Source organism: Protomyctophum parallelum (assembly GCF_964188405.1).
Source record: "Protomyctophum parallelum genome assembly, chromosome: 18".
NCBI classification, from domain to species: Eukaryota; Metazoa; Chordata; class Actinopteri; order Myctophiformes; family Myctophidae; genus Protomyctophum; species Protomyctophum parallelum.
The window spans coordinates 25,465,404-25,609,582 of NC_139716.1; the positions used below are offsets into that span (position 1 = coordinate 25,465,404).

The window sequence follows — 144,179 nt, forward strand, 5'->3', positions numbered from 1 at the left end:
GTCACGTGGGAATATAAACGGCAGCGCTCGCCTCTCAATTAAATTAAATTCAAATTCAAATGTGCTTTATTGGCATGAGAAAACGTACGTTTACATTGCCAAAGCAGAAGTGGAACAAGACGATCCAAAATAAAACAATGTATTTACAAATAAATATTGGATATAAATAGCAAAATAGGTGTAAACCTAGCCTCTACCACTCTACCACTGCGCCATCTAGTGGTGATGTCAAAGAATGGACGCTCGGTCATACCACACAATGTACTGAATTAAATAAATAGGCTACAACAACAACAACAACAACAGATCAACTGTAGGAATGTAACCATTTATTTGAGTGAAATAATGGTCAAGTTAATATATAGGCCTACAGATGCCACTTTAAAAAATAGTTGAACAAAAAATATATATAGCCTACAACGCTTCTTCAATACTAGAAGAAACGGGGTGAGTTGTCTAGTTGTTACCGAAGATATGACCTGCGAGATGACCTGTTACCCTCTCGGATATGTGAGGAATGAGTTAATTAGGACCACACAGAGCAGGAGATATCATAATGCTACTAAAATAATGAACACACAGAGGTGGAGATAGATTAGAATCGGATGCTTCTAAAACATGACATCTCCCAAGCCGTGGACACTGTGACCTCTAACAGGTCTTAATGAGGAGTCGGACATTGATATCACTGAGACCATTCTGGTGAATCTGTGTTCATGTTTCTAATCAGTGGACCATGTCACAGCTTAAACACAACTCTTCTTTACTTTCAAAACACAGAGTCATAATAACAACGGCAAATTAAGGCTCGCCCCTTGCCTTCACTTTTCGCGGGGGCGAGTTGGCAAAGGGGCGATATGACCTGTTACCTACGGGAATACGACACGTTGTGAGCTTGTAGATCTGATCTTTTCAAATTGGTTTTAAAAGGGTCGCTTCTTTTTTTTTTTAGACCTTGTTGTTGCGTGTTTCTCTCACACAATCTGGCAACACTGAACCCTGCACAGTGCACAGAGGCGCATGCGCAGAGAGGGCTTGCTCCATGTTGTGTTTTGGTTTTGGAGGAGAGATAGATAGACATCCCATTGATAGAAGATAGGATGTATATAATAATTAATAACATTTAAAACATCTGAATGAGGCTTAATTAATGTACTCGTTTCTTTATGATCGGCAGACGACGGACGGCTCGTGACAGCAGCGTTTCCGTAACAAAAAAACAAGTTATGGGGTCACTAGTCAATGTAGTCATCATGTGTCGAATCCCCAGCGTTACAGCTGTTGTCCTACAGTAAACGGTCACCCCCGGGACCCCCCGTGGCTTCACTGGCTCACTGGATCTTTCTTTCTGGAGGAAACAAGGAATGCATCTCTCTAAGAAATGCTCTGTCTTCAAAGTGGTGCTGAGCGCTCTGCTCATAGTGGCGCTCTTACAGCTCATCTACCTGTCCTTCTTGTCCAAGTTTCACGGCAAACAGCAGCGGTATGTGTTTTTTTTTTAATGTTATTATTGTCTGTCTTTACATTTTAATTTAAAGAGGTTCCATTGAGGTCCTGTGACTTCTGTTGTGTATTCAATAAAGGACATTATTATATACCAATATTTTAGACTCTCGTAGATGTATTTATCGATCAATACATCTACATTTTGAGCTAGAATTGAATAGTACACAGGACCTCAATCTGGAAATAAGCCATAGACTTTCTTTGGTTAATCCTTTTAGCATATTTCTTTGCATAAATCTGTACCTCTGTGCTTTTGCAAACTGTTAATATTTAATAAGAATTCAATCAATCCAAAAACAGGTACCGCTATTCGGAGCTGTTCGGCGGCTCCAAGAAGAACCCGGAGAAGAACTCCCGGAAGGAGCGCCTGCGGTACTCGCTGTCCACGGGGGGCGTCTTCGACCACAGCGGGCAGTACCGCGTCTACAAGAACCTGATCAAGAGTGACTACACAGCCAACCACAACCCGGGAGCGGACGTGGCCAACGTGAACGTCCTGGCCCTGGCCACGCACACCACCATCAACAACCTGCACCACCTGGACTCCCTCCTGGAGCGCTGGCAGAACCCGCTCTCCGTGGCCATATTCGCCCATGGGCAGGACGTCGGGTACGCCACCGCGCTGGCCTACGCCCTCAGCGTCTTCTGCCCTCAGGTGCAGGCCCTGGTGGACTTCCACCTGGTCTGCCTGTCGGGCGAGCTGGCCAGCTTCCCCGAGCAGGACCGGGAGCACTTCGAGGGGCTCGAGGACTGCGCGTCAGTGTTCTCCAGGCTCGAGACCAACCACAGGGACACGCACAGGAACTACGCCATCGGCGGGAACGTCTCGTACCCCAACAACCTCCTCCGCAACGTGGCCCGGGGCACCACGGAGTCCTCGTACGTCCTGGTCATCGACATGGACATGGTGCCCAGCGCCGACCTGCATCCGCAGTTCCTGGCCATGATCACGAGGAGCGAGCCGGACAGCAACGAGGTCTTCGTCTTGCCGGCCTTCGAGATCCGCCACGTGCGGAAGATGCCCGCCACAAAGTCCGAGCTCGTTCAGCTGTATCAGGTAGGCGAGGTGCGGCCCTTCTACGAGGAGCTGTGCCCTCGGTGCCATGCCCCCACCAACTACTCCCAGTGGGTCAACAGTCACGCCCGGGGGACGGGGCCCCTGGAGGTGGCGTACACGCTCGCTTGGGTGGACCCCTGGGAGCCCTTCTACATCGGGCCCCGCACCGTCCCCCTGTACGACGAGAGCTTCAAGCAGTATGGCTTCAATCGTATCAGCCAGGTGGGTGGTACAGCTTAAAGTGGCACTCTCCTACTTTAAAGGAGAGGTTGTATGGATCATAGTCTCACGTAGCCAGACAACTATTCCACAATCTCCGAATGCTATATAGAGTCTGGAACTACAGCTACTGAAATACGAGTAAGGAAGCTGCCATTTCCGTTCACGAACATATATTGGAAAATTATATTAGGATAAATTTGCGTGACTGTAAAGACGAAACGGAAGTGGGGAAGATGCTCTACTTCCGCTTTATATTTGACCTATGAATGAGCTTCCGTTGCTCCAGACTGTATGACGGAAGCTTTTGAAAATTGCGAGAGGCAACAGTCTGTCAACGAGAGACTATAACCTAAGTCTCGGATGCTTGCTAAGACTGTTGATGTTAATCTACATTGCTAAATGCTAGATGTGACACTAGTTTGACATAGTCTATGTTCTCCAATGTTCCCAAGTCTCTCTGTTGGTCCCTCTGAGTCTACGCCATCTGTTCACCTGTTCTCTTCTCCTCTTTCCTCCCCCTCTCTTCTTCTCATCTACAGTGTAGAGATGTATATAGTTTGATGGAAAGCAGAGGAGAGTGGAGACAGATGGGAGATGGTGATATAGTGTAGATTCTACACTATATCACCATCTCCCATCTGTCTCCTCTGCTTTCCATCAAACTATATAACTCTATCGCTCTCTCGTCTCTACACTATAGAGCGTCGCTGCCCCGCCCCCTCGAGAGACCCGGAAAATAATTCCCCGTTCATTTTCCTCATAGACTTTTCAAAAAGTATTTATTTAACAAAGCCAACTCGAGTTGTGACAAATCATGACAACAAACACATTTTTTTGGGCCGAACAAATAATTAGAAAGAAGAAAACACATTTTTTGTTGTTTTTCTTTGTAATTATTTGTTTGGTCCAAAATATTGTGTTTGTTGTCATGATTTGTCACAACTCGAGTTGGCTTTGTATGACGCTTAAAAAGTCTTTAAATAAATACTTTTTGAAATGTCTACAGGAAAAAATGCATAGTCATGAAAGGCGACACTCTATACTCCTCTCTTTTGATTTATTCTTAAAGATAATGTTTCTCCTGTTCTCCTGTTACTACCTCCATCCTCCTCCCCAGGCGTGTGAGCTCCACGTGTCCGGGTACAAGTTCTCCGTGCTGAGCTCCGCCTTCGTGGTGCACCGAGGCTTCAAGGTGCAAGGAGAGTTCCACGCGCAGAAGGACGAGGAGAACAAGCGGAACCGTGTCCTGTTCCGTAGCTTCAAAGAGGGTCTGAAGACCAAGTACCCGACCTCCGCCCGGCGCTGCTGAACAGAAGAACCAAGGAGTAGTCAGTCGGTCACCTGTGAAAACTTCCAGCTTTGCCCGGCCGGCCTACACATTTTTGTGGTAGCAGTGAGTCAAAGTATGTAACACCCAGTGTAGCCCATTATTATAAAGCTAATAATAGCTGCCTGCGCCAGCATTTAGGCTTGGAGACCCAATTACATGTCCTCCACTTGAAAGAGAACATACATGTCATTTATTGCTCACTAATTACGCCTGTACTTGTCGCTAAGAAAGTACTTCTTGGTATTTTAGCTGAAATGGTTCAGCTTTGTGGTCACGTTTAGTGTCAACTAGTTTCTCCCAACCAAACCTGATATATAACTCTGGCTTAAAAAACAAAACAAAGCTAATTGTCATTGGTTTTCAGAACTACTAGAAACTGTGGGAATTGAAGCTAATTTGACTAACACACTGTAAGGTCAGTATGCGTGGCAGCCTGGCGGACTAAATCCTAACTGAAGAGCTGACTAACGTACAACCCCTACTTATACTGTGTTCCGTGCGGGTGCACAAATGCACGCTGAAAATAGCAGATCTACAAGCCCACGATGCCTGCTTGTAGATCTGCTATTTACAAGTAAGTATAAATTACTTAGGCTTAACAACACGTCTTTGATGCAAATTTAACGCGAGCAAAACAGAGACATAATGACATTGTGGCATTACTGACAAATCACTGAAGGTAAAAAACAATAAGATCACAGAATTATTAGCTTCATGTTCTATATAATATATGGCTAATTAACTATTTCCTCAGTATTCCAGGAGGCAAACAAAATGACAGAATACTATAATGCCACGTATAGCGATGGGCATTTCCTTAAATCAAATTGTAGTACAGGGCTGATAAGGTCCATGCCTTTACTTACAAGTGTAGTGTGTGTGATTTGCTACTGTAATTACTTTGTACTAGAAGAAAGGCAGTTTACCACATGAAATTAATCCTATGTCACTATTCCGGGCATGTCAGACTCGTAATAGGTGAAATTAGCAAAAATAAGGTCATTCATATATACAAGCTGTTGTATATAATATATGTTGTAGAGCTGCTATTGTCGACAAAGAGATTTGGTATATATGGGGAAAAGGGGGTGAGGGAACCAAGTATGTATACACGGGGGACCCACCCCGGTCAATTAAGTATATAGGCTTTAAGTGGCTTAAGGCCAGTCCTCAACAATGCAACTCCTTGCAACCGTTATCCGCAAATGGGCACCGACCGGTCTGCAAATGGTCAGTCCAGACCTGTGGACTGGGCTTTAAGCGGTAGAGGAGTCTCGGAGGTCACAACTTGGTCGGTCACAACTCAACAACATAACACATAATATGCCCAATGCACAAGACACACTACCTGTCCTGCTCCAGGGACCTTGCTCATTGCTGTTCTCTTTCCAGGATGTTCAGACTATTCTGCTTAAATGCATGACATGTACTGTACTGTACTGTGCGTGTCATAGAGATGTGTGGGGAAACAATTTCCACAAAAAAAACACAGTATTGTGGCAGTTTCAAGGCTCATTCATAGTATGGATTTTCGGTGGTGAGGTGACCACCGAACTACAACATGACGTCACAAGCCGCGGTGAATAGCAAACCACCGCGCCAGCCCTTCTCTCTGTTTTTACTCCCCACCGCTCAACGTTATTTCATCTCCGGTGGTCACCTCACCACCGAAATTCCAGACTATGAATGAGCCTTAACAAGTACTCGACTCATGACAGCTGGTCTAAATCATCCCTGCATGAAGGGTTTGTTAAATATGCTACTGCCCTTTGGCTTTGTGTAATCATCCAGCTGTAAAATAACTTCTGAACTCCAATGGTGGTTTATTTCAACCACACAGCACTCCATAGTTGCCCTTTTTTCTTCTTTCTTTTAATTTCAGTGCCAACGTGTGTGTGCAGTTTGACCACTAGATGGTAGAAGGTTCCCATGCCTACGTTTGGAAATGGCCCGAGGAACCAAGAAAGTGGACACTAAAAAGAGTATCTTGGTTTGCGAGACAATAATATGTTTGGGTGGTTTTTAACTGTGTGAGATGTTAGCGACTACTGTACAATCTGAAAAGCTTGTTCCTGCCACTCGAGCACAGAGAACGATCGAGCACCCTTCGCAAACAAGCGAGCCGTGTGTCACCCTAAAGCCCGATTCATACATTGTCACACGGCGACTAAAATAGCTGACCTACAAGCTCACAATGCCTTGCGAACGCAATGCGCCGTGAGCTTGTAGGTCAGCTATTGTCGGTGCTAACCGCAGCATAGGTTAGACGTAACACTTTGCCTAAGGTATGACAGATTTAGGTACTAGCACACTGACTGGGGCACATCAGTATCTTATGAATTATTTTGTAAGCCGCACGACAAAGACTGACGTTGCCCCTTCCATGCCATTGTTCTGTTCTGAATGCACTACAAGGTGAAGCTCACCTTTATTAAAGATTGAACCTTAAATTCCCTTAATTTAAGGTTGTCCCTTAATTTCCACCCTGCCAGTGTATGCCAAGTTCAAGTGTATGCCAAGTTTTAAGTATTTATTTGACTCCCCTGACTACTATATACAGTATATTTATTTTTTATTACGTTTGCTTTGAGGTGTCAAGTGTTAAAATTACAAATTCCTTTTCTCTTCTTTCTTTCTTTTTGAGAGAGAGTTGTGAAAAGTAAGCATTGTGTTTATACGGTATTGCTATTGTATTTATAATATTGTGAACAAAATACTTTTTGCTTGAACTAAATGAGTGATAGTTGTTGACCATTGAGAGTAACATTGTAGCGCACTATTCTATTTGTTTAATCTGAATTTTAATTTAGATTTCACAAATCCAAAATTTCACTGATTGTTTTTAAAATCCACTTAGATTCGTGTCATTGGTGTGATGTCTTTTTTGAGGTGCTTAGTTGAAAATTTGAGAATGCATTCTTTTCTTTTGTTTAAAACTTTCTTTCCGTAGACAGAAGATGATGTTTGAATTTCTATTAAACCTACAGTGTTTTTGATTCCTGACTACTCCCAAATAATCCTGTACTCGTTGGTGTCGGGTGTAAACCTTGTATGTAAAAAAACTAAACAAAAAAAACTAAACTCTTCCTTTTTATATATATATATATAAAAAAAAACAAAAAAAACCAATGCAACATGTTAACGTAGTAGTCTTAGTAGGGCATTAGTTTACGAAACAAACATTAAAAGCTGGATATTGTAGTGATACAATGTTTTTGCCTGACAGCAACGATTTGTACTTCTACAATATGTATGTTGAGCATGAATACATCCAAATATACTGTTGTCATTACAGTTGTTACAGTAACATCACCCTCAGCCACCCCTTTGTCATCTACAGTAAGTAATACTATATGTGCACCAATCAATAAAATGCATCAGAGTGCATTATAAGGACACACAAAGGTCACACTCTTTATGTATAGTACAGCAGTGGTTCTCAAAATGGGGTCTGGGGACCCCCAGGGGTCCTTGAGGGAGTTCCAAGGGGGTCCCTGGCTAAAAGATAGTTAGGAACCAAATGGACCCTTAAAAGGTCTAACTCAGAGTGTACGGGTCCGTTTGGACTCTCAGAGTTAAATTAACATTGATGGATAGAAATGTCATTAAAGGTGGGTCGGTCAAACTGGGGGTCCTTGAAATTAAAATAGTTGAGAATCACTGCTAGAGCTTCTCTTATGGCATATCTTTTTTAATTGGGGGTCCGTCGTGTGTCAAGTGTCAATTTGGAGGTCCCTGACACGAAGAAATTTAAGAACCGGATGCAAGTATCTCTCAATTCCAATACACAATGGACTCAAGCCTAGAATGACTTCCAATGGAAAACAAACTCATTATGCTTTTTTTAGTTTACTCCCAAGTATGAAATGTTATACTTTACATTGCCCAGCAGAGGTCTCTATACAACATTAGTCAGGGATCCCCTTCATTTTCAGATTTTTAACAGTACAACTTTGTACTGCAGTAGCTATTGTCAAGCAAATGGAGTAGAATAGCTGAATCTGATGTCTGATGTGAGATATAAGTGTAAGAAGTCAGAGGGGGGGGGGGGGGGGATATTGTGAATATTAGAGGAAAAAGTCTTAAAATGTCAGGCAGTCATGGTGAAAGTTGAGTTTAATATTGTTTTTAAATGGTTTGTCTTATCAGTTTGGTGTTTGACTTAGTTTGCATAAGAGTGTAGTTCAAATTTTAGTTAAAGTTGTAGTTAGTTTAACTTTTTCGGGTATTATGAGGGAAAGAATGCATGACATCCAATATGATTTACAAAAACATGTTGGCATTAAATGTTTATTAAAATGAAGTTTTAATTTTGCACTGCTCATTGTAGTTTTCACTACAGTGTTTTATTTTAATTTCAGATAATGAAATGAACCCCTCCATGCACTGCTAGCCATGTTGTGTGCAGAGAATGTCCACTTGTGCCATGATGCTCCACCTGATATCTTCGTTCAACCGACATTCCCCCAGCTGGGTTATTGTGAGACTAAAACTATTAACCCATTTAGGCCTTTAAGAAATGTCTTCAAAATCCTGACAGTTTTCTGAAAAACCTTATGTTTCTGTATCAGTGGTGCTCAATATTTCATGTCAAGGACCCCAATAATTATATGTAATATGCCTCCGCCCCCCATCTGGAAATATGTTGTTCCAGGGTGGGACCTCCCCAGAAGCAAAGATTTGAGTTAAAATGTTCACTCTCTAATAATATATATATTCAAAGATTTGAGGCACATTTTCATGATTTTTCTAAAATAGCAGACCTACAGACCTATAGTTTATAGTCCCCGATTATAACACGACTTAGGATATTTCTATTGGTCTTATATTCAGGCCAAAAGGGTAACTAGGCTTTACCTTGAAAATAGTACTAATACATGTTGCATGATGATGTTGCTCATTAAGAAGCCCAAGTGATTGTATTAAGCAAGCATGTACTAACTACAGTTTATTGTCAAAGATCTTTTTAAATTGTGACAGACGTCAGAACAAATGGCATTTGTATTCTGCAACTGTATAGGTAATATTCAGAGTCGTATAAAACGTCTTTGTACACATGGAATTGAATCTGGATTTAAATTAATCGTTTCAGAATAATAACATTTAACACATAATTCCGTATTATACTTCCATAACCATTTAGCATCACTTAGCTCTTTGACGGGCCACAGTACTGAATTACAACAATCGTAAAACCCCAATTCCGTTGTCTAGAAAGAAGTTCTCTGGTTCTGTTCGGACCTTAAAACAGTGGTTCTCAAAGTGGGGACCCGGCTAAATGACGGATGACGGCTAAGAAACCATCAACCCTTACAGGTCTGTAACTCAGAGAGTGCACAAATGGGACCAAATGGGCCCTCAATTTGGTTCCATTTGTTCCATTCTCTGACTCATGGGGGTCCATATGGCCTGATGCTGTTGGATATAGTTAGTAGTAATTGAATTGCACTGTTAATAGCACTTTAAAAAGACAATAGGACAATGACCATTCGTGTCATCCCTAATCAGTGGGATTGGGCCCATCTGTGAGAGCTTATAGGCAGGAAGTGACACATTGCATTCAGATTTGATTTGTTTGAACTTGATGCCGACATTGTTCCACGTCCCTTTTCCCACTGTTTTCTGATATTGTTAAACCGTATAGGAAATCAAATTGATTTTAATTGCAAGTAATAAGTTGTCCCCGTCGAATGGTATTCACAGATGCACACACAGATGCACACTAAACTGGTTGGATCCTTTGAAATGAACAAACTTTGAGAAGCGCTGCCCTTACAAGAGTTCTTATCTGATCCCTCCCCCAAGTTTGTCCAGCACAGAGAGGCCCTTCTCCAGGTAGTCGGCTCGGCTCAGCCAGAAGGAGTCCTTGTCCTTCATGATGTTGGCCAGCACCGCCCCGCCCAGGAACACCATGTGTTTACGCCTCGGAGGGTCCTCGATGCGGATCTTGAACTTCTACACACAGGACAAGAGAACAGAGGTGCAAGATGTAAGCAATGTAACGTTTGGGAACCATGCACTACTACTGTGTTGATTTTGTCGACTGATACTATGACAAAAGATGTTCGTCGACTACCTTTGTTTCACTGACAAACTAAATGGAAACTAAGTCTAAATATATTGACAATTTCGTAAAATTTCAAATGTTAGGAAGGGACTAGTGGACAAGAGATCCAGTATACTGTAAGTCATTTTACACTTATGCTCACTCACAACGCGTCGATCTACAAGCTTGCAACACGTTGCAGCGTGACGCGTTGTGAGCTTGTAGATCGCTGTGTCATTACGACAGCATCAAGGCCTGCCAAAATACATTTTAGTCGACTGAATCAATTGTAGATTTAGTCGACTAAAATCTTATGATATTTAGTCGACTAAAAGACGGAAGACTAACTAACATTCCAGGTGACTAAAATGTGACTAAAACTAAAATCAAAATTTGCTGTCAAAATCAACACTGCTGCTGTAAAGGACACAAACAAATAAAAATATGTCTTACTGATAGCTTCTGAGCGTCTCCATCCAGCACCCTCTCCAGGTACAGCTGTTTGATTTCCCTCTCCAGTCGGGAGGGCAGGCCTGGGTACATGGTGCTGCCCCCGGACAGCACAATATGCTTATAGAAGTCTGCCCTGCACATAATACAGTAGGACACAAACACAGGATGCTAAGAAAGGGGGAGGCCTATGGCATTTTGGTGGACCTTGAAATGGAAAGGTTTTGGAAAGGACACCATGGTTTAGAAAAGTGTCTCTCAAACATATAATAATAATAATAATAATATCAAGGATTATTATTATGAATTTGATTTGTGTTGTTAAAATGTTCCCAAAATACCAAAAAGTGGTGTTAGCCTCTCCTATGCCCAGCCTTGTGTGTCTGCGTGTACCCCCACACAGTTTAAGCCCTTAATTTATTTACAGGGTGCAATTAAAAACCTTTTACTTGCACTATGTAAATAAATTAAGGGCTTAAACTGTCTCCAGTTCCTTCCTTCCTCCTGCTACCTGTCCTGCCTCCCTTTTGCCTTTTACAAGCTTTTGCCTTTTTGCCTTTTACAAGCTCATAGCACGGCACTCTGTGCCACGCTATGAGCTTGTAGATCTGCTATTTTTCAACAGCTAAAGTATAAAATAATGGTTACTTAAAAATCTAAAGCGACACAGATGCGTTAAGAAGAACGCAGTACAATTCTAGAATCCTGCTACAGCGGTTAACGGAGAACCCTAAGCTGAATGCTTGATATTCCTGTCATGTTATTTATTGTACACGGGTACATTTTAGTATGCACATGTAGCGGTAGGTAGTGTGTGGTCAGTGCGGCACACTAACTAACTGCGCGGTGTGTGTCTCTGACCTGAGGTCAATGTCGGCGGCCTGGATGGTGTTGAAGAGCAGCTCGGCCACCCCTGCTCCCTCCACGTTGATGAGGTGTGGCTGGAAGAGCGCCTCGGGGGCACCGAACCTCTCGCCTCCCACCATCACCTGCCGGCCGTCGGGGAGCTGCAAACACAAAAAGTTGTTGACTCACTGGGAGCCACTGCCACCCCTAGAGGATGTACAGTACACTTGCTGTGGTTCTCAAACTTTTTCATGTCAGGGACCCCCCAAATCGACATTTATTAGCCTGCGGACGGATAATGTTTTGTCCCTGGCACAACAACATCTTCAGATGGGGGGCCATATACATATCAATTTGGGGGGTCCTACTTGACACGAAAACGTTAGCTACCATGTATGACTCGACCAGAACGGTGGTCTTGGTCGGTGGCCAGCCGCTGCTCCTACCATATATGACTCGACCAGAACGGTGGTCTCGGTGGCTAGGCGCTGCTCCTGCTCGATGTTGTATCCCACGTAGCACAGCTTCTCCTTCAGCATCCGCACCGTCTCAAAGTCAGCCGAGTGGTTGAAGGCGTAACCTCTCAGCAGCAGCAGCTGATGGAACCAAGGACAACAAGAGAGAGGTTCAAGGGATAGCTCTACACTCTGGGGTAGCCCAGGTTCGAACTGGCAATCTTGCGGTTACGGTTACCATCCAGCCACTCTATCCCTGACCCACCGTCAACTTTCTCAAACTGGGGTTTGAGAAAGTCAGACGTCCACGCATGTCTTATTACGCCTAACATGCTAAAAGCATTTCTGTCTGCAGTTCATTCATAAAACAAATCAAAAAATCAAATATCCTCGTTCAAATTCAAGAGGCCCTCGATTTGACAACGTCCCCGGCATGTTCTCACCTTGATGAGGTAGCGCGTGATGTCACGTCCTGCTATGTCCAGCCTGCGTGTGAGGTGGGGCAGAGAGAAGCCCTCGTAGACGGGACAGATGTGGGTCACTCCGTCCCCAGAGTCCACCACCACGCCCGTCAGTAAGCCTGTACAATACACACCAATGACACCATCCATTCCCAGAGGATCAACACTACACAGGCCTCATCTCTGTCCAGTGAAAACCTCATATGAAGCAGGTTATATAAATTATCTGAAACCCTTTACTTGTACTTTTTGTTGTAAAATGTTCTTCTCTCCTACCTTGATCCCCCCCTCTCTCTTCTTCCTTTTCGTGTACTTCTTGAAAAAAATGACACGATGGGAACTACGCACAAAAATGAATTTCACCCACTTTTTTTTACTTTGAAGTTGATTCTGATTCTGATGTCCAAAACTGTTACTTTTCAGGATTGAAATTCAAAAGTAGCAGATCTGCAAGCGTGAAACGTGTTTCAAGCTTGCGGATCTGCTACTTTAGATGCTTTTGTGTGACGCTGTAATATAATCAAGTAGTAGGGTATTCAATTATGAAAAAACAGAGATAAGTATAGTTTCTGCCGATAACTGACAGCAATGACTCATCAAGTGATGCATTAGCCTTGCGTAGCCAGCCTTCATCTGCCTTTGCAATGCATATTGCCACAGGCAGATTAAGTCTGGCCCCTCTCAATTAGCCCTTCACTAAATCCCACTCCAAAAAGCAATTGTCCAATGCCAATCCAAATAGTTTAGCAACGGTTGCTATGCAGGTCAAGCTTTCTCCCGCTGCTACGTGCCTATTGGACAAGGATGGGTTGGGGAGGGACTTAGTGAAGGGATAATTGTGGGAGTACTTCATGGCCGAGGTGGTGACGAGCCAACCACATTCGTCTGGAACAAGGCTATAACCAACCAGGGCCCAGTAGGCAAATATGGGGCGGGGCATTGCAGGGGGAAAAAATTGAATACTGAGAGGGACGAGACTAATATCCACGCAGTGATATTAGTATCGCTAGGCCAGGCTAGTGATGTATAGGCATGTCACAATTATTGACATGCCTTGACATACTTAAAGGGTTATTCGGGTCAACTCTTCATCGTCAACTAATCATTTCATGAGCATGTCATCGTCATGGATGTGGAGAGCTTACCCTGAGCATACAGAGTGAGGACTGCCTGAATGGCCACGTAGATGCCATGGAACTCGTAGGTCTCAAACATGACCTCTGTAATCTTCTCACGGTTCTTGATGGGGTTCATGGGCGGCTCAGTCAGCAACACCTGCAAGAGGAAAGCATGAATGACCATAGCGGTGATTCTACAAATGTGACCAGATTTGACTGAGAGCCTGCCGTCGCACAAATTCCAGCTTTTCACCAGAGGAGAAAAACTTTTTTAGTTTGAGTTTTTTCCAAAATGAGTTAATAGCACAGGCAGACCAGTGGTGTTTCCAGGAATTACATTCCAGGAAAGATGTGTTAATTGTCGACCCCGCCGCGCACAATCGTAGCACTAAAGGTTTTCAAAGAGATATTCCTGCCAGACGAGTAGGATACAAAGGCTGAAAGGCATGCATTTACATTCCAATGGGTGATTGAGGGTCGCGCTCTACCGCAACGGCCAATCAGCTGTTCACTAATAGTTCTCAGGTTTAGTTTTTGCCCTCTCTTTCTCATTGTATGGATTTTGGCCAGGCAGAAAATGGATTTGGACAGGCCTGCCCTCGCCTTATTGTAGATACGTCTCTGAGGCAGACTCTTCACATAGTAGAGCATGTCTGAAATAAGTGTCAGAGCTGAAATCGACATGCAAATATGAAATGAATGCTTAAACATGTAGCTAGGTGTAATGTTAGAGACCACAGAAGTGAACCTTTCAAGAAAAAACGAAAATTCAAAGACATCCAATGGCAGTCCCTCAGTCAAAGTTGGTCACAAATGTGTGCTCCAGAGACCCTCAGGGTTCCTTGATCGGGTTCCAAATGGACCCTAGCATGACTTTGAGAGTGTACAAATCCATTTGGTTCCATTTGTTCATTCTCAGAGTTACTGGGGTCCTTAATTAAAAGGTTCGAGAACCATTGACTATGGTAACATTATGTTTTATTCAGTTTATTTTTAATGTTTATTTGTTCATTTGGAACGGATCTGCATTAGTTGTCGCCTGAACGGCAACTAGTCTTCCTGGGTACGTCCAAGACAACAATATTCATTAACCATTCATATACAAACAAAAAAAACCCCCATCAAAAGTGCTTTGCGTCTCTTTGCCTACTATTTATTGTATTTATATATTTAATTTATTCATCACACTCCCAGTCTTTAGCGTACCTTGCATTCTGGCGGGTTGATGTCCAGGCGCTCGGGGCCAAAGGTGTAGTCCCAGAGGTGGAGCATGTCCTCCCAGCTGCGGACCATGCCGTTGTCCATGGGGTAGGACACCTCCAGGAAGGACCGGCACTCACTGGCTTCATCCCCCACCATCAGGTCCTGCATGGAGGAGAGCACGTTATCATAACTACACTGGCTTCAACCCCCACCATCAGGTCCTGCATGGAGGAGAGCACGTTATCATAACTACACTGGCTTCAACCCCCACCATCAGGTCCTGCATGGAGGAGAGCACGTTATCATGACTATACTGGCTTCATCCCCCACCATCAGGTCCTGCATGGAGGAGAGCACGTTATCATAACTACACTGGCTTCATCCCCCACCATCAGGTCCTGCATGGAGGAGAGCACGTTATCATGACTACACTGGCTTCATCCCCCACCATCAGGTCCTGCATGGAGGAGAGCACGTTATCATAACTATACTGGCTTCATCCCCCACCATCAGGTCCTGCATGGAGGAGAGCACGTTATCATGACTATACTGGCTTCATCCCCCACCATCAGGTCCTGCATGGAGGAGAGCAAAGCTTCATTCATAACTTATCATAACTACTCTGGGCGGCAGTGGATCAGGGGTAGAGTAGCCTGGGGTCCACCTATGCTTTCTATGGCATAGGCAGCTCCCGGCAGGACCCGCCTGACGCAGCTGCGCGACATGAGACTAATTAATTAGAGCGACAGAGAGAGAGGAGTGTGTGTGTACGTGTGTGCGTCAATTCAAAGGTGCAGACGATCAGAAATCAGCAGAGAGTGACTGACGTTTGCGCTACTCTATGCCGTATTGAAGTGGACTCGGACCCAGACTTTTCTTTCCTCCCTGGAAATAAAAACGTCTGGGTTTCTGAGGCTAGCGGTAGAGTGGTTCCCAGTTCGAACCCGGGCTCCCTACTCCATAGCACCACGGTGTCGCTTGCCAACCACAACCGATTTACAAGCTAATGACGCATAATGCACACTGCACTGCTGAGTGAATACTTCTGCATACTGTCAGCAGAGGTAACATTTACAACCAAAGGAGGGTGATATCATTCATACATTTCTTTCACCACCTAAAGTGGCTTCTATAGGTTTAATCAGCAAAGTTGAGAAATGTATTTATTTTTCATCATATGAATTTGTTTACAACCAAAAATCTACTAGGTAACATAAGACGTCACAACGCATTGTGAACCTCTAGATCTGCTATTTTCACTGAATACTCAGAAAAGGGCACGTGGTGAGGGGTTAATAATGTTTAATATTTATTTAGCGGTTGCAATAATTCCCAGTAGCTCCCGTTAACCCGCCATGCCATCCCTGTCTGCCCCGTAAAGCAGTGGTTCCCAAACTTTTTCATGTCAAGGACCCCTAAATTGACACTAATTATCCCACGGACCCCCATTTGAAAAGATATGCCAGGGATCCCCATAAGAGAAGATTTGTATGTCTCTAGCAGTGATTCTCAACCAGTTTAATTTCAAGGACCCCCAGTTTGACATGCATTAGTCCCCCATACGAACCCCCATTTAATGGCATTTCTATCTCTGGGACTCCAATGTATATTGTAAAATTAATGTTAATTTATTCCATTTGTACACTCTCAGAGTTACAGACCCATAAGGGTCAATTTGGTTCCAAACTATCATTTAGCTGGGGACCCCCTGGAACTCCCTCAAGGACCTCAAGGTCCCCGGACCCCACTTTGAGAACCACTGCCTTTACGGCAGTGGTTCTGTGGACCTGTGCTGCTCTGTCCTGCGTGGTTTACGTGGGCGAGAGGTCGGGGGATGACCAGGGTGACCTCAGTCTGTGTGACTGAGCACTGATCTGGGATCACTGGTCAGGTCATCTGATTAACAAAACTTAACTCTGTCTTAGGAGGCCAACAGGTGCCAAAGCAACGCTCTGCTTCTCTGAGACACTTTAACTTATACAAGCTCATAAGGTGTGACAGATCAGGTGCTAGGTCACTGGGGGAACAGGATTTAAGTGGTTGGCTTTTGTATTCGATACGTGTCGTGTAGTACACGTATAACGACTGAAACAAGTACCTATCCAATTGTAACTCACCTCATGGTTTATATAATTGCTATAGGGATGTTCCGATCACGTTTCTTTTGATTCCGATCAGATTCCGATCATTTGATTTTGAGTATCTGCCGATACCGATTTTTCCCGCTCCGATATTTATATTTTTATGATTCAAAAATGTATTGCTTTTTCAATTTAGTTTCACAAACAATTAAGACAACAAACGAAACAAAACTAGACAAGAAAATAATAAATACATTACACAACGAAATCTTTACAGAAAAGATAAAACAATACAGACAATACAATACAATACAATAAAATAATAATAAAACAAATTAATAATAAAAAAAGGGAAAAAGAAATGCCATTACACCTGGGTAATATCAATTTACACTTTCACGGAAAACAAGAAAGAAAAACAGACGTTGCGCTCGCACAACAATGGGATTGACAGCAATATGCATTATGTATCCTCCCCATTTCCGTATATATTTGTCCAGTCTGTCGGAACTCCTATATGCCATTTCTTCGTATGCTGCGACCTTGCCTAACTCCACAAACCAGTCATGAAACGAGGGACTCCCTGACGCTTTCCAACCCCTCATTAGCACCTGTCTACCAATCATGATAGCCGTGAGGATGAAATCTACATAATCGCAGTGAGCAACCTGCTTTGGGTCACCCAGTATGTAAAGCCTAGGGCAGAAGGGAAAATCAACCGTTGTCATTTCTAAGATACAATTATGAATTTGTTTCCAATAACTCTCAATTACAGGACAGTTCCACAAAGCGTGAACCAGGGTGCCCACCGAAGATGGATCCTTGCACTTCCAGCACTCAGCTGTGTCCTTAAGACCCAGTCTGTGCAACCGTGAGGGTGTCCAATGGAAGCGGCTGAGAATTTTAAATTGAATCAATTTGATTCTAGTATCTTTAGACATTTTTGTTGAATTTCTGCAGATTTCATCCCACTCCTCCTCTTCAATACCACACAGTTTTTGACACGCCAGGTACCCTGGCGTTTTCAATGAAGATGTTAGAATAGTAAAATGAGGCCTCGTGACCTGTACCAAACACCATGGTGATGCCATGCAACAACTCAGAATGCTGAGGCGGAGTTCTGGGTGAACCAAATATTCCACATAGTAAGTGCCTTAATTGCAAGTATTGCCAGCCCAGAATGTAGATCTGGGAAGGTCAAATTCTGTAACAAGGTCATCAAACGATTTTAAAGTCTCTTCTTTGTATAAGTGGCCCAAAGTAAGAATTCCCTTATCCCTTCCATACACATGGAGCTTTATTAATATGCAATTTAGGATTCCGCCAAATACTTGATTCTGAGCTGAGGTATGGGTTTGTTTTGAAAATTCCGATATTTATATTTTTATAGAACATATCACAATAGTCCAATATCCAAAATCACAGACAATATCCAGTCTAATATCATGATATGGATATAATATTGATACTAGGGATGTCCCGATCCGATTCCGATCACTTGAAAATGATGTGATCAGCCCCGACTTTCGATCACGTGGTCGGATCGGGACAACACTAACAAATTGCTGATTGTTTTTATTTTATTTGTACACACATTCCATGTAGCCCCTTCACATTTGCTTTTGATTACAAATAAAATGTGTTATGTGGTGGCTCTGAAATAGGCTAGCCGTCAAACTAGGATCTGTTTGTCTGTGTGTCTGACCTGCACGTGCACACGTACCACTAATACCTCACTAAATGTGTTTTCACACATGCACTATACTTAAATACTATACTATAAATATTTACTTTAATGTATGATAATGGTGGTCACTGCATGCTCAAGTGGGTTCGGAACTTCGGATTGCCCAGTTTTGGACAGGACAACGTCGTATATGAGAATATGGCGTTTGAGAATATAAGGTTTTTGAGTGGTGCAACCACTCCTACAACCAGCAATGTCCGTGACGTTCATTGAGTGGTTCAACCACTCCTACAACCAGCAATGTCCGTGACGTTCACCTATGTATGTGACGTTAACCCATGCACCTATGTATGTGTGAGCACCAGTATGAGTACCAGTAGGGGCGCTGTTGTGCCATGCAGAAACAGGGAGAGAGAGACAGTGCTGACAGACTGTTGCCTGCTAATGAGAGAGAGAGAGAGAGAGAGAGAGAGAGAGAGAGAGAAGGGGTGGGGGAGAGAGAGAGAGGGGAGTTGCACCACTCGGTTCACACGGGTGTGATTTTTAAAATAGTAAAAAAAAAAAAAAAGGCAAATTAGTTTAGGGATAAGGGGCAAGATATAGCCCACAGACTTCATAATGTTACTGGCCATAGGGTGCAAATTTCAAATTGTTACTACAAATACTAACATTGAGTGACTGCAGTCGATCTCTTCCAGAGGTGAAATGTCCCTTTAGCAAGTCAAACTGCACATATACAAGTGGTTCAAGCAGTGTGTGAAGAACATTACGACGTCTGTCTGAATCCTCTGCAGTGGCCTCACCTTTATCTCGATGTTGCCCACTTTGGTGGTGGATCGTATGATGGGCCGACCCACCATAGCAGGGAATATGTGCTCTGGGAAGTTGGAGCCAGCAAAGCCACACTTGACAAACTGTGGATGAAATAAGAGGAAATGTGAGAGGTAGGCTACAGGCAAAGTTCAAGTTGGAAGCTTTTTTTTGCTCTTCACTTCTCTCAAATAATTTCAGTTCCTATTTCTTGATAGCGTGCTGTCACAACAGTCACAGTACAAAACGGTTCGCAAATTGTATTACCAGTAGGCCTATATTATATCTCCACTTTGTGATGCTTTGCAATTGCCAATGACTGGTTTTCTTTTTCCATTTATTGTAATATTACAGCATTTCATGTGCAGAGAAAATGTGTGAAATATGATTTTGGAAAAAAAAGGTTTCTGGGAAAACTCGCTGCAGCATTGTTTGACACATGATTTGGATTATTATTGAATTGTAGCAGTTTGACATCCATGCATGGCTATTCTCTGGATTGTCTCAACTTGTCTATTTGTATTTGCCCATGAGAGTAGACACATTCCATAGCCTGAGGGTTTATTGCAATGCATTCCAGTGTGCGTCTACAATCTGTAGCCTATACTAAATGTTTCTGATGTTTGTGGATTACAGTAGACAGCTGGTCTGATTGAATGGTAGGCATATGCTATAGTACAGTAAGTACACTAAAGTAACTTGAATGATACAGTGCCTATAATGGAATATCAAGAGGTTTATGGTGGAGCCTGACACCTGGAATCTCTTTCTTCCTGTTTCTCGGCCAATGGGGGCTCACTTCCAAACATCACAACCATGTATGGCAGTGTGTGCAGGTAGGAGTTGTTGGACGAATGACAACAAGTCCAGACAGATGTGGTGGTGGAATCACTTCTATCCACTGTGTGCAACTGTCTAATACTGTACACGCCCTGCCTGTCTGCAACTTCGCCACACGTCCAAAGTAGACAGTTATGACAAAAATGGTCCAGTAGGCAAAGGGTTTTGTCTTAAATTAAGCATTTGACACAAGAAATATAACATGCATTTAATAAATAATAGTTTTCTATTAGGAAAGGCAAGTTATCGCATGAATGCAAAAAAAAACATTGTTTACAGTTTCTGTACATGGTTATTCATAAAATAGAACATAATCCACTGTAGAAATGACAATGCCTGCTGCAAGATAATGTAGCCTATAACTATTCTGTATTGCCAGAGCTGTCAGTTTTAACTACAACCAAAGTTTCAACTTCAAAACGGATTATTATGATGAATTCAACGTTACCCCAGTGCCATTGTCACAGACCACCACCTTCCTTCCCTCGCTGTCCATGTTCAGTGTTATTATTCCCTCCCGTCAGGAGGAGAGGAACACCCGTCCTGGCTGCAGCTGCTATATTAATATGAAGTGTGAAAAGTGTTCAATATTACATACATATTGAGCAGAATCCTCGCTCGCTGTAATGGGCGGTGGGAGGGAAGGAAGGAGGGAGTGGGACGTACCGACGAGGAATTCAAGGAAGGGCCTAATGCAGGTATACAGCACTAACAGCAGCACCCCTGCATGTCATGATGAACGCTTCGTTTGTTTAGGTCAAAAATAATAACTCCGACGTTATTGTCGCTTGCCGAAAATATTTTATTGCAAGCGACAAAATTAATTCGTGCAAGCAATGGAATGGTAGTTTGCACACCTGGTAGAGCAGAGTAGAGTTTGTAGTAGTTCTGGTCCAGTATAACTGGCATTAGAGGAGCTAAGTTTGTTTGTAGCATATTCAACGCAAGTTGGGGATAATATAGGTATAGCCCTACAAGCAGAAGCCAATGCTACTGAAGTTTCTGACATTTTTTAGACACAGATAGCATGGGGTCCTGTTCCAGCTCTACCCTGCCACCCGGTACGCGGCCATAAATAAAACATAAACACCGTGGATAACGCCTGTCTGCGCTCTTTGACGACTTTTTTTCCTTTGAGGGCTTCTGAATCTGTGAACTATAAGTACCTATACATACCGCTGCGAATATCTCCTGTGGCGCGGAAGCCGTTAAGTATTTTTTATTTTTTTACCGATTTGGTCGCTTTGATTCTTCTTTTCCTTCCTTGTTTATTGACACCTCATTGTACCGCCTATCTGGCTAGCTAGTGGCGCTATAGCTATGACAGAGCAGATCAGAGGCAGGCACGTAGCCGGCACAAGCCAACCGCACATCGGGAGGCGCCGAGGCGGTAGCCTACAATGAACGGTAAATAAACAAGAAGAATCCAAGCTTCCAAATCGGTCAAACATAGATTAAAAATACTTAAAACGGCTTCCGCGCCACAGGAGATATTCGCAGCGGTATGTATAGGTACTTATAGTTCGCGAATTCAGAATAACTCAAACAAAAAAAGGCCGTCAAACGCCGCAGATACGATGTTAGCGAGCATATTTATGTCTGCGTTCCGACATCCCCATACGAAAATATAGATACGCACAGGGACCCTACATAAAGTGACATCCAAATTTCAGAAAAGCTTTATGGAGGGTTCCGAGAGGGGCTAGGGATAATAATAGGCTACCATACAACCTCGAATTATTTATTTCCCCAAATTCACCCCTTCCAGTTCCTGTTATTTAGAAGATTTCAAGTAAGTTATGCCTGGCCCTACATCATCCTGTAGCCTATTACTCGACACCCAAGTATATTTGAGCCATATTGCATTGCTTAATTGCTTAATAATTTACTGTGCCATACAAATTTCAGCTTTAATGTGTAGTGGGAAAAGAAAGCGAAAATGGGTTCAGTTCAATCTTCATTTCAGACCAGTACTGACAACATGTTTTAACAAAGTTAACATTTGAACAAAGTTGCTTATTGGTTAGCCAAACTGGTCCATATAGCCCTGCATCTATCATAGAAGCATTGGGGATATGGACCAGAGCTAGGCTACTTATTGGTCAAATACCCGGATGTCTCAAAGAATAGATACAGTAGGTGTGCCAGGGATTCCCAATATTATTATTTACTTTTACACTGGAGAGAGTGAAACCTATTAGGCCTATCTGAATACTCATTTTCATACTTATAGCACAGTCTCTCTTTTGGCTAACGTATGGCAAGTGAAATAACGGGTAAATTCAACCAGGCTTGGTCCAACCACTACTAAAAATGGTGGCAATTCTGTCCCTCGTTTAGCTGGAGACCCCCTGCTGCTTCCTCCTCAAGCCAAGGTCACTGGACCCCGCGTCCCCGCCTGCCTTGAGAAGCACTTGCCTGCCCTACTTCTAAGGCAACTGAAAACTCGAGACACCCACAAGGTTGGATAAAAATAAGTTCATTTATTTACATAAAACGTTTACAAAATACACATTTTTCAGTGAAATGCAGCGATGTGTTTTTACGCGTTATGGTGATCGGTATATATATATAAGACATGAAAACAGTTGCAGGCCTGTGTCATTTTGATAAGGTATGACTAATAGGTCTCACTGTGAATGTTAAATAGGCACATTTAAAGTTAGTGCTTCAATTCCTCCGTTCCCTCATCATTGTTTGAGATGTTTCACCTTCATTATGTTCACCCTTGCAGGTGTTTTATCAGCGCGGGAAAGCATTTCAGAAGACAACTTGTCAAACAGCAAAGGAGAGGAGAACAGGTAAATTAAGAAAGTGTAAAACAGTGGGGTGAGATTTAACTGGGGGTTAGAAAGTAGTTTTAATTGAAAAAGAGTTAGTTCTTGGTTCCTCTTTAAGGCAGTGAAAATCAGTCCTGTTTTCACCATTGACTTTAGCGTAGCCTGGCTATCACTCAAGGCATTGATCATTCAATGGGTGCGCCTCCCTGAACCGCTGTCAATAAGAAATGCACTCTGTAATGTACATGACGATTTGAAAAATATCTACCTAAAGAACTTAATATAACGTCAACAATCAAGTCATCTAGAGACATCCGTGGGCATTATTTCTATGAATACGTTTCCTGAGATGTAGAAGTACCCACGTAACATTGTCTATCTACAGTTTTGATTAAATACAGTCATTGTTTAGCTCAGTCGGCACTATATCTATAGGCCATTTTCACAGCAGCCATTTTGACATGAAATAGTATGGTAAAAAAATACAGTTGTAACAATTAAGGTTGCATTCATTCAGGTCAAACAGAGACAGGGTTCTGCTATAGTGCATGTACTCACTTGAAAGGCTCTGCTGAACTAAATGTAATATTATTAAAACGTATAGGCTATTAGCATTATCGGCAACACCTGTGTTTACCCTACAATTTAGGCCTAATGTTAATATGGCTGCCGTATATAGTACAGTCACGTCGGACATTTGTGTTTGTTTAAGTGCATGTCGTTTGTCTGTTCTTGTTCCCTCATAATGTTCACGTCATAGACAACAACCGCATCACGTCCCAGCTCTAGAACAGCTTTGGAATGTCCGCAGTCAGATAGTAGTATGTTCTTCAATGTCAGTCCATCCTTCTTTCTTTACATAGCCGCTGATGCTGTGATGACAGGCGCCATTAGGGTCCCAGTGGGGCAAGAAACACAAATCCACGCTCTCCTCAGGGCTCAAACTCACTGTCACTACTGACAGAGATCTCGGGTGTGGAGGCCCCTGTCCTGTGTGGCTCGGTGCCTGTGCTGCAGTCACTGGCCTCGGGGCTTCCTGGGTGGTGAGGGTAGGCAGGCCGAAGGTGGGTGTGGTGGTGGCGGCGGTCCTGGGAGCCATCGGGGGAGCTCTGGGAGACCATGAGGGAATGATCTTGCTGCAGTCTGCAGGGGTGAAGGGAAAAAGACAATAGTCATCGTGCTTTTATGACTTAAGCCCTGAGCTTGTCATTTCATGATTTTAGATATTGCCTGTATACATGGCGCTGCCCAAAAATAGGGGCAACAAAGACACATTAGAAAGAATGTTAGAAAGTGGTTGAGAGTCCCTGAACTGAATGAGCAGGTTGGTAGAACTTGGTATTTTGCATGGCTGCCTCACTGTAGGTGAGTGTATGGGTGAATGTAACGCACATTGTAAAGCTCTTTGGATAAATATATGCAGAGTCTGTGTGTGTGTGTGTGTGTGTGTGTGTGTGTGTGTGTGTGTGTGTGTGTGTGTGTGTGTGTGTGTGTGTGTGTGTGTGTGTGTGTGTGTGTGTGTGTGTGAAATCTGTAAACTCACAAGTGACGAGTCAAGTGCGACATGATTATATGAAGCATGTTTGATCAATAAAACTGGACAAAGTGTGGCGACATCTTGACAGTCCGAGTCTTTTAGTCACCGGTTGTTGGATTGACGAGGGTTTAAAAAGTCTTTAACGTTTCACTGGATTCAGATTAGGATGACTGGTGTACGTCATCCTGTTTCTGAGACATACCTATTCTTTGCCGATGCAGCTCGGTCTCTTTGTCGCCGGTTCTTGAACCAGTTGCCGACCTGTGTGGGCGTGAGACCTGTAGCCTGAGCCAGGTGCCTCTTTCTGGACGGGTTGGGATAGGGGTCTTGCAGGTACCATTCCCTCAGCAGGCTGCGAGTCCTCTCCTATGAGAAACGGAGACAATGGTGGATGTTTTAGGTTCCAGTCCGCTCAGTGTTCAAAATGATTAGATATGTACTACCGATGTGTACCATTGTTTTACTTCCCTAGTCCGATACCTATAACCTGCGTATTGGTCGATACCGATCCGATAGCAGTGTGTAATTGAAATCACGCTACAGAAACAGGAGATAGGCTCGTGCCCTATGGCCCCATGGCTCGTTGAGGCTTACTTACACAGAACCTCAGAAGTCACAGTGTGTGGAAACGGATCTCATTCATAATATGGTATAAGCCGCCAGTGAGTCAGTTGACTCGCCGTTATGAAAACCGTCTCATCAAACACCGCTGAGAATAATCTGGCAGATGATCTCTCGCCGACGTGGTCTTAATCTCATTAAAGTGGATTTATAAATAGTGTGTTGATCATAATCTACAGGAGGAGCGGTGTACGTAACATATGTATATCCAGTCAATTGGATAATGCTAAGGGCTTATGGTGCTGGTAAAGGCTGTCCCTTATGAGGTTTAAGGAGAAGGGGAATGGGTCTGTTACACATGTGAGAAATGCTGCATTCATACTTCCAAATGTGTTGGTTTAGCCAATTTCAGCCATTGATTCATTGAATACTTTATTAGCACGTTTAGTTAACAGCACATGTAGTATAGTCGAAAGTTATGCTAAAAGGATAACACAAAAAAACCCCAGGGGGCTTGTTTCTATTTTTTTCCACATGGCGTCCCTATTTTGTGCATGTCATTATAGGCGGAAGTGGTCACAAATATTCAAATGTTTAAAAATATATAGCCTATTACAAGCTCAAATTACTAAGTATTGTAGATATGGCTATTTTCAACAAAAGAAAATACTTTACTGCATGTGTACACAGCCACAAAGATTTATTTTTTCCTTTTTTTTGCGATGAAGCTGCCTGAAATCTAACTACTTTGCCCTACCGCTCACCCTTACAGCATTTAACAGGCTTGATCTATGAACCTTGCTACCTCCAGTTTGCAGTCCAAAGCAGTAGAATCATTGGTCTTGCCTGCCTTAGTTGGAAGGTCTCACTCCACAGTTGTTGAGAATAAAGCGTCGCAGTCCAGCCCCCTACCAGGGCCCAGGAAATGATTTCCATTTTCCTCATAGACATTTCGAAAAGTATTTATTTAAAGACCTTTTAAGCCTCGTACAAAGCCAACTCGAGTTGTGAGAAATCATGACAACAAACTAAATTCTTCGGGCAGAACAAATAATTAGAAAGAAGAAGAAAACAAAATTTTTCTTGTTTTTCTTCTTTTTAATTATTAGTTTGGTCCAAAATATTGTGTTTATTGTCATGATTTGTCACAACTCGTTTAAAAGGTCTTTAAATAAATACTTTTTGAAATGTCTATGGGAAGAATGCATTGGGAATTATTTCCTGGGCCTGGCGTCGTCATGAAAGGGGGCGGGACTGCGACGCTCTATTGACAACCTGCTAGTATAGTCTCCTTCAAACTATTTCCATATTTCCTTCCAAGTACTGTCTTTCAAATGTTTTTAGAACATTAGATCCTGGTATGGCATGCTAACATTGTGTGTTAGTGGCTAACTTAGCATCCCCCCAAAAACATTCTTCTTTTCTCTTACATTTTTATCACACGATTTTTGTAACCCATTTTTTTCAACTGTCTAGTAGTGTAAACCTGGGCGCTACACTCCCTCTGCCAACCTGGGGAGAGCAACGGCTGACCTCATGTTTCTTTCAATGCATGAGGAGTCCAAGCTGCTTCTTTTCACCTGACAGAGTGGAGTTTCCCCGGTTGGGCGAAGGAACACGTTATTCCAACAAGTTATTTTCCCCTCCATCAGGCGACCCGGCTGGCCAGGGGGAGGCAGTTTAGAGACCAGGATTACGGCATGTTTTTTGTGAGGGTACCACTACCTACCTAGTACCAACCCCATCCCAATCATTTTAACCACTTTTCTTTAATATGTTGGCTATTCAAAAATAGCAGCTCTACAAGCTCACAGCGCTTTGTGCCGCTTTTTGGAAGAAAATAAAGAAAAAAGATGGCTAAACAGGTGGAGTTAGCTGGTTTGGCAGATAGTTTGAGGATGCAATGGAGTTAGGAGGTTTTCGCCTTGCACTTTTTAATACTTTCGATTGGTTCAATATTGTTTTAACCAACACACAGACATAAAGGGTGTTCAATAGCATAGATTGATGCAAAAAAGAAAATCGAAAACCTCAAAAATGGAGTTAGGTGGTGGACAGCAATATACGGTATATATTTATTTTATTTAAATCTTCTCTTCTCGGGGTCCCAGCTGGCGCCTGGCATAAAACATTTTCAGGATGAGGGTCATTGGCCATTTGGGGGGGTCCTCTGCACGGAAACGTTTGAGAGAACTAACTGATGTATATTACTGGATCATTCATTCATCAGTAGTACATCCAGTGTTGATTTTGACAGCACATTTTTATTTTAGTTTTAGTCATATAGTCTCTTGAATAGTTTTCATTTAGTTTTAGTCACATTTCTGTCACCTGGAATGTTTTAGTTGACTAAATATCATAAGTTTTAGTTGACTAAATCTAGTTTATTTAGTTGACTAATTAATTAATTAATTCAGGTTACCGGGTATTTTACACTGGCTGGGGGCGTAGGCAGACCTGAGGCGCAGCCGAGGGTCTTCTACCCCCAGCCAGTGCTTAGACGCCCGCATGGCATGTGTTTGTAAATCAATCAAGCGCTCCCCTTCCCCAGTTCAGCTACAAGGCTGCAGGATGATACAAAGTGATTGAAGGAGTGGGTTATCGGTGACGGTAACCAGCCAATCAGAATTAAGTATTGGGACTACCCGACCCGTTTTAGAATATGTATTTTGGCGGGCCTTGATGCCAGCGTAATGACTGATTTTACACTTGCTGAGTGTAGCCGATCTACAAGCTCGGCTATTTTCAGCATGCAACCAAGTGTAAAATGACTTATACTGGATCTCTTGTCCACTAGTGCCTTCCTAACTTTTTAGTCTAGTTTTTATTTGTTGATGAAATTGTCAATATATTTAGTCTTAGTTTTAGTCATCATAGCTTAGTTTTAATTTAGTTTCCATTTAGTTTTCGTCAGTGAAAAAAGGTAGTCGACGAACATTTTTTCTGACGAAATCGACAGCGGGTCCCACCTGAGCTCTTGACCCTGGGATGAAACCTTCTTAGCGCTGCATGTGCAACAGAAACTGGCTGTATCAAATATGAATGGACATCATTAACAACGCACAGCACGGTGAGAACGCACCCCCTGACAGAAAGGTCGGGATGATCAGTTTATTTTTCAAACACAGCGACCTAAAATTCCCCTATGAGGATTTCAATGCAAATAAAAAAATACATGAACCTGTGGACTGGCGCCCTCTACTGAAAGTGACGTCAGACTTCGGTGCTCTATATCAGTGGTTCTGAACCAGTGGTCCAGGCCGGGGACCACCAGTGGTCCTTGAGGGGGTTCCAGGTGGTCCCCGGCTAAATGGTTGGTAACCAAATGGACCCATCTGTAACTCTTGAGTATAACATTAAAACAAACCAAATGGATTTGTTTGGATGGATTTTACACTCAAGAGTTAAAATATTGTTAAACATCTGCATTCATTTCTTGTTAATTTACAAGAAGTCTACACAATAAGAGAATGTAGGAGAATTGTTATTTTGATCGTTTGCCTGTTATCTCTCCTAATGGCACCAACATCAATACAGCATGGAATGGAACTGTGGACATATTCTCTAGTTGTCGGTCTGCAAGATGAAATCTCATCAAATGGTGGTGCGTGGCTCAATAATGCAGAATAAATAATGGGCCTTGATATGAAAAGGGTTGAAAATCACTGCTCTATATAAATCTTTGCTTATTATTATAAGTTGTCACTACCAACCTGATAGAAAGTAGACCAGCCTGCTTCGCAAAGCTGGTTAAAAAAATATATTTATGTTTTATCATCTTCATAATTTATGCTTGTTACATTTTAGATAGGCTACTGGTGGTTTGAATGGATTTACCTTTTGGGCACCTGATAGGAAGCCTTTATAAATGCGGCATGTTGGACTGTAGCTCCATAAGTAACTGATCCGACCTTCCCCCAGACAGGTCCTGATCACTTTACAAAACCTACTCTCCTGACATGCAGCAGATCTCTGACCTTGCAATAGGACACCAGCAGGTCTAATGTGCTTTAACCTGCAGCTCAGCAGGCATGGAGGATCACCCCCGGGTTCATAGCATTATCATCTTAAGAGCTCAGAAAGCCAGGCTGCTTGATACACCCACCCACAGCACGGAGTCCTATACTGGTTAGGCTAATGTATGTTAGACACGTGAATCGTTGCTATATGTCTCATTGGTTAGCTTTCATCATGGATAGTGGTCGGCCTGTAATCTTTAGGAGTAAACTGTCTGTGACACCCATCAAATCTATATAACTTTTCCCTTTACATGTAAAACCCTTTAATGGTTTTGGGAGAAATCTGGGTGTGGTTGGAGCAGAAAAATCCACAGGCTAGCCTACTATACTGTACTTGTACTACAACATACTATGCTGGATCTCAGGGACCCTCGGGGGTTCCTTGAAGAAGGGGTTCCAAATGGACCCTTGCTGGACTGTATAGATGGAACCACTTGGTTAAATGACCATTACGTTATGTTATTATTGGCAGACCTTGAAATTGAAAGGTGAATCACTCCCTGTGCAAGGATATATACTGTCGCTTAAAATGATCTAGCCCTGAAACATGACTGTCATAATCATGACAGCGTCTGAATGTGAAGTTGTGAACCATGCGGCTAAATCAAATCCACAGTGTTAATCTATCCATGTATAAAATCTGAGTGTAGTCTACAAATTGAACCACCACTTCTACACTCAGAGTTACATTAACACTATAGCCCTGAAACATGACTGTCACGTCTGTCAGTCTGTCATAATCATGACAGTGATGTAATGTTTCAGGACTAGTACTGTTACTGTGTTAATGTAACTGAGAGTGTACGAGCGTCGTCATGTCATGGCTACATTATTAACACTGACTATTTTGAACATGGGGAAAAATACTATAGAAGGGGGGGGGGGGGGGGGACGCACAATTGGACTCACCTTAAAGCAGTGCGTCTTCTGCTCTCCGTCCCAGATGGTGCGGGGCAGGGGGAATTTCTTTCGGATGCGGTACTTCTCCACCGGTCCCAGGGGTCTGCCCCGGAGCCTCTCCGCCTCGCGGTAGTGCGCGTCCAGCCACAGGTCCTGGAGCTTGGCGTGCGACTCGCGCGTAAAGCGGTGCGTCTGCAGGATCTGATAGAGACCCTCGAAGTTCCCCCCGTGGAAGGCGACCAGGGCTCTGGCTCGCATCACGGACTCCTGCCTGTTGAGAGCCTCGCCGGCGGTGCCGGGCACGGCGGCGGGCAGCGACCACAGGAAGCGGCCGAGGCGCTCCATGTCGCCGGTCTCCTCCAGGTTCTCGCACACCCGAGCGACCTGCTCCGGCGTGAACATCGGCAGCACCGGAAACATGTTTCCGTGTTTTGATTGTTGTTGTTCGGTCAAAGAGAGGCAGTCTAGACTAGTTTAAGTAATGTTATTTTTCTTTTGGTTTGAAGGAGCATCGCATGATCCTATACCCAAACCGCGCGTAAAAAGCTCCCGTGTGCGCACACAATACCGTGCGCCTTCTGGATTTTTATGAAACTGATACACGTTCGTCTGTATACTCTTCTTAACTTAAGCAATAGTCACATGTAATCGGCATCGACGGCATGACTTCCTTTTGTAAATTGCTTCTCCCTTTGCCAGCCCAGGCAGTAGCCTATATTCGTGGCGTGCTACCTGGGAAGCAATAAGATGTGGCCGAGCCGATACAGGACAGGTCCTACTCCGTCTCCTAGGAGGAGTTGTGGCTATTAGTAGTAAAGAAATAAAGCCAGGAGTCAATCTGTATTTATAGCTCGATACAATTAGCATCGCTGGAGTTGTTTTGAGAAGGATTATATGACTGGGCCCATTAGCCTCTTAGTGGGGGGTAGTGTGTACAGAGGTGACTGTTGATCAGCTTGTTTGGCTTAGCTTAGCCCCGAGGATATGTTGACTGGCGGGATGATTGCGGTGTGGTCTGTGGCGGCGGTGCTGGTGGTGATGAGCAAACAGGCGAGGATCGTTTATTTAATTGGTCTCGATGCCGATCTGATGGAAATCTGGAGGTATTATCCCTGGATGTGTAGTGAAGCGTTGTAAAGTCGTAGAAAGAAAGGATATAGGCCTACGGCTCAAACTGGTTGTATAGGCTATTCCAGTCCTGACTGTCCAAATCAAATGTCCAATGTGAAATGTTGCCACCATTGCACCAAGATCAATGTCTGATAACTATGTTGTTAGATTAATGTATGGCTAATTATAACCAGTTGTGGTAAAAGTACTGTATTTTCTTTTATAAATAAAAGTCAATAAAATCAATAGCCTACTGCAATGTAGAAATACTGTTGCAAGTAATAGTCCAGAATGAAAAAGATACTTTAGTAAAAGTATAAAACGATTGGCATCAAAATATACTTAAACTACCTAAAGTAAAAGTAGGCCTACCCATTATGCAGTCTGCAGAATATCCAATTTCACAGGTTTTTCACCGGCTTAAACATTCTCCCCTTCCTCCCCACACACACATCACACACACACAGAAACAGTTTCGACGTTGGTTTTGACATAATAATAATTTTGAAAACATTCAAATCTTCCCATTACGCACAAGACCGGCATCGGTGTCGGCCGATCATGAGAAAAACTATCGGTGATCGGGATCGGTCCCAAAAAAACCTAATTGGAGCATCCATACTTAAATACAGTACTTAAGTAAATGTATACCTAGAGTTACTTTCCAATTTCCACCACTGGAATAGCCTAATATCAACAATAACAATCGGCACACACTGACTGAATAAAGAGCAGAGCTCTCGCTCACACCAGCCACTAACACACACAGGCTTGTGTTTTAATGAGTTGTCTCTCCTGGTCACTGCCTCTGCCCCCTAGCCATGAAAACCATGGATCACATGGTGTCTCCTGGTCACTGCCTCTGCCCCCTAGCCATGAAAACCATGGATCACATGGTGTTTCCTGGTCACTGCCTCCTGCCCCCTAGCCATGAAAACCATGGATCACATGGTCTCTCCTGGTCACTGCCTCTGCCCCCTAGCCATGAAAACCATGGATCACATGGTGTCTCCTGGTCACTGCCTCTGCCCCCTAGCCATGAAAACCATGGATCACATGGTGTCTCCTGGTCACTGCCTCCTGCCCCCTAGCCATGAAAACCATGGATCACATGGTGTCTCCTGGTCACTGCCTCTGCCCCCTAGCCATGAAAACCATGGATCACATGGTGTCTCCTGGTCACTGCCTCTGCCCCCTAGCCATGAAAACCATGGATCACATGGTGTCTCCTGGTCACTGCCTCCTGCCCCCTAGCCATGAAAAGCGTGGATCACATGGTGATGCCGGTGTCTCCCGTTTGACCGAGAGGACACGTCGAGACGCAGAGCGGCTAAACCGCCAACCATGATCCTCCCGACACAACTACTAATACCTCATAATTAAACTAGACAGGGCTATCCTCCTGTATGCTCCGTGACCTCCCACAGGACCAGTGGGTATAATTATAGGCTAATGCAGTGGTTCTCAAAGTGCATGAGGCCCTTAACGGTTTAAGGGCCTCATGCACTAAGGGACCCAGGCGGAGGTCTCCGTCCTATTAATTAATTACGTGTGATGCCCGCCTAGACAGAGATTATTGAAAAAAAATCGATCGCATCGCTGCACAGGCTGGGAGCGTCTGTTGCGCAACATTCAATGTTGTGCAACAGTGGGATGTCATGGAAAAGGTTCCCCCTACATTTTAGCCGACGAGATCGAAAATCTTAAAACGTTAACTCTTGATCTAAATTATTCCGTTTAATTCTAAGAAAAGATTATGTGTTAGACGGCCCACCACGCTCCCGTCGCTAGTCGCGGTAGAATTAATCATACCTCCCGTTGTCGATCGCCTCGAGAGTGTTTTGGCTACATCAAGCTACTTCAGCCACATCCGGGATAACATCCGGTCAACCATTTAAATTTTAAGGACCCCCAATTTGACATGCATTAGGCTACGGACCCCCATTTAATGGCATTTCTATCTCTGAGACCCCAATTTATATTGTAAAATCAATGTCAATTTAACTTTGAGTGTACAAATGGAACCAAATGGACCCGTTAGGGTTCCAAACTATCATTTTGCTGGGGACCCCCTGGAACTCCCTCAAGGACCCCTGGGGGTCCACGGACCCCACTTTGAGAACCATTGCTGCTATGCACTTGGGCCCTGCAGAAGTGCAGAAAGGTTACTTTTGATTGATTGAATAGGCTACTCTGTTATTAGTAAATAAAATAATTAAACAGCATGTGGTACAGTCAGACATTAAGGCTAAAAGGATACAAAGAGGGTTTCAATTGTGGTCCTAGAAGGAGGTAATCTTTAATTTTTAATGCCGCAATTGTTTGTTTTATCATTATTGTTTTATCATTATTTTATCATTTTTGATAGAGGGACAGACAGTAGGCTGACAGGAAATGGGGAGAGAGATGGGGGAGTGACATGAAGTAAAGGCCGTCGGGATCGGGAGTCGAACCCGCGGCACACTGCCAGGCTCGGGCTACCGGCCAAGGTGCCTGGACCGCTGAGCCACGGCCCAGGCCAAGGGGTAATTTGCTTGAACCCCGACACCCCCTGTTCTGGGGATTTTGCTAAATTATTGCTAAATTACTTTCTCTACATAATTCTAAAATAATTTTGAATTAACTTTGGTTGGTAAAATAAATGATTATAAATTGAATTTGCAATACACCAGATAATATACAAATCCAACACCTATTGTGTTTCTTTTTTAGAACACTTTTTTTTATCATGTGTTTCTTTTTTCCTTTTCAAAGAAATTACTTGATATTTCCCTTTTTCAATTTTTTTAACTTGATAAACAGATTGTAAAACACAGGCAAGTCTAATGCACTTCCAATTGTTTTGACTTAATTCCATAGAATACAATATTGATTCAATCTGACAATCAGAGCTGAATTAATGCTGCATTTGACAGTGTAGTAGTATACAGTAGTGCTTGGGGCATAGACGATAATTAGAGTATAAAATTCCCCTGTCAACGTTGGGCAAACATGATACGTGTTGGTAGATTAACTCTAGTTGGAACAAGGCTAATGGAAAGGGGGTGTGTGTGTTTGTGGTGGGCGTCTCTCTCTCTACGCGTGTGTGTGTGTGTGTGTGGCATGTGGCGCGTGCACGTGCGCCACACACTTTGGCACATAAGGGGAGAGAAATTAGCTCAGAGTAGATCATGCTAAAGACTAATCTATCCCTTCCCGGGCTCAGACATTTTGCGCCATCGAAATCTTTGTGACAGTGGTCACACATATGCACACGCACACGCACACGCACACACACGACACCCCCTCCCCCCCAAGCTCAAATCCTGCAAATCCAAAATCTGGTTTTAACACTTTTGAGAGCAGATTGAGTGTCAATCTTGTGTGTGTGTGTGTGTGTGTGTGTGTGTGTGTGGTAACTAAGTACAGTACATTGTTTAAGAACACTTTTGAGGTATTTGTTTCACTTTAACTCCATAGTAGGCTACATATAGCAAATTGTACTTTTTACCTCACTGCAATTATTTGAAACTTCGATACATTTTGGCCATTTGAAAATAGCCGGTCTAAGATTTCTTTCAAGATTTTTACATCATTCTTTTCATACATTTGAAACTTTTGAAATGGGACATTCTGCATAATGACTATTTTCTACTTTTGGTGATACCAATACACTAGGACTAGGCACTAGGGCTGTACCATTCTTGAATCTCAATTTTCCTCCACAAGAATTGAGATCATGATTCTCATTATTTCCATTCAAATATTTATTTAAAAAAAAACATGAACAAAAACACAAGAGTAACTAAAGTGAATTGGACAGCTAACTAGCAGTGATGTAAATAGGTTTTCAATGTAATGAGTCCAGGGATGCAGGGATGGTCTTTTAGATGAATCCCAGGGACATTTTATGAGTCCCACTTCAACGACGTTAGGAGTCATATTTTGCCATCTTTTCTTTTACTAATTGCAGCATTTAACTACCATTTCATTTTATATGTATTTTATATGTATATTTTATATGTATTCATGTAGAAAACAGAAGAAGAAATGATTATTATAACTAAAGCTAGCTAAATAAACTAGAATAAAAAACAGTACAGTAGTGCCTGTGGATGCAGAGGTCGTTGTTTTATTGCGTCCATTATATAATATGTTAAATATGTTTGTATAAATAATGTTTTTTACTCAAGTAAATTATAGACAAAAAAGTCTTATGCACACCTATATGCTCTGAGACGGGTGCGTAGGCAGGGCTCAATGTACTCCGAAAAATGCACACAAAGTGCAAAGACCCCTCACACCGTCTGCACTTGCAATACGAACTTTATTTAGGCAACGTTTCGGTCAAAGACCTTCAGGTATACTCAAGTAAATTATAAAATTCTGGACATTTACTTGTAACACAGTAGGCCAGAGTAAGCGTGGCACGTTTGAATTTGAATCCAAATACAACAACCTTGGACATAATGAGGGTTCCACCACTGTAGAGACGATATGTTATTTCCATGTTAAGGTTGTTTGTATGAAGGGGTATATGTCTAGCCTGGCTAATAAACCAGACTAATATCTGGCTTATTAGCCAGGCTAGTATAGGTCTGGAGTGAGAGACCACCCATTGATTGAGCCATTCTTTTGGCCTTTTTTCATTTATTTTTAATTGAGTGTGGCATCCCACAAGGCTTAATATTATTATTATTATTATTATCCACTTGGACGTTTTGTAATTAATTATGTAATTATGTTTTTAAAAAACCAATTTATTACACAGTCCAATGCCCATATTAGACAATATTCTTTTCTTAATTGATTGATTGGATATTTAGTTAGTTAAATATGGGCAGATGTACACACAAAGGCCTACGCTATATGCACACACACACACACACACACACACACACACACACACACACACACACACACACATACACACACACACACACACACAGCTTCCCATCATGGTGGAACCCCACGTGGCATAATTAATTAGAGGCTTAAATGGACGGCTCCTGCTTAAAATTTGAGCTGTTGATTTTGCCAACAGACAAAGCAGGGGGGGGGGGGGGGGGGGGGCGTCTCTCTCTCTCTCTCTACGCGTGTGTGCGCGCGCGAGGGTGTGTGTGTGTGTGTGTGTGTGTGTGTGTGTGTGTGTGTGTGTGTGTGTGTGTGTGTGTGTGTGTGTGTGTGTGTGTGTGTGTGTGTGTGTGTGTGTGTGTGTGTGTGTGTGTGTGTGTGTGTGTGTGTGTGTGTGTGTGTGTGTGTGTGTGTGTGTGTGTGTGTGTATAGAGAAAGAGTGGGGGGGGGGAGGGTATTACCACCACTCTATAAATCCACACCAAACACAATTAACAAGCAATTGGGAGGAGAAGTAATTAGTATTATCTGCTTATCACTGGCAGCTCCTATTCTAAGTAGAATGGGGGCAAAAACACACAACGATCTCGCAGAAACACACACGCACGTGGCCACATGCACACACACACACACACACACACACACACACACACACACAGAGAGCTAATTCCCTCCAGGCAAATGTGTAGGGGCTAATTACAAGCTCGTTTGCAAGTCAATAGCAGCATCCTCTCAAGTGGGTCCGTCCCACTCGCTCCTCCCCTTTCCTCTCCATCAGCTTCCACATGTCAGTGTGCTGCATGGTATGTGTTTAGTCCACTATCAACTTATAATATATGGAATGGATCAGTGGTTCCAAACTGGGGGTTGGGACGGGACTCCCAGGGCGATCCCCACATGATTTCCCCCCAGAACATTTATTTTCTCACTCAACAGTAAATCTACCCATCCGTCCATCTTCAACCGCTTATCCGTAGTTGTGTCGCGGGGGCAACAGCTCCACCAGAGAGCTCCAGACTTCCCTCTCCAGAGCAGCATTAGTGACTTCCTCCTGGGGGATCCCAAGACGTTCCAAGGCCAGTGAGTCGATGTGTTTCCTCCAACTGCGCCTTGGTCTGCCCCGGGGTCTCCTCCCAGTGGGACGTGCCTCGAGGACCTCCCTATAGAGAGACGCCCGAGAGGCATCCTAACCAGATGCCCCGAACCACCTAAGGCGAAGAAGCAGCGACTCTATACTGACTGAACTTCTCACCCTATCTCTAAGGGAGATGCCAGCCACCCGTCGGAGAAAACTCATTTCGGCCGCTTGTATTTGCGACCTTATTCTTTCGGTAATCGGTCATGACCCACACTTCATGAACATAGGTGAGAGTAGGAACGAAGATTGTTCGGTAGACAGAGAGCTAGCTGGCTCAACTCTCTTTTCGTCACAACGGTAAATGGTGCATTTATAACAAACCAACACACAATATAAGTATACACAGGGTATCTGCACATCTGAGTGCATGGCCATTTTGTTGGGTGAGTGGGTTTGTAATTTGTTTAAAATGTCCTGCAGAGGCCTGGGCTGTGGCTCAGCGATCCAGTCTGGCAGTGTGCTGTGGGTTCGACTCCCGATCCCGACGGCCTTTATTGCATGTCTTCCCCCCCATCTCTCTCCCCATTTCCTGTCAACCTACTGTCTGTCCCTCCATAAAAAATAATTATAAAATAAAGGCAAAAGCAAAAAAAAAAAAAAGTCCTGCAGAATGTATACAATGTTCCTTTATTTCATGTACGTAGCAATGCACTAGCTAACATTATTATTTTTAAATATTCGTTTGAGCTTTTCTGCAAGTGAAGATATAGACAGGAAAGAGGGAGGGGGAGACGGGGAGCAAAGGTCGTCCTCATGGACGGGACTCGAACACGCGACCCGCTGTCAGGCCAGAGCCTGATATGTGGCATGATGCGCCTGGACCGCTAGGCCATGCAGCAGGCACCCTATAACATTACACTATTTCCATGGGAAATCCCTGCTGCTTGAATTAACGGGGAAATTAGCACCTCCTCCACACGCACATGCACATTATTGACGTTGGAAGGATCAGATTATCATGAGCTGCTTGGTTGTTTACTGGATTCACCATGTTAGCTCATTGTGGCACCCATGTGCTGGGTTCCATTTGCTTTGCGTGAGTGCGTGTGTGTGTGTCCTGCTTCTGATCACACTAAATTAAAGTACATTTCCTTTGGAGAAAAGTCGACTATGTGAGAGAGATATATGATATGTTTGATACTGCTCTGCCTAGTTTGAGCTCAATAAGCTGTGAACACAGCTTACCCACTTAAGAAGATCTAATCTATTTATTTATATCTTAAGGTGTATTAAAGATAAGTAATGCTGCAGCTGAACACTCAAAGTGAAATTGAAAGTTTGATTTCATCTAATTTAAGAGCCAAAGTCAAGAGCCAAACCAGTGGGGGAAAAGTGTATTAATCAAAGTGACTGTTTTGCCTAAACCAACTGGGAATGGCGCCCTATTACCACAAAAAAAACCCTCTCCAAATTCAGAGTGTTCATTTCGGTCAGTGTAAAAGGGTCTGTTACAGATCCATTATTATACTCTCAGAGCTAAACCCACACTCCAGGATCTGTGAATGCAACAGATGTTACTGGAGTTGAATATAGGGATCCTACAGGGATTTAGGACGGGAACCCCTTTTGGTGTTCTAAGCATTATGCTATACTTTAGCGATTGAAAAATCGTTCAAATGTGGCGCAAATCTTTGAATATATATTCTTTCAGAGCGAACGTTTTTTTTTTTTTAAGATATTTTTTTTTGCGGCTTACGCCTTTTATTGATTTTTTAAGGGACAGATAGTAGGCTGACAGGAAACGGGAGAGAGATGGGGGGATGACATGCGGTAAAGGCCGTGTCGGGCTCGGGAGTCGAACCCGCGGCACACCGCGACTGGATCACCAGTCCGGTGCCCAGACCGTTACGCTACGGCCTGGGCCAAGAGCGAACGTTTTTAACTCAAATCTTTGCTTCTGGGGGGTCCCTGGAACTACGTATTTTCACATGGGCGTCCACGGGCAAATCCAGATAATTCTAGGGGTCCTTGACATGAAAAGGTTGAGCTCCACTGACCATAGAAACATTGTTTTTTCAGAAAACATTTAGGATTTTAGAATCGGCCTCAGGTCTATACTCTCGGAGCTAAACCCACACTCTGGATCTGTGAATGCAACAGGTGTCACTGGAGTGGTATATTGGAATCCTACAGGGATTTAAAGTGGTACCTCTTCTCACCTAATGCCATAATGCTCATTAATTCCTGCTTCAGTGACTCGCCTCCCACTCTGATCCTCTCCGGCCAGGCCAGGCTCATGCCTTAAAGTGGCCACGCTGACCAGTGCTGATTTTGTCGACTAATACTAAGACGAAAAATGTTCGACTACCTTTTTTTCACTGACGGAAACTAAATTAACTAAGCTACGATGACTAAATATACTGAAAAACTAGACTAAAATGTTAGGAAGGGACTAGTGGACAAGAGATCCAGTAGAAGTCATTTTACACTTGGTTGCATGCCGAAAATAGCATCTACAAGCAGCACGACACGTTGTGAGCTTGTAGATACATTTTAGTAGACAAAATCAATTGTAGATTTAGTCGACCAAAATCTTATATTTAGTTGACTAAAACTAGACTAACACTAAAACATTTCAGATTACTAAAATATGACTAAAACTAAATTAACTTTTATTCAAAAGACTGAAATGACTAAAGTAAAATCTAAATTTGTTGCCAAAATCAAGACTGACGCTGACACACCCCTTGTCAGCTTGTCATGCTCAGTTTGTGCATGACTGTATAGCCAAGTCAAAAAGCTGGTGGCCGCATTTTTAGGGGGTGTGTGTAGCTTTAGTATTACAAATAAATGAAAAGACACTGCCCCCTCACGTTTCAGAAGGACGATATCAGTCAACAGATTTTTTTTCGGTGTTTTCGATTAATCTATCATGGTTAAATTGTAGTTTGGAGTTATAATGGGTTTGTATGGGATGCGGGGCAGCTAAAATGAATATCAAATATCTAATTACTGAATCAAGTAACTTAAAAATGGTCTGGGGTGTTCACATAAGCCTGAGTAGATGATAAAATGACCAAAAGGTTGGACCAGGCACGTGGTAACCTCGCCTCACCAGGCTTTCCACCTCGGAGGAAAGCCTGGTCTCTGTTTCAAAAGTGCCGTATGATCCGGTCGGGAACGGATGATATCGTTTCGTCATGTTGTAGTATTGTTTTGTAGTCATCAGGCAGGAACAATCTTCCGGAACTTCCTTTTCCCTCAAACCGGAGGAATAACAATAAAAGCTCTCGTAGTCTGTAGCTTTTATTGAGAAAAATCGGTTTGAGGGAAAAGGAAGTTCCGGAAGATTGCTGACTACAAAACAATACTACAAAATGACGTAGCGATATCATCCACTCCCGACCGGTTCATGAACCCGAAATGGAATGGTGCCCAGGCTAGGCACGTGGCGTGCATGGCTCGAGGATTGATTTCGCTGATGGGATCCGCATCCTCCCCCATGACAGCTTGTCGATTATGGATGAAACCTGCAATGAATTTTCCCCCCCTAGAGGGACAATCAATGTTTACTGTGTCCATGAAAGCTATAGGAGGGAGGACGGATGAGAAATAGAGACTGCTGAGGGTATGCGCATGACATCATCATCATACCGGGAAGTTAGCGGGAACGCCTACCGAGTGGCAAAAAAACTACTTCCTGGCTTTGACAGTACATCTGATTGCATTAAACAACGTTAAATGATGTTAAACAAAATTTGCCACTCATTTTATGCATGCACATACCCTCTATACAGGGCTGTGATTTTTTGGGGGATTTAACCCGTTTAATCCCATTTTGTCCTTGCAATTAAAGAAAAGTCCTTACATTGCCCTGCATGCACAATATAGAGTTTGTTGAGCCATATAATTTGTTTCAAAAGCTTTTGAAAATACAAATTACAGATCAAGTTGAGCACTTTGTTGGTGGCCTCTACTGTAAGTTGCTCTGTTGTTGTTGTTGTTGAATCTGTTAATCCTGACAGACAGATACAATATAAATACAATATAAAACGTGCTTTAACTATTTCCCCTATTGACTGTCTGGAAATTAAACATGTTCAGTGACTGTACCTGTCTCTATAATTCTAAAGCTGTGTACTGTATGTTTTGACAGGATACAGTATATGCCAGATGTATGGAGGACGGAGATGACTGGAGATGCTGCTGGAGGGCTTGTCCGAAGATGAACTGCATGTCTCTTTATCCATCCATGGATTCCAAAAGTTTGACCCTGGTGGTCATCATCACTTACACAACTGATGACATCAAGTAGAAGACTGCTCAAAGTAAGTATTTTCTTTCTGTCTTTGCTGCTGGTGTTTGTTGTAAGCTGTGTGTATACTAATGTGATTCAAGGTTGGTATGCGCGTGACATCATCATCATACCCTTGCTGGAAGTTATGCGGGAACGCCTACTGAGTGGCAAAAAACTACTTTCTGGGCTTGTTGACAGCCCATACATCCAAACAGAAAAGTCCTATCTGATTGCATTATACGACACTAAACTCACTTTGCCTCTGACTTTGCCATTCGATTTGCCACTCGCTTTATTTGCGCATACAGTATTTCATCTACTGCTGTTATTTTGGGACCCGATGATGATGGCTGATGTTCAGTGTCCGTTTCTGGCCCTCGAATTGAAGGGTGTGTGTACTGTATGTATGCTGTTTGAAGGTAGTGAGTTGTAACAAGGAACACATGTATGTTCTTTGTTCACTTGGAATTGAAGATGATGATGTGGATCTACAGTGTGTCTGTTGTTCAACTCTGTTGTGTCTGTTGTTGAAGCTTACGAGTTGTGACAGGATGGCTGACTGTATTGGTTCATGAATCATGACTTGCTTGGTTGCATACATTGTATTACACTAGAGCGGTGCCCGGCTGTAGAGCACTGAGTCGGTAACGAAGGAAGTAGGAGATCCATGCCCCACCCGGGCTATGCAATACCTGTTGTTGTACCCGTGTCAGAGTACCCGTTTCACCCATCTGTCTGTGTCCCTTTTATGCCCATATATGGAGATTTCTGTATCCGTCTCTCTGTGTCCCTTTATGGAGTTCTGTGTCAGGCATGCCCCAATATGGAGTGCTGTGATGTCAGAACAGGCCAGCTCCATATATGGAGCCTCTCCAGAGCTCGGGCATAGTCCTTTTGTGGCGGTTCCCAATAAGCTTTCCTGGAGTGGTATATTAGAACGAATTACAAAAACTATCCATCTCAGAGGCACACCCGCCACATTGTTGTCCTTGCCACGCCCGAAAGTGTGTGGCCGAAACTATGTTTTGCTGTCCGTCCGTCCGTCTGTCCGTCTGTGAACAGCTAATCTCTGGCCCGATCAACGTGAAACTGTGAAACACAGCACACACTCCCTGGGTGCCAGAACAGAACCTCTGCCCCATTCTGCCACCAGGAGGCCGATTTTTAGTTTTACATTACTCCTACAGATTTCTACTCTACTTTCTACTGATCTCTCTCTCTCTCTCTCTCGCTCTCTCTCACTCGCGCTCTCTCTCTCTCTCTCTCTCTCTTAAGAGAGAGAGAGAGAGAAAGAAGCCATGATCATGAAAACTATGACTAAAATGTTAGGGAGGGACTAGTGGAGAAGAGATCATTTTTTTGTTTGGTTGCGATTGGTGCTCTGAAAATAGCCCATCGACGTGTTGTGAGCTTGTAGATCTGCTATTTTCAGTGTAAAATCAGCCATTATGACGCCGTCAAGGCCCACCAAATTACATACCAACACTACTGGTAAGAAAGAATAAGTGATGTGGGTGTGTGGTGTCATGTGTCCGTAAAAACCTTAGATATTTATACTTCTCCAGCAACCCACATCTGATCCCTCTGCTGTTCTTCCTGATCTTTGTGCTCACTTCCAACACTGTGCGTGTGTGAGTGGGTATGTGTGCTCCGTATACACACTCAAACAGTGATGGACCCTCACAAACCCTCACAAAAAACATGCAGAAATCTATACTGACTCCCCCCCAGGCCAGCTGGGGCGCCTGGGATGGAGGGGAAAGGAACTGGTTGGAATAACGTGTTCCTTCCACGCGCTACGTCCAACCGGGGAAACTCCCCCCTGGCTGTCAAGTGAAAAGAAATGGCTTGGACTCCTCATGCATTGAAGGAAGCATGAGGTCAGTCCGTTGCTCTCCCCAGGTTGGCAGGAGGGAGTGTATAGTGCCCAGGATTACATTAGATAATTGACACTGGGTGGAAAAAACAGTAAAACAGTGATGGAAAGTACAAATTGTGACTAAATAAATCTTTGAGGTACTTTTACTTTACTGGAGTATTTCCATTTCTTTCTACGCCTCTTCTACTCCATCACTACATCTCAGAGTCAGTGTTTTTTTTACTCCACAGCAATTATTATAAACTTTAGTTACTTTGTGATTTGGATTATTATTAGAAAACATATATTAACCACTTCATCCCTATTTAAACTTTGGCTGTTTGAAAATAGACAATCTACAAGCTCACAACGCATCGGGATGTGATGCGTTATCAGCTTGTAGATCTGCTATTTTTGTAAGATTCTTTTATACATTTTAAATATGATAACTTGTGAAACGGGAAATACTGCTTAACGAGTACTTTTAAGTATTGTGATGACAATACTTTTGTACTTTTACTCAAGTAAACTTTTACTGGTCACACACACACACACACACACACACACACACACACACACACACACACACACACACACACACACACACACACACACACACACACACACACACACACACACACACACACACAATTCAAAGGGCTTTATTGCATGAGAAAACATACGTTTACATTGCCAAAGCACAACAAGACAATACAAAGTTTGAAAGTCAGAATCTCTAATAAATCAATTTCTATGTACCAAGATCACTCGATGCAGATAGTGGAGGAATGCATACAATGATTAGTCTTTAGGGTGGTTGTGTTCCATTTGATATCCTTCTCCTATCGCCCATGCAGCAGATATGGGAGTTTTTTTGTCATTAGTCATGTTTTCAAAATCTCTGTGGGTGATTGTAATCTGTGGGAAGTAAGTATGTATCTCTTGTTATATACCTGGCTTAGGGGTGCCAAGTATACAACTAAAATACAGGGGAGACGCAGTACTCAAATGAAATTTATTTAAGCCATCAAAAATAAGGAATCAAACTAAATCAGGAGAAAACAGATGAGGTGTGGAAATCAGTAGTCAGTAGTGTAGTGTGGGTGTGCATGAGTGGAAGGTATGGGTGCATGTTGAATGTATTAAAATGGTAAATGGTGCATTTATATAGCGCCTTTATCCAAGGCGTTTTACATAGATTGTGCATTACATTCACCCATTCACACACACATTCAAATCAAATGGAATCAAATTACCTTTATTTATAAAGCACATTTAAAAACAATTTTCATTGTACCAAAGTGCTGTACAGACATTTCATCATTCATACACCGATGGCATCATGGCGGCGGAAACCATGCAAGTCACTAACCAGCACATCAGGAGCAATTAGGGGTTCAGATTCTTGCTCAAGGACACTTCGTCACTAACTCTGGGGGAGCCCAGGTTCGAACTGGCAACCTTGAGGTTACCATCCAGCCACTCTACCCCTGAGCCACCACCGCCCCGTTGGCTGGCTCAGGGCGGCGGAAATGTTGGGGAAGGTGCATAGTGGGAGAAGTGGAAGAGAGCACTGAACACAACAGAGCTGAGGAAGGGACTGGGGAGACAGGCTTTTATACAGGGCGTCGGCACCGGCCCTGCAGGGGCCGCCACTTGACTGATGATCATGACATCATAGCTCTGCTCCCCAATCCACTGACAAGACAATGAGAACAGAAATTAGGATAAGCAAATATACCATAGTGAACTAACCCAAAGTGTACTATACATTTAATAGAAATAAAGCTACACCAGACCACATAATATAAGATAACATACTACCATATACCATAATACAGTACCTACTACCATACACCCTAATATAGTACAATACAATATATACAGGGGGCCGTCACACTCTGATGTCTTGGTACAGACACACTCTGCATTCTGTGCTGCCCGGGCTGAGCTATAGGGGGCGTTGCAGGAGGCTGAGTTGAGCCAGCCCGGTCTGGAGGGGGTGGTGTGTAGAAGGATTACTCATATATCTGTTAGGCGTGCTTTTCCTCCTCCGCTCCCCCAGCTGGGCGCTGTCACGTCTCATTAGTCCTGCACCCGAGCCTGGATCGCTTGGCTTCAGCTAAGGATGCGTTTAAAATGCAGGCGGCCTGGGTGTCCATGAATACAGGGCTTACGGGCAGAGTGATACTGTAGTGTAGTGTAACAGTATCTGTCAGTGTTTCTCAGACAAAACCTTTTACACGTCAAGCACGCGTTGTTTATTATGGATCCCACCGACGTTATAAGATATAGACCCGCCTTACCTGTGTCTTCTGATTGGCTCCCTGCCAGGCATAGTTTTACTGATGTTTAGGGTTAAGGTTATAAGGGTTTAGGCAGTTGCAAAATGAGTGCAAAACAAAGTGAGAACTCTCAATCACATGCAGCGACTACTGGCCAATCACAGCAGGTCTCCCTAGAAAAGCAGTGGTATCCATAAGCATGTGTCAACTTAAGGACCCTCAGATGAATGTGTATTTGGCCACGAACCCTTTCTGAAAATAGTTTGTGCCAGGGACTGCCCCAAAAAATATATTTATGAAAACAGCCGATTTACAAGTACAAGCTCACAACACCTGGAACCCCCTTAAGGACCCACTGACCCCACCTTGAGAAGCCTTTTTACATTAATATTTTGGAAAAATATTTAAAATAAATTTTGGAATAATTTAGATTTTTTTCTTCTCTCCTGGGGTCGCCAGCACAAAACCTTTTTAGATAATGGTCTGCGGCCAAATGCATATCAATCTGGGGGCCCTCAACTTGAAAAGGACCCCCTAAATTGCTCTAAATTAACGGTGAGCCCTGACATTTTTTCTTTGTGTGTGTGTGTATACATCAACTAAATGGTTCCTATACGAACTGAGACATGTAGCTCAGTCTTAAGCCTCGTTCAGAACCATTTTGCTCTAATCTCTCATGATGCTTCACAGTCAATCAGCTCCACAAGACACAGCCGCTGACGCTCAGCTAAGTGCCGTACATACAACAGGCGTCCAATAAGGTTCCCATTCATCGCAGGACCTTTGAACCCACTGTTAACACATGCTACAGTGGGCAAACAGTTTATCTGCGCCCCCGAAACTCGTTCTGTGAATGCCCCGCACAGGATGTGGGTCACCGGGCTCCTTCCAACTGTCCGCACAAGCTCACTGACCCATGTAAAAGGTCCTTATATGTCTATACGTTGACCTTACGACCTCTCTATCCTCAGCCTTCCTCCCCTATTCCTCAGAAGAACCCCCCCCCCCCTCGCCATGTTCCTCCTCCAGCTGGCTCGCTCCCCTGTCCAGAAGCGGTGGAGGCGTTTGGCGCGGTTCAGCTAATCTAGATGTATATGGATTATTGTTCTCGGTCGCGCCGACTGATTTCGGTCATTTGGATTCCACATATATAAACCAGCATGTCTCCTATGGAAGCATGTTGCACAGCGAAAATAGCCGATCTACAAGCTCTCTGTGATGCATTCATTGAGAACATTTGAAGTGGTCAAACTAGCAAAAGAAATTCAGAAGCATCTTCCATAAAATCTTAATTGTCTCAGATATTTCATATAAAAGCAAAGTTACAGCAGGAACAATATTAGGCTATACTGAAACGTAATCTTATTGTGTTCATTGTTTAAGGAATCAGCCGATCAAGTGCTATAGTGGAGGCCGCGGTCCTTTCACACGGTTTCACAAAATCGCAACATCAGGACTTGGGTCATGATATAAACATCTTTCAGTCATGACATTTTATTTTTTGCTTTAATCCATGTAGATATAGCGGGAGGCCGGCCACAAGGGAGGGCCGGGCCTAATTGCTTCTGTCATAAAGCTCCCTGACCCAAATAAAGCAGAGAACCCCCAAAGCTGGCCAGATAAACCCCACTTTACCTCACCAAACCTGCCTCACACTGCACCCCCTAACCTAAAGCCACCATATATCCCACCCACCCTTCTCACCCTATGCCCTCCTTCTCCCTTCTGCTATACATTAACGGGCCCGGCCGCTTTATATTTCCCTGAGCGCCCAAAACGACGTGCTTGTGGTGGAAAAAGAGGTGCTGGCGTGAGGAGTCGGACGTATTTAGACGGGGAGGCGAGACTGGTGTTCTCTATGAAGGGAAGGTGTTCGGACAGGACGCAGAAGCAGGTGTGATCATGATTTCCAAAGCAGTCAAGCATAGGCCTCTCGGTTACAAATGGGCTGTTGATGAGCAACCATAGGAGGTGATACTTGAGTAGGACTGTATGTCAGTGTTGTTTTCGTCGACTAAAACTATGACAAAAAATGTTCGTCGACTACCTTTTTTCACTGACGGAAACTAAATGAAAACTAAGCTATGGTGACTAAAACTATGACAAAATACTGTCTATTTTGTCAACAAATAAAAACTAGACTAAAATGTTAGGAAGGGACTAGTGGACAAGAGATCCAGTATCATTCAAGTCATTTTACACTTGATTACATGCTGAAAATAGCCGATCCGAGCGTTGCAGCGCGACACGTTGTGTGTAAAATCTGTCATTACGACGGCATCAAGGCCCGCCAAAATACATTTTAGTCGACTAAATCACCTGTAGATTTTGTCAACTAAAATCGTATGATATTTAGTCGACTAAAACTACTAACTAGACTAAACACAAAAACATTCCAGGTGTCTAAAAGGTGACTAAAACTAAATGAAAACGTTTCAAGAGACTATGACTAAAACTAAAATAGAAATGTTCTGCCAAAAACAACACTGTTGTATGTACTATGTATGATATGTTGGGTTAGAAGTGCCTTGGTGCTGGTTTCATTCACATTGGGCCTTCTGCAGTCTACTCTACACGTTGTTCTCGGTTTCTTCCTGAATATATAGAATACAAATTTCAATTTCCTTTCTTTATCTGGGGATTTTTATGCCATGTCATGAAAATGTTGTCGACATCTACTGATGTCATTGGTTTGTCGGAACTGTACAGCAGTGACTCAAGTACAGTGTACTTGAGGTAGTTCCAGGGGGTCCCCACTGCTACATGATAGTTTGGAACCAAATGGACCCTTAAGGTTCTGTAACTCTGAGTGTACAAATGGTAAAATGAACATTAAATGGGAGTCCATACGTAGACTAATGCATGTCAAACTGGGGGTCCTTGAAAATAAACGGGTTGAGAGTCACTGTTAGAGCCGTAAACATCTTCTCTTATGGGGGCCCTGGCATCTTTTCAAATGGGGGTCCGCGGGGCTAATTAGTGTCAATTTGGGGGTCCTTGACATGAAAAGGTTTGGGAACCACTGCTGTACAGTATACAGTACATATCCCAACAATGACGCAGAGTGAGTATAGACGTAAATCATGCCATGGATCTTATAATGTGCATTATGATGACCAGTTAACCCCTTTAGAGCTGACTTCAAAATGTGTAAAACGTCTTCTAAATCCTTAGAGTTTTCTGAAATACCTATGTTTCTATATCAGTGGTGCTTATGGTGCTGCGTGCTATCACCTTCCTCTGCGTGTCATTACTGGGGCCCCACGTAATGCAGGCTTAGCCACAGAATACCACCACGCGGTCGGGTGGGTGGGTGGTGGTCAGGTGGTGGATCTCACACGTGTCGTACTTTACTAAACAGATGGTCCGCCTGTTGATGGACACTAAATACGCCTCAATACGCCCCTGTTTTAACAGCCAACTATACTGTACGGTATTGTAAAATGTTTTATGTAAAGGAATGTACTGTCACTCATCTGATAGTAATATAAACTCGGCAGTGAAGCCTGCAGCACCTCTCAAAGCAGATATTCGACTACCATTAACATCCAAGTTGTTTCTATCTGATGGGTATCTTGTTTCTTAAGAGTGTGTGTGTGTGTGTGTGTGTGTGTGTGTGTGTGTGTGTGTGTGTGTGTGTGTGTGTGTGTGTGTGTGTGTGTGTGTGTGTGTGTGTGTGTGTGTGTGTGTGTGTGTGTGTGTGTGTGTGTGTGTGTGTGTGTGTGTGTGGAACATTCGCCAAAATATAGCAGATCTACAAGCTCGTAGATCGGGGCTCAGAGAGTTGGTGTAATTGGGACTAAGCGGCCCAAGTGCAGTTGTCGCTCAGGTCTGTTTTACGGAGAATAGAGCAGTGGTTATAAAGCCTTTTTACATCAAGGTCCATTATTTATTCTGCCTTTGAGCCACGGACCACCATTTGATGAGATTTAGACCAAAAACTTTGAATATTTTGTTGTTTTGAGTGAAAAATGAAAGGGTCCATTTTGTTACCAATTAACTCTCATTTAGTTGGGGACCACCTGGAAATCCCTCAGGGACCACTGGTGGTCCCCGGACCACTGGAATAGAATTACAGAGATGAAGGACAGCTCCAACACATTGAGAGTATAGTTTGAGCTTGCCACTACATTGGTGTTTTTGAAGTAATTCTGCTGCCCCCTGGTGGTCAAGTCCTACATTCACAACACCTCAATATTCAAACAACTCCAAAAAGCACTTAATTGTAACAGCACTGTGTGATACAGATATTGCAGTTTTATTGCGATACTGAATTTACTTCAACAAAAAATACAGCAATGTGTTGTTTCACATTCAAAGAAATAGTGATTACCAGACAGTCAACACATGCATCACATACACACACCACACACACACTCGCAGAATCTTCACATGTACAGTACAGTACATAGAATGAAACAAAAAGGAGAGAAAAAAAAGAAAGAAAAAGATAAAAGCATGCAATAATATTCAGAACACGCCATAGCTGGTCAAATGAAACTTCCTCTTGCAAATTTTAAAACGGTATATATATAATCTATACCCCACGATTTGAACGATTAGATAATTTTGAATTCACAACATGGCCATATACATCAGTAATAACATAGAGTTGAACAGTCCGTTTGTAACGACGACTTCATTGTGGCCTTTTGTTTTGCCACCAATAGTAGTGGGGCGACTTGGGTTTACATTCAACCAGTCACCACGAGGTATGGTGGAAGGTGCCAGTTTTATTGGCATTCATTGGTCCTCATGTCGTTGTGGTCGTTGTGGAATGTGGAGTTCACAGTACAGAAATGAAACGCCAACTGGAAAGAGTATCTTTAAGAAAAAAGCAATCCGTAACATACTGGTGAAGTCAATGCAACTTCAAATCTCCATCTTGATCATTTTCTCCCAATTCCCTTCACACTGCCAGTACTGGCGGTCCCGGCTGGCTGTTACTGCCAAATCCCAGCCCATGCAATCGCATCCCATCGACCTTTACTCCACTGTGTTCAGCAAATCGGCACACAAAAAAAAAAAACCCGATTTCAGTCGTTCTCAAACTGTTTCATATCTAGGATGACCTGGTTCATGCATTAGGGCAGTGGTTTTCAACCCTTTTCATATCAAGGCCCATTATTTATTCGGCATTTGAGCCACGGACCACCATTTGACGAGACTGGGTATCTGAAGACCCCCTTGGGGTACACGACACGTATACCCCCATTGGAGAACCACTGTCCTAAACGTTGGGGGTCCCTGGACCTCACTTTGAGAACCACTGAAATAATCCACTACTTGAGTATAGGGACAGCTGTGCATTCTGACCAAAGACATGTTCCACACACTTGTACACAAAGCTTCTCCCATGCAGGGCTTTTACAGTATGTACTTACATCATGAGTAAGTAGTGTTTGAATGTATAAGACTATAATGTAAATGATGGCAAAATGGTCTCTCTTTTGGAATGTGTGTGTGTATCACGTTTAGTGCGTTTAACCCTGACTACCGTGTACTTCCTTCCTTCCTCTACCTGAAATCTTAAGGCCTATGCATACCGTATTCCAGTTTTAGGTGATAAGGTGACCACCGAAAAATACAAAATGGTGTCACGCCGCGGTGGCCCCAGAGCCTTGGATATAGACAGAGTTACACAAACTGCGTTCACTTCATGGGGCTTCAGTCCAATGGCGGCTCTCCTACATAGACTTCTATTGAGCGTGGGGACAACCAACTGAACTGAACTGGGCCAAGTCCTGGACCGGAAGTAGGCAGAAATGCATTGGACTCAGGCAACAGCCAGCTTTAATGATATTAAATCCCTTTATTTTAGATTGTTTTGTAGTAATAGTACAACATAAACATTAAAGAGACTTTAGTTGTTACTGTACAATACTTTAAAACAGTTGACATGTTGCACACATGCTTAAAATAGCTCTTGTTTGCGCCGCCCTCATTGAAAACAATGTATTTCCAACTCCAGCTTGGCTCAGTTCAGGGCTGCGTGAAGAGTGCTCGAGCGCTCGGTTTCTGCCCCCTCTATATCGTAACTCTTCTATTACTAAGCACCGTTGAGTATGAATAGGCCGTTAAGGTTATAGCAATAACAATCTTTACTTTTCTACAATCTTTACTTTGTTGACTTTGGTATTGCGGTTTGGTCTAGGCTGTTCCAGCTTTGATAAATGAATGATAGCGATAATTCCAAGGGGTTATTATTACTAAGCTTTTATTCCCTAAATCCATGGTATACGACACTGTACGTGAGTTAAGTAAAATCATCCATTCGTCTTATACGCCCAAAGCTGTACAGTGAAAGGATTACATCAACCTCAGAGTAAGTTAGTTATCCCCCCCCCCCCCTCATGCGTACAGAAGTATAGCTATAGTTTCCATGCAACAATAGCATTTTGCCTCTCTTTAGGTGAAGAGAAGAGCCTGGTCTCGTTTCAGTGATGCTGCAATCCTATACATATACTGTACTGTACAACTCTGGGTTAATTTCTCAGACGCCAGCCATACATGTTGTAAGATACAGTAGGCTATTCCAGCCATTCCCAACCCATGGGTTCGAGGACCTACAGGAAGTGGAGTTAGTTTCATTGATCCAAGCCGGGAACACAATCCCATCGATTGATCATTCAAATAAACATGCCCTGACCATGCACGCAGCCCACGTGACCCTCCTGACCACTTAACACGGCAGCCATAGAGCACCGACATCACTGTCAGTAGAGGGCGCCAGTCCACAGGTTTGTGTACTTTTTATTTATTTGCCATAGGGGAATGTTAGATCTCTTCATATAAGAACGGTGTTTGAAAAATAAACCGATCATCCCGGCCTTTTCACTCATATGGATATGAAGCATCGACTGAAGGTGGAAATGTACAGATATACCCAAAGAGTAACACAATAAGCGTTAGAAACGAGTCAAACAACCCAGAGACTACATTTCCGGGTAGGCGGTGGTTGCAGCTGCCCGTCGCACAACAGAAACTGACATGTTAATTACGTTTAAAAAATAAATAATTGTATTGATATGATATTTAATGTTTCGTGGACTTAAAACGGATTTTTAAAAACAATGAAAACATAACTCGGGCAACTCGCGAATGTTAAGTGGTCAGATGGGTGTGCACTTTGGAGACCATGGCTGCAAGTGGGACCTGATCCAGAAAAGTTTGGGAACCGCTGGGCTATATCATATGACACAAACACACACACACACACACACACACACACACACACACACACACACACACACACACACACACACACACACTCTTTAGGACGATTACAACCCCACTCTGTGTGCACATAATACGGCACTGTAGCACAACTTGTTCTGGCAGTGTTCTCTACATTGGTGTGGCTCTATTGCGTGTGTGGATCCTTTAGTAGTCTCTCAAGACAGACGCGTTGGCTCTCAAGTTCCAAATGCTTCCGCCTATACCCGTCTGTAATTAAGCAGCTCTGACAGTGAGTAGTAAACAAGATGGATATTACCCGGTCATTTGCCCACGTCCGTATCCCCCGTACCGGCAGATTCACACTATGGTCGTATATTCTGCGTATATTCGGGACCACTTGGCAGATAGTGTGAATGCTGCGTTCCGAGCAGATCACCCAACCGTTCCCGGGACCACATGGAGGTAGTCTCGGGACCGGTTGAAGTGTACTCTCATACGCTGCACTGTGAAAGCATTGAATACAGTTGAATGAAGTGTAGTCGGGTGTGGAAGAATCATCAAGGCCAATGTGAATCATGGCCAGGTAATCATATTCGGGGATAGATTGAATCAAATGGACTCGGTGTGAATCTGCCCTTTTTAAAGAACAACTACTGGAAAACTAATTGGTAGAAGCCTTGCCAGCTCAACAGAAAACCAATCATCTCATATAAGATATTTTACAATACATTTCTCGTGAACACCGTCCGTGTCAGAACTGGTTGAACACCTTCCCTGAAAAGCTTTTCCGTTGGACGACGATTGATTCCTCTTCGGAAATTTGAACGGGGCTGAATTACTGACCGTCTCTGCATGGGGTTATTGGAAGATTGTAGACCAGCTAGCCAGGCTGGCTGGCTTGAGAGACTATATAGTCCTTTTTTAAGGGAATAGTTAACCATGATGTGAGATGATCCAACTCCTGGTCTCAACACGTCCACTAGTCCTCACCCACCCACCACCACCAAGCAGACACAACACAGCAACCAAGATCACCGGGGAAGAAAGGGCCAGAGAGAGAGAGAGAGAGAGAGAGAGAGAGTGAGTGAGCGTGAGGCCGACCATGCATCCCCTTCCCCTGCTCCTCCTCCTCCTCCCCCTCCCCACTGCTCACTCCTCACACACCGACTCGCTCAGGTCCACGGCGCCGCCTCGCGTCAGCCTCCGCATCTTGCTGAAGTCGTGGTCGAGCCGCAGGTAGGAGAGCGAGGGGCCTCCCTCGCTGTGGGCCGCCAGGTCCTGGGGCTGCGTGTGCTCCGGCAGGGCCCTCATCTCCCCGCCGCTGCGCCAGTAGAGCGCGTAGCGCCCGGGGTCCGAGACGTCGAACGTGGCGGCGCACAGCTGCGCCAGCGCCTGGCTGCTCTCCCCGGCGCGCCACTGCAGGGTGCGCACCGCACTGCGCTCGCCGTCCTGGAAGAGTATCCGAACGCACCTCTGGGGAGAGAGAGAGAGAGAGATGATCAGATACATCAGTGGTTTTCAACCCGTTTCATTGATTGAAACATTTTTTTCAGGGGAATCCAATTGAGACCAAGGTCTCTTTTTCAATGGCGCCCTCGCCGCCCTGTATACAAACAAAGAACATTTACAGCAATGATTTTACGACAAACACAAGGTACAAAAAGATATAATACAAAAACACACATACGCCAGAAAACAGAATCAGAATCTTAAAAACGCATGTTACAAAAAGCAGGTGCATACGCCTTCTTCTAGTGTTCTTCTTGTAAATTAAGTAATACAAATGTTTAACAATAATTTAACTCTTGAGAGTGTAACATTAAATGGGTCCATTTGGTTTCATTTTAAGCTCTCAAGAGTTAATGATCTATAAGGGTTCATTTGGTTACCAACTACATAATTTAGCTGGGGACCACCTGGAACCACTGGTGGTCCCCAGACCACCGGTTGAAAACCACTGAGATACATGGAAAGAGAGAGATGGTCAGAGTGATGGAGATAACAATAGACACACAGATGTTTTATATTGACCAAAGGCAATATTGTACTCTGGAGATTCAAAATGGAGACCGATTGCGACATCAAGAACATAAACAAAATGGGGTCACGGTGGCACAGTCGGTAGTGCTGTCGCCTCACAGCTAGAATGTTCTGGGTGTGATTCCCACTGTGGATGCTGGGGCGTGTTTTCTCCTCAGCGTCATCAGTGCCCATACCCGAGGCCTTTCTGTGTGGAGTTTGCATGTTATCCCAGTGTCTCCTATAGGGTACGGTACCCTCACAAAAAACATGGAGTAATCCTGGTCTCTAAACTACCTCCCCCTGACCAGGGAAAAAGGAACTGCCGGAATAACGTGTTCCTTCCACGCGCTACGTCCGGCTGGGGAAACTCCCCCCTGTCGGGTGAAAAGAAGCAGCTTGGACTCCTCATGCATAGAAGGGAGCATGAGGTCAGTCCGCTGCCCCGCAGGTTGGCAGAGGAAGTGTAGCGCCCAGGATTACATTAGATAATTGACACTGGGTGAAAAAATGGGTTACAAAATCGTGGGATAAAAATTATTAAAGAACATAAACAAAATGAGTGAGAGTTAAAGAGACTTTGATATTGATGCCTTTGTCAATAGGCATACTGATTACTTTTACTTTTATGACGTTAAAACACATGGTATTAACAGACAGAGAGAGAGAGAGTGGGAGAGAGAGAGAGAGTGGGAGAGACACGTGAATTCATATATTACACACGTGCACAAACAGGGGTCAAGAGGCTTATGAAGGAAGGTCAAAAGAGGGGAGAGAGAGAGAGAGAGATGCAAATATTCAAAGTGCAGAGTCCTCTCATACACGTGCACGCGCGCACAGCATGTATATATTTTCTACGTCCGAGCATAGACATGGTAACGCCCCGCCTGCCTCTGATTGGCCTACCGACACTGCCAGCCCTGGCTTAGACGACACCGTATTTCTTCTCCCATCCACTTGCATTAAGTTGCTCAAAAGCGCACGAGGCGATTTCACTCCTCTTTCCGGGTAGGAACAGAGTGCATTCTGGCATGGATTGGGCCAAATCGTGAACGCGCTGTGTCGTTGACTATCATTGCGCCATTTGCACGCGTTCACGTAATGAAACAAAGCGTTCACGTGTCATGCCCCGATAAAATCAACGTGCGCAATGATATAAACGGACCAGTTCTGGCTCGAGCTGCACTACCAAATTCGGCCACTGTGTCCATTTGTCCTCAGGGTTTCCTCCCGGTGCCGTCTCTATTAATATATACTCTAAGGCCCTCATTTATCAATCGAGTGTAAAATCTGCCACAGATTCGAGTGCAGGTTTCGTAGTACACCCATGTTGCCACGGCATTTATAAAGTGATCGCAAACAGCTGATCCTTCCTTAATTTTGTTCTCACGTTAATAAATGTCACGGCTGAATTTGATCTGGCACGCCCTAAGAAATCAAGCCTCGCCCTTGTTTTTGCGACCTGAACCACTGCTATACGATCTGGAAACCATGGTTACCGTGCCTTTCTGCCCGCCTCACCCCCCTCTCTCATACACACACACACACACACATACACACACACACACAGACGCACACACGCACACACGCTGCACGCACACGCAACTTGCAAGCCCAACTAACTGGTGTGTTGTTAAATAAATAAACAACGAACACCTGCATGAATTAAATAAAGTTGTAGGCCTACCCTGTCTGTTTCCCTCTCACCTCGCTTGCCTTGCTGTCATGTCCACGCACGCACGCACCTACATGACACATCAACATCGCATTGCCATGAATGGAATACGTTTGGGCTGGCCTATATTAATTTTACCCATTCGTGCGCAGTGCACGGCGAAGGCGTGATACTGCGCACTGCTGTGATATTAAAGTCCTGTGGGTGAGTGTCAGTGATGCCTGCATGAGAGATAGGCTATCATGTCGTCAAGGCAGTCATAATCAACGTTTATGTAGTGATTTGATCATTGATGAACGAATCATAAACATATGGATGAAGGCTTGCTTGCATGTGTGCTGGTATGTGTTGGCGACGCACGCCGCGACCCCCGAAAATGATCACGCTTTTATCTGAACTGTCAAAACTGTCAAAACCTGTCTAAGCACTTATTTAAATGGTGAATGATTAAGCCCCTTACGCCTATAGCCTGCTAGTACTTACTACAAATAGGCAAGCTGTATGCTTGTCATTGTCACTTGGAAATAAAGGCGTGCAGTCCATTTATGCCTTTTTTAAAATAATATCATAATCACATATGACGCATCACCGCATGCGCTCCAAAGTGCGCTCGCATAACAAGGCCAGTAAAGCACTGTTTGATTAAGCACAAACTAATACATTGTAAACATGTTATATTGTTTTTAATTGCGCGATTTTAATTACTTGTAAAGTTGGAAATCTCTCTTTTGTTTTTTACATACACATACCGTTTTATATTAACATTTTAGGAGTGAAAACATATGTTTAAATGCCTGTGACAGCCTCTCAGCTGGTCAAACAATGCTGCTCCGCTGTTCTACTACAGAAAAACAGGTGAGGACAAAGCGTACGCCAGCTGCCGAGCAGACGTGGGTTTTGAACGTTGTCACGTTCAATTTCAAGCTTTGCCGGAAATGTTAAATGCCGAAAAGGTCGGTAATTTCGGCGTGCGCCCATATTTTGGCGTACGCACGGTTGATAAATGAGGGCATAAGTGCCAGCCTTACCAGAGTTTCCTCCGAGTTGGAAGATACATAAGGTTTCTTTTCGCAGATAAGTAAGCCTGGGACCAAGGCTACAAGGTTACTCCGTGGTGGGAAATAAATCAATAATACAAGTACGATACAATACAAGAGAATGACAGCTTGACACGCGCGACAGTAACTTTATTTTTGTAGAAGAGGCAAACTATTGTTTATGCCGTTGACCTGTTTATTTGTATACATGTGTAAACTTGAAACATTATTGTACTGTAAAAAGGTCTCTTTTCCCTTGATCTTTATATTTTTTAGTATAATAGTATTAGTTTACTATAATTAGATTAATACCTTGATCTTTATCTTTTTTAGTATAATAGTATTAGTTTACTATAATTACTAATTAGATTAATACACGATAATCAACACTAACACTTTAATTTAGAACACAGCCAAATCAAACCATAGTACATACGTGTTCAATCAATTATTCAATCAAAGCAAACGGCACAAACAATATTAGTTTGCCTGTTGCGTGTTGCCATTCTCTTATACTTGTATTATTTCCCACCACGGAGTAACCTCGCATCTCGAAGGACAGGCAAGACGGGCAGTGTCGGTAGGCTAATCAGAGGCAGGCGGGGCGTTACCATGTCTATGCTCGGACGTAGAATAGATATGCGCACGCCCGCGCGCACACACACACGCACACACACTACAATCCCATATATGACATAACAATTTTCCAGCAGATGTCACTGTTGAGGGATTTTTTGCCTGTTTTCATTGCATCTCAAAAGGCTTCAGAACACACAGAGAAAACCCCAGTCACAGAAAATCCACTGTGTGATCGAAGTTCGTGAGCACCAGAGACCTCCTGGTCAGTCAAACCATGAAAACAATTTCCAACCTATAAGCGCCCGATCTTCAAACTTCATGGTCTCTGTAAAGTATACAAATATAAATCTCTAACCAGAATGCAACAAAAGAAATGTCAATGTCGTTATGCAGAAAATTTAACGTTCCACGTTCGTTCACTAAGCCTTAACAAAACTAACACACAACATGATGCTGTTACATAACAGCCTGGCCACCCACAAAACGCCCGCACAACTCATACACGCACACATTAACACTGACCATTACACAAATCCCCAAGCTGGGGGTAAAAAAACCTTCCACACATATACAAATACAAACATTAAAAACACAGTACCTTCTTTCCCCTCCATGCTACCTTAGCCCCCCCCACACACACACTCACACACACACACACACACACACACACACACACACACACAACCCCCCCGCCTTCACACTTTCACACACACCTGTCCAATTACAGCATCTATCATCGACTAACACGCCACCGCCACTGCACTCATCAACAGGTGCGCGCACACACGTGCCAAAAACACACACACACACACACACACAGACAGAAAAAAATCAGCCTAAAAGCGTTTTTTAAACAACTTACAGAGTCACTCAGCTCCTCACCGTCCGAGTGCATATTGTGTTTGCCTGCCTCGATGTGTAGATGTGGCTCGATAAATTTCATGTTATCTGACCGCCCACTCCTCCATAGCACTTAGCTCGCACTGATCCCCGCCTGTGTCAGAGAGAGAGACGCTATCTGGCTGCCGGGCCAGCTCTATCGGGCTATTTGAAGCCAGCAAACAAAGACCGGAGAGGAGTTGTACCACGTGACAAAAAAATAAAAAAACAATACAAAAACCAGAAGCCGCTGTCTGTGGATGAGAATGCCATCCATTGGCATGTGTCATCCTGTCAGGCCATTAGAACCAAACGAAGGCCAGAGGAGTGGCGCGGCGGGGAAGAGCCAGGAGGGCACAGAGATGGGGCGTGCGCTCGTGTGTGTGTGTGTGTGTGTGTGTGTGTGTGTGCGCGTATTCGTGTGTGCGCGTGGTTAACAGTGTGCTATAAACCAATGAGCCCATCCGTGGATTACCCCTAAAGCTGATCCTCCAAAATGAATATTAAATTGTTGAATATAAGCGCGCAAAGTAAAGGATGAAACGGCAGGCAGTATTATGTTTTAAGTGTGATTACTAATATTGAACAGCATCACACATCACAGCCTTACCAAAATGTAGTAGTTTTGTTTCGTGTATAGCAAGCCAATCGGAGATCACCTCTTATTTCAAATGTACAATTTATAGACTTAATCCAGATTCCAGAGCGATTTACAGTAAGCAGGGCAAACATGAGGTAATACATCAAATGCATAGAAATAGTAATCTGGGATCACATAATGCAAACCAGGAACCTATCATCAGTCTTATCGATACATGCAGGTGACATCTAAGTTCGATCGATAGGCTAAAACTCGACCCCTGAGCCACAGAGTATGTCCCCTCTCCGTATCTGCAGAGTAAACACACTATCGCCCCTTAGTTGAGGAATCGTTGAAGAATGAAGGAGTTTACACGTGTGTGTGTGTGTGTGTGTGTGTGTGTGTTAACAGTATATAAAGTAGCCTTGCCAAGCCATGAGGCCCATAGGGCAGGAGCCTATCTCCTGTTTCTGTAGTGTGAGGCAGCTTGATGTACAAGTACACCCCCTGGACATTTTTAGAGTCTTTGGTATGACCCGGCCGGGGATCGAACCCCAACCTCCCAGTCGCAGGGCGGACACTCTAACCACAAGGCCACTGAGCTGGTTGTTAACAGTATATAGTTCTACTAATCACCTGACTGTGCTGGTTGTCCCTGTGGCTCTGGGCCTCCCGGCCTCGCCGGCGGCCCCACGCCCTCAGCGCCTCCTCGGCCTCTGGGTTCAGACGACCCGGGGAAGGCTGCTGCTCGCCCTCCGTACTCTGGAGCAAGCAAAGGCTGGAGTACACACTGGTCAGGTAGTAGCCGCCTGCAGGACACCATGGAGGAAAAACAACAACAGCAGCAGCAAGGAAGGAAGGTCTTCAAAACACACTCAAAAGCTAGATTTAATTAGAATAGATTAGATTAGTTTAGATTGGATTAGATCAGATTATTGGTCTCTATTGGTACATGTGGAAAGTGGAAACTGCTTTCAGTACAGGGTGGTGGAAAAGTACACCTGCTGTAAGACAATAAAAGCTGGGGATGCTGTGGGCGCTGCCTGGGGGCGTGTTCTCTCCTCCGTGTCATCAGTGCCCTTACCCGAGGTGGGGTTGGCGAAAGGGCCCTTTCTGTGTGGAGTTTGCATGTTCTCCCCTTTACCCTCACAGTGCATGCAGTAATCCTGGTCTCTAAACTGCCTCCCCCTGGCCAGCAGTCTGGGTGCCCAGGATTACAATTAGGTAATTGACAGCGTGGAAAAAATGGGTTGCAAAATGGTGGGATGCAGTTTAACACCACACTGGCTCCGGTACCTTCTCCACAGAGCCAGGAGGGCTCCAGCAGCTCCATCATGTACTCCACCTCCAGCAGGATGTGAGGCCGGTTACACTCCACGATCACACAGCACAGCCATGGCAGGAAGTCCCCACAGCTCCGCTCCTGTCCTGCACGCATGGGAGAAAGTTGTGTTGTTTTTGTTGACTGAAACGAAGATGAAAAATGTCCGTCGACTACCTTTTTTCACTGACACAAACGAAATGGAAACTAAATGAAAACTAAGCTATGATGACTAAAACTATGACTAAATGTATATTATATTGACAATTTCGTCAACAGACAAAAACTAGACTTAAATGTTAGGAAGGGACTAGTGGACAAGAGATCCAGTATAAGTCATTTTACACTTGGTTGCATGCTGAAAATAGCAGATCTACAAGCTCGCAATGCGTTGCAGAAAATCTGCCATTACGACGGCATCAAGGCCCGCCAAAATACATTTTAGTTGACTAAATCAACTGTAGACTTAGTCGACTAAAATCGCATGACATTTAGTCGACTTCGACTAAAACTAGACTAACACTAAAACATTCCAGGTGACTAAAATGTGACTAAAACTAAATGTAAACTATTCAAGAGTGACTATGACTAAAACTAAAATATTTTTTTGCTGCCAAAAACAACACTGCACTCCACTTGTCTATCACACAGCACAGCCATGGCAGGAAGCCCTCCCAGCTCCACTCCTGTCCTGCATACATCAGTCTCGCGTTACCAGACTTTTGCCTCTCGCCTCTCGCTTTCATCATACAGTCTGGAGCAATGGAAGAGCCGTCATGAGTAAAATATAAAGCGGAAGTGGAGCCTCCTCCCCACTTCCGTTTCGTCTTTACAGTCGCACAAATTTATCCTAATATGAATAGAAAGCATCTAAGCATATAACTTGTTGCTTAAAAAAAGCACAAGTTACATCTGTGCAGCATTTCGTTCATAATGTTCCGATTGTTGTTGTTAGGCCTACTCACGCCTATATGGGCCCTTATACGGAAGCGTCTAAAATCCAAGTTCATGCTCAATGCCATCTGTTTCCACATCATATTGTAGTAGGCTACAGTCAACGGTATCCTGTTAAATAATAGGCTGCTTATTAATGAAATGATCAACCGATCATGCCCTGTGCTTGTCCTTCAGCTGTGATTCTTGATCCAGTGCATCGGGATTAGCTCTGGATAAACGTGTGCGCACCCACTCACGCACGCACACACACTGTAATGGATATTTTAGAATGCCAAATATATGTGTTACGAAGGAACGAAGTGTCCCTCCGACATCACAACCGTGGTGTCAGAGGTGATGTCACCTCTGACATCCCGACATTATAAATATAAGCAGCCTAGCAGGTTTAAGGGTATAGAATTAAGTAACTCTAGTAACTCTAGTTTGTGACTTACTCACCTTTGACTATTGAACTTACAGTACATAGCCCGCCTCAAGAGCTCCCATTTCTATCCCTTACTACTAAGCTAAGGTGGGACCTCTCAGCTGTAATTCTCAGACCATATCAGGCTCTTGACTTTGAGCCTCGGTTACATACATTATTGTGTATTTCTCTGCCTTCCATTCAGTCTCTTTGCTCACCAATATGCTCATTCTGTTTCAACTGCAGCTGCCAATCTAACAGCTCATGTGACTTCTCCATGCTTGCTATCACTGTGTCAGCGAGTGTGTGTGCTTGTGTAGCTATTTGTGTGTCGCCCTTATCTTTGGGCAGATCCTTATATGAACATTTAGTATAGCCTCTCTGTTAAGACAAGACTATAAGAAGTGTCTGAGAATAGGGTTGGGGAGGCTTGTACTCAGAGGGGCTGCTTGAACAGGCCAGGAGGCTTATGTTCCTTACTGCTGTTATTCTGCTGATTCTTCTCAATACATTCTCAATACTTCACCCTGAAGAACTTTGTCAATCCTTCATCTTTGGAAGATTATTTAATCTACAACAACACACACCAACAACCTCTCGATAAATAAATAAAAACCTTTCTTTTGGTTAGTGTGTTGTTATGCATAATGTTTTTGCCCTGCAGCACTTTGAGATTTGTTTCAAATGAAAAGTGTACTAAAAATTAGGGCTGTCAAAGTTAACGCACTATTAACTAGTTAACTCACAATCCTTTTAATGGTACTAATGTTTTTAATGCGCGATTAACTCACTGTGAAGTTTGACAGAATGGTTGAGAGACGCATGCATGTGAATGCAGGCAGTCAGTGAGCCCTGCCTCTCTCCCCCTCTCTCTCTCTCCCAGTGAGTCTACACAATTAGAAAACTTAGAAAAAATGTTATTTTGATCAACATGGCCTGTTATCTCTCGTAATGGTACCATTGGCCAACATCAATACAGTTCTTTAGTTTGGGTCTGGAAGGCTAAATCTCATCAAATGGTGGTCCGTGGCTCAAATGCAGAATAAATAATGGGCCTTGATATGAAAAATCTTGAAAACCACTGATTTAAGGTATATTTAGAACGTATACAAAATATGCTATTAATTTGCGATTAATCACAGTTAACTATGGACAATCATGCGATTAATCGAGTTAAATATTTTAATCGATTGACAGCCCTACTAAAAATAAAATCTGATTATTACTGAACCTCCTACACTGTACAGAACCACAGCATAAAAAAAATAACATCCACTCTTACTGTTACTCCCTCATTGACTAAATATTTCTGGCTCTGTGAATATTAATTTATGCAAACAGAACGGGTCTAGCAGTACACCCAGCACCGCTGCTCATCACAGCAAAGTGATTTCAGGTTTCAGCAAGTGGTCAACTTGTGTGCGTGTGTGTGTGATAATTGCGCTGAAAACCTTGACCCGTCCGTCCGCTTTTGACGCTTTTGCGTGACGCTGTTAATTCAATTAATTTACTCATGAGTGCTGAAATTGTGAAATGGAAACTGTCGGACGACCAAAAACCCCAGCGGGGGGTTCCTGTGTTGCGTTACCTTTTTCGACGGAAGCATCAGCTGTATCTAGTCTCGTACCGGGCCCTGCAAGCTGCGGGCCGTGGAGCTTAAGCTCCAGTAAATTGTTAATCCGGGCCTACCTTTGACCAGGCACGCTTATGGCCACTCACCGTGCGGCGAGGAGGACCCCATGGCGTCGTGGACACACTTGCACAGCTGCAGCAGCAGGAGGACCTTGTCGACGGGCGAGTGCGTCCGCTGCATCAGCGCCAGCTTCCGTCTCGCTCTCTCCACCTGCTGGCGGTGTCCGGCGGCGCCGTCCGGGACCCCCGCTGACCCCCGCACGCCCAGCCGCGCCTCCGTGGCCCCTCCTCCTCCTCCCATGTGGCGGAGCAGGCCCTGCGCCAGCCGCTGCGTGGAGCCGTCACGGTGGTGCAACGCACTGAGAGCCTGGCTGAGAGGGGCCCTCAGGGGCCGCAGCACACAGCTGAACATGGCCCTCTCCAGAGCCAGGTCTACACAGACGGGAGGCGTACTTTGGTTAGACATAGCATTGGTTAGAGCAGGGGTTAGAGTTGGTTAGAGTATTGGTTAGACATAGCATTGGTCCGACTGGATTAAGGTTGGTGAGGGGTGAGTTAAAACGACCGGATTAAGGTTGATGAGGGTTGTGTTAAAACGACTGGATTACGGTTGGTGAGGGGTGTGTTAAAACGACCGGATTAAGGTTGGTGAGGGGTGCGTTAAAGCGACCGGTTTAAGGTTGGTGAGTTAAAACGACCGGATTAAGGTTGATGAGGGGTGCGTTAAGACGACCGGATTAAGGTTGGTGAGGGGTGCGATAAGGGTTGGGAGAGGGTTAAGGTTAGGTTTAGGTGTTCTGCGCCGTGGGAGGTTAGGGTTAGGGTGAGGGTTTGAGATATCGGACCAATGGTTGCTCAGGGGTAGAGTGGCCGGATGGCAACCGCAAGGTTGCCAGTTCGAACCCAGGCTCCCCCAGAGTTAGTGACGAAGTGTCCTTGAGCAAGACGCTGAACCCCTAATTGGTGCCTTGCATGGTTTCCTCCACCATTGGTGTGTGAATGTGTGAATGGGTGAATGTAATCTATGTAAATGCACCATTTATAGATAGATAGATACATACAGTGTATTACACACAGTGCACACACATACATAAATAATACTGTCTGTATATGCGTATATATACAAACACATAAACAGAGTATATGTGTATCCTACTATACATGCGCAAAATCTCTGTCTGTGTGTGTCCATCCATCGTATCCCGAAAACCTTCCGACCGACCAGATTTAGCAGATTTAGTTTTTTCTGGCAATTTAACCTACTTGTGTAGTCTGTTACTCGTGACTCTTTTTTGTGTTAATTCTTTTTGGAATAATTTTGAATTATGACGAAGAAGTTTGAGAATTACTGATTTAAAGGGCATGTGTAGAATCGGCCTCAGGTCGTTAAATTTGCCTTGTAGGTGGACGGTGTGTGGATTAATTGGACATCACAAACGTAAACCAGATTGCTGCAAAGTCCTGAAAATCTAGAATACATTCAAAACCCTGTCAGGTGAAAAGAAGCGGCTTGGACACCTCATGCATAGAAGGAAGTACGAGGTCAGCTCTCCCCGGGTTGGCAGAGGGAGAGCCCAGGATTACATTAGATAACAGTGATGCCGTCTTCAGGGTGACATGATTGAGTGTGTTTTGCATGCCCGTCACTACTGCAGTTGTCATGGACACTTGTAAATGGCACCGTCGTCCCATGTAGGTTAAAATCTGTCTGAGCTCATGTGCCAATGATGAGGTTTCTACGATGGCCAAGATGTGGGACGTGCTGATAATAGCAGAAGGCCTTTTTTTCTTTCCACCCCGCAGGCAGCTAAAGTTTTGTTTCCATGGAAATATTCACAATATTCAGTCTAATCCAGATATACAGAGGGATATTTGGAACAGGAAAAAATATGAAAATTAGGTTCAAAATAGCTTTTCATGACTGCGGCCTGCCCTTCACTGAGAGGTGAACGATGGATGACATGTAAGGAGCTCCACTCTGTATGCTGTGTGCACTTGTAGATCTGCTATATTTTTCACTAGTTTGGGTCCAGGAGCAAACGTAATTTCTTTCTTTTGGGTCTTGAGTTTAACCCATTCGCATTGTGTTATACTTTAGCTGTTGAAAAATAGCAGATCTACAAGCTCATATAGCTCAGATCTACAAGCTCGAGCTTGTAAATCTGCTATTTTTTAAGAATCGTGAAAATGTGGTGCAAATCTTTTGAATATATATTATTTCAGAGCGAACGTTTTTAACTCAAATCTTTGCTTCTGGGGAGGTCCCTGGAACTACATATTTTGAGATGGGTGTCGGAGGCCAAATACAGATAATTCTAGGGGAGCTTGACATGAATTGGTTGAGAACCACTGACATAGAAACATGATTTAAAAGACATTTAGTAGAATCGAGCCTCAGGTCTAATTAAACAGTTTGGTAAACCACTGCTGTAGAGCGTTCCAATTAAAACATGACCATTACAGAGTGTGTAACTCTGAGCGATTCAAGTTGGGAATGTACAAATTACTCTTATTATGTAGAATGTCCCATTGTGAGCTTGTAGATCGGCTATATTTTCAAGTGGCCGAAATGTATATAGTGCTGAAGTGGTTACTGTATGTTATGTGGTAATAATCAAAAGTTTTCAAATAATTGTAGTGGAGTAAAAGTACAATATGTGGAGTAGAAGTAAAAGTATAGAAAATTGGAAATATTCCAGTAAAGTAATAGTACCTCAAAATTGTGCTTAAGTACAGTACTTGAGTAAATGTACTTAGTTTCTGAGAAACAGAAATTATCTAACTATTTATTATTTAGACTTTTCCAATTCTACAAACATAGTTACATAGAATATGAATGGCACGCACGCACGCACGCACGCACGCACGCACACACACAAAATGGCCAGTCCTGAACAAAGCATGCAGGTAAAAAGTGTCCAGTGTGCACTCTTCTAGTCAGCGTTACCATCCTTCACTACTCAGTATCACCTCCTCCTCCCCTCCTCTGCGTTCCTGCTTCCCTCTGTTCTCATCAGCCTCTCTCCACCCCCTGCTTCTCTCTCTCTCTCTCTCTCTCTCCACTTTCCTTACGTGATCAATCATTCATGCACTCCATTCGCACTCCATGTTTCTCTACCTCTGTCACCCTTTCATCTTTCACTAATTATCTTTCTCTCTTTACCTTGTCTATTTCTTCTGTCTTTACTTGTCTTTACTATTTATTGTCTCCACCAGGCCGAAGGCATGTGGGGAGAGTATGTTTTGCACTCCGTCCGTCCGTGTGTCCGTCCGTCCGTGTGTGTGTCCGTCCGTCCGTCCGTCCGTGTGTCCGTGAGCAGCTAGTCTCGGCTACCGTTAATCCGGTCGATGCCAAATTTTGCACACACACTCCCTGGATGCCAACGATGAACCTCTGCCCCAAACTTTCCAGAACGGCCTGTTATAGCGCCACCAGGAGGCCGCTTTGTGCAAAACAAGTTTTTGCACAGTACACCTACAGATTTTGTCCAAACATCACGCAAATTGGTACACAGTCTCTCTAGAGCCATTCAACGAAACCTGTCTTTCAGATTTCTCAGACTCCATCCTGATTGGTTAAGATTGGCTTCCAAAGTTCACAGGAGTGCTCAGTTTCAAACAAAATGCTGCAAATCATGAACACATCGCGTGATTTCCGTGAAATTGTGCACCCACATTCCCACTAGGCCGAGGACAAAATGCCACATGAACAATTACAACTCAGACTCAAGGTGGCGCTATAACTGGCCGAAAAGTGTTTTTACCTCTAACTGCACGGATCTGTGGATAACTTTGTATGCCAACTCCCTAGAGGCCAAGGAAAAACCTTTGCCTGGAATTTTTCACATCTGCTCTTTATAGCGCCACCAGGAGGCCGACATATGTAAAACACATTTTCTATTATTACTCCTTCAGATTTTATCCAAATTTCACGCAAATCGGTATACACTATCTCCATAGTCATGTGATCAACACGGAGCGGCACCATTTCCCATCTTCCATCCTGATTGGCTAAGATTGGCTTCCAAAGCTCACACGATTCGTCCATTTCGAAAAAAGCCCACAAATCACAAACACAGTGTGCAATTTCCCTTAAATTATACACGCACATTTTCACTAGGCCGAGGACGACATGCCACAATTTATTCCTCAAAATCAGCCTCACGGTGGCGCTATAACAGGCCAATTCCTGTTTTTAGCTATAACTGCATCGATCTGTATACAACTTATGTATGCACACATGGAAAAACATTGTACCTGCATCCCTCCAACACGAACCTCCGGCCCAAATCTTCCTCAACAGCCTGTTATAGCGCCACCATGAGGCCACAACCTGACCTGCCCTGGTGGAGACCTGTGCCGATTGGCACTTTGTCTAGTTCTGTCTCTCTCTCGCTCTCTCTCTCTCTCTCTCTCTCAGCAACACAATACATGTAATAAGACAAGTATACCAAGGGCCCTATCTATCCCTAAACTTATTTGCCATTTTTACTATTTTGAAAAACATTTTAAAATAGTTAAACCGACGTGTCGATCTACATAGATCGGCGATTTGAACTAAATAGTAAAAAAAAGGCAAATAAGTTTAGCCATAAGGCGTAAGATATATAGGCCAACATTTATAGACCTAAACAAGTTCCTATTGTAGGTCATATATTTATAGACCCTTATATGGTCCATAGACCGGGGGTCCCCCATGCAGTGCTCTATATACTTGGCCCCCTCAAAGCTTGCTTACGATGCATTGTGAGCTTATATAGGGCCGCTATATTTTCGCTGAATGTTCGCCTATTTATTTTTGCTGAATGTCCGACCGTCTGTTATGACATGCCCAGAATTGGCACGTTGCGGCTCATGTGGTTAAAACACTGTATCTCTGTGCTTTTTTTGCAAACCGTTAATAAACTAAGTATTCATTCATTCAATCAATCAATCAAAAAGCATTCTATATTTCCAATACAATCTCAATGTTTTGCCAATCATTTTTGGGGGTTTGGGCACTTTGCAACATCCTCACGGCTAGAGATGCACAATATAACCGGCAGCGTTTCAGAATCGGCCATACCGGCCATAAAAGTACCATATCGGATCGGTCTCAAAATAAGTCATTATTTTCAAGGATATTGATGACGCAATAATAATGTGACCGTCAATGGCTAAATTCTACATTTCATTTGTGTACTCATCTCATTCAGTCAGTAGTGAAAACAGACACTTGGAAAAAGAATATATTTATTGATTGATTGAATACTTTATTAGCAGTCTTTTTATGGAAGAATCTGTATCGGCAGATATGACGGCCATGATTATATAATCGTGCACCCCCCCTACTCACGGCCCACTAGTGGCCCCGGGGCCTCCGTTTGGGAGTCTCTGCTCTATCTATTCTATCCCTCCCTCCCTCTCTCCCCCCCTCCCTCCCTCTCTCTCTCATCCCTCCGTCCCTCTCTCTCTCTCATCCCTCCCTCCCTCTCTCTCTCATCCCTCCCTCCCTCTCTCTCCCCCTCCCTCCCTCTCTCTCTCTCATCCCTCCCTCCCTCTCTCTCTCTCATCCCTCCCTCCCTCCCTCTCTCTCTCTCATCCCTCCCTCCCTCTCTCTCTCTCCCCCTCCCTCCCTCTCTCTCTCTCATCCCTCCCTCTCTCTCTCTCCCCCTCCCTCCCTCTCTCTCTCATCCCTCCCTCCCTCCCTCTCTCTCTCTCTCTCTCTCTCCCTCCCTCCCTCCCTCCCTCCCTCCCTCCCTCCCTCCCTCCCTCCCTCCCTCCCTCTCTCATCCCTCCCTCTCTCTCTCTCCCTCCCTCCCTCCCTCCCTCCCTCCCTCCCTCCCTCCCTCCCTCTCTCTCTCTCTCTCTCCTCCCTCCCTCCCTCTCTCTCTCTCTCTCTCTCTCTCTTCTCTCTCTCTCTCTCTCTCTCCCCCCCTATCTCCTCCCTCCCTCCCTCTCTCATCCCTCCCTCTCTCTCTCTCTCCTCTCTCTCTCTCTCTCTCTCTCTCTCTCTCTCTCTCTCTCTCCCCCCCTATCTCCTCCCTCCCTCCCTCCCTCTCTCTCCCTCCCACCCTCTCTCATCCCTCCCTCCCTCTCTCTCCCTCTCTCTCTCTCTCTCTCCCCCTCCCCCTACCTCCTCCCTCCCTCTCTCATCCCTCCCTCCCTCTCTCTCCCTCTGAATCGTGCTGCTCTTCAAGTGAGCGTGGGACTGTGATATCTTTTTATGATAAATGATGGGGAGAGAGACGAGAGGAGGGAAGAGAAAAAAGACCAAACGAGAATGCAAATGTGTGACGCCGACGCATCGCAAGATAAATCAGAGCTTTGCGGCGGACCACCATTCACTGCTATATACTGAAGCCTCCTCTCCTCAAAGCAGGCCATCTATCAGCACACACACACACACACACACACACACGCAAACACGCACGCACGCACACACACACACACACACACACACACACACACACACAGGTTTGTATTACTATTCTTGTGAGGAACATCAACATTTTAGGACGGCAATTTTATGAATGCCATATATAGATTTTTGTTTCAGTAATTTACCATAAGCCTAAAGCCGAACAATAGCAGATCTACAAGCTCACAGTGCATGCCAGTTTTCTGAAAAACCATGTTGTTTCTATATCAGTGGTTCTCAAACTATTTCATGTCAAGGACCCCAGAAATTATATGTAATTGGCCGCCGACCCCCATCTCAAAATATGTTGTTCCAGGGACTCCCCCACCCAGAAGCAAAGATTTTAGTTAAAAATATATATATTCAAAGATTTGCACCACATTTTCAAGATTTCTCAAAAATAGCAGATCTACAAGCTCGTAGTGCGGCACTCGGTGCCGGGCTATGAGCTTGTAGATCTGCTATTTGTCAATAGCCAAAGTATAACATAATGCTTAAAACACCAAAAGGGGTTCCCGTCCATGAATGGGTTAAAGATCTTTTATTTATCCATAAACCTATTTATCATATTCTGCTATATACTGGATGTTTGGTCCTCACTAGTATAGCAAGACGCACGCACGCACGCACGCAGAACACACCCACATACTGTACACCCACAACCTACTACTACACACACACACACACGCACAAGTACATGCACACAATAGGCACAGATGTACATCCAACCAAATTAAATGCATATACAGTATGTGTGCAAGCGTGCACGTGCATGAGTGGATACTGTAAAATCCCTCAGTGTAAACGTAACTGAAATATAACCCATTAGAACCGTGAAAGCATCTGTGACGTTTTACATTTTAACCACTTTAACCATTATTCCATACTATGTGGCTAATAGCATGCTTGTACTGTAGATACATGCTTGTAGATCTGCAATTTTTTGTAATCATGAAAATATATATTTATTTTACATTTCTTAACTCAAATCTTTGCTTCTGGGGGTCCCTGGAACAAAGTATTTTGAGGTGGGGGTCCGTGGCCAAATACATATAATTTTGGTGGTCCTTGATACATATGGATAAGTTTGAGCACCACTGATATATACTGTTGGAAATTTTGAATGCATTTGTAGAAACTGCCTCAGATCTCATTGGATTAATGCAGGATTTTCCTGCACGCATAAATACAAGCACATATGAGCACGCACATTGATCAAAATGACAATTATTTTACAAGCTCTAATTGTGTTGACTTCTCATTAAATTAAGTAGCCTAATGGCCTAACAATAATTTAACTTTTGAGAGCGTAAAAAACAATTGACACTTTAGTTATATGATATCTATAAGGGTCCATTTGGTTACCAACTCTCCATCATTTAGCTGCATGGGGACCACCTGGAACCTCCTCAAGGTCCACTGGTTGAAAAACCACTGCTATTCAGCAAAGAAAAGACGACTGTGTCGTTTTCCACTTCCACAGACCTGCACAGTCGACGTCCACACATAGACATCAAAGGGGGCTTCAGCCCCTGCCTTTTTACCCGTCTATAAAACAACTGCCCTCTCCAGACCATGAATGCAGCATTTACTATGGTGGAAGAAATGCAAATGCAGCGGTGGCCGAAGGGTTTGCGGAGCGGTCTTACCACCGCTGAAGTGCCCTTGGACAAGGCATTGAACCCCTACCATGAAATGTTCTATGAGCAGGGCCTGGCTGTAAACAAGTTCTTGAGCTTAGTCCAGTTACCCTGGGTAAACATAGTACCTTTCCTTTTTTTCCCCCTCCTCTCCATGCCATTCCGGGAAGGCATCATTCAGGAGAAATGCTTTTTTCTCTGAACTTGAATGCAGAATTTTGCGCTGAACAAATTTGTTTAGAAATCCATGTCGTTACACCGGCATCTCTCCACTATAGCTAAAAGAGTGCTGGGTTGCGCCTCGAAAATAGCTGATCTACAAGCTCATCTTGTCCTAAAGTGCCCTCTTACGGGATTTCAGCCCCTGCCTCTCTAACACTCTCTGCACGCCCCTGGACCTGCATCCCCTCTCTCTCTCTCTCCATATCCGGCTGCTCTGATTGGTGTGTATACCGCTTACAGTACACAATACAATCTAAAAAGAAATATTGTTTTTTTGTTTTTTTTTACAGTTGCTTAGTTACACACTAAAAGCATAACTAAAAGCATAACTAAAAATAACATGCAGTATAATAATGAAACCCTGACACTCCAGGAGCAGAACCTCAGTCTGCAACAAAACTATATAAAGCACATTCTCAGCACTCACGTTTGCAGAGATTTCCTCATTTTCCTTTCACATCTTGTGTTTACCTGTGGTTCGTACTGTACTCTACTGTACCTACTGTATGTGTGGATGGATCTACCACTTGTACATACTGTTGTTTGTAGTACGCTAGCTATTCATACACGTATATGACTATATGTACTGTAGATATATTTGATTTGCTGTTCTCTTTGGCCTTTTGTCTTTGCCGTTAGATTTTTCTCCTTACCCCCCCCCCTTCTCCCCCCCCCGCCGCCTTTTCTTCTGAAAACAACAAAAATGATGGATGTGCCTTAATTCTTCCATTTTTACATAGACAACGCGACAATTTTTCACAGCACAGGACCAGATGTAGTCAGAGCACAGATGAGATGCATTGTCATGTGGGGACAATTGTTATGATACTGTACGAAAGCAGTTTCAACAGCAAGCACAATTTTCAGTCCCATACCACCTCCCACGGTAGTTTCCCTTCCTTAACCCCATTATGTAAGGTATTTTTTCTTTTCCCTGTGTGCCGGCGGAAGGTTTACGATCTCCAGCCCTCTCAAAACTCACACAGCATCTTTTCGCTTTAGCTTTGCTTTGGAGTTGATTTGATGAAATTCTATTAAAACTATTATGGAACACACTGTATTGCGCCATTAGCATAAGTCAGACATCAAACGTACTACATTTCTGCATGGTGTGAAATGGGGACGAGGGACCCCCACGAAAAGACCAGCCCCAAAAGTCGGAAGAATGTGCCCTTTTCTAGGGGTTAATTGGGTACCCCATTCCACCTCAGTGCTCTCTGTACCAATTCATTCATTTGACAAGATATAGTGACACAGAGTGAGGAAACCCAGCACCTTGTCACCCTCCCAGTTATACAGATTATTTCTAAGCTGTCAGCAGTGATTAAATTTATCACTGGCCCATTGGAAAATAGACACCACATCAGCAAGTTCACCTCATTCACTCCATACCAAGTATGGTGTGAATGTAAGTATCATTTACACTTGATGCGGCTTATTCATAGATACATGTTTATTGTGGCTACTTGGATGCAATGTGGGGGGGTTGTGGGTGGTGAAGGGTGTTATTAATTCTTAAGTACTCTTAATACTTAAGTACCAATTAAAGTAAATTAATAAGTAGCCTACTAATATTTTCAAAATATTTACTGTCAAGCTTTTTTATTAAGTTACAACGCGTCACATTGTAGATCAGCTTTTCTTTTTCTTCTTCGAATGGCCAAAGGTGGTTACTCTAGGTTTGTGTATTATACAATCTGCAAAGTAACACGTGACTAAAGCTGTCAAATACTGTATGAAGTAATTAAAACATGGAAAGTAAAGTAAAAGTACCTCCCCACTGCATGTGCATTGCGAGCGCTGCACTTCATTTTATAGTATAGGCTATTGGAGTAAATGGTACTATGGTTGCTTCTTTGCAACACATAGGCTAATCATGAAACAGCCCCACGTGCACTAATTGCTACAGTGCAGAGGGAGGGACATGAGTTGATATTAATGGTCTTAACTCAAAATGTATACATCACACATGAGCTTTGATCTGTATCGTAATAAATGTGGCCACAGTAGTGACTTCACGAACACAAGGGTCATTCCTCCTCTCTAGCAAAGACCATTGATGTGTATTGGAAAAGCTCAGTGGCGTGCACGGATAGACACTAGGGGGTGCTAGAGCACCACCTGCCCTTGCCCTCTGGACAGCAATGCCCTTAAAAAAAACAAGAAACATACTGTACAGTATGTGGACCATGGTGACATTGATCAATTATTGATAAAAAAATATATATATATATATTATTTATGACCCAAAATCTATAAATCTCACACTATTTAGGCAACCGGCCGGTTCCACATGCTGCACAAGGTGCCCTTTTTTCACTTGCACCTCCATCTAAATGTCACTGGAAAAGCTGAAAAGACAGTGAGATCCACATGTACTTTGAAGTTGGACAGCTTCAAAAGTATTAAATTGATCATGAAGTTAAACACAATAATCAATGTCGGGTTCGATCATACCTCAACCTTTTACAGTTTAAATGTAGTGTAAGTTAAAGCATGCTAAAGTAACAAGTGAAAGAAAAAAGGGGTTTCATATGAAAATAACATACATTTCCCATACAAGTTCACAATGCGTGAACTTGTAGAGTTCACACATAACCGTTCACGGACTAACCGTCTAATTCTGCGTTCTTTTCCGATTTGGACACCAAATTTGGTGTCCAAAATGCGGAAGTGCAAACGGACGTTCAAGGTCAAACCTCAGCTGCACGGGGTTAACTCGTCATAACTCCACGGGTCCGCCTGCACTCATGCGACTCCTCCATGTCTCTCGCTGTCGCGCAAGTGACTACTAGCCAATCAGAGCGCGTCTTTTCCGGGACTTATGTTTCGTGTTCATGCTTTGCAAGAAATCTCTGGAAAATTGTGCCTTAAATTTTGACACGTACCCCAGATCCGGAAGAGGCGTCTAACTTTTGGAGACAGGGCTGGCTCTGCCAGCAGCTCACAGGCGCACCTGCAGCACAATGTCAATTAAATGGAGGACAGCTGCTGTGTATATAAAGGTGTTAATGTGACTGTGTTCTCAATTTACAGTGCGAGACTGGGTCTAGACAGAGAGCCACACAAAACTCCACATTCCTGCCTGTTACTAAAGTATGGTTGTATGGTTGGTTAATGTCACACGGTGACTGTTTAGTTCATGTTATAGGAATATAGGATTTACGTTAAGGTCACTCTGTGACTCGTTACATTATAGTTTTGGCTCCTGCTGTTAAGTGAGAAGATTTGTTTGTCTATTTTTTCCCAGGGTCCTTCCGTGGCCTTGGTGGTGACTGGCTTGGTATTACTGTGCTTAACTGACCAGCCAACTGGCCTTACCTGAACCCCACAGAGAATCCAGGCTGTATTGTCAAGAGGAAGGTGTGAGACATAAGACTGAACATTACAAAATAATTTACGGCTGTTATCAAAGGAAACCTGGGCTTCCATAACACCTCAACAGTGCCACTGGCTGATCACCTCCATGCCACGCCCCATTGATGAAATGATTGGTTCAAAAGTAGCCCAGACCAAGTATTAACTGCATACATTAATATACTTTTCAGATGGTCGACATTTTTTTTGTGGTCTCGTAAAACATTCTAATTCATTGAGATAGGATTTTTTGATTTTCATGAGCTGTACGCCATAATCATCAAGATTAAAACAAAAAAAAAGTTTTAAATACTTTACTTTATGCACAATGAATTGAGAATATATGAAAGTTTCACTTTTTTAATTATATTACGGAAGAAACTTTTACAAAATATTCTACTTACTTGAGATGGATTTGTAGATTTGGGTTTAGGCTACTTTGCATCTGCCTGAACAAACTTGGGCTGTATTCAGCTGTGTCAGAGAAGAGCTGCGTTTGCAATTTAACATGGAAGGTGTCAACGAATGTTAACAAATGTATTTATGGTGAAGTGTATGCTGAAATGTGATGAGCCAAGGAAAAGAAATGGCGTTGAAGTTGAAGCAAGTTTTTTATGGACTGGTCAAGGACGTTGTTGAGTGATCAAGGTCCAGTGCTCATACCTTGAAGCCAGTGCCATTAAAACATCTGATATCTGGACATCTAACCATCTGAACTGTGACCGTGACTAAAAACAATACATAATAATAATATCAAAAACACCAAAAGATAACTAAAGCTTTAAGTTTCCTCCTGAAACGAAGTGCAGTGTGAAGCATACACTGAAAATACCAGTGGTGAAACGTGGACGATTACATTTACTCAAGTAATGTACAATTTTGGGGTACTTTTACTTAAGTGGAGTATTTCCCATTTTTAACACATGTACGTATTTACACTTTCCTCACTGAATATTAAGATAATGTATCTGACCTGACAAGTACATGCTGTTATGACTATACCAATTACCAAGCCCAGCGCCCCACCACCCTTGCCAATTATATGCTATTTTTATATGACAGCCACTGGCTCGCACAACAACAAAAAGAAATTCCAAGATGCACTATCAAGTATCACAGGAATGGTTCGGCTATACGGATGCTATTGCAATGTCAACAAGAAGTTGGAACCATTAAAGGCCATTCCTACTTTTACTTTCTGCATAGCATGCAATTAGAAACTCAATATATAAGCCATGCCGAGGAGGACGACACACAGACCCACTGCAGAGCTGATCAGGGTTTAATTCGGTGAGTGAGAACTTCATCTGTCCTTCATTAATGCGCTAGATATCTAGCGCTAGATATCTAAGCTATTTACATTAGTCGTATAAATGTTTTAGAGGTTGTTAGATGATCCTAGTCATATAAACCATAAACATATTAGCATTTCATTTTCACGACTCCGTAGAATAGTGCCACATAGCTACAAACATCTTCCACATACACACGCAGAATTGGACAGCATGATTGCTGTTAAATTATACAGATTGAAATGATTGACTGTGTAATTGTTTTTTTTTAGGCCAGATTGGAATTAGCTTTTGTTCATTCATTTCTATTTAGACATTTCAATTATGTTATGATTAGTTAAATGATCATTTACATTGCATGTACTTTTATCTACTGGAGTTATTATTATTATTATTTAGCAATATTTTTACTTGAGTACAGTTTGGCTATTATAACCACCTCTGAATGTAACCTTAATTCATAAAATGGAATAAAGTGTATTAGAAAGCGGAATAAAATCTAGCATTGCTTCAGTAAAAAAGAAAACATGGCTATAATTGTATAAAAAAAAAAGAAAACTTGGTGAAATTAGAAAAAAGCAAATAACAAACCAATTAAAAGAACTGAATGGGCAAGCATAATTTAATTTAATTGCATGTGATAATATTGGTTGGAATGGATCACTCTTTCAAATGTGACCAATTGACCAAATGACCAATTTAAAAATGTCTCTCTTGAAGTGTGGCAAGAATGAACAATAGGATTCATATAATGTAATGATTATAAATTGTATTAAATCATTCAACTCCATGTTAATGTCCTCAAAATGATGTCTGGTTGTTTTCCCCCACGCAGGAGTTGCACACAAGGTTTCACTGCTACTGGTAGAGGGGAAAAGTGAGTGTTCATAATTCTTCTACTAAACCTACACTAAGCTATAAGAATAGTCCTACAATGATCTGCTCAGATCTCAAGTCAGCAAAGGCAACACCATCCTTTTGTCTGTCTACACTCTACAGAAAGCCTGTAGAAACGAATACCAGCACTCACTTTTTATATTTTTTTCTTTGTTTGGTAAAGGTTTACCCCCAGCAGCAGCAACAAACAGACATTTCGGCCCGTAGGCCTTCCTCAGCGTAAAAAAAAATGAAAAAAAGGCCTATGGGCTGAAACGTTGCTGCTGCTGGGGGTAAACCTTTAAGAAAGTTAAAGAATCCTAATCATTAAGAAAATTATACATTTCGGCCAAATGCAATGAGACTTAGCGCTGTGTGGTGCCTCGCATAGGTCAGGAGGTAACAGGGGGTACACGGCCAAAAAAGTTTGGGGACCGCTGATATAGACTATTCTCACACTATTCTTAACTGTGAACTACTCAACTGAGTGCTTGCTTCTCCTCTCTTCAAATGTCTACAGAAAGCCGCCACCATGAGTACCGACGAAGAGATGAAGCAGTACGGCAAGGCCGCCATTTATCTCCGTAAGCCAGAGAGGGAGAGAATGGAAGCTCAAAGTGCGCCCTTTGATGCCAAAACGGCTGCATATGTGGCTGATAAGGCCGAGCTGTACCTCAAGTGTAAGATCTTAAGCAAGGAAGGTGGCAAAGTCACTGTGGAAACGCTCGACAAGAAGGAGGTAGGGAGAGGTGTATCTAAAAATCAAATAGTTGCACGGTACAACTGGATTCAGTACATTCTGAAGTTGAGCTTTTTCTTTTTAGACAAGAACTGTCCCTGAGGCGGACGTCACCCCTATGAACCCTCCCAAGTATGACAAGATTGAGGACATGGCCATGATGACCTACCTCAGTGAAGCCTCTGTCCTGTATAACCTCAAAGAGCGTTATGCAGCATGGATGATCTACGTAAGCTTTTCTACATGCTGAGAGCAGTACACTAATTGCACCAGTCGATAGCAAAGAAAGAAATGTAATGTAATGTAAAGTGAAAAAGCATAGAAAATGCAACAAACATGGTTCTGACTAGGGGTGTAAAAAAAAAAAAATCGATTTGAATCGCGATTCCCGTTATGGACGATTCAAAATCGATTCATAATTTCCAAAAATCGATTTATTTTATTTTCTGGTTACAGTTACAGAAGTATTCACTACACATGGTGTTTTGTTTGTGATATGAAATGTAAGCTTACCCTAATCTTCAGTCATTTTCAAGTTACTGTAGTCACTTCAGTTCAGCACAGCTGAGGTGTGTCTGTCAACGAGGAGCCAGCTGACCCTCATTGACAGGCAACGGGCATCAAGGCAACTCGTTAGTGTGAGTGTGTCTCTAGTCTCTGTGCTTAACACAAGTGATTGAGATCAACGTGTGCAATACATTATGGGTTTCTGCATACTTTGCATGTGTGCATTTTTACTACTAGCTAGTGTAAGCTTACCAATTTTATTCATTTTACAGCAGTTTTTTTTGTTCTGGTAACTGAGTGAGAAAAAGTAACTGCGAGTGTCAGACTTGATCAGTCAGAAGTTAAAATGTTGTGTATTCACATCATTCAGTTGATGAAACCTTTACAATAATCTTTTTTAAGAAATGTACTCCGCTTTCATGCCACAAGGCTGGAGTAGATCGTGATGAAATCCTATGTATTGAATTGAGAATCATTTTGAATAGAGAATCGTTTTGAATCTGGAAAAAAATGCTTTTGAATTTAAAAAGAAATCTAATCGTGACCCCAAGAATCGGAATCAAATCGTGGGACACCCAAAGATTCACAGCCCTAGTTCTGACGTTAACTTGATAATTCGCCACATAATTTGAAGTCATGAGTGTCTGTAATATTACCTGCTCTAGTGATGTGTTGTCCCAGATAGATATGTGGCATGCTCTAACCTCGCCTCACCAGGCTTTCCACCTTGGAGGAAAGCCTGGTCTCTGTTTCAAAAGTCTGTATGATCCGGTCGGGAGCGGATGATATCTTTACGTCATGTTGTAGTATTGTTTTGTAGTCGACAGGCAGGAACAAGCAAACGGAAGGATAAGGATATCATCCACTCCAGACCGGATAACCCAACATGAAATGGTGCCCAGGCTAGGCATGCTCAGTGCTGTGTTCTCCCTCTTCTCCCCTTCAGACCTACTCTGGCTTGTTCTGTGCAACTGTGAACCCCTACAAGTGGCTCCCAGTGTACGACCAGGAAGTTGTAAATGCCTACAGAGGCAAAAAGCGTATTGAGGCTCCACCCCACATCTTCTCCGTCTCTGACAACGCCTTTCAGTTCATGCTGATGGGTACGTACATTCATTAACTAGTCAGGACAATGTAAACAAATATATAACTATCATGGTTTTGTGTTGTGTATCCATGACTAAATGTTTTGCTTTATATTTGACAGATAGAGAGAACCAGTCTGTCCTGATCACGTAAGTTTCCAATATCTATAATATACTATATAGGCATTAAAAAAGAACATTGTACAGACATTCACTAAGTGCATTTCTCTGAATGTATGCATTTATAACCAGTGGAGAATCCGGTGCTGGGAAGACTGTGAACACCAAGCGTGTCATCCAGTACTTTGCAACAGCAGCCACTGCCTCTGGAGAGAAATCGGCGGCCGATAGTGGTAAAATCAAGGTCTGTTGTATGTTTTTAACTCTAACAAATACATGTTTTGGAACATAAAGCATTTATATGAAATATAGCAATTCAATTTAAAAATTCTGACCACATTTTTCAATTCTAGGGCTCACTGGAGGATCAGATTATTGCAGCCAATCCCTTGCTGGAGGCCTATGGTAATGCCAAGACTGTGAGGAATGACAACTCCTCTCGCTTTGTAAGTGTAAAATAATAACTTTTTTAATGAGAAAACCTGCAATAATTTCACAATGTAGAGGTGATGCAACTAATTGTCCTACCGGTATATCAAACAGGGTAAATTCATCAGGATCCATTTCAACAATGCGGGTAAATTGGCCAGTGCTGATATTGAGACATGTAAGTATGAAGTTCACGGATGATCAATTATACAGTATATTTGTTAATTTGAGGATTACATTTTGACTTATGTACAGCCCATATATATATATAGATTTTTAATTATTATTATGAGTTATGTTGTACAACCCATATAGATCTGCTGGAGAAGTCTAGAGTGACCTACCAGCTTCCTCTGGAGAGAGGTTACCATATCTTCTTCCAGATGATGACCAACCACAAACCTGAGATTATTGGTAAGTGGAATTACTGATGATGCAGTGAGAACATCAAATCAATGAATAGAAACACACGTTCACACTTTTATCACCCCTTTTTAGAAAGTTGTCTCATCACCTCCAACCCCTACGACTTCCCACTGATCAGCATGGGTCAGATCACCGTGGCCAGCATTGATGACAAAGTCGAGCTGGACGCTACAGACGTAAATGGACATTATTTAAATGTTCTAATACTCACTGTGCACTGCAGTCAGTTGCTCTGCAAAATATTTTTTTCTATTCAGGCCATGACCTCCCAAAAATAAATCCTATTTTAAACTGGGTTGCTAATACAATTGGCAGCGGCTCAGGGGTAGAGTGACCGGATGGGAACGGCTCAGGGGTAGAGTGACCGGATGGGAACCGCAAGGTTCCCATTTCGAACCCGGGCTCCCCCAGAGTTGGTGTCGAAGTGTCCTTGAGCAAGACTCTGAACCCCTAATTGCTCCCGATGTGCAGGTTGGTGCCTTGCATGGTTTCCAACCGGCATCGGTGTGTGAATGTGTGTGAGAATGGGGTGAATGTAATGCACAATCTATGTAAAGCGCCTTGGATAAAGGTGTTATATAAATGCACCATTTGCAATAATGCTTAATCTTAATCTTTTTGAACACATCTCTTGCTTATTGACATCAGGATGCTATTGACATCCTGGGCTTCAGCGGTGAGGATAAACAGGGCATCTACAAGTTCACCGGTGCAGTGATGCATCATGGGGTGTTGAGCTTCAAGCAGAAGCAGCGTGAGGAGCAGGCGGAGCCAGACGGCACCGAGGGTGAGCGGCATCTTTCAACAAAAATCAAGATGATAGTCTTCTATTTACTTATAGTGATTTTCAACTTGAGGGTGTTCCAGGTGGTCCCCATTCAGCTAAATGATGGAGAGTTGGTAACCAAATTGACCTTTATATGGGTCCATTTGACGCTCTCAAGAGATAAATTATTGTTAAAGGACAACTTTAGGTTGTTATTAGAGAAAGTAAAAGATGAGTGTAAATTTTTCTTCATTTGCTGCTTTCTTTCGTTTTAGGGATTTTAGCGTTTTTTGACAGGGGGCGGGGGCATTCGAGCATAGGGCTAAATATGTATTTCTTTACAAAATATTATGGCGATTTATTATTTTATTATTTACTATAGTCCTAATGTACCCCAGGGAATTACATCTGGCCACGGAAGATCACAGGATCTACTGAATGTGAAGGTAGCCTATTGGGGGGAAGCCACACTGTGTGTTATAGGCTCAATATGTCAGTTTGACACATTCAGTAGATCTCGTGATCTTTTGTGGCCAGATGTAATTTCTTGGGGTTTAGTAGGACTAGAGTAAATAATAAAAAATGTTATTGCTATAAAAATACATATTTAGCCCCATGCTCGAATGCCCCCGCCCCCAAAACGAAAGAAAGCAGCAAATGAAGAAAAATGTACACATCTTTTACTTTCTCTAATAACAACCTAAAACATGAACGTTGGTTGAAAAAAAGTTGTCCTTTAAACATCTGCTTTACTTAAATAATTTACAAGAAGTCTGCACACAATTAGAGAATGTAGAATTATTGTTATTTTGATCAACGTTTAACCTGTTATCTCTCCTATGGTAGCCAAATGCTCAAATAACGAATAAATAATCGGCCTTGATATGAAAAGGGTTGAAAACCACTAAATCAGTGGTATAAGGGTCCATTTGATTACCAACTCTCCATCATTTAGCTGGGGACCACCTGGAACCTCATCAAGGAACACTGGTGGTCCCCGGACCACTGGTTGAAAACCACTGTTCTAAATGAACTAAGCTAAATATGTGTTAAATATATTTTCATTATTTATTCATATTATACTCTTTATATTGAAGGTTATTTCATGGTTTTATGGTCCTAGATTACTAGCTGTATGCATTTGACGTATTACCTTGTGTTTACCTTGCTTAAGTCACTCTCTGGATTAAGCGTCTGCTAAATCCCTAAATTGTAAATTGCAAATTAATTTAATTGTAAATTCATTGCAATCATTTCAGTGTCTGACAAGATCTGCTACCTGTTGGGTCTGAACTCAGCGGATATGCTTAAGGCATACTGCTACCCCAGAGTTAAAGTGGGGAACGAATTTGTCACTAAAGGACAAACTGTGCCACAGGTGAGTAAAGTTACATTATTTCCATTTTCTGATTTCATACACACTTATATTCTCAACACAGCATACCATAAGAACTATTGATATCTTTTTTCATAATCTTAAATCATAATTACAATGATCCTCCAACAATATTGTCTCAATATTATGTTTTGCACCATGTCCGTCGGTCTGCGTGCTTGTTTGTGTGTGTCTATGAGCAGCTAATCTCAGGCTAAAATGTAATTAAGAGCGTCTGCTAAATGCTTAAATTGTAAATTGTGTAATTCTCACCTAGTCCCTTAATAATGTTCCTATTTCCTTAGGTAATGAACTCAGTCGGTGCCTTGGCTAAGTCCATCTATGAGAAGCTGTTCTTGTGGATGGTCATTAGGATCAACGAGATGCTGGACACCAAGCAGCCGAGAAACTTCTACATTGGTGTGCTGGACATCGCTGGTTTTGAAATCTTTGATGTAAGCATGGACTTGTTTTAAGTGGGACACTAATTATTTTTTGTCACAGTTGTTACACAATTACAAGAGATTGGGCTAATGATAATTCCTCTCACAGTTCAACACCCTGGAGCAGCTGTGCATCAACTTCACCAATGAGAAACTGCAACAGTTTTTCAACCACACCATGTTTGTTCTGGAACAAGAAGAGTACATGAAAGAGGGAATTCCCTGGGATCTCGTTGACTTCGGCATGGACTTGGCTATCTGCATCGAGCTCATTGAGAAGGTAGGTACATGGGCATGGCTGTCTGCATTGAGCTGACTGAGATGGTAATATAATTTATTTTGTCATTGGCACTACGTTTTTGTTGATTTGTGTCTTTTGTCTCCTTTCCAAAGCCCCTGGGCATCTTCTCCATCCTTGAAGAGCAGTGCATGTTCCCAAAGGCTACAGACAAGTCTTTCTCAGAGAAGTTATTAGACCAGCATCTGGGGAAGAACAAGGCCTTTGAGAAACCCAAGCCTGGTAAAGGCAAGGGCGAGGCTCACTTCTCCCTGGTCCACTACGCTGGAACTGTGGACTACAGGTGAACACAACCCTATATCTATCCATCTATCCATCCATCCATGCCAGTACCTACCTACCTTATATATCATATAATAACCGGAACTGTGGACTATAGTTTTCGATGGATTGAGTATGGAGGACCCCAATGGAAACAAGCCATAGGCCTTCTTGGGTCTAAATCCTCTTAGCAGATCTTGTATTGAACTGTACATTCCTGTGTTTTTCTGCAAACTGTTAATAAAGTATTCAATCAATCAATCAACAGCATCACAGGCTGGCTAGAGAAGAACAAGGATCCCCTCAACGACTCTGTGGTACAGCTATACCAGAAGTCTTCAGTGAAGCTGCTGTGTACGTTATATCCCCCACCTGAGCCTGAAGGTACGTTTATTACAATTGGTTTGAACAATTGGTTCGGATAGAGAGGGAATATTGTGGCAGTGGTTCCCAAACGTAGAGAGTGTACAAATGGAACCAAAAGGACCCTAACGGGTCCATTTGGTTCCACTTGTACACTCTGAGTTACAGACCCATAAGGGTCATTTGGTTCCTAACTATCTAGCTGGGACCCCCCTGGAAATCCCTCAACCACTGTATTATGGTGATTAATCACGATTAATACATTTTTAAGCTGTGATTAATCTGATTACATTTTTAATCGATTGACAGCCCTAATCAATACTATAAACACACAAGAGGGGAGGCATTTTCATTCTGTATAACTAATGATAACTCATGATTATAACAAATATACAGATAATACAAAGAAGGGAGGCAAGAAGAAGGGTGGTTCCATGCAGACTGTGTCTAGTGCTTTTAGGGTAAGAATATCTATTCATTATTATCAACATTATATTCCCGTAAGAATTAAGCATTATTATTATCAACCTTATATCATCAGTAAGAAATAGTCTTTTAATGTTGTTATTAAACTATTTCTGTGTCACAGAAAGCCTGTAGATCTGATATATTTGAATGGCTAAAGTTTAAAATAGCGTTTAAGTGGTTAAAGTATGTTTTAGAAACAATCTACATCTGCAAAGTAAGTAGTATCTAAAGAGTTAAAATAATTATAGTGGAAGAAAAAGTACAACATTCTATCACTTTTTACTAATAATAAGTCTAATTGGCTCTTTTATGTCTCAATAGGCAAACTTGGGGGTGCTGATGACCAACTTGAGGAGCACTCATCCTCACTTTGTGCGTTGCCTGATTCCCAACGAGTCCAAGTGTCCAGGTAAACAGAAAATATCCTTGCCCAAACAATTATAGCAAACGCTGACATATATGGGTACAACACAGAATACACTAACATCTCCATGGAGATCTCCATAAGATGCAAATGACATTCTTCTGTATGTAACCAGAACCAAAACCACAATCACATGGATTTTGGTTTACTCGTTTTGACTCATTAAATGCCATTTTGGCCAGTGTGTACACGTAACTCTTTTGCTGTAATAATAACAAAGCAACATATTTACAGGACTTATGGAGAACTTCCTGGTCATCCACCAGCTGAGGTGTAACGGTGTGCTGGAGGGCATCAGGATCTGTAGAAAGGGCTTCCCAAGCAGAATCCCCTATGCTGACTTCAAGCAGAGGTATCAATTCATTTTCCCAGAAGCTTTTAGTTCAAAACCTATTAACGGGAGGCATGCAAAATGACCATGAACTTCTGCAAAACAGATACAAAGTACTGAACGCCAGCGCATGTCCTGAAGGCGCATTCATGGACAACAAGAAAGCTTCAGAGAAGCTGCTTGGGTCCATTGACGTTCCCGTTGATGAGTACAAGTTTGGACACACCAAGGTAAACACACTCCCTGGTTTAACAATATGGACAGAGGACTAAAACTAGATGTTATGGTTGTTTAGTTACAGTGTTTGTAACATTGTATTCAGGTGTTCTTCAAAGCTGGTCTGCTGGGTGTCCTTGAGGAGTTGCGAGATGAGAAGCTGGCTACTCTGGTCACCATGACTCAGGCACTCGCACGAGCTTACATCATGAGGAAGGAGTTTGTCAAGATGATGGCTAGGAGGTACTTTGAAAACATCTTGATATTTAGTGTAATTTGTAATTATTATTATTACAAATTGCACTAAATATCAAACCACACTAATATTATTATGCAACCAGACTAGTTATTGTCACACTTTTTTATTCTTCTTCTTCCGGAGTAACCTACCTAACTTCTGCTGTGATTGGCTGAGCTTTGCATAACGTTTGTAGTAGCTGATTGGCTGTTGTTGGTTACGTAACTAAAATAAAATCTATGTTTTACAATAGTTTATAAAGAGATAAATTCCCTTGCAGAAGACCAAACTATTCAAGCGTTATAGAAATTTGCTTATTAGGGAGGGGCCTATGTAAGCGACTGCGGCAACCACACTTTGCAATTTTTCAAAATTGTGACTTTTCTAATTATTGGACAGTATTAGGATGTTGATATTCATTTTGTATTCATCTTTAGGGCCCCAAATCACACCTTAGAAAGCATGAGTGTCTAATTCAAACACAAAATGTTTTTTGTCTGGGGGGGGTCATATTTTGACAGCATAAACTGCATGTATAATAATCTCACCCCCTCCCTATCTAATTAAACATTGTCATTGCTGTTTAATAAAAAAATCACACCCGTGTGAATTGAGGTGCGCTAATATATTAAAGTTGAATAGGTGATGTAATGGTGATGTAAAACAAACATTAAACAACATAAACAATAAAGAGACAATATGGCGTAAATGACACATTATGACGTAAATTTTCCCTTCATTGTGTTTCCAAAACGAACATTGGACTAAAGACAAACATTAAACCTGTGTATAGGAGGGGCTGGCGCCCCTTATCATATCATCTTCTTATCTTGTCATCGTACATCATCATACATCAGGGTTCCCCAATGAACTTTCCTCAAGGGCCATATTTTGACTAGGGTACCAGGCTGGGGGCCGAGTCGGCACACGCGAGGTCGAGGTCTTGCCCTGAAAAAAAAATTTCAGGGCAAGACCTCGCGCGTTGTGTTAGGTGTTGTGTTTGTGTTAGGACAACGTTTGGGTTACACACACACCAAAAGCTGGACATAGGAGGGGCTGTCGCCCCTCAAAAATAGCAAACATTGCAGAGCAAGCTTTTGATGACAGTGGAAAGGAAAATAATAATACCAACAGCAATAATAATGACAACGATAGTAACGACTATAATTAACACAATTATATAATATAAGTATTACATGGAAACCCTCGATCTGCATTTCAATCATGATCCACTGAAACTGTCGTCCACAGAGACGCCATCTACACCATCCAGTTCAACCTCCGCTCATTCGTCAATGTGAAACACTGGCCATGGATGAAGGTCTACTACAAGATCAAGCCTCTCCTGCAGAGCGCTGAGACTGAGAAGGAGCTGCAGAACATGAAGGAGAACTATGAAAAGATGAAGACTGACCTGGCCTCTGCCCAGGCTTTGAAGAAGACACTGGAAGAGAAATTGGTGGCTATTGTGCAGGAGAAGAATAACCTTGCACAGTCAGCGGCATCAGTAAGTAACGGGAAATGTTGCTAATATTTCATATGGTTTATCTTAAGTAGAATGTAGATGTAGAGTCCGACCACAAGGCATTCTCTGCCATGGTATACAGAGCCGAAGAGTTTGATAAATCCTCAAGGGCCCCCCCCCCCCCCCGAATATTTGACGATGGGATTCTCAGATTGCCGGCGGAGAGGTCCAAAATGTTCGGAATTCCCAGAAAATATGTAATGTAAATGTAAAATGTCCACGAAAAATCTTCATGGGGGCCTAAAGGGGCCCTGGGAATCTTCATGGGGGCTGTGGCCCCGTGGCCCCCACAGACTCTACGTCGCTGATGGTATACATTGCAGACCATGACAGAGAATGCCTGGTGGTTGGCATCATTGTATACCATACTGTAGATACATGGCTACCAACACAAGGGCCTGACCCAAAGTGTCATTCTTGAATCTTCTGTGGGGGAGGGTGAATTTGGATATGCAACTGCTACTCACCTACTGTATGCGCTACTATTCCTTTTGGAGGAGATTGATACACTACTATATTATATCCTTTTCGAAGAGGTTGATAGGCCTATAGTATATCCTGTTGGAGACGATCGATAGCCTCCAGCTTCTTCTTTGTCCTCACCTCCGCCGTCCAGGCTCTTAACAATGATAGAGCCTGCCTTTTTTACCAGCTTGTTCAGTCTGTTAATGTCCCTTGTGTCCCCAGGAAGCGATTGCAATACCAATCTCATATATCTCACCCAGAACAAAATGCTGACTTATTCCCTCACGTATGCCTTTGACCAGGGAGACGAGGCTCTGAACGACGCGGAGGAGAGGTGTGAAGGTCTTATTAAAAGTAAGATCCAGTTGGAGGCAAAGCTCAAAGAGACGACCGAGAGACTGGAGGACGAGGAGGAGATCAACGCTGAACTGACCGCCAAGAAGAGGAAGCTGGAGGATGAATGCTCAGAGCTGAAGAAGGACATTGATGACCTGGAGCTCACCTTGGCCAAAGTGGAGAAGGAAAAACACGCCACTGAAAACAAGGTATACATTATACACACTAGATTCAAGATCATACGCTCTAGTTACAGACTTGTAAGTGTCAATCTATACTGTGAGAGTAACGGATCTTGTAAGGGTAAATTCAGACCCCCTCCCCCAAAGGAACCCTGAGAGTCCCTGGAATCCACTTTGAGAAGCACCAATCCATTCCATGACAACACATTATGTTCTGCTTCTATCAGGTGAAGAACCTGACTGAGGAGATGGCCTCTCAGGATGAATGCGTCGCTAAGCTGACGAAAGAGAAAAAAGCACTCCAAGAGGCCCATCAGCAGACCCTGGATGACCTGCAGGCAGAGGAGGACAAAGTCAACACTCTGACCAAGGCCAAGACCAAGCTGGAACAGCAAGTTGACGACGTGAGTTCATCAAGTCTAACAGATGTTTTGATAATCATATTGTTGCACTGACTAATACGAAGAAAAAAAAATATTTGTTCAGTTGGAGGGTTCTCTGGAGCAAGAGAAGAAGCTCCGCATGGACCTCGAGAGAGGCAAGAGAAAGCTTGAGGGTGATCTGAAACTGTCCCAGGAATCCATCATGGACCTGGAAAATGACAAGCAGCAATCTGACGAGAAGATAAAGAAGTAATGTGAACCAACCATATGAAATGTCATGTAGAGAAACCACCTGCAGAATGACACTAAAATATGATGTACTGTATTCAACAGGAAGGACTTTGAAGTAAGCCAGCTTCTGAGTAAGATTGAGGATGAACAATCTTTGGGGGCCCAGCTGCAGAAGAAGATCAAAGAACTCCAGGTATTCTTATTTTCTGTAAAATAAATGAGTAAGAGTAAATGGTTATTTTATTTGAAATGTTAATCCAACATCATTCATTTGAAAGGCTCGTATTGAAGAGCTGGAGGAGGAGATCGAGGCGGAGCGCGCCGCTCGTGCCAAAGTGGAGAAGCAGAGAGCCGACCTCTCCAGGGAACTTGAAGAGATCAGCGAGAGGCTGGAGGAGGCCGGAGGAGCCACCGCCGCTCAGATCGAGATGAACAAGAAGCGCGAGGCCGAGTTCCAGAAGCTGCGCCGTGACCTTGAAGAGTCCACCCTGCAGCACGAGGCCACCGCTTCCGCTCTCCGTAAGAAACAGGCCGATAGCGTGGCGGAACTGGGCGAGCAGATCGACAACCTCCAGAGAGTCAAGCAGAAACTGGAGAAGGAGAAGAGTGAATACAAGATGGAGATCGATGACCTGTCCAGCAACATGGAGGCTGTTTCTAAGGCAAAGGTGCGAGGGAATGCCTGTGTATAATATCAAAGTGACCGTTTGAAGTTAAATGAAATACTCCAATTTTAAAACTGATAGTTCCACATGTTTGGGGCATTTAAAGGCAGTCTTTATACCCAGGTCAGATTTAACAGTGGGAATGTTTAAACCAAGTAATCTTGTGAACGAGGCTGAATTGTAGACTTTAAATCAAAGCAATTAACCTATCTGGAAGAAAAACAACGATGATTGAACATGTCCAATGTTCGTTTCCAGGGAAATCTTGAAAAGATGTGTCGCACCCTTGAGGACCAACTTAGTGAAATCAAGGCAAAGAGTGACGAGAACGTTCGCCAGATCAATGACATTGGAGCTCAGAGAGCGAGACTGTTGACAGAGAACGGTAAATCATTTGTCCTTTTTTTTAGAGAGAATTATAATTAGAGATGGAGATAATGCTTTTTAAAATGTTTAAAACGTATATTCAAATGTCTAATTTAGGTGAGTTTGGTCGTCAACTGGAGGAAAAGGAATCTCTGGTCTCTCAGCTCACCAGAGGCAAGCAGGCCTTCACCCAACAGATTGAGGAGTTGAAGAGACACGTTGAAGAGGAGGTTAAGGTGAGGAACAGATTATTTTCCCTTTTTAGTTTAACATTTTTGAGGGGCTCTAGCCAAATTTGAGGGTTTGTGTAAACACAAACATATTGTCCTAACACAATCATTGAATGCCATTGGCAATGAATGGCCAGTTTTGATTGTTTGTGCAAACACAAACATTGAAGAGGAAGGTGAGGACGCAAATTGTATGATAAGAGCGACCCTCACTTCACACGGGAGTGATTCTTTTGTCATTTCATTCATACATTTTCTGACAGGCAAAGAACGCCCTGGCTCACGCCGTGCAGTCCTCTCGCCACGACTGTGACCTCCTGAGGGAGCAGTTTGAGGAGGAGCAGGAGGCCAAGGCGGAGCTGCAGCGTGGAATGTCCAAGGCCAACGCTGAGGTGTGTCAGTGGAGGAGCAAGTATGAGACTGATGCCGTCCAACGCACCGAGGAGCTGGAGGAGGCCAAGTAAGTCAGCAGTGTTTTTACTATAGAGTATATACAGCTCCATCTAAGAAAATTTGAATATTCAGTACACACTATTGACCATTTGCAGACTGCGGCCATCTTGCCATCAGAGTTTGGAAGCACTCGTTTTCAGTAAAGCAATGTCCTGCTGCCTCCTGCATTATGTGCAAATTCAAAACAGGTGGTTACGCATGGGCAGTTGAGTGATCTCTAACGAGCACTTCCAAATGGCAAAACTTAGAAAGACAGAAAGTAACTCATAACATGTCTACGGTGGATTTTTATGAAACAAACACTTTGAGGATAAAAAGAGAATAATTCAAGCTTTTTATACAGCTGCAATGTTGGTGAGTTTGACGTTGTGTAATACAATTACATAGGACTTTTCTGTTTGGATGAATGGGCTGTCTATGGGAAGTTGCACCTTGTTAGCACCTTGCCATTAACTTACAGTATGTTAAGATGGCCGCGGTCTGCATAATGGTCCATAGAGCGCCGAGTCCTGACGTCATACGAAAACGCTAACTCGTGAATGAGTGCTCTGTGTTAAACCCCAGCTGCTGCATGCTCTTTTGCTCGTGCTAGACACACGAGCAAAACCGCCTGCCTGCAGTTCCAGCTTTGGCCAGAAGGGTTGGGGTGACTTCAACGTTTCCCATATGCTCTGGGGGCTTGGTTTTTACACTGTCAGGTGCCACTGGGCCTGTCCAATCGCAATTATTTAAGATAATCGCTTGAGATAAAAAATAAAAAATAAAATAAAATTGACATAATCGTCATAATCGTGATAATCATTTCAATGTTGAAAAAACGTCCATATGGCCCAGGCCGTAGCGAAACGGTCTGGGCACCGGACTGGTGATCCAGTCGCGGTGTGCCGCGGGTTCGACTCCCGGACCCGACACGGCCTTTACCGCATGTCATCCCCCCATCTCTCTCCCGTTTACTGTCAGCCTACTTTCTATCCCTTAAAATCAATAAAAGGCGTAAGCCGCAAAAAAATATCTTAAAAAAAAAAAAAAAAACGTCCATATGTTTTCAAACATCTTCAGAAAGAGTGGAAATAGCAGATCTACAAGCTCAATACCCCTAGGCACCACTCACTATAATACAAAATATTGCCCACAAATAATCTGATTCCGTTGAAAACTGATCAACAGGAAGAAGCTCGTCACGCGTCTTCAGGAGGCCGAGGAGCAAATCGAGGCTGTGAATTCCAAGTGTGCCTCTCTGGAGAAGACCAAGCAGAGACTCCAGGGTGAAGTGGAAGACCTCATGGTCGATGTGGAGAGGGCCAACGGTTTGGCCGCCAACCTCGACAAGAAACAGAGGAACTTCGATAAGGTGTTTTGACATACAGTATTACAAAAATAATCATTGTGTCCTTAAAGTGGGGGTAAATGACACATTTCATTACAAACGGTGTGCCAGGTCCTTAACGTGGAGGTAAATTACACATTTTCATTACAAATTGTATGTGCAGGTCCTGGCAGAATGGAAGCAGAAACATGAGGAGGGCCAGGCGGAGCTGGAGGGAGCTCTGAAAGAGGCTCGTTCTCTCAGCACTGAGTTGTTTAAGATGAAGAACTCCTATGAGGAGTCTCTGGACCAGCTGGAGACCATGAAGAGAGAGAACAAGAACCTGCAACGTACGTTTTACTATCATTCCTTTAACACATTCTGGGCGAGAACCCCTGTTGGTGTTGGTGTTCATAGGCACCGAGTGCCGCACTATGAGCTTGTAGATCTGCTATTTTTGAAAATAAATTGAAAACTCTTTGAATATATATATATATTCTTTCAGAGCGAACGTTTTTAACTCAAATATTTGCTTCTGATGGGTCCCGAGAACATTATCAAATGGGGGTCGGCGGCCAAATACATATAAATCTGGGGGTCCTTGACATGAAATAGTTTGAGAACCACTGATATAGAAACAGGTTTTTCAGAAAAACCTATGTTAAGAAAACTGTCATGGGCCCAGGCCGTAGCGTAACGGTCTGGGCACCGGACTGGTAATCCAGTCGCAGTGTGCCGCGGGTTCGACTCCCGGACCCGACACGGCCTTTACTGCATGTCATCCCCCCATCTCTCTCCCGTTTCCTGTCAGCCTACTGTCTGTCCCTTCAAAAAAAAATCAATAAAAGGCGTAAGCCGCAAAAAAAAAAAAAAAAAAAAAAAAACTGTCATGATTCTTTTTGTAGAATCTGGTCTCAGGTCTAAATGGGTTAAGAGCAACAGGGGAAAAAAACAACTTCATTCATATATTATTTGCTGACTGAGTCATTACTTTGGATCCACTGCAGAGGAGATCTCAGACCTGACTGAACAGATCGGTGAGACTGGAAAGAGCATCCACGAGCTGGAGAAGTCCAAGAAGCAGACAGAGACGGAGAAGTCAGAGATCCAGACAGCCCTGGAGGAAGCCGAGGTATTGAACCTTTAGGTTATAGACGTCTGTATTTTCTTTCAATATGTTTTACATATTTATATTATATTTATATTAAAAACCTTTTGATCCCTTTGTTTTGCATTTCAGGGTACTTTGGAGCACGAGGAGTCCAAGATTCTCCGTGTGCAGCTGGAGCTCAACCAGATCAAGGGTGAGGTGGACAGGAAGCTGGCAGAGAAGGACGAAGAGATGGAGCAGATCAAGAGGAACAGCCAGAGGGTGATCGACTCCATGCAGAGCACTCTGGACTCTGAGATCAGGAGCAGGAATGACGCCATGAGAATCAAGAAGAAGATGGAGGGAGACCTGAACGAGATGGAGGTTCAGCTGAGCCACGCCAACCGCCAGGCTGCTGAGGCCCAGAAGCAACTGAGGAACGTCCAGGGACAGCTTAAGGTGCAAAGGATATTTTGACACATACGATGGAACTGCTCTGAACTGCTGCTCTGAACTGCTTCTGATGTTTCTCTTAACGTGACCACATCAAATCAGTGTTGATTTCGTCGACTACCTTTCTTCACTGACTAGAACTAAATGGAAACTAAATTAAAACTAAGCTATGGTGACTAAAACTAAGACTAAGTATATTGACAATTTCGTCAACAAATAAAAACTAGACTAAAATGTTAGGAAGGGACTAGTGGACAAGAGATAAGTAAAAGACACAAGTCATTTTGTGAGCTTGTAGATAGGCTATTTTCAGCAAGTGTAAAATCGCCCATTACGACGGCACCAAGGCCTGCCAAAATATACGTTTAAAAAAAAAACACCACTAAAACATTCCAGGTGACTAAAATGTGACAAACTAAATGAAAAGTATTCAAAAGACTATGACTAAAACTTCTAAATTCTAAACTTAAAAATCTAAATGTGCCGTCAAAATCAACACTGCATCAAATGTGTGATTTATTGTAGGATGCCCAACTGCACCTTGACGACGCCGTCAGAGGCGGAGAAGACATGAAGGAGCAGGCGGCCATGGTGGAGCGCAGGAACGGCCTCATGGTGGCAGAGATCGACGAGCTGAGAGTGGCTCTGGAACAGACGGAGAGAGGCCGCAAAGTGGCCGAGCAGGAGCTGGTGGACGCCACTGAGCGCGCTGGACTGTTGCACTCTCAGGTAAAGATTCTACAAATGTACTTCTAAATCCTGACAGTTTTCTGAAATACCTACAGTATATGTTTCTGTATCAGTGGTGCTCAATATTTTATGTCAATGACCCCAAAAAATGATATGTAATTAGCCCTTGACCCCCATCTGAAAATATGTTGTTCCAGGGACCCCCCCCAGAAGCAAAGATTTGAGTTAAAAACATTCGCTCTGAAAGAATATAATAGTCAAAGATTTTCGCCACAACTTTTCAAAAATAGCAGATCTACAACCTATTTTCCAATAGTTAAAAGTATAACATAATGCTTAAAACACCAAAAGGGGTTCCCCCGTCCTAAATGGGTTTAAAGTCAATGGAAAAACTCTCAGCACATTTAACATACAGCCTCGATCTCCATGAGCCTTTCGACAACAAGTCATGCATACTTCTTGCATTGCTAAACTGAATCTTAATTTTTTTAGAATACAAGCCTTTTGAACACCAAGAAGAAACTTGAAGTTGACCTGCTCCAGGTCCAAGGTGAAGTGGACGACAGTGTTCAAGAAGCAAGGAATGCTGAGGACAAGGCCAAGAAAGCCATCACTGATGTAAGTTATAGGAGCTCTGCTGCCCCTTATCAAAACTACCAGGACGTCACAATTAGACATCCTTATGGCATGCTTAATATGATTACAATTGAGAGAATTCCACGAACACATTTTCAGTCTTTATAATCGGAAATATGTGTACATCCTGAACCCAGCATTCTGGGGTGCTTCAGGTGGATGGTTCAGAATGCTACAGTACTGTACTGTAATTCTGCAAACTGTCAATGAATACTGCAATCAATCAATCAAAACAGTGCAGAGTGAACTAGCAAAATAATCTATTCATTCCATCCTGGTTTGTTAATTTCTCTCTGGTCACAGAGACATTAGTATCTGTTTGTTACCTTATTATTACCTGTTATCGTTATCATTTTAACAAGATGTTTTCTCACAGTCAACATTTCTATGTACTATGTTTGTTGCCAAGTGTGATAATGCAGAGTCAATTATTTCCTTGCGGGACAATGCAGTACCTTTTTTATCTTCTTTCCAGGCTGCTATGATGGCTGAGGAGCTGAAGAAGGAGCAGGACACCAGCTCTCACCTGGAGAGGATGAAGAAGAACCTGGAGGTCACCGTGAAGGACCTGCAGCACCGCCTCGACGAGGCTGAGAACCTGGCCATGAAGGGAGGCAAGAAGCAGCTCCAGAAACTGGAGGGCAGGGTAAGATGTGTGGTTTACTTCCAACGCGGCTTATAGTCAACGAACTAAGAATAAATCATATCATAATGTATAATTCCACTCCACACGTCCCAAACTCTTCTCCCTTCTGGCTCCAAAACTATGGAATGCACTTCCCATTGCAATCAGAACTACAGATTCACTTCCAGTCTTCCGCCGCAGTCTGAAAACACACCTCTTCAGACTCCATCTTAGCCCGTAGCACTTGCCGTAGTACTTGCCCTAGCCTCGACCTCCTACAGGCGTATGCAAAGGCTCAACTTATGTAACGTGGACAGCATTTTATGTAGACTTAGATAGCAGTTTATGTAGACTTATAGCTTTTTATGTAAACATAACACTATAGAGTATAATGTATAGTTTAATTTTATAGATATTGCACTGTTGCGTTCTTAGCTTACGTATGATTCATGATAACTACTTTGATGTATTGCCATGCTTTTTTTGTTCTTGCTTAATGTAAATCGCTCTTGATTAAGAGAGTCTGCTAAATGCCTAAACTTTAATTCAACTGTGAAGGTGCGTGAGCTGGAGGCAGAGGTTGAATCTGCACAGAGAGGCGGAGCAGACGCTATTAAAGGTGTCCGCAAGTCCGAGAGGAGATTGAAGGAGCTGACGTACCAGGTGCTGTATATGCCATGTTCACTTAAATAACCGTCATGCCACTAACTAAATGAATAGATTGCATGAACACATACAACTAATGTTATAAATTCTCTCACTTCAGACTGAAGAGGACAAGAAGAATGTTGCCAGGCTTCAGGATCTGGTAGACAAGCTGCAGATGAAGGTGAAGGGCTACAAGAGGCAGGCAGAGGAAGCGGTAAGAGAAACATATACATCTTTAGCAGTGTTGTTTTCGTCGACTAAAACCAAGACGAAAAATGTTCGTCGACTACCTTTTTCCACTGACTGGAAACTAAATGAAATCTAAGCTACGATGACTATAACACTTTACAGTTTTTTCCTGAAATTGTCTTTGCTTGGTCTATAATTGTAAGGTGCTCTGATTCAAATATTGAGGCTTTGAACCATAGACATATACGTATAGGCCCCTTTCTCCTCTGGAGCAAGAAAATCCCGAGATTCCTTGCGAAGCCCCGTCACAGAGCGCATGTTCGGGTCTGATAAGTCCCGGAAAAGATGCGCTTGTGTGATTGGCCAGTAGTCACTTGAGTGGCAGCGTGACGTAGCGTGCCTTAAATTCTTCCGCCCTCCCGTCGACACACATCATTCCAACGAACTGCAGTGGCCAATGAGGCATCTATTTTTTTTAATATCTATGCTTTGAACCATCTCTATCACATTGTAGGAGGAAGCAGCCAACACTCACCTGTCCAAGTGCAGGAAGGTTCAGAATGAGCTAGAGGAGGCTGAAGAGCGTGCGGACATCGCTGAGTCCCAGGTCAACAAGCTGAGAGCTAAAAGTCGTGACTCCAAGGTAAATACATGTGCAATATGATATGAAGGTGTATTATGTTGGCTGTCTTTAACTAAGATTTAACAAAACAAACAAAAAATATGTTGAATATCTAATGGCATATTCCTATTTTACAGGGCAAGGAGGCTGCTGAATAAGTTCTGCAATACAACTCACCATAAAAAGTCATCAAATATATCCCATTGTATTCAGAAAGTCATAGAATATATCCCATTGTATTCAGAAAGTCATAGAATATATCCCATTGTATTCAGAAAGTCATAGAATATATCCCATTGTATTCAGAAAGTCATAGAATATATCCCATTGTATTCAGGAAGTCATAAAATATGACCCATTGTATTCAATAAAGGTGGCAACAAAAGCATTGTGTTGTTTCTTGTTGTCATTACTTTGTCAATCACTTTGTATTGTCAGGTTTGTCAGAGTATCCTGGTTCCAACTCACACGTCCACACTGCAAACCATTGCAAAGATGTTATTGTATCTATAGGACGTCTCAGAGGCAAATGCAGTACTTTTACTCCACTACAATTATTTGAAAACGTTTGTCACTATAGTTACTTTGTAGATTTTGATCATTATTACATAATTTTACATTTCAGCCATTTAAAATAGAGCCATTTGAGCCTCCTTACTGTCTCAATGATGTCACTGCAGGGCTTGTCAATCAAGTTAGGTTGCCGTGGTTACAGGGCGGGTATTTAATCCTGACCCTAATCAGGTGCAGGTGTTGCTGACTGAGGCAAACAGTTTCTAGACCGTGATTCAAGGCTGCATGAAGCATTCTGCACAGTATGTCTGATACACTATTTTGCTTATGTAAAAGTATAGGACTTTGGCAGCTAATAAATATAATTTTGGACATCAGTTTCTGGAGCACACGTCGTAACATAAAGCTGGCCAGTCGGTAACCATGTAGCGCCTAGTAAGTTAAAGGGACTTGGGCGCTGCTATGCGATCTACAAGCTCACAATGCGTTGCGATGCGACGCATTGTGAGCTTGTAGATCTGCTATTTTCAAAAGATTATTATACATTTGAAGACTTTAAATGAGACATTCTGCACGACATTGTTTCTTTCTGGAGTGAGTGTGGAAATATAGTAACGGTACAGTGTTACGATCTTTGGTGTGATTATTTATAGCAGCCTAAAATGTAATCGGCAAGGTCAACAAACTAATTTATTCTGGCGCCTCGGACCCTCGGTATGCGTTGGCTACAACCGCTTCTGACGCAGATGCGTGCCTCTCCTGTCCGTCCCCTTATAGCAGCAGTACCCAAAAGGTAGATCGCGATCTACCAGTAGATCACAAAGGCTGTGCAGGTAGACCACATGAAGGTTCGCATGGTTTAATTTAAAGGTTTAATTTAAATATTTAAAAATATATAAATATTCTTGGCATCTTGCCACTTGAATTGAGGTAACTTGATTGATTGACATCAAAAGGGGCCTGTCGAGCTCAAACTCACAATGCAATATTTAGGTTTCAAGAGTGTTGCTATGCACAAAAATGCCAGTATAGCATTACAAATTAAATACAAGAAAACCCTACATATTCCATTTATCTCCCTCTATTTCCCATACCGAGTGTGTCTGTCTTATATATAGCTCTGCTATATTCCAAACTCCAAAGCCCCCTCAGGTACATATTTAAAATCTTAGGCGTCCTTGACATGAAAATGTTTGAGAACGACTGACATAGAAACATGGGCTTTTCAGATGTTTCAACTGTCAGGATTTAGAAGGCAGTTGTAAAATCGTCCTCATGGGTTAAACAATTTTCAGCAATGGTATCATAGCTGGTCATTTTGAAAGTAGCTCTCAAATCATAAAGTGTGGGCACACCTCTGCCTTATAGGGTAGCCTACCGTTTTTACGGGAGCGGATATCAATTACTCATGTCACGTGTGTCCACTTTAGTTATACTGCCTCACTTTAGGCTGTTTGCATGTGATGCCTTTAGTGCTCTTAAATATCCCAAAAGACTGTAAATAGACTGTAAATGGAGCTTTACCAGAGCAAACTGAACCCACATTATACCCACACACTAAACACTGTGTGAGAGTTCTTGCATCTTCTGCTCAAGGACAGAAAACCAAATGATGCTTTTGGCGACATACTGGCTGCAAACGGAAGGGAAATCAAGACTGTGATGAACTTCTGATGAATTGAAAATGGTGGACCCTGTTGTAAACGAGTGTAATGCTTTATCATGGTGTCGTCCACAGTAATCATCTGAAATTCTGCATACCTGTTAATAGCATTTTTCAATCAATCAATGATCTTTAAGCCATTAAAACCGGGAAAGCATCCGTGTCATTTTAGATTTAAGCTATAATATACACATATTGTATATATTGTATTATTATTATGTATATGTATTATAATTTTGAGGGCCCATGACACGACAAAGTTTGAGAACTACATGATTTAGAAGGACATTTGCGGGTTAATGGTTTCTATAGCCTCACTTTCCGTTCTGGCTTACCTTTCTCGTTCTCTGTCACCAGGGTGTCGACGGGCGGCTCCAGCTCTCCGCTGTCCAGCAGACAGCTCTTGGCCTGGCACAGGAACCGCCGCAGCGCCTGGAGCACGTCCACGGAGGACGTCGTCTCCGCCGACGAGGAGGAGGAGGCCAGCGCCGTCAGCGCCTCCCTCTGCCTGGCCAGGAAGTCCTGGACCATGGCCCCGAAGGCCGAGCGCCGGTCCCTCGACAGCTCCTCCACCAGCCTCGTCAGACGCTTCTCGGGCGCGAAGAAGCACACGAAAGCGGCGTTCATCCGGTGCAGCCCGCCGCGGCCGCGGGATCGAACCAGGGGCGGGCGCTGCTGCTGCGCGTGCGCGTCGGCAGGGAACCCCAACGATTCTGGCTCCGATGAATGGTGGTCGGGGTTGTAGGGCTCGTCGTCGTCCAGGCTGCTGAAGGAGCTGCTGCTGTCCAGCTCGGCCAGGGAGGGCGCCGGCCGGCCGTCCAGCACCAGGACAGTCAACTCCATGGCGGGATCCTCTGACCGGGACGACGACCGCCGCGGCGCCTCCAGAGGCCCGTCCACCTTGGAGAGAAAAGGTAAGATATAACAAAAATCGTACCCGTCTGAAGTGAGTGGTGCTGTACTGTACTTGTGCTGTACTGTACTGTACTGTATACGCTCTCCTCCCTGGCCTCTGTGTATGTGTCTGTGTGTTAGGCTGCACAACAGTGACACTTGGTGGTGACGATATGCTATCTCCGTGCTCAGACCCCAGGGACACAGCCAGGCAGAGACACACACAGCTGGGCATTGGATTGCTGCACCCTATGGTTGCACCACTCAAAAAGGCTGGCAAGGGGGGGGGGGGGGTGGAGGAGACCTGGCAGTCAATAAGTTATACTAGCATTCGGAGATTGTGGAATAGTTGTCTGGATACGCGACACTAACGTCGGACTAACGTGTATATATACAGCCTTATACCTGTGGCGCCGTCAGTGCAACCAGGGCCTCCTCCTCGGCAGACCCCGGAGAGACGGCAGGGGTTCTCCTCAAGAGGCCGACTCTCCTCTGTGGCTCTGTGGCCCCCGGGGGGTGGCCCCTCCTCTGCTGTGGCTCTGTGCCGCTGCTGTCCTGGAGCCTGCCGTCCGGCGGCACGCTGCCGGTCTGCTCCACCGTGGAGGAGGAGGAGGGCGAGTAGGATCCGGTCCCTTCCAGCGAGAGGTTGACGGAGGAGTCGTTGGAGAGCCGCAGCCTCATGCTCCGCTTGAAGCGGTGCCGCTTGTTGGAGGCCCCGCGGTGGGACGAGACCGCCTGCTGCTGCTGCTGTGGAACCGCATGCAGAGTCAGACCGATGGATTCATGCTAGAGTTTGCCCCCCCGACCCGATCACGTGATCGGAAATCGGGGGCCCGATCGTGTCATTTTCAAATGATCGGGAGAAGAAAAATGTGATCGGGACATCCCTAGTGTCAATATTATATCCAGTATATCCTAGTAACCTACTAACAAATAAAAACAAGAGTAAAATGTTAGGAAAGGACTAGTGGACAAGAGACACTAAACACTAGTCACATTCCAGGTGACTAAAATGTGACTAAAACTAAAATCAAAATGTGCTGTGCTCAAAATCAACACTGTTCCCAACACTGACCTCCAGCTGCAGGAAAAGTGGGTTGATGAAGCAGGCTTTGACCTGCTTGCCCCGGGCCAGCAGTGCACACGGGTCCTGCTTGCCCCGGGCCAGCAGTGCACACGGGTCCTGCTTGCCCCAGGCCAGCAGTGCACACGGGTCCTGGACACGGCTGGACCTGGCCGACCCCACCTGGTCCTGCAACGGTCCGTTCTGGACCTCTGAGGGACTCGGTGAGCTCCAGAACTCTGAGGGGAGGAGATGTAATATGGAAGGATAGTGGTTCTTATCACATTTCTGGGTGGAGAGATAGACCTGTCATTTTAGTTTTTTTGATGATCTTGGAGTGGGATCCGATGGTTATTGCGACGGCGCATTAGTCCGGCGTGTGGGAACGACGGTCGGACTAGCGCTGCTCCCGTGCTTGTAGCACCAAAGATTTGAAGAGGGCCTGTGATGTCATGACATACTTTTAGTTTGTGTTTTTTCTATTCACTTGGTCATTAAGGTCCACAGAATGAGAGGTCTGCTCTGCCGGAAAGTTATGGCCATTTTTGTATAGGGTTTTCATGATTCTGAATCCATTCCAAGCATTAGTTTTGCACGAAAAACACCCCTTGGCCTAAAAACGGCTATAGTCGTCTTCACAAATGTGATGAGGTCAGCACATTTGGGCGGAATTTGGCCAGTAGATATGGCCAAATTTAGGCCACGGCCACGGTGATGTCATGTGGCATCTATGGACTTTCTAATGTTTGTTTAGAGCACTTTGTATGTGATTTATTTTATTTTTTTATCCCACGATTTTGTAACCCATTTTTCACCCGGTGCCAATTGCCTAAGATGTAATCTTGGGCGCTATACTCTCCCTCTGCCAACCTGGGGAGAGCGCCGAACTGAGCTCATGCTTCCAACCAATGCATGAGGAATGAGCACGCCGTTAGTGTTCGGACCCATGACTGCCACCACACAGTTCAGTACCTTGTCCCATGTGTGAGATGGCTTCCAGCTGCCTGTGCGTGGTGGCCTTAGCGATGGCCTCTGGAAGCTGCAGTGAAAACGGCAGCACATCCCTAGAGAGAGAAATATATGACATATACTGTAGCTATATCTACTGTAGATCAGAGGTTCCCAACCTCTGGGACATGTCCCGCTGGTGCGCGAGAAGGGAATCCCAAGTTTTCCCGACCGTGAATCTATGGGGTGCACACGCAGATCAGACACACCAACGGACCGACATGCAGAAACAGCGGTCGGACATGCGGTCGAACATGCGCTGCTCCCGTGCTTGCGGTTAGGGTTAGGCTAGGGTTTGAGGTAGCCTGTACTCGAATCTATAACCATGCGTCACAATTTACAATTCAGGCATTTAGCAGACGCTCTTTTAATCCAGAGAAAGAACAAAAAGCATGGCAATACATCACATACATAAAAAGTAGTTATCATGAAACATGCGTAACAGTGGAATATCTATATAATGAAACTATACATATAAACTATACATACTATACTATACTATAAAGTGCTATGACTACATAAAATGCAATTCTGGTGCTGTCTACGTAACATGCTATAAGTCTGTATAAAATGCTATCTAAGTCGACATAAAGTGCTTATCTAAGGGGCTAGGGTAAGTGCTACGGGCCATGATGGAGTCTGAAAAGGTGGGTTTTCAGACTATGGCGGAAAATGGTTGTCACCAGGCTCAATATGAGCAATGATAATGATATAACATTATGTTGTAATATACCATGAAAGTTAAAACAAAGGGACCTGTTAGGGCCCAAAATGTCACCAAGTCCTGGGTGGTATATAGACAGACACATTTAAGAACAAGGTTTGGCTTGAACAAGGTCGAGAGGTTGATGTTTCTATGGCATAGCAATCAAGGCTCAAGTGCACATTTTTTTATTCCTGCGGCTAAACGCATTTTGGCAATCGGCCTTCCTCAGAGTCGGAGCAAGTTTAAAGGGTTTCAAGAGGACTCTTTAAACTTGCTCTGGAGCGAGGCTGATTGTCGAAACGCATTAGCAGGAGGAATAAATAAATGCACAATTCAGCCTTAACGACTTTATTTATCACAGTGGTTGTCAAAGTGTTGTTTTTCTTTCAATAACAGAAATCTCAGAGATCTCAGGGCCAGGCAAATAATGAAAAGACTACCGGTATGTTGTTGAGCAACACATGCCCCTCCCAGACAAAAGAAGAAAAAAAAACATTTTCTCCCCATCATGTCCCAATTTGATAAATAAGCCAGTCATTGGGAGGGTGAAGATAGCCTCGGGTCTCCTCCGATACCCGGGCCGTCAAGCACCATCTTCTTTTCACCTGACAGTGGGTCTCACTAGGGGGGCGTAACACATGTGGAGGGGGTGTATTTTACATGGATAATGTATGGAAACTTTGAGAAATATATACGGGCTGCACATTTCTAAAAGAGACAATTTAAGGACACTTTTAAGCCCTATAACCACACAGATCAATTATGATTATTTCGAAAAGTTTGAGAACCACCATTATATACTGTGTCTGTGACACAATATACAGTGACGATTATAATGCCTCATGATGATATAAATATATTATCTTTGTTGTGTTACCTGCTGACGCAGTAGAAGGCCACCAGTCGACATATTATCTTTGTTTTGTTACCTGCTGATGCAGTAGAAGGCCACCAGTCGACATATTATCTTTGTTTTGTTACCTGCTGATGCAGTAGAAGGCCACCAGTCGACATATTATCTGTGTTTTGTTACCTGCTGATGCAGTAGAAGGCCACCAGTCGACATATTATCTTTGTTTTGTTACCTGCTGATGCAGTAGAAGGCCACCAGTCGACATATTATCTGTGTTGTGTTACCTGCTGATGCAGTAGAAGGCCACCAGTCGACATATTATCTTTGTTTTGTTACCTGCTGATGCAGTAGAAGGCCACCAGTCGACATATTATCTGTGTTTTGTTACCTGCTGATGCAGTAGAAGGCCACCAGTCGACATATTATCTGTGTTTTGTTACCTGCTGATGCAGTAGAAGGCCACCAGTCGACATATTATCTTTGTTTTGTTACCTGCTGATGCAGTAGAAGGCCACCAGTCGACATATTATCTTTGTTTTGTTACCTGCTGATGCAGTAGAAGGCCACCAGTCGACATATTATCTGTGTTGTGTTACCTGCTGATGCAGTAGAAGGCCACCAGTCGACATATTATCTGTGTTGTGTTACCTGCTGATGCAGTAGAAGGCCACCAGTCGACATATTATCTGTGTTGTGTTACCTGCTGATGCAGTAGAAGGCCACCAGTCGACATATTATCTGTGTTGTGTTACCTGCTGATGCAGTAGAAGGCCACCAGTCGACATATTATCTGTGTTGTGTTACCTGCTGATGCAGTAGAAGGCCACCAGTCGACATATTATCTGTGTTGTGTTACCTGCTGACGCAGTAGAAGGCCACCAGTCGACACAGATCAGGAAAGCTCAGGGCAGACGCTTCCAAGGCGAAGGCTGGCGACAGAACAGGCAGAGTTTGAGTGACAGCTCTGAAACACGTACTGGTGTGTTCAAACTATTGAGGGGCGCTAGCCCTTCCTATATTCAGCTATTAGTGTAGATTTTAGTCTTTCAAAAAAATAAAATTCCCATTGACAATGAATGGAGAATTTACGTCATGTGGACGAGCAAATCCGCTATTTTTGTCCTACACATTGACAATGAATGTAACATTTTTATTTAATTTCAATTAACTAAATACAAATACATTGGACATAAAAAAATACTCCCTTAAGCTACAGACTGAAGTAATCAAAGCGGGTCATGTTTGCATGTTTGGAATTGAAACAGCAGAAAACAGAAAATGCTCTATCAGTATTCTGATATTAACCTGCAGGCCACATTATAGTGGTATTAAAACGTATTAAAAAGGCCATGCCCACTTGCCCTAATGTGCTGACATCATCACAGGCCGTTTTTAGCCCAATGAGTGTTTTTTTTGCAAAACTAATACTTGGAATGGATTCAGTATCCTGAAAACCCCCTAGTTTGAGACATGCTACATAAAGCATGATGATTTTTTTTATATTTTGGTAGGTTGTTAATAGTGTGTTCACATATTATGCCAATTGCTCAACATATGCAAGTTAGCATCCGGCAGTTTCTACATGCTGGGAACCCATACTCAACATTTCTAACATAAAACCTTGGTGTACTCAACACATGTCCGGGTTCACAATGGGGCTCTATGGGCTGGCAAGTAGACTATTAAGTGAAGGTGAGGGCCGCATGTCATGGATGAATTGATACTCACTGGAGTCCTCCTCACAGATGACGCACTCCTTCACAGAGGAGGCCGCTCGTTCCCCAGTCACTCTGAGACACAGAACCTTCCTGTGGTTGGAGCTGCATTTACGGACCAGGAACGTCTGCAAAACACATTGGCCAGACAGAGAGCCATGTAGACCGTAGAGTAGCCCTGGTCCATAGCCCTAATGCTTAATTCTGCCTTAACCTATTTTGACCTGAGATCAGATTTTTCAAAAATAGCAGACCTACAAGCTCCTAGCGCGCCACTCGGTGGCGCGCTATGAGCTTCTAGATCTGCTATTTTTCAATAGCTAAAGCATAGCATAATGCTAATACATAATGCTTTGGGGTTCCCGCCCAAAATGGGTTAAAGATGGAGTGCCACAATTTTTCCAGTTTTTCATGTGTCTATGAGGTGACAGTACTTCATTAGACACCCTGGAGTAGTTTTGTATGTGCAATGATGTATTCCCTTTGTATTTAGGGTTTCTTCCTGGAGGATGAACCCTTGACAGTCAAATGTGCCAATGAAAAAAAAACAGTAATATAGTGACATCACATTATCAGGCCCTTCCCTAACCCCTCCCCCTTTATCATACAACAAGTAAGACGCGCAAACGCGTGAAGCGAACGCAGCTTGTGTGTGTGTGGTTGTGTGTGCGTGTGTGTGTGTGTGTGTGTGTGTGTGTGTGTGTGTGTGTGTGTGCGCGTGTGCGTGTGCGTGTGTGTGTGTGTGTGTGTGTGTGTGTGTGTGTGTGTGTGTGCTACAGCTGCGCCCTGTGTGTGTGTGTGCTACAGCTGCGCCCTCTGGTGGCGGGCGGGTGGTGTAACAGTGGGACAGACACACACACACACAGACACACACACAGACATTCAGCCCTTGCTGTCATAGTAAGTGGCTCACTGCGTTCGCAACTACAGCTGTGGGTGCGGCTTAAGTTCAGGTGGATCATTCACCACCCACCAGGCAAACCATGCATACATAATGAACTGGTGGGGGTGCACACATAAAAACAACATTTTAACAAAAACTGTACACTTTTTTGAAAAACTTCTTCCTCCTTATATAACAATAAGACCTGATGAGCATGTTTTAGGGTGGGAAAAAATCATGGAACTCCATCATTAATTCTGCCTTAATGCAAGAATTGCATGCAGAATTAAGCATTTGGACTATAACTGTAATGAGTTGAACAATGAATGAGCCATGCTGGTCAGTGGGTATATGGAATTTCATATTTTTGTTTGGTTACATTAACAATCTTATATAAGAACAAACATATCAGGACAGGAGTAGTCAACCAGCACATGCATTTCCCTAGTTCCTCAAGAGAAGAAGGGTGAGTGACATCTCGGGTAGGTGCTAGATTAATAAAATAATGTAATGGATAACTGGGGGGTTCACTAGACTACTCTTGCGCTTTTTTTGGAATGATTGTGTTCAGAAATACAAAATGAGCATCAATACATGTAAAATGATGATCAAAAGCTGCGTGCATGAAAGAGAAACTTTACGCTGCTTTGCATTGGGCACGATAATGATGAATAAAATGCTATTTTAACTCAACTACCTCCTGGCTGTTAGAAATCACACCTACGCGGGTCAGCTTGCTCTTTACGCAAAGAAAGAAACGGTAATTATAACTTGACAAACACCTGCTGTGGTGATATCTGTTTCCTATCATGACATAGATTGTTTATCTTTTGATCATAACTCTTGTGCTCTCTTTGAAACTTAACATCTTGTTGTTATTAAACTAATATGAAAGTATCCTCAACTTTAGTTGATGTGCTGTCAAAACCCCTAATTGCCCTGATTGGTGTCAATCACTGATCAGAAGCCAGAAGCTGGTGGCAATCAGTGATTGGGAGGAGAGGCACAGAAAGCAGTTTGTTCAGTGTGAAAGGCAGTGAACACTGGAGAGGAAAGAACAAGAACAACAAAAAGACTAACTCAAAATTGGAGCTGGAAAGACTGAAACCTGTCAAGCCATCCAGGGGAATGCCACTGATTTTCAACCTAGTGTAGTGTAGTCTACTGTACTACCTGCCAACTAATTTCAAAGTAAAAACAACAAAAGAGGAAAGAATTATTGTCTTGACTTGACCTCAGTTCCCTTTGTCGGCTAAGCCGTTTTTTGGGCAAAAGGTTTCAGAAAAGTCCCAAATAACTTGACAGTTGAAGTGAACGTTTCGACACACGTTCTTCCCATGTGATGGACTGATAGATTGGCTAATTGACGGGGCAATACGATTGGTCCTCACCCCAACGGGCTCTCTGAGCAAGATGTAGAGGGCGGAGTCGTGGCTGAGTGACAGCTGCAGCCAGACGGGGTGTGTGACGAGCAGACGGTCCAAGACGCTGAAGACCCTCTGGGACCCTCGCTGGGGACAGCCGATGTCCTCCTGCATCTGCAACGGAAAGGAGAGAGGCCTGCTTTAGTTGACATGAAAATGTTTGAGAACGACTCACATTGAAACATGGGTGGCTTCCTGTGAGGTCAGGGTTTGGGATAGTGTTAGCAATGGTCTGACTAAGGAGAGGTCGAAACCATGACATGCACAGCTCTGTGTGTAGGTGTGTATGAGCAGTGTTTTGACTAAAGAGGTACTTTAAAGGTTTCATGACATTTCATTTTTATTTATTTAAAATGTATGACCTCAATTACACCCACCCAAAACCCGAACTTGGAACATTCAGTGGATTTTCTGTGGTTGAAGCTTCAATGAAAACATGTAAAAGAGCACTTGTTTGAGCCAGAAAACCCCCAACCACAGAAAATCTACTGAATGTTAAAAGTTCAGTGACGATCCCTTTTAAAATGAGCTTTAAAACAATTGCAGACTCATAATTAATTTATCCTCGACCAATGTCACGTGGCACGTTGGCACGTGGCATATAATAGACGCACATGGAGCAGTGCTCTGTGGACCAGGTGTAGCTAATCAGTGCTGCGGTGTAAAGCTTTGCTTAATGGTACACCTCAGCTATGGCTCTGTCTGTCTGGCAATTTGTCTTTCTTCCTCTGACTTTTCAGCTTCCGACTCTCTCAATTGCTTGCTGGAACACTTATCTCTCTATTCTCCTGACCTTCCCTGCTTCTCTCTCTCTCTATCCCCCCCCCCCCCCCCCCCCCCCTCGGAGCAGATTGCTGCTGGATGTCACCGCGGTGACACTGTGTGGGCTGCCGGAGAGCGTTCGCGAATGTAAGCAGCAGATGGTTGCCATGCCAACCAGGGGCTACACATCATCTAAAACCAGGCATTCCCACTCAGTGAAATACCCCGTCTCTATCGACAGGTCGGTGCACGCACACACAAACGCAGGCACGTGCACACGCTCGCACACACACACACACTGAGCACCGGAGCCATGACAGATTTTCACAGACAGCTGGGGAGTTGTTGTTTTATTTCTAGACAGCTTGACTTATTCCTCTTCCCTTCAAAAATACTGTACAAACAAAAATAACAATGAGCCTTCAGCCATGCCATTACAGTGATGCTCGGTAGTGCTTTTGTCAGTACGTCCGCCCTCATGTCAGAGCTCAAAAATACATTTTCTGGAACAATGACTTCACCGCATAGCAGATAAAACACAGCAAAACTAATTCAATCAATGCCTTAGACTGCATGGTAAGTCCATATGAATATGATGTCGTCTCTGTCGGGCAATGAAAAGTATTAACAATATACAACAAAAGAGACTCAACTTACTAAGGAAGAAAAACATTAAGAAAAGGATAAGAAATAAAATATATTAAACAAAACATTTAATTTTACCGTTTTGGACATAACAAGGCTTCTACACGACCACATTGAAGTTCAGGTTTTGCCTTCCCAGCATGCACCACAGGTTGTCTTTTATTTTAGTACGTACGATAATAAGCATAGACATACAGTATAATAGACGCCCCTTTCTGGCTCTGAGGCGCGTGTCACAATTGAAGGCACAATTTTCCCGAGATTCCTTGCAAAGCATTTTGCCTTCAATGAGCAGCTTCCGCGTGCATAACATAAGTCCGGGGAAAAGACGCGCTGTGATTGGCCAGTTGTCACTTGAGTGACAGCGAGAGACATGGTGGAGTCGCATGAGTGACGTCACTTGGGCAGCGACGCAGCGTGCCTTCAGCACTTCTAAATACGAAAGCTGCAGAGAACTGTTGCTTTCTGTTCACTCTTTAATGTTTTCTCTTAGTAATCCCCCCTGGCTCTGATGTTGTATTAATAACTTTGTTTGTTTGTTTGTTTGTCTTGTTTTGTATTGTAATGTATTGTCATGAGTCATGACTGTTAAAAAAAAGGGGGGAAAAGCCTTCAGCACTGCACAACGCTCCAATGAACTGCAGTTGCAGCGGCCAGTGAGGCACCTATATTTTATTTTTAATAATAATAACATTTCCTCCGTTGAAGTGTCCTGTATGGCAGTATAAACACCATTAGCGAGGTCAGGAATGCACTGCACACAGATTTCAATCATAAGAGTGGGAGGATTATGCAACGCTTTAATCACAAAGCGTCGGTCAGACGTCTCCATCCTTCAGGAGAACATGCACAACATGCACTATATACATAAGAGTAAGTATTTATATAACGGCACAGCCATTTTTTAAGTTAAAGGTTTCGGGACAAGTAGTCTGAGTGACGCACATGTTGCTATATGTGTCAACAAGCTAATTGTCACGATTCTTACAATAACACGGTGTCATGGGCCTAAAATAGCAAGCTACAAGCTCATAGATTATTTTTGTATTGATTGATTGAACTATTTATTAACAGTTTGCAGAATTACAGTACATTTCAAGCACAACTCAATACAAAGACTGTTAACTGAGTGGACGACCCAATAAAGCATTACACTTGTTTACAAGAGGGTCCACCTTGTTCAATTCATCAAAACATTTAGAGATGTACAAATAGACACTCCTATATAGCCAAAGAACAGAACAGGAATTCATCATAAAGGAGGTAAAAAGGGAAAAGAAACATATACAGTGAGGGGAAAATGGGGTGCGGGGGGGGGTTCGAATTGCAGCCGTCCGTAGGTGCCCTTTGAGAGCGGTTTTGAAGGAGTCAAGGGATTCGCATGTCTTAATGACTGTTGGTAGGGCGTTAATAATTAAAATAATTTAGTCCCTTATTTGTGCTGAATCTTGGAAGCCGGTCGATTTTACATATGGCTCGAGTGTGTGCGGCAAAAACTGTGGGAGGAGTAGTGCGGCAAAGTATCGCTTATTTACAATAACAATAGTCTGACACTAATGAGCATCGATACTCAACAGAGAGGTTGGAATTGAAACAATAGTATATAATTATATCATATACAGTATGAGTATTTTGCAGAGAGAAAAAGAAAGTGAGAAAGCAGGGGAAATGGAGAGAGAGAGAGCCCAAGTGTTCAGTTTAGCCATTTCCAGGTTGCCCTTACATAAATCATAACACTGCGCCCACACACACATGCATACTGTACAGTGTACACACACACGGGCACACGCACACACACAGGACTTATGTAATTCCCTATGAGTAAAGGAAGCAGAAACAAGAAGAAAAAAAAGAATGACACAGTCATAAATTATAGCAGCCGGCAAGCTAAACTAATCACAATAATCTAATTGAAAGAAAGAAAGAGACAGAGAGAGAAAGAACTACAATGTGATGAAACCTATAGAATGTAGGCTACTGAGTGTGAGAACAGCAGAACAGTCTCATGGGCAGTATATGCAGCAGTAGTTCACCCACCCCTCCCAATACAAGATTTGTCGTGTTAAAAATGTCAAATATTTTAAAAGAGTGTCAAAGAATTTCAAGATTGTTCTTAAATAGCTGATGCCTGGGGGCCTGGGGGGTCCCTGAACCCCATTCATTAGACCACAGGTCCATTTGGTTCCATTTGTATATACTCTCACAGTACGTTTTAACAGCAGGTGAGCCTCGGCCGAACCAATCGCCCGTTATCGCCCGAAAAGATGAATAGTTTTTCGGGCGACATTGCTCCGCCCACTTTTCGACCATCGCCTGTTCGCCTGCTATCGCCGATAGTTGCCGGGTCCCATAGACAAATAATGCACTTAATGTACTGTCACAGTTACAGCCACATAAGGGTCTATTTGGTTCCCAACTACGGTATATCCATCATTTACCTGGAACCCCCTCAAGGACCAATGTGGGTCCCCGGACCCCACTTTTAGAACGTATACAGCAGTGTTGTTTTTGGCAGCAAAATTCTATTTTAGTTTTAGTCATAGTCTCTTGAATCATTTTCACTTAGTTTTAGTCACATTTTTGTCACCTGGAATGTATTACTGTCTGACTAAATGTCATAAGAGTTTAGTCGACTAAATCTGCAGGCGATTTGGTCGACTAAAATGCGTTTTGGCGGGCCTTGATGCCGTCGTAATGGCTGATTTTACACTTGCTGAAAATAGCAGATCTACAAGCTCTGCGACGTGTTGTGAGCATGTAGATCGGCTATTTTCAGCATGCAACCAAGTGTAAAATGACTTGTCTTTTACTTACTGGATCTCTTGTCCACTAGTCCCTTCCTAACGTTTTACTCTAGTTTTTATCTGTTGACGAAATTGTCAACATATTTAGTCTTAGTTTTAGTCATCATAGCTTAGTTTTCATTTAGTCTCCATGTAGTTTTCGTCAGTGAAAAAAAGGTAGTCGATGAACATTTTTCGTCTTGGTTTTAGTCAACGAAAACAGCACTGGTATAGAGTATATGACAGTACAGTGCCCTGCTGCCACTGCATGGATGGAACCCACACACCCCATTAAGAGTGGAGCCCATGAAGAGAGAGAGAGAGAGAGAGAGAGAGAGAGGGGATATGCAGAGACAGGAGGAGATTAGATGTAGCAGAAGGGGGAGAGAGAGGTAGACGTGTATAGAAGAGCGAAGAAGACATTTGGAGGAAATGAATAATGTTAACGTGAGACTATAAAATCAGAACAGCAAGAGTGGGGGGAAGAGGGGAAGAGCACATCACCGGGTCAGGGGAGAGAGAGGAGAGACTGGGGGAAGAGCACAGCACCGGGTCAGGGGAGAGAGAGGAGAGACTGGGGGAAGAGCACAGCACAGGGTCAGGGGAGAGAGAGGAGAGACTGGGGGAAGAGCACAGCACAGGGTCAGGGGAGAGAGAGGAGAGACTGGGGGAAGAGCACAGCACCGGGTCAGGGGAGAGAGAGGAGAGACTGGGGGAAGAGCACAGCACAGGGTCAGGGGAGAGAGAGGAGAGACTGGGGGAAGAGCACAGCACAGGGTCAGGGGAGAGAGAGGAGAGACTGGGGGAAGAGCACAGCACAGGGTCAGGGGAGAGAGAGGAGAGACTGGGGGAAGAGCACAGCACAGGGTCAGGGGAGAGAGAGGAGAGACAGAGTAGGACTCGTGTGCAGTAAGTCTGTCCGTGAGCAGTGGTACTGTGGCTCTCAAGACACTGCCCAGCAAGCCAAATGACGTCATGATGACGTAATGACGTCCTCCGGTGACGTTCAGGACTAGGCCAGATCACAGCCCATATGGGGATGATCTTTACGTCATTTCCAGGACGTCCTTCACCAGTTGAAATAATATAGCTTATTCTGGGCCAGATCTGACTATAGTTATGATATGACTTAAGTTGATCTGGCCTCTATCGGACTCTCTCTGATTCATCCAGGGACGTCCGTCTTAGTGGGCAGAATGTATGTTGGTTGAAATCAGGTGATATTCTGGGCCAGATCAGACTAGTCTTGGTTTGACTTGATCTGGACCCAATGGAGACGTCACTAATTCGTCCAGGTCCTCACCGTGCTTGCTGGGTGTTTATGTGGGTGACGAGGGCCAGTGGTGTGTAGTTACTAAGAGCATTTACTCTCAAGTATACTGCATGTACTTAAGTAAACATTTTTGGGTATTTTATTTTACTTTACTGGAGTTTCCAATTTTCAGTACTTTAATACTTTAATTTTGATTAAACAAACATTAACCACTTCAGTCCTATACTGTACATTTCATCCATTTGAGAATAGCCGATCCACACACTCACAGTGCATTGTGTGCTTGTAGATCTGCTATTTTCAAAATATATATATGTTTTTTTTACATTTTATTCATTTGAAAACTTGCATTGAATTCTGGCCTTTCACTTGTAATTGTACATTGCAGTATTGATACTTTTGTAAAGTAAAATAATTCCCCCCCCTTGTGTGCGTGTGTGTTGGGGAGAGACAGAGGGGGCAGAGGGGGACAGAAAAGTGACAGGACAGCCTTGGAGCAGCTTTGACTGTAGCAGCTCCTCATGCAGTCAGGCTCATGGGAGGGCTGAGCTGGTCATTCTGGAATGTAAGTGTACAGTTCAGACTGGGGTGGGCGTCCACAGTGCAGGAGGAATAGTTATACTGATGCTGGTCCCAATGGGCAGGAAAGGTGGTAGGCCTTTATTCTAGCTGTCGCCTCACAGCTAGAAGGTCCTGGGCTCGATTTCCGCTGGGGTCGCTGTGTTCTCTCCTCCGCCTCATCAGTGCCCATACCATTGGCGAAAGGGCCTTTCTGTGTGGAGTTTTGCATGCAGTAATCCTGGTCTCTAAAATTCCTCCCCCTGGCCAGCCGGGGGGCCTGATGGAGGGGAAAAGAACTGGTTGGATTAACATGCTCCTTCCACGCGCTACGTCCAACCGGGGAAACCTAGCCGTCAGGTGAAAAGAAGCGGCTTGAACTCCTCATGCATTGAAGGGAGCATGAGGTCAGTCTGTTGCTCTCCCCAGGTTGGCAGAGGGAGTGTAGTAGCCCAGGATTACATTAGATAATAGAGGAGGGACGGGGGAACGGAATGAATGAGGGAAAGAAGGAGGTAGAGGTCGAGTGGACACAACTCATATACACATATATATTTCGTCATTCTATTTTAATTGTTGTACATTCTTCAGTCTCGATTGTTTTATTTCACGCGTGCTTTGGCAATGTAAACATGTTTCCCGTGCCAATAAAAGCCCCTTATAAGAATTTAATTGAAAATTGAGAGGCGGTGGGAGGGAGAAGCAGAGAGAGAGAGAGAGAGAGAGCCCATTTCACCCATGCACTAACCCGGCCAGTGCTGGGTACGGAAGCCTGAACATGCTGATGTATGTGTGTGGAGAACTGAAGCGGCACGTACTGTACTTGTTCACGAACCAACCAGCCGCTGCCGGGCAAGATGATAATGCAGTGCACAGCAGAGCTTTTTCTGCTTGTAATCAAATAAAAGTGAAGATAAAATATCATGCGCACAACTGCAGAGGATGTAATATTGTATACTTGATACATACTGTGTGGCTTTACCACAGCCAATTGGGTTCTCTTTTAGGGAGGAGAGGAGCCTTCTCTTCTGGGATTGAAGCCAGGTCTCCCATATGGAAGATGATGGCATTTCTGTGTTGTTCTTGCTTACGGTAAATCGCTCTGGATTCAGAGTGACTGTGTCTTCTAAATGCCTAAATTGTAAATTGTACATAACTGAGCTAAGACAGAATGCCGACTTGGGCAGCGGAGAGATATTGAGCTTTTGAGGTTCAGGCAATACCAGACCACACTATAGGGTCAATGTTTCTCAACTAAAAGGCTGTTTTTTCAAAGGCAAAATCAAGCATCGTCAATCTGCGTGGAGAAACCTCGCTGCTTTTCATGTGGGCAGAGAAGTTTAAAGTGTTATTTTTAGGTGCGTGTTGTTGCTGCTGTGCGTGGCGTGATCCTCCACCAGTAGCTTGAAGGGCAGCACGAAACTCACACAAAACGGAAATATCAAAGCACAGATGATCATCACTACTGTTTTTCTCCTCTTAACGGATGTTAAGAGCTTGCAGTGTACCAATATTGCAAATAAAGGTTTGACTTGACAAACAACAGGACAACAGAAAAGAAAAATCCTCAATGAACTGAGACAGGAGACAGAGAAAAGCCAAAGAGGAAGAACAGCGTCACTCCAGAAGTGTCTCTCCATTGCCTAGGAGACCATCCCTATTGGCATTGTCCGGATATAAACATGACACATTGTCTAAGTTTAGACAGCAGCCAGTGACCGTGTGGCACTGTGGCATGAGTCACTAATGGAGGGACATAATTGCCGTGGCATATTAAGCATCCGCAGGGGCCACTGTGTGGGTCCTGCTGACTGACTGATGACATGTGTCCATTTAGACGCCTGCGGCAAACAGGGCTGATTTTTGCGCAGTTTATAGTCACGTGGGGCCTGCATTTTCAGCTTGTAGATCTGCTACAGCTAAAGTTTCAGATGATATCCTTATCTTTCTTGCCCTGAGCAGTGTCTCTCATGCTATGATATGAGACACTTTGTGAACAATGGTTAGTTCACAAAGTGGCAATTACAAATGTCCCACTTTTCTTTTTCTCTTTGTTCATACTGCTTGCTGAACTCTATCTCAGTGGTTTTCAACCCTTTTCATATCAAGGCCCATTATTTATTCTCTATTTGAGCCACAGAACCACCACTTGATGACATTTAGCCTCTCAGACACATACTTTTTATATTTTGTTGCCGTTGGATACAATTTTGTCCACAATGTTGGTACCATAGGAGTGATAACAGGCAAAGGTTGACCAAAATAACAATTCTTCTACATTCTCTAAATGTCTTCTTGTAAATTAAGTAAAGCAGATGACAATAATCTAACTCTTGAGAGTGTAAAATGAAACCCAATGGCCGTACGGGTCAATTTGGTTTAATTTTACACTCCCAAGAGTTAAAGATCTTTAAGGGTCCATTTGGTTACCAACTCTCCATCATTTAGCTGGGGACCAACTGGAACCCCCTCAAGGACCACTGGTGGTCCCCGGACCACTGGTTGAAAACCACTGCTCTAGCTGTAGCTGAAGTTTGTCTCTGCATACCCAAGAGAATTAATGTAAAAAAAACTCCTGCATCTTTTCCTAGTCAGAGAGTTGAACAAATGCTTTCCACCACCTGAGACGTGCCAACAGACGTACTGTACAGTACACCACAATGTTCCAATTGGCATACGATAACGATAGTCACAAAATAGCTATCCGTCACCCTCTGGCAGCAATAAGCCTGACTTAAACTTGCTTGTTTGCAGGTGCCGTGCAACACAAATAGCAGATCTACAAGCACACAACGTGTTGCACAGCAACGCTTTTTGATGACGCCATTTCCGGTTGGCACAGACAGACACCACACACACTCAGCTAAGTAGAACGGCAGCACAACGGGAGATTTCCATGATGGTGACTGTAAGACAAGTTGGGTGATTTATAATAATGGTCATTATCTAATTACACCATGACACAAAAAAAAGAAAACAATATGGATATTTTGTGACAATTCAGTTAACCCACTCATGTGTGTATATGACAGGTCCCAGAGAGGACATATAGGGCCTTAGTCCTACTCCTCCCAGCCAACACTCCCCACTGACAGGTATTTACCCCAAATCACACCTTGGAAAGCATGAGTGTCTATTTCAAACAAAGTGTTTTTTAACTGGGGGGGTCATATTTTGACAGCGGGAATTGCTCGACCCCCCAGTATTAGGATGTAATATTGATATTCATTCATCAGCCAACACTCCCCACTGACAGTTTGTTTACATCAGTTTACATCCCCAAATTGACACTTATTAGCCCATGGACCCCCATTTGTAAAGATATGCCAGGGACCCCCATAAGAGAAGATTTTCTGTACGGCTCTAGCAGTGATTCTCAACCCGTTTAATTTCAAGGACCCCCCTGTTTGACATGCATTAGTCTACGGACCCCTATTTAATGGCATTTCTATCTCTGGGACCCCAAAAACGGGTCCATTTGGTTTCATTTGTACACTCTCAGAGTTACAGACCCATAAGGGTCCATTTGGATCATTTAGTTGGGGAACTGGAACTCCCTCAATCTTTTGTATCTTTTGTAGTCTTTTTCTTCTTTTTTTGCCAATGATTCAAAACCATCAGTGCTCGACACACCTCTCTCTCACTGCCAAATGTATTCCAGCCCAGGCCAGTGCCGGTTTAGTGCTGTGCCGTGCCGTGTCAGGTCAAATAGCAAAGCTGAGGGATAGGGATTTTCCCTCTTGAAGCGAGCTACTAGGTGCCACTGGAATGGACAGAAAGTCAGAATCAATGGCAAAGGTTGTCCGAGGACTCCCAGCTAGGGCTATTATCCATATTAAGTAGCGTATAGTCATTACTATTCCAGGCTTTGAAACCAGTATAGCAGACATGAGGAAGCAATGTTACATTGTGTAACAGTGACCACAAGAGGACAACAGCCCACATTATCATCCTCTTATAATGAGTAAACACATGACCGCTGACATCAGCTCAGTTAGTTGTGCACAGCAGGGCTCATCTATGTCCGTACACGGACAATTACTGTGTCCGTGGCAAATCTTTGATTTTCTTTTTTTTCTTTTTTTTTTTTACACACCATTAATATTGTTCTTATTTTTTGTATCATAAGACCCAATTACTGAATGTCACGATTTCTGTTTTTCTGGTTCCACTTGAAAACAGGGTTACTTACAGACCTGTTGTGGTCATTCAGGGCTAGCTCCTTGTGTGTGTTTCTGGTCATATTATTTTGTATGGTGGTCGTCGTGGTAAAAATTGAATTTTGACAAAAATGTCCACCACAAAGCCAGCGTTCATGGCGCTGACCCGCCTGGTTGCCGTGCGCCAGTGAGAGTCGCCCTGGCACTGCCACAGACATGGGTCAGCCTGGCACTGCCACCACAGACATGGGTCAGCCTGGCACTGCCACCACAGACATGGGTCAGCCTGGCACTGCCACCACAGACATGGGTCAGCCTGGCACTGCCACAGACATGGGTCAGCCTGGCACTGCCACAGACATGGGTCAGCCTGGCACTGCCACAGACATGGGTCAGCCTGGCACTGCCACCACAGACATGGGTCAGCCTGGCACTGCCACCACAGACATGGGTCAGCCTGGCACTGCCACCACAGACATGGGTCAGCCTGGCACTGCCACAGACATGGGTCAGCCTGGCACTGCCACCACAGACATGGGTCAGCCTGGCACTGCCACCACAGACGTGGGTCAGCGTGGCACTGCCACCACAGACATGGGTCAGCCTGGCACTGCCACCACAGACATGGGTCAGCCTGGCACTGCCACCACAGACGTGGGTCAGCGTGGCACTGCCACCACAGACGTGGGTCCAACCTGGCACTGCCACCACAGACGTGGGTCCAACCTGGCACTGCCACAGAAGCAGTGTTTTTGGCAGCAAATTTAGATTTTAGTTTTAGTCATAGTCTCTTGAATAGCTTTCAGTTAGTTTTAGTCACATTTTAGTCACCTGGAATGTTTTAGTGTTAGTCTATTTGTAGTCGACTAAATATCAAAGGTTTTTACATTTGCTGAAAATAGACGATCTACAAGCTCACAACGCATCGCACTGCAACACGTTGTGAACTTGTATAGATCTGCTATTTTCAGCGCATGCAACCAAGTGTAAAATGACATATATTGGATCTCTTGTCTGCTAGTCTCTTCCTAATATTTTACTCTAGTTTTTATTTGTTGATGAAATGTCAATATATTTAGTCTTAGTTTCAGTCATCATAGCTGAGTTTTTATTTATTTTCCGTTTAGTTCTTCAGCACAGCGAGGAGAGCAGGCTGCATGCTCGCACGGCCGGGCAGTGTTGATTTCGTCGACTATGACAAAGAAAAAAAAACATCGTCGACTCTACTACCTTTTTTCACCTATTAAAACTAAGCTCTGACTAAAACTAAGACTATTAGTATACATTGACAATTTCGTCAACAAAAAAAAACTAGACTAAAATGTTAGGAAGTGACTATAGTGGACAAGAGATCCAGTAGCCTATAAGTCATTTTACACTTGGTTGCATACTGAAAATAGCAGATATACAAGCTCACAATTTACAAAGCTTGTGAAAGTGTAAAATCTTTCATTTACGACTGCATCAAGGCCCGCCAAAATACCTTTTAGATTTAGTCTACGAAAAATCTTATGATATTTAGTCGACTAAAACTAGACTAACACTAAGCCATTCCCAGGTGACTAAAATGTGACCAAAACTAAATGAGAACTAAAATAAAAATTTGCTGTCAAAATCAACACTGTGTCCAGGAGACCTGTGTCCCCTCCAACAGTTGGGACCGCCATGCCTGCAGGGCACGCTGTGATCGCACTCCCACCTACACAACATACATATTCCATTTCTAGACATGCATGTCTAGAAATGCACACACATAATGATCCCACTCTTTCAATTCACAGACTTCATGTAGGAACAATATCGCAGCAAAGGCAGAATTGAAGGGAAATGTTGTCCTTACGCCAATATCCAACACTATTCAAATGTGAATTAAATTAAAGTATTTAACGACATCAGCTGACAATGGAGCTAACAATCAGCTAGCTGTCTGTCTGCTGGGAAGTGTAAGGCAGCTAGCAGACAGACAGACAGTCATACAGCTGTTTGTCTGTGCTGGGAAGTGTAAGGCAGCTAGCTAGCAGACAGACAGTCATACAGCTGTCTGTCTACTGTATAAAGTGGAAGCACTAATATAAGCAGCAGGAAGGAAACAACAGAGGGAGAAAAGGAAAATCACATCAACTCCCACGCAGACAGGACGGCACTTCAGTTTTGGAGTTATGTAACGTCGGTCCCATCGTGGGAGATTATTACACTCATTCCGCCCCAAGCAGGTGCGTGCAGGTGGGTGCATGTGTGGGTGGGTGGGTGTGGTGTGGTGTGTGTGTGTGTGGTCCAGTTGACTGCAATATTAGAGCCAGACAGACAGAGGGTTATAAGCAAATTAAAATGGGATAAGATAGTCAAAAGGGCAGTGCCCTTAATGCCCTCAAAGTTGTCCTGAAAAAAATCAGCAGACAAGGGGAGGTGAATGTGGTGACTGGCCACCGTTTTACTTGCAGCCACATATAGGGCCCTATTTTCGTCAGTGCCTGGCCCCTTATTACCTTTGTGTTGTTGGCCTGTACTTTCCTTGAACTGTACCCACTCTGCAAACTGTTAATATAATTCTCAATCAATGAATTAATCCATCTTCAGTAGCCAAAGCAAAAAATTATTGATTGGGACAGTTGTTTTGAACAGTTATAGACTTTGACTCCAATGTGGAGCAGACATTTACAAAAGTAACCAGTTTCTATCAAAATGACCGGCTCAGCTTTACTTAGCAAGATAGATGTTTTGATGCATAAACCTAGTGTGATTTGCATAATAGCGTGTTAATGTTCGACAGTAAATGGTAATTGGTGCATTTATATAGCGGCGCTTTACATAGATTGTGCATTCACCCATTCACACACACATTCATACACCGATGGCGGCGGAAACCCCCCGGAGACCCCCACATGGTAACTGGTAAAAAGATTGTTATTGTTATAAAGATGTTATGTTATTTTGTTATGTTATTTTGATCAACGTTTGCCTGTTATCTCTCCTATCGTACCATCATAATTACAGCATGGAATTGTAGACAAAATATTATCCCACGACAACAAAATATTAAACGTTTTGTGTCTGAGAGGTTAAATCTATTTTAACATAAAAGGGCACTGGTTAGGCCCAGGCCGTAGCGTAACGGTCTGGGCACCGGACTGGTAATCCAGTCGCAGTGTGCCGCGGGTTCGACTCCCGGACCCGACACGGCCTTTACTGCATGTCATCCCCCCATCTCTCTCCTGTTTCCTGTCAGCCTACTGTCTGTCCCTTCAAAAATCAATAAAAGGCGTAAGCCGCAAAAAAAATATCTTAAAAAAAAAAAAAAAGGGCACTGGTTATGAATATGCATAGGACTGTATACACTATACAGTATACCCCTTAATACATCCCAAATAGTGGGTCGGGAATCGGAACCCATCTGTGGGTTGTGGAAACATTTTATGGGTCTATGAGACATAACATTTACTACATTTGGTTTTTAAAACAAAATCATTCCCCCCAAAAAATCAACATTTTTCATGTTGTGAGCTTGGAGATCTGCTATTTTCCCTAGTTTGGGTCCCGGGCAAACAGCTGATTTGTCTTTTGGGTCACAGGCGAAAAAGTTTGGGAATCACTCAATGTTAATAGTATTTGTAGATAACAGCAGCACAATTTCAAATGTGCACCCTATGGCCAGAAAAATAATGAATTACCGTATGTGTGTTTGACTACGGTTTGACTGGATTGCTGAATTCCTACAATGCCCATAATATACATTAAATCTAAATCTTAGGCTAATTCTGGCTGACATGCATGCTTTAACAGCCCACTGGTTGGTTGAGGTCCAGCAGGCTCAGGTCAGGGACACCCATGGGGTCCTTGTGCAGGGAGGGATTCCAGTGGCTCAGGTGAATGATTGAGTTATAATAGAAACCAAATGCACCTTAATATGTCTAACTCGGAGTCATTTGTCTCCATAATTATGTATTCTGTACTTTCCTCCTGTAAGTGCAAACTGTTCAATCAATCAATCAATCAATCAGTCACAGGCACAGCTCAGTGCTACATTCAGTTATCCATCACTATAGTATCGTCTGCCAATCATCACCTAATTTAATTGCAAAGCATAAAGTGTTAATGTCAACGAGAATCATAGAATGCCTCTAAGGCGCTCAAACCACACACTTGTTTTCATATACTGACCGTATATAAACTATGTGTAAACAAACGCCAACGCGTGTGGGCCAACTTGTGGGCAGCAGAAGAAAGAGAGAGATCTTCAGAGACTAGAGAGGAAGAGGATAAACACGACAATGGCACCACCGAGATACGCCCCCACCACGCGTGCGTGCGTGCGTGCACGACTCTCAAGGAACTTTAAAAAGATGATTTTTTTAAAAGTGCCTCATCAAAACCGCTGCTTCTGGAAGCCCCGTACTGGCTCTTAAAGTGATTCAAAACAACAGTCAGTAATTCCATCCATCATGAATGATGCAGGTCAGGTAGCTGCTGAATCAATGCCTGAATCCACTTACCTTTTTCTTCCGTCTTGGTCTGGTGGTGGAGGCACAGAGGTGCGTCGTCAATCAGTTCTGTTTTGGAGACATGCTGTATTCATGGTCTTTTTTTTCCACTAGAGAACGCAGAATGGTGGCAAGGAGGAGGAGGAGGTGGAGGAGTAGTGCTTTTTTGTTGTAATTCTCTCTATAAGCATTCTGAAGTGAAGTGATACAGTCACAGGCAGACAGACGGTCCCCCATGCAGCCCCACTCACTCACTCACTCCTCTGCAGGTTGGCAACTTGGAAAACACTCCCACCCTTCCCTTCCTCTCTCGACTGGAATGAGTAGAATCTGACACAGTTTACTCATACATAATAAGTTACATATAACCCTTGGGCTTGGAGATATATAGGGTTTTGTTTTTTGTTTTTCCCTCGGGTTGCGGCGTTTATTTCAAGTGTATAATTGTCAAATTGATTGATTGAAGTATTTATTAACAGTTTGCAGAATTACAGTATATTTCAAGCACAACTCAATACAAAAACTGAGTGGACACACCATAACGCATTACACTTGTTTACAAGAGGGTCCACCATTTTCAATTCATCATAACATTTAGACTTGCACAAATATAGGCTCCGTCCTGCATGGCCCCGCCGCGTGTTTAGGCTAATGTAACATGTATAATGTTTACTATATAATTATCTGGATACATTCATAGGTTTTTAAAACTGTCTGGGGCTGGATGGAGGGATCATGGATGGATGGATAGAAAGATGTGCGCTTTGGGTGTGACTGCATGTGTACTGTAATTCAGATGCTCTGACGTGCTATTCCGTGAATGGACACTGGAGGGCACTATAGACCGTGCAGTATTCAAGATACTGTAACTGTCTGTCAACCGAAGTCCCTATTATGAGTCACGACTAGTCTATTTTGCATTCTATTCAAATGTCTCTGCGTTTCTTTGATTGATTTAATGCTTTATTATGGTTTGCATGGACCAGCACAGGGAAGTAGAAGTACTACACCAGTGGTTCCAAGACTTTTTCATGTGAAGGACCCCCAAATTGACAGTAATTAGCCAGCAGACCCCCATTTGAAGACATCATTTATGCCATGCAGAGACCCCTAAGAGAGAAGGCTCTAGCAGTGATTCTCAACCCGTTTAATTTCAAGGACCCTCAGTTTGACATGCATTAGTCTAAGGACCCTATTTAATGGCATTTCTATCTCGGACCCCCAATTCATATTGTAAAATCACTCTCAATTTGACTCTGAGAGTGTACAAATGGAACCCATAAGGGTCCATTTGGTTCCTAACTATAATTTCATATAATTTAGCGGGAACCACTGTACTACACTACACTACCACTATACCTACAATACTATACCATATTGTCTTGTTTCCATTGGGGTCCTTTTGTACAGCTCATCGAAAACATTTAATGATGGCATTCATTTCTCTTCTCGTATTTAGTCCACAGTCTAACATCTGTTGTTCTTGTTCTAACATCTCTCATATTCCATCCTATTTTAATTTCTTTCTTCCTACAAAAAATCTGTATTTGGGGCAACATGCATGGCCCCCACTTTCACTTAATGTGGCCCTTAGGTTAATGTCACAATACTGATACTGATACTGATTGATTTGCAAACATGACCCGCTTTAATTACTTCTAAATAGTAGCTTAATGAGTAATATTACATGTAATATGTAATATTATAATTACATGTAATATTATAATTACATGTAATATTACATTACCCTCCTATTAATTTGTATTTAGGCATATGAAGTTAACATAACTATAATTAAAGGCGTTTGAAAGGCATTTAGAAAAAAACGTCAAATTCAAAAATAGCAAAAAAACTATTCAGGATTAAAATTCAAATAATAGCAAAAATAGATGATCTACAAGCTCAAAACGCCTTGCTGCGGCAGTAATATGCAATGTGGCCCTCTGGAGTGAGTGTGGAAATATAGTGGCCCTCTCCATTGTCAAAGTTGAAAGTTCTGTGTGTGTGTGCGCGCGTGTGCGTACGCATGCCACATCACCCAGGGCAGTTCTTCCATTCACTCAGTGGAAAAACCAGCAGCTAGGCAGCATGGCCATCACCAGCCACTCGATCGGAAACCACCAGCAGAATTAATTAATTCAAGCTCGCTCGCGCACGCAGGCGGTCACGTACACGCGCGCACTCAGCGAGGCACAAACACAACTTTCCAATACCAACAAGAGGCATATACATCCATGCATTCACATCTCTCTCTGTCTCTCTCTCTCTCTCGCACGCACACAACATATATAGCATCGGCCCGTTTGTAACCTCAATTGGATTCCCCTGAAATAAAGGTTTCAATCAAAGAGGTTCCGCATCAGTACAGTATATCCCTGCACGGGTTGAACCGAGCTAGGACACAATTTGACAAACTGTAGGACAGGCACGTAACATTTTAAAACAGGGGGTGAAGCAACTGCTTAAATCAGGCTTGAATCCAAATGTAGTCCAGTCAACCCTCCCGTCCAAACATTGGGAAAACATGGTACTGGCTGACTTCATAAGCTTTGTAATCTGTTGTTTAAAAATTGTACGTGACTGTCCTAAGTTTAAACTAGCCAGAAATACCTTTACTTTTTGTAAACGATACTGCGAAAGGGTTTTTTTGCCACTGTTTTTGGACAGCATAGCCCCCGTTCTACCGATGCAGCGTAGATATGAGGTTTAGCGTAGGAGCCTAGGGAGAGATAAGGGTGATCTTTGCGCTAATTCGTCCAAAAGCGCCACATTTTGCACAGATGTAGCCCAGGGCGCATGCTCTAATGATTTAGCTAGGGCACCGGAGCCGGCGATCTTCGGGGTCGCCACAGCGGCCAAATCCATATGGCCACCATTAATACAAGCAGATCGGAAATGCAATTTGGATCAATGGGACAACTCTAGATTCATCCCATTATTTTAAATCTAGTGTTGCAAATTGCTGCTATAGGATCCTTCACTGTTCAGTCCACTTCGATCCTTCTGGGTGCTCAGTGTGGTTATTCCAGGGACGTGCACACATAGACATCAAAGGGGGCTTCAGCCCCTGCCCCTTTACCTGTCTGTAAAACAACTGCCCTCTCCAGACCAGACCACGAATGCAGCATTTACTATATGGTGAAATAAATGCTTTCCATGCCACGCCGGAAGGCAGCATTCAGGAGAATGGCTTTTTTCCCCTGAGTCTCCTGAACTTGAACACAACATTTTGCGTTGAACAAATTAGTATAGAAATCCAGATCGTACACACCGCATCTCCACTAGTGTGCTGGGTTGCGCCCCGAAAATAGCTGATCTACAAGCTCTAAACGCGTCGCAGCGCGACGCATTTAGAGCTTGTAGATCTGCTATTTTTGCCATTTTTGTCCAAAGGTGCCCTGTTACAGGATTTCAGCCCCTGCCTCTCTAACACACTGCACGTCCCTGGTTTATTCCTATTACCTACTATAAAAATAACATCACATGTTTAACGCAGCTAGCTAGCGATGACACATTCTGCTGTTAACCCAATCTGTCTCGAGAGATTAGTGGTGTTTTTAGACCCATTGAATATGACTCAGTGTATGCTTGACCTTACTGACGACCATTATGCAAAACACTGAGGAATATAAAATGAGTCAACACAACAACAGCTGCTGCTCCTCTGAAAACATCTGCAAACAAGCTCACAACGTTAATGGTATTCCTGAAAATACAAATTGAAAGCTGTTGTGTGGAATCATTCATCAGATTTGGTTAACAGCAGAATTTGTCGGTGCATAACAATTCCTGTTGAAATAATTCTGTGTGTGTGCGTGCGTGCGTGCGTGCGTGCGTACGTTCGGATGCAGTTGTGCACCAGTGACATTCTTTTTGTCTTATTCCATTTCACAGGGCTGATTGGGTTGAAATGTCTAGCTGAAAAGAAGCGAACACAATCCACCACTGACTCAGTTGGCAGGCCAACACTGAGACTCAGCTATTGAGGTAAGTTTGTAATCATTTCAATGAGTTCTATTTTCAAAAGATTTGTATATATCTTGAACTTGTGAACTGGGACATGCACAATGAGTCCTTTTTACTTTTGGTACTTTAAGTACATTTTGATGCCGATATTGTGGTTTTACTCCAGCACATTTTGAATTCTGGACTTTTTACTACTAACGGTATTTTGCAGTATTTGTACTTTTACTTAACTAAAACATGATTACGTCATCCAACGCACACACGCACGTTGTTGTTGCTTGGATGGATTTCCAGTGTTGTAGCATCCCTTGTCTGCTCTAGGGTTTCACTTATCATCTCATATTGGTTACAGTATGCTAATGAGTATGCTAATGAGGCTGAAGTAGGCTACTTGACGATAAGAAACTGAGCAGTTGGAAGACAAGAGGATGGTGTGTGTGTGTGTGTGTGTGTGTGTGTGTGTGTGCGTCAGTGCGTGCATGCGCGTGCGTCAGAATCTGATCCCAGTTCACATCTGTAGCTGTGATCTCTGTCAAACACACACTGATACACACCCAGTACGCGTACGATACGCACGTACGTACGCACACAGAGAGTTTCCATTCCGTGTAGTTGATATCCGTCGTCATTTGATATGTTGCCCAAACAAGAGCCTGTGGAACACACTGTACTGTATGTACATTTGATATTAGTTTTGGATATTTGATATTTAACTAAACCCGACGCAGAACACTGACTGTACACTTGATTACATTATAATATCATAGTACGATGCCTGCGTCCTGTGTGTGAATACTACCTAGTCCAGACTTTATGGGCTTAAACTGCTTTGCCTTTTTTTCTTTACTATTTTGCAAAACATTTTTGAATAGTTAAAATGGCCAGTCTACAGGCTCACAACGAGTCAATGTAGATCGGCTAGTTGAACTATTCAAAAATGTTTTTCAAAATAGTAAAAGAAGGAAAATAAGTTTAGGGATAAGGGGTACACTTATTTAATTCATAGTGAATCAGATTGAGCTGCGTTACAACTGTCTGTCTTCATCTATACACAGCAGTGACGTGCAGAGACTGTTAGAGGGGCAGAGGTTGAAATCCCTTAAAAAGAGGGCACTTTTGGAAAAATTGTGCGAAAATAGCAAGATCTACAAGCTCACAACGTGTCGCACTGCGACATGTTGAGAGCTTGTAGATCAGCTATTTTCAGGGCGCAACCCAGCACTCTTTACTTAGTACGACATGGATTTCTAAACAAATTTGTTCAACACCAAAATACTGTGTTCAATTAGTTCAGGAGACTTCGTAAAAAAAGCAATTCTCCAGAATGCTGCCTTTTCCGGCATGGCAAGGAAAAGGGTGGCATTTGCATTTTTTTTCACCGTAGTAAATGCTACATCCGTGGTCTGGAAAGAGCAGTTAATTGTTTTTCAGACGGGTTAAAGGGCACGGGCTGGAGCCCCTTTTGATGTCTATGTGTGCACGTCCCTGACCCACAGAATCTCTTTGTCAGAGATAGCAGATCTATAAGCTCACGAATCGCGAATGCCAAGAGTTACATTATCGTTAAACATCTGCATTACTTAATTTTCAAGAAGTCTGCACAATGAAAGAATGTAGGATAATTGATATTTTGATCAACGTTTGCCAACAGCCTGGAATTGTGGACAAAATCTTATCCAACGATAACAAAGTATTCTTTAGTATTGGGTCTGAGAGGTTAAATGTCATCAAATGGTGGTTCCATGGATCAAAAGCTGAATTAATAATGATAATAATGGTCCTTGATATGAAACCACTGTTATAGTGAACTAGTATAAGGAGGACACCGCCCAGCCAGTAAACCAGGAGTGGATGCTGTGAATGTGTGTTATTATGTGAAACGAGCCTGCATGCATGTGTGTGCATGAATGTGTGCGTGCGACGTGCATGTGTGTGTGTGTGTGTGGGGGGGGGGGGGGGGGGCACCCGGCCCCAGCAGGGGGTATAGACGGAACCCAGCCGAGAGGGACCGGCCCCTATTCAGCGGTCGGTAATCCAATTCCGAGAGGCATCCTTCAGAAGAGGGTAGAGGAGGGCTCAAATGGACCTGTGTAGAGTGTGTGTGTGTGTGTGTGTGTGTGTGTGTTTTTAAAGGCTTCTGTAATGTGAATGGACAGAGGGTCGTATTACACGCCGACACAAACATCCCCCCTCCCTCTCTCTCGTCTTGTTTTTTAAATCTGCCCCCTCCTCCTCATCCCCTCGCCACCCAGAGGGGATACAGTCAGTGCCCCCCCCCCCCCCCCCCCCCCCTCCGCTTGTCTCTCTCTCTCTCTCTCTCTTCATTTGCATTATGTCTCTCGCTCTCTTCTTCTATTCGATAACCCAATCAGCATTCATCTTGAGCTCGAGTTTCAGACTCCCTCAGTTTAGGACCCTCTGGACAGTTAGTGTACGATGGAGTGATCACCACAGAATGAGAGAGAGAGGGGGGGGTGGGGGGGGGGGGGGGGGGAAGAAATAGCGTTGATTTCGTCGACTAAAACTATGACGAAAAATGTTCGCCGACTACCTTTTTCACTGATAAAAACTAAGCTAAAATGTTAGGGAGGGACTAGTGGAGAAGAGATCCAGTGGAACCAAAGGACAAGTCATTTTATGTGCTTGATTGCACTCATGCTAAAAATAGCAGATCTACCATCTCACAATGCACCGTGTTGCGACCCGTTGTGCTTGTAGATCGTCTATTTTCAGCATGCAACCGAGTGTAAAATCAGGCCCGCCAAAATGTTTTTTTGTTAACAAGTCAACTGTAGATTTAGCCGACAAAAATCATATGATATTTAGTCGACTAAAACTAGACTAAAAGTAAAATATTTCAGATATGGCTAAAAGTAAATCAAAATTTGCTGTCAAATCAACACAGGAGAGAATTGTCTTTTGAGTGGAAAATAACGATGGATAAATTAAGGAAGAGAGAGAGAGAGAGATATAGGGAGATCTTTGAGTTGGTGTGAATGTTAATGTTGCTTTTATATATACGACAATAACAAAATATGAATGTCATGACATTTTGAAAAATGTTGAACGTCAGACTTAATGTGGTATGTGGTAAGGTAATAATACATCTGTTCATCCTTGGAACATGTTATGAATAAATAGCGGGGGTGGAGGTACCATATACTAGTCTACGCTGCTGCACATATAGAACTAAACCTGTGCCCGTCGGCCACCGGCCTACTTGGGAACGATGCAACTTGGGAACCTAATTGTTGTCTAGCTCCCGTTTTAACTATCTGTCTGTGTCCCCTACTGTGCCCATATACTGTACATATACTGTGCCCATATACTGTACATATACTGTGCCCATATACTGTACATATACTGTGCCCATATACTGTACATATACTGTGCCCATATACTGTACATATACTGTATATGGAGACAGGGACGTGCAGAGAGTGTTAAGAGAGGCAGGGGCTGAAATCCCGTAAGAGGGCACTTTTAGACAAAAATAGCAAATGGCTGATCTACAAGCTCACATCGTGTCACGCTGCGACGCGTTGAGAGCTTGTAGATCAGCTATGTTCGGGGCGCAACCCACCACTCTTTAGCTGTAGAGATGCGGTGTAACGACATGGATTTCTAAACAAATTTGTTCAACGCAAAATGCTGTGTTCAAGTTCAGGAGACTCCAATTCTCCTGAAGGCTGCCTTCCGGCATGGCATGGAAGGTGTGGCAGGTGTGGGGTTGCCATATGGCAATCAATTGGCTGAGGCAGAGGCTGGGAATTCTACAGGTGAGGGAACTTGGGCTCATTAGGTCCCACCGGCAGAGCCTGACCAAAGCCTTTTGTGGTGTTCGTTCTGGAAGATTTGGGGCAGAGGTTCATCGTTAGCATCCAGGGAGTGTGTGTGCAAAGTTTGTCACCGAGTGGGTTCTTTTCACCTGACAGAGGGGAGTTTCCCCGGCCGGACATAGCGTGAAGGAACACGTTTGTAAGAGCCATTTGAGCCACCTTATTGTTTAAGTATTTCATTTGTCAATCAAGTTCAGGTTGCCATGGTTACAGGGAGGGCATTTAATCCCGTCCCTAATGAGGTGCAGGTGTTGCCAGTGGCAGAGGCAAAGTGACTGTGTTCTGATGACCTGTATCCTGTGTGCGTCGACGGTTTATTTATGTTTATTTGTATGCAAGAGTATATGACTTTGAGCAGAATAAATATCATCTAATATAAACTCAGTGAACGTTTGATATCAGTTTCTGGAGCACATGTCTGAACTTCCTCTGCAACCAGTCCAGTAGCACCCAAGTACAGGAACTTGGGTTCCAACCAGTTATTCCAACCAGTTCCTTTCCCCTCCATCAGGCCAGGCGGAGGCAGTTTAGAGACCACGATCACTGCATGTTTTTGTGAGGGTACCTGTACCTGTGAGGGTATAGCTACCTTTTTAACATTACTTTACCCATAATAAACAGAACATAAAAATAATAAAACATTACTTTACCCATAGCCTCGGTACCCAGGCTCTTATTTTCGTTCGCATTCTGGACAAAGTATTAGCCTGAACACAGCCGAGGGCATTGTCTTTCTCATACCATTCAATTGCCCGATAGAAATGTATCTTTTGAACTCTTATTCGTGTCACGACTCAACGAGTGCATCCCCCACAGAGAGCTAAATTATTCTGTGGCAACAACAAACGCGACGCAGTCTTTATCTGGAACGAGGTCGATTGCGTCTCACCGTGAATATAAATGCATCGACCTGTGTATATGAATTAATGAGCCATCGACTGTTTCAATAGTTTTGATGCAAATTACCAATTGTTTTGTTTGTGGTTTTTTTGTGGTGGATTTGTCATGCCCTCCTCCGGTGTGTAAAAGACCTTTTAGAATGAGAGTGCAGTGCATGGTTTTCAACTCTTTTCATTTCAAGGCCCATTATTTATTCGGTATTTGAGCCACGGTCCACCATTTGATGACATTTAGCCCCTCAGACCCAAAACTAAATAATATGTTGTCGTCATCGTTGATCAAAATAACAACTCTTCTACATTATCTAATTGTGTGGACTTCTTGTAAATGAAGTAATGCCAGATGTTTAACTCTTGAAGAGCGTTAACTGAAACCAAATGGGGTCCATTTGGTTTCTATTTACGCTCTCAAGAGTTAAAGATCTATAATAAGGGTCCATTTGGTTATACCAAATCTCCATTTATAGCTGAGGACCACCTGGAACCGCTTCAAGGACCACTGGTGGTCCCCCGGACCACTGGTGGTCCCCCGGACCACTGGTCAATGAAAACCAGAGAGAAAGAGAGAGAGAGAGGGAGAGAGAGAGAGAATGGAGAAGCGACAATAGAAGGGTAGACGGATCCCCATGCATGCGATGTCCACTGGGTGTATACTGGTGTGTGTGTGTGTGTGTGTGTGTGTGTGTGTGTGTGTGTGTGTGTGTGTGTGTGTGTGTGTGTGTGTGTGTGTGTGTGTGTGTGTGTGTGTGTGTGTGTGTGTGTGTGTGTGTGTGAGACAGAGACAGTGAGGCCCTTCTGTTCTTTGTGAGCAGTGGAACTGGAAACTGGAGACCCCCCAACCCCACCCCACCACCCTGACCCTCCCTTCAACCTGAGTGACTGACATCAGCCACTTTGGAGAGATGCATGGGACATCTAGGGCCTCTGCAACACACACACGCACGCACGCACACACACACACACACACACACACACACACACACACACACACACACACACACACACACACACACACACAGGAGGCACAAAGGGAGTCTACCGACGCGCCTCTCAAGCCTGGAACGGCTGGTCCGGTGCTTCACAGCCGGGACAAGGACATAAGTTGCAGAAGGAGGAGAGGCCAGCATGGGCATTTAGAGCCTTTTATTAGGTGCTAAACTTTAACGTCAGTCGTTATCCTGTATACTTTAGCAGCTAAAGTATACAGGATATATATATCCTGTATACTTTAGCTGCTAAAGTATACAGGATATATATATCCTGTATACTTTAGCTTATATATTATACTTTATACTTTAGCTGCTAAAGTATACAGGATAACGACTGACGTTTCCACCTGTGCGGTCTTTCATCAGAGTCATGAACATATAGGAGGCCTTTTTGCTATACTGTACGTTTCACCAGTTTCAATTGAAACGGGCCTCCACCCTCAGGGGGGCCTCCGAGCTATACTGACCGCCAGACGTCATTCAACCCCCCCCCCCCCCCCACCACCACCACGGTTATTAAGCATGGTACCCCCAATGTATGTGTCATACATACTGTACATACCCCCTGCACATGCGCTTTCACCCCTCCACCCTTGCACGCACACAAATAATTATAGCCCCATTCATGCGCCTTTACAAAGGTCTTGTTACAGTGACATTGTTACATGATATTGGGGGGAATCATCTTTATGTTGAGCTTTTTTAAGTGACAGTATGATAATTATTATCTCCAACATTTTTCTGCTTGTACCTGTGATGCAGGTGGCAAATAAACCCCTCTCTGCCCTTGATTCAATAAATCAATATGCACATTTCTTCAACATTTCTTTAGATTGTCAAACAGTGTAAAACCACTGGCTTATTATCGTCTCTTCACCTCAGATGTAGACGAGAACTGAGCCTCATCTCTATTGAAGGTTAACTTCACCTTGAATAAAGATGAGATGTCTCATCTCCATCTCCTCGATGCCAGTATACTTCCTCATTATGGTAATGCACTCACTCACACCGAGGGACTGAACAAACAGAGAATGAAAGGAGTGGTTTACAAACTGCCCCAGGTGTCATTAATGTCTGATACAATCTGTGTCAGACATTGTAATACGTATCTGCTGTGGCTTTCGCCTTTATTTTATATTTTTTTATGGAGGGATAGACAGTAGGCTGACAGGAAATGGGGAGAGAGATGGGGGGGAGTGACATGCAGTAAAGGCCGTTGGGATCGGGAGTCGAACCCGCGGCACACTGCCAGACTGGATTACCTACCAGCCAAGGTGCCTGGACCACTGAGCCACGGACCAGGCCGTTACGATACATTTTAACAGCGAAAGAACAGCTATGATTTTGAATAGGAACATTATTTACACCTACAGTATCTGCTGATTACCATGGGGTGCAACGATACATTTTAACAGCGATACGATACGTATCGTATGATACATGGTTGACGATACGATACATGGCAGAGGCCCGATATTGGTTCATTCTGGCGATACGATACGATTCAATGGTTTAAAATCGATACAGTAACTATTTAGCAAAATCATGAAATCTGTGTGAAACATTTTGTTCTGGCTTAATGTAAATCGCTCTGGATTAAGAGCGTCTGCTAAATGCCTCTGAATTGTAACAGAACATGCAGATACTGTAATTGGATATTGGTGTGTGTGTGTGTGTGTGTGTGTGTGTGTGTGTGTGTGTGTGTGTGTGTGTGTGTGTGTGTGTGACACCTGTGGTCCCACACAGTGGTAGCTGTCCACCCACACATGCACTCTGTGTTCTTTTATTATTAGCTTTTTGTATAAGTGCTGTTTTGTTACAGATTGGATGGATTAGAAAAGGTCTTGCTGTACCTTCAATTATTACAACAAGACCCTCGCTGGGTTAAGTGTCTCAAATATATTTATTATTCCTATATGAGTTGCTCACTGAGAGAGCCATGCAGCCACCCCGGCCGCAATTAACCCTGCATGGGCACAGGGTCCCAGAGTGCAGGTGTACTGTACTGCTCGAGTTGTGCTCACAACAGTCCTCTGTGGTTCAGGAGGTAGAGCAGGTCGTCCAATGATCCGTGGGTCGGCGGTTCGAATCCCGGCTCCTCCTCCTGTCCATATGTCGAAGTGTCCTTGGGCAAGACACTGAACCCTACATTGCCTCCAATGAGTTGGTCGGTGCGAGCTCGCCACCATTGGTGTGTGAAGTGAGGAACTTGTAAAGCGCTTTGAGTATAGGCACGTAGTGCATAGAAAAGCGCTATAAAAATGCAATCCATTACAACAGTCCTTGTAAACCAGCGGTTCCCAAACTTCTTCCTGCCAAGGACCCCCCATATATATATATATTTTTTTTTTAAAGATATTTTTTTGCGGCTTACGCCTTTTATTGATTTTTGAAGGGACAGACAGTAGGCTGACAGGAAACGGGAGAGAGATGGGGGGATGACATGCAGTAAAGGCCGTGTCGGGTCCGGGAGTCGAACCCGCGGCACACTGCGACTGGATTACCAGTCCGGTGCCCAGACCGTTACGCTACGGCCTGGGCCCCCCCATATATATTGACCGCGCTCATGTAAATACGCTTGCGTTGTCGCACCGCAACTTCTCCGAGCAAAAACGCAGGTCTCGTTGAAAATGAACTATAGGCGCGTTTTATCGCTCCCCGTTTGCAAGGCCGTTTATTAGTCACGTGGGATCTCTCTCTGCGACCTGCGCCCCCTGTAGGGCCACTCGGTGGTGCCTCACGTGGCTCAGCGTTCGCTAGAGACGTCGCCACTCCGTCATCCTCTGGGGAGGATTTCAGTGTCATATGTACGCATTTTGGGGTTTTCTAGTGGTGTATGTACGGAATTGCAATTCCGTACACATATCTTTCTATTCCTGTGAGATCGGGTTGCTCTGATGGTTTTTTCCTCTCTCTTTATCTGCAAGGCAAGAGAGAGGGAGAGAGACGTCTCTTCTCTGTCTCACTCTCAGTCTCTTTTACCCTCAGTCTCTCGCTCTCTCAGTTTCTCTGTCTCCCCCCCCCCCCCCCCCCTCCCTCTCTCGCTCTCCACTCCTCCCCCCAATGACCCAGAGTAGCCCCCCCCTCCCCCCCCCCCAACCCCTGCATCCTCCTCGAGGGTTTTCAATTCACTGTATCATCTGCAGCAAACTCCAATTTGCAAACATGGTCAGCGTTCAAACAAGTCTCCATGAAGTCTCTCCAATCACTCCCTACCGCGATCTCTACTCTTTCATGTTGGTCAGTCGTGTGTGTGTGTGTGTGTGTGTGTGTGTGTGTGTGTGTGTGTGTGTGTGTGTGTGTGTGTGTGTGTGTGTGTGTGTGTGTGTGTGTGTGTGTGTGCGTGTGCGTGTGTGCGTGCGTGTGTCTTTGCTGCACTGTAATGGAGGAGGACTGTCACTGGACTGATACATCACTGCAGCAATAGAACCCCTTCCTTCACAGCCTACACTCATAGAGTTATATATCTATAGAGAAGACACCCGAGTTCTCCTTCCATCCACTTGCATTGAGTTGCTCAAAAGCGCATGAGGCGGATTCACTCCTCCTTCCTGGTAGGAACAGAGTGCATTCTGGGATGGATTGGCCCCAAACACATGAACGCGCTGCCGTTGACTATCATTGTGCCGTTTGTGCGCGTTCACGTATGAAACATTCGTTCACGTGTCATGGCCCCAATCACATGAACGTGCGCAATGATAGTCAACGGAGCAGCGCTGGGCTCGAGCTGCAATACCAAATCCGGCCACTATGTCCATTTCGCCTCAGGGTTTCCTCTGGGTGCCTTCTCTAGAAATATATACTCTAAGCCTACACTGCTGCGCTGAGAGCAGGAGAGGTTGATGTGGTTCTCAGTAGGGTATATGTTTTTGGAAAGAACTCTTCCCTACTTCCTTCCCAGGTGTTACCAATGATACTTATTTTATTTTTATTTCAAGGGTCCCCCATAACTCTGAGAGTGTACAAATGGAACCAAATGGAACCGTAAGGGTCCATTTGGTTCCATTTGTAGATTTTAGGTCACCCAGTGGTATTGCAGCTGTCCGTGCTCAGACAGACATACACACAGACGCACACACACACACACACACACACACACACACACACACACACACACACACACACACACACACACACACACACACACAACACACATACAGTCACTCATAGCAGCGGTTGGCAGTGGCACCGCTCAAAAAGTCAGCATTTACACAGAGATCGTTAAAGCTGTTTGTCTTGATGCTGATAAAGTTGTAGAACAGGCTGTGCTGGCTTATGGAAGCTTGTCACCGGCTGTCAGTCATTTCCAGAGAAATGAGGCGGCTGCCATCTGCTTTCTGTGTCCTCCTCCCTGATGCTTAAAGTTATGACAATTTACTCACAAGGTGACATTGCCTCCACGCTTCCCAGTTTTCTCATTTTAATGAATATGTGGAAAACACATCGTACTGTAGTAGGAGATATGGTCATTATACGCCACATACACACGTACTGTACGAGATATGGAACTGATTAGACACTAACGACATTTGTCCTGCAAATGTTTGCAGGCCTCGACTGTGTCGTTAGGCGAGGTACGTGTTGTATTGTTCGGCTGCAAAAGACATGGTGTGTATATGTGCGTGCGTGCGTGCCTGCGTGCGTGCGTGCGTGCATATGTGTGCCTTTTTGTTTTTGTTATAAGGGGCTTGTACATAATTATTTGCACGTGTGTGTGTGTGTGTGTGTGTGTGTGTGTGTGTGTGTGTGTGTTCTATGCGGCTGTTGACGGCGTGCATCTCTATGCTAACAACAAGGCGGGGAAGTGTGTGTGTGTGGGGGGGCTCTCACAATCTCCTTCCAATTAGCATCTCATTCCGGGTTTTCCGGATTGGAAGGTCTGTTGGCGTGTTTGATGTGACAGAGATCTGAGACCCCTCGTCAAGTCACTGCTCAGCATGCAGGACGAGAGAGAGAGGGAGGGGGAGAGAGAGGGGGGAGAGAGAGACAAAATTGATGAATAGAGACAGAGAGACTACTAGTGTATCATTTTTGGGGGGCGTTTAAGGAAAGGACGTTAATGCTTTTCCAATTAGTTTAGATACTCCGTGAATGAAACGTGTGGTGATTGGTCGGGAAAAAAAATCATATCCAGGGGAAATACATCTGACGGATGTTCCAGGCCCCGACACTCTCGCTGAACGCTGATACTGTCTCTGTCTTAGGTTGTGACCAGGCTTTTCTCTCTGTCTTAGGTTGTGACCAGGCTTTTCTCTCTGCCTTAGGTTGTGACCTGCAGGCTTGTATCTCTGTCTTAGGTTGTGACCAGGCTTTTCTCTCTGTCTTAGGTTGTGACCAGGCTTTTCTCTCTGTCTTAGGTTGTGACCTGCAGGCTTGTATCTCTGTCTTAGGTTGTGACCAGGCTTTTCTCTCTGTCTTAGGTTGGGACCAGGCTTTTCTCTCTGCCTTAGGTTGTGACCAGGCTTTTCTCTCTGTCTTAGGTTGTGACCAGGCTTTTCTCTCTGTCTTAGGTTGTGACCAGGCTTTTCTCTCTGCCTTAGGTTGTGACCAGGCTTTTCTCTCTGTCTTAGGTTGGGACCAGGCTTTTCTCTCTGCCTTAGGTTGTGACCAGGCTTTTCTCTCTGTCTTAGGTTGTGACCAGGCTTTTCTCTCTGTCTTAGGTTGTGACCAGGCTTTTCTCTCTGCCTTAGTTTGTGACCAGGCGTTTCTCTCTGTCTTAGGTTGTGACCAGGCTTTTCTCTCTGTCTTAGGTTGTGACCAGACTTTTCTCTCTGCCTTAGGTTGTGACCAGGCTTTTCTCTCTGTCTTAGGTTGTGACCAGGCTTCTCTCTGTCTTAGGTTGTGACCAGGCTTTTCTCTCTGTCTTAGGTTGTGACCAGGCTTTTCTCTCTGCCTTAGGTTGTGACCAGGCTTTTCTCTATGCCTTAGGTTGTGACCAGGCTTTTCTCTATGCCTTAGGTTGTGACCAGGCATTCTCTCTGTCTTAGGTTGTGACCAGGCTTTTCTCTCATGCCTTAGGTTGTGACCAGGCTTTTCTCTCTGCCTTAGGTTGTGACCAGGATTTTCTCTCTGCATGCCTTAGGTTGTGACCAGGCTTTTCTCTCTGTCTTAGGTTGTGACCAGGCTTTTCTCTCTGTCTTAGGTTGTGACCAGGCTTTTCTCTCTGTCTTAGGTTGTGACCAGGCTTTTCTCTCTGCCTTAGGTTGTGACCAGGCTTTTCTCTCTGCCTTAGGTTGTGACCAGGCTTTTCTCTCTGCATGCCTTAGGTTGTGACCAGGCTTTTCTCTCTGCCTTAGGTTGTGACCAGGCTTTTCTCTCTGCCTTAGGTTGTGACCAGGCTTTTCTCTCTGCATGCCTTAGGTTGTGACCAGGCTTTTCTCTATGCATGCCTTAGGTTGTGACCAGGCTTTTCTCTCTGCATGCCTTAGGTTGTGACCAGGCTTTTGTCTTCGCAGATGACTGAGTAAGGCTAGTCTCAAGTAGTCTACTCTACTGTACTTAAAGGTGACATAGGTAACATTTATTTTTTAAATATAAACATTTTAGCCCTCATTAACCTCTATATTATTGGTCTGGTGTGTTTTCTTGCAGAAAGACACATCCCTCTTGCTTGGTTTTGTTCTGTTTATGTTGACATGCAAGATCTGCTATTTTTCTCTTTCTGTGTAAGAGAGTATTTTCAACATTGTGGTAGTATTGTTTTTTTTAAACTTAACCCATTCCGGACGGGAACACTTGTTGGCGTTTTAAGCATTATGGTATACTTTAGCTAAAATTATACTTTAGCTCAAATATATATATATTTTTAATCGTGAAAATGTGGTGAAGATCTTTGAATATATTCTTTCAGAGCAAACGTTTTTAACTCAAATATTTGCTTCTGGGGGGGTCCCTTGGAAAGAGAGAGAGAGAGAGAGAGAGAGAGAGAGAGAGAGAGAGAGAGAGATTAATGGGGAAGATGAAGACAGCGGGTGAAACCATCAAAGACGTGTGCAGTCATTTATTGTTGCATGCATAACATGATTTAATTATTATTACACTTGACTTTTGTCATACAAAATAGCAGATCTACAAGCTCACAAAATGTCGCACCGCCCCAGCATAAGTGAGCTTGTGAATCGGGATGTTTTCATAGCATGACACACTGTCGTAGGAAAGCAAAAAAAATAAATGTCAAGAGGATGAAAGAAAATGGAGGTACATTTTCTTTTGTTGTTGCTGGGGGGGTGTGGGGGGGGGGGGGGCAGCAAGCAGCATCACAGCAGGCAGCATCACAGCAGGCGATGCCATGGTGACAGTCCATCACAGAGAAAGAGTGTGTGTGTGTGTGTGTGTGTGTGTGTGTGTGTGTGTGTGATCTCATCAGTACACCTGTCAACGGGATCAAATGTGTTAAGGACATGCATGGAGCATTTTACCTTCCCGTCTTCCTTAATTATTACTGAATATTTTATGTAAAGCACATTGAAGTGCCTCGTTGAAGTGCGCTATACAAATATAACCTTGCCATGACCTCCAAATGAAGAAATCCAAGAAATGTTTCAGACTTAATTCTCCTTACTGTATACATGATTACTCCATGTACCACACTGACTGCACCTGATGTTCCCTCTCCTCTCCTTTACTCCAGTCCTTATTCTTTTCTTTGTTTTCTAGTTACACATTAAAACCTGGGAGCTGACCAGTACACCCTCAGTCTGTTAAAAACGTTCGCTCTGAAAGAATATATTCAAACAATTGGGCCATATTTTCACGATTCTTCTAATATAGCAGACCTACAAGCCTTATAACTCTATGGGAGCAGCCTTATAACTCTATGGGAGCAGTCTTATAACTCTATGGGAGCAGCCTTATAACTCTATGGGAGCAGCCTTATAACTCTATGGGAGCAGCCTTATAACTCTATGGGAGCAGTCTTATAGCTCTATGGGAGCAGCCTTATAACTCTATGGGAGCAGTCTTATAGCTCTATGGGAGCAGCCTTATAACTCTATGGGAGCAGCCTTATAACTCTATGGGAGCAGCCTTATAACTCTATGGGAGCAGTCTTATAGCTCTATGGGAGCAGCCTTATAACTCTATGGGAGCAGCCTTATAACTCTATGGGAGCAGCCTTATAACTCTATGGGAGCAGCCTTATAACTCTATGGGAGCAGCCTTATAACTCTATGGGAGCAGCCTTATAACTCTATGGGAGCAGCCTTATAACTCTATGGGAGCAGTCTTATAACTCTATGGGAGCAGCCTTATAACTCTATGGGAGCAGTCTTATAGCTCTATGGGAGCAGCCTTATAACTCTATGGGAGCAGTCTTATAGCTCTATGGGAGCAGCCTTATAACTCTATGGGAGCAGCCTTATAACTCTAGGGGAGCAGCCTTATAGCTCTATGGGAGCAGCCTTATAACTGAGCAGCCTTATGGGAGCAGTCTTATAGCTCTATGGGAGCAGTCTTATAGCTCTATGGGAGCAGTCTTATAGCTCTATGGGAGCAGTCTTATAGCTCTATGGGAGCAGTCTTATAGCTCTATGGGAGCAGTCTTATAGCTCTATGGGAGCAGTCTTATAGCTCTATGGGAGCAGCCTTATAGCTCTATGGGAGCAGTCTTATAGCTCTATGGGAGCAGTCTTATAGCTCTATGGGAGCAGCCTTATAGCTCTATGGGAGCAGCCTTATAACTCTATGGGAGCAGTCTTATAGCTCTATGGGAGCAGTCTTATAGCTCTATGGGAGCAGCCTTATAGCTCTATGGGAGCAGTCTTATAGCTCTATGGGAGGAGCCTTATAGCTCTATGGGAGCAGTCTTATAGCTCTATGGGAGCAGCCTTATAGCTCTATGGGAGCAGTCTTATAGCTCTATGGGAGCAGTCTTATAGCTCTATGGGAGCAGCCTTATAACTCTATGGGAGCAGTCTTATAACTCTATGGGAGCAGCCTTATAGCTCTATGGGAGCAGTCTTATAGCTCTATGGGAGCAGTCTTATAGCTCTATGGGAGCAGTCTTATAGCTCTATGGGAGCAGTCTTATAGCTCTATGGGAGCAGTCTTATAGCTCTATGGGAGCAGCCTTATAGCTCTATGGGAGCAGTCTTATAGCTCTATGGGAGCAGTCTTATAACTCTATGGGAGCAGCCTTATAACTCTATGGGAGCAGTCTTATAACTCTATGGGAGCAGTCTTATAACTCTATGGGAGCAGTCTTATAACTCTATGGGAGCAGTCTTATAGCTCTATGGGAGCAGTCTTATAACTCTATGGGAGCAGTCTTATAGCTCTATGGGAGCAGCCTTATAACTCTATGGGAGCAGCCTTATAGCTCTATGGGAGCAGTCTTATAACTCTATGGGAGCAGTCTTATAACTCTATGGGAGCAGTCTTATAACTCTATGGGAGCAGTCTTATAACTCTATGGGAGCAGTCTTATAGCTCTATGGGAGCAGTCTTATAGCTCTATGGGAGCAGTCTTATAGCTCTATGGGAGCAGTCTTATAGCTCTATGGGAGCAGTCTTATAGCTCTATGGGAGCAGTCTTATAGCTCTATGGGAGCAGTCTTATAACTCTATGGGAGCAGTCTTATAACTCTATGGGAGCAGTCTTATAGCTCTATGGGAGCAGTCTTATAGCTCTATGGGAGCAGCCTTATAGCTCTATGGGAGCAGTCTTATAACTCTATGGGAGCAGTCTTATAGCTCTATGGGAGCATCCTTATAACTAATTGGAGTAGTGGCGATAGTGCTGGCAGTGCCCTGAACACACACGCGTTGATTCACTGCCACTGGACGCAAAAAGTGTCGTTCTTGATTGTGTTACGTGCACGGACGCGAATCACATGCACGCGTGTGAATTTGTGCGTGTATTGAGCATTTTGATTTGGTATATAGCGCCAGGGCCCTCGGAGGGCTTGATTCGCGTGTGTGTGTGTGTGTCTGTGTGTGTGTGTGAGTGAGAGAGACATGATTAGTTTAAATATAGTATAGTTGTCAAAAGGCCTGTTTTGCATTTAGCGTTCTCCCTTCTGGGAAGCAATTTGTTCATTGTTTAAACAGAGAGCCAGGACTCAGACACAGAGGTATAATTCTGAAGGACTGATTGCATTCTCCAACGTCTCACTGGGACCTTCTGGAGGGAGCCAGCCATTTGGAACCAGAATTCTAATTGTAGATGCTGTCGTTCTACATTATGTGGTATATAGGCTCTAAGCAGCCATATTGGAAGAAAATCTGGCCTCGTTCCTTTTACTTCGTTCACAGGTGTTGCCAATGATACTAATGAAGGCTCTGTTCCATTTAAAGATGGCGTGCTGTGATGTATTTTTTTCATGTGTTTATGAGGTGACAGTACTTCATTAGACCCCTCGGTGTGGTTGTTATGTGCAATAATGTCTTCCCTTTGTATTTTGGGTTTCTTCCTGGAGGATGAAACCTTGACAGTCAAACGTATATTGGGCGGCTGTGGCTCAGGAGGTAGAGCAGGTCGTCCAATGATCCCTGGGTCGGCGGTTCGAATCCCGGCTCCTCCTGTCCACATGTCGAAGTGTCCTTGGGCAAGATACTGAACCCTACATTGCCTCCAATGAGTTGGTTGGTGTGAGCTTGCCACCATTGGTGTGTGAATGTGGGAAGTGAGGACGCTGGCGTCGACTGTTCGCCGCTTCACCTCCCAATGTATGAATGAATGAACCATTGTAAAGCGCTTTGAGCACTTGGAAAAGCGTGTGAGCATGCGTGTGAGCATGCGCGACTCTTACGTTAACTGCATAAATCCACAGAACATTCACTCTCAGACGACTGTGAAATCATTTCATCTTTTATTGTTCAACATTTGCCTTTTCCCACTGTACAAATATTTGGGGCCCCTAGCGCTGATTGTCTGTAGCCATTTTGTTCAGAGGCCCCCCCCCCCAGCCCCTCCCCGCCCCCCCACCCCAATCATCCCCCAAACAAACCGCCACAACTTGGTCACTGAGCAGAAGAAAAGAAAAAACAAAAAGGTTTCACGTTTTTCCTTTCAGTATTTCAACAGAGTTTCAACAGAGTTGAAGAGTTCAATAAATAGAGTATGGAAATAAAGGTTAAGTAGAATAAAGAGACAATGCTGTCACAGGGACTCTGATGATGATAAAAAAAAGCCTGTCATTTTCACCCACACTGTACACTGTAGTGTATATGCACCGTCTTCCTTTCAAACATCATTGCAGCTACAGCGACAACAACAACAAAAATAGAACAAACAAAATGCAGGGACCTTCGCAGAGATCCAGGAACTCGTTGAGTAGATGCTATGCAAAAGAAGCAAAGCATTTTCCTTTTAAGACTGTTTATGCGTGTGTTTTTTTCCTTCTCTTTTTCTCCTTCAGTTCTTTTAAGAAAGAAAGTTTACAATGTACACAAGATAAGTTAGTATGAAGATGATGATATGTTCTTTTTTTCCCCCTCTTTTTTTTTAATACACGGAAGATGAACATTGGAAGATGATCAAGAACACACTACTGTCGTCATTCGAGTATTAAGACACAGAGCAGCCAACCAAGCACAGGAGCTGTACAGTCAAAGAGCACTTCATGGCGGCCGGGACGGACGGAACGCAACGATGACCGGTGGTTGGTGAGTACGCCGACTGCCTGTTCCTCGCCTGAGAGACCAGTTCAGACAGTCTGATTTAAAACAGGGCTTGACATTAACCTTTTGAGACACCTGTCCTTCAGACAAGTACATTTTCCATTCACTTGTTGTCCGGACACAAAACTCACTTGTCCAGAGCACGAGCACACACAAATACATTCTAATAGTTCTAATAGTTTACAAGTTAATAGCCCTAGAATGTCTGTGATCTTATACATACATTTGTATTCCAAATACGAAAGTCATAGATCAGTCCTATCCATAATAATGTCAGACAATATTGCTGGCTCAGAAAACATGAAACCAAGAGTGAGAGTCACTTGTGCAACTAGTAACGGACAAGTACAATTGTAATGCACTCATCCGGAAAGATGTATTAGTTGTCCCGGACAACAGGACAAGCCTTAATGTCAGGCCCTGAGTTGGTCAAAACACCTCGTTCAAATAGTACCGTAATAATAGCAATATGTATTGTGTGGTG

At 43.6% G+C, this 144,179-nt stretch overlaps 5 protein-coding genes across 5 annotated transcripts; 2 read left to right on the forward strand and 3 right to left on the reverse strand.

Annotated features, from left to right (window-relative positions):
• Positions 1-1,056: 1,056 nt before the first annotated feature.
• b4gat1 (beta-1,4-glucuronyltransferase 1) lies at positions 1,057-6,280 on the forward strand. The gene is made up of 3 exons (XM_083788572.1): positions 1,057-1,483; positions 1,807-2,785; positions 3,903-6,280. The coding sequence occupies exons 1-3, from the start codon at positions 1,365-1,367 to the stop codon at positions 4,092-4,094; spliced, it is 1,290 nt and encodes a 429-aa protein (XP_083644698.1). The 5' UTR covers positions 1,057-1,364; the 3' UTR covers positions 4,095-6,280.
• Positions 6,281-9,047: 2,767 nt separating this feature from the next.
• On the reverse strand, positions 9,048-20,733 carry LOC310875496 (actin-related protein 2). Its single transcript, XM_083788752.1, has 9 exons — positions 20,561-20,733; positions 19,266-19,376; positions 14,698-14,856; positions 13,519-13,648; positions 12,356-12,492; positions 11,904-12,053; positions 11,473-11,618; positions 10,615-10,747; positions 9,048-10,070 (listed from the first exon to the last, which is right to left on the reverse strand). The coding sequence occupies exons 1-9, from the start codon at positions 20,606-20,608 to the stop codon at positions 9,900-9,902; spliced, it is 1,185 nt and encodes a 394-aa protein (XP_083644878.1). The 5' UTR covers positions 20,609-20,733; the 3' UTR covers positions 9,048-9,899.
• Positions 20,734-23,824: 3,091 nt separating this feature from the next.
• On the reverse strand, positions 23,825-30,329 carry six7 (SIX homeobox 7; the record flags this gene model as incomplete). The annotated part of the gene is made up of 3 exons (XM_083788621.1): positions 23,825-24,035; positions 24,632-24,795; positions 29,919-30,329. The coding sequence occupies 3 exons, from the start codon at positions 30,327-30,329 to the stop codon at positions 23,825-23,827; spliced, it is 786 nt and encodes a 261-aa protein (XP_083644747.1).
• Positions 30,330-53,698: 23,369 nt separating this feature from the next.
• On the reverse strand, positions 53,699-107,838 carry rin1b (Ras and Rab interactor 1b; the record flags this gene model as incomplete). The annotated part of the gene is made up of 11 exons (XM_083789484.1): positions 53,699-54,022; positions 59,955-60,127; positions 60,615-60,746; positions 63,719-64,063; positions 99,514-100,078; positions 100,478-100,816; positions 101,142-101,374; positions 102,108-102,199; positions 104,559-104,631; positions 105,431-105,545; positions 107,692-107,838. The coding sequence occupies 11 exons, from the start codon at positions 107,836-107,838 to the stop codon at positions 53,699-53,701; spliced, it is 2,538 nt and encodes an 845-aa protein (XP_083645610.1).
• Positions 76,488-97,373, forward strand: LOC310875569 (myosin heavy chain, fast skeletal muscle-like). Its single transcript, XM_083788848.1, has 42 exons — positions 76,488-76,540; positions 77,378-77,419; positions 77,939-78,157; positions 78,243-78,386; positions 79,611-79,767; positions 79,872-79,899; positions 80,002-80,113; positions 80,223-80,315; positions 80,413-80,476; positions 80,614-80,712; positions 80,797-80,900; positions 81,373-81,511; positions 82,750-82,868; positions 83,171-83,320; positions 83,418-83,588; positions 83,702-83,889; positions 84,136-84,251; positions 84,627-84,691; positions 85,020-85,107; positions 85,357-85,474; positions 85,560-85,683; positions 85,776-85,912; positions 87,159-87,414; positions 88,200-88,442; positions 88,643-88,819; positions 88,902-89,047; positions 89,132-89,222; positions 89,308-89,697; positions 89,953-90,079; positions 90,178-90,296; positions 90,554-90,750; positions 91,911-92,094; positions 92,234-92,399; positions 93,057-93,181; positions 93,290-93,598; positions 94,118-94,321; positions 94,775-94,900; positions 95,394-95,564; positions 96,102-96,206; positions 96,310-96,405; positions 96,895-97,023; positions 97,140-97,373. The coding sequence occupies exons 3-42, from the start codon at positions 77,951-77,953 to the stop codon at positions 97,158-97,160; spliced, it is 5,805 nt and encodes a 1,934-aa protein (XP_083644974.1). The 5' UTR covers positions 76,488-76,540; positions 77,378-77,419; positions 77,939-77,950; the 3' UTR covers positions 97,161-97,373.
• Positions 107,839-144,179: the final 36,341 nt, after the last annotated feature.

Coding starts and splice junctions, on each gene's coding strand:
- b4gat1 (XM_083788572.1), top strand. CDS start 1,365: ATGCATCTCTCTAAGAAATGCTCTGTCTTCAAAGTGGTGCTGAGCGCT. Junction 1,484..1,806: donor TTTCACGGCAAACAGCAGCG/GTATGTGTTTTT, acceptor ATCCAAAAACAG/GTACCGCTATTCGGAGCTGT. Junction 2,786..3,902: donor GCTTCAATCGTATCAGCCAG/GTGGGTGGTACA, acceptor CCTCCTCCCCAG/GCGTGTGAGCTCCACGTGTC.
- LOC310875496 (XM_083788752.1), bottom strand. CDS start 20,608: ATGGACAGCGAGGGAAGGAAGGTGGTGGTCTGTGACAATGGCACTGGG. Junction 14,857..19,265: donor TGGGCAACATCGAGATAAAG/GTGAGGCCACTG, acceptor TCCTCCATGCAG/GACCTGATGGTGGGGGATGA. Junction 12,493..13,518: donor CCTCACTCTGTATGCTCAGG/GTAAGCTCTCCA, acceptor TGTATTGTACAG/GCTTACTGACGGGCGTGGTG.
- LOC310875569 (XM_083788848.1), top strand. CDS start 77,951: ATGAGTACCGACGAAGAGATGAAGCAGTACGGCAAGGCCGCCATTTAT. Junction 80,316..80,412: donor ATGACAACTCCTCTCGCTTT/GTAAGTGTAAAA, acceptor TATATCAAACAG/GGTAAATTCATCAGGATCCA. Junction 84,692..85,019: donor CTGTGTCTAGTGCTTTTAGG/GTAAGAATATCT, acceptor ATGTCTCAATAG/GCAAACTTGGGGGTGCTGAT.